The sequence below is a fragment of the Ambystoma mexicanum genome, chromosome 9 (genome assembly GCF_040938575.1).
Source record: "Ambystoma mexicanum isolate Mex_15411 chromosome 9, UKY_AmexF1_1, whole genome shotgun sequence".
NCBI lineage: Eukaryota > Metazoa > Chordata > Amphibia > Caudata > Ambystomatidae > Ambystoma > Ambystoma mexicanum.
Window position 1 is genome coordinate 411,741,624 of NC_090931.1, and position 144,179 is coordinate 411,885,802.

The window sequence follows — 144,179 nt, forward strand, 5'->3', positions numbered from 1 at the left end:
TTTTTGAAACCCGTGAATTGTTCCTCATTTTTGATGGATAGCAGTAAAGCGTTCCAGTGTTTGGGGGCTAGGTATTGGAAGCTACTGCCCCCTGCTCTGGTGTTTTTGTAATGGGGTATTGCTAATAGTGAATGGTTGTTAGATATTAGGGATCTGGTGATTTCTTTTTTGGCAATCACACTGTTTAAGTAGATGGGAGCAGTTTTTGAGGCATTTGTAGGTGATACACAGGGTTTTGAAGATGCCTCTAGCTTTGATGGCTAGCCAATGGTGCTCTCTTCTGGTATTGGAAATATGGTCAGTTTTTCTTATTCCAAGGGCGGGTTGAAGGGCTTTGTTTTTGTATTAGTTGTAATTTGTTGAGGTTTGAGGTGGAGGTGCCGAGAAATAATATGTTACAATAGTCAAGCCTTAATAAAATCAAGGCCCTGACTAGTGTGATGCAATTGGTGGGGGTCAGAAATTGGCGACTGAGAGAGAAAAGTTTAGAGGTGTAGGAGGTGGAAGATGAGCGGGCATTGATGTGTTTAGTCATAGAGAGGTTAGCATCCAAGTAGACTCCTGGAGCTTTTACATGTTTCAGTACTGGTATTGTAGTACCATCTATGTTGATGGCAGAGTAGTCCGGATGAAGAGCGCTTATTTTGGATTGGGGGCCCACAATGAGAATCTCTGTTTTATCATCGCTGAGGCAGAGGCTGTTTAATGCCATCCAATTTTGGATTATGGTGTCGAGTTTGTTGATAATCAGGGTATCTTGGGTGTAATTCCCTGAGAGAGGGATAAGGATCTGGGTGTCATCTGCAAAGTTGGTGTAGATGACACCCATATCGTCCAGTGTTGAGAAGAGTAGCTTCGTATATGCCTTAGAGAGTGTGGGTGAAAGGCAGGAACCTTGAGGAATGCCAATAGGGACTGGTATGGGGTCTGCAGCTTCTTTGCCTATGGAGACTCTAGATGTTCGTTCTGCAAGGAAGGATTTGATCCACGTGGTGGCATCCGTGGAGAAGTTGAAGTCTCTGGCTAGGATGGAGCAGAGTTTAATATGATCCACAAGATCGAACTCTGCGGATAAGTCCAAAAGGAGGAGGATGCAGTTTTCCTGAGTCTCTGAAGGAGTCCATTTGTATTTTAAGATCCAGGAGGGCTGTTTCCATACTGTAGTTAGGACGGAATACAGATTGTCTAGTGCCAAGGTTCTGTTCCAGATGTGCTTGGACTTGGTTGTATGAATATTTTGTCGAGGATTTTGAGTAGAAACAGACTTGTTATTGGCCTATAATTAGTGGGCACAGTGGGGTCAAGGGAGTTTTTTTTTAGGAGAGATGTGACCCAGGCTTCCTTGACGCTGGCTGGAACCAGATTGGCATTACAGGATGCGTTTATGAATTTAGTTATGATGGGTGTCAGTGTGTGGGCACATGATTTGACTACTTTTGCTGGGACATATTCTCCTTTGCAATTAGATGCTTTGAGCTTAGATGTGGTGTTAAGCATTAGTTCTTGTGAGACAGGAGTGAAGTGGAATGTGGGGTTGGTGTTCTCGTTAAAGGTAGGTAGGTGATTGACAGTAACAGGTTTGTTAGAAGTTGTTTTTTGGTTGTAATTTAGTTTTGAAGTAGATTAATCTAGGCAGCTAAGGCGTCTTGGATCGTGGTGCACCACTTGTTACTGGTGTTGGTGGAATTGGTGGCTGGGGCTGGATTTTCCAAATCTTTTAGGATTAAGAATAATTCTTTTGAGTCAGTTAAAGCATTACTGATCCGCGTGTTGTAGGCATTAGCTTTATGGGTGATAATAGCTGTTTTATAGGTTCTATTTGCCTCCTGGTAGGCTGTTTCAGTCTCTTTTGAGGGATGTTTTCTGAAGGTGTGTTCGAGGGCACATTTGGTTCTCCTAAGTGTGACAAAATCATTGTTGAACCAGAAGCATGATCGTTTGTTGGTGCGTTTGGTTTTAGTGGTGAGGGGAGCTACAGCGTTGATGGTGGACTTGAGGCAGTTGTGGGAGGGATCAGCTAATAGGCAAGGGTTGTCATTGGAGATTGACAAAGTATCTAATGCTTTGGAGAGCAAAGGCTCTAAGTTTTCAGTTGTGAGTTTGCGAGGATTTCTTGTTTCATAAGAGTTGGTGGTTTTAGGATTGATTGCGGGTTGTTCAATGGCCTTAATGTTGAACATGATGTTATGATGGTCTGTCCAGTCTAGAGGAGAAATAGAGTCAATGGAAATGTCAGTGTTGAGCGAGAGGATCCAATCAAGGGTTCTTCTTTTGAGGTCGGTTGGGGCATTCACTAGTTGGATAAAGCTCATATATGTCAGGGAGGGGTGTAGTGCTTCTGCTTTATGTTCAAGGCTATCATTACATCCTAAATTCAAATCTCCCAGGATGACGCATTTGATGTTGGGCTTGATGAAGGGAGCTAATATTAGCGGGATGTCTGTTTCGGGGGATGGCTGTTGGAATTAGGAGATCTGTAGATCACTACTATGTTGATAGTAGGTTTTACATTTATAGTAAGTTTGGCAAGCAGTATTTCGTAACCTGCCATGTTTTCAATTGGGCATGATCTTAGTTGGAGTTTAGTCTTGGCGATGATGGCAACACCACCTTCATGCGAGTGGGTCCTATCCCATCTGAGGATGGTATAGTCAGGAGGGATAGCGATGGTGAGGAGAGGGCCAGAGGCTTGGTGAAGCCATAATTCAGTGATTACTAGTATGTCAAGCTGGGATTCTGTGATTAGGTTGTGTATTTCAATTGCATGCGCTCCTAGGGAGAGGGCATTTATGAGGGCGCCTTGAAGGGTGGTCGGAGGTTTCAGCATAGAGGTTTCTGCTAACATGGGAGTGGGTCTAGAGGTTGGACTTTGATTGGTATCATTTTTAGACACAAGGTGGTGGTCACTCGAGAGTGATTGAATACATGGTGTGTCATTAGATATGGGTCAGTTGACCCAATACTGGGTTCGTGATCTTAAGTGAGAACGTCTTGCATTGCCTGAGACAGGTAAAGCATGGTTTTCTTCAACGTAACTGTGCTTCTGTGTGGGCTCCGGTAAGAGTGCGATGGTATGATGTTTGCTGTCATAAGTAGTGGTATGGGTCCTGGCATTAGGTTTAGTGGTGAGGGAGTAGTTGGTAGCAGGTGGGAACAGTGATAGTGAGGGCGGGAATGGTGTGGGACATGGAATGGGTTGGTGCCTTGGGCAGGCTTGTTTAGAGAGGCCATTTTTGTGTGCGATAAAGTGGCTCCCCGAGCAAGGTATATGATTCGGGATGAGGCAGAACAGGAACATGATGATAGTTAGCCAACCTGACATGGTTGAGTGCGGCTGAGGTGGATGCAGTATGGGCAGCTTATCTAGTCCAGTACTAAGACTGGGCAAATAGGCTAGCCTGACAAGTAGGCAATTAGGCTATTCTGGCAGTTAGGCACATAGGCTAGTCTGGCAGTTAGGCATATAGGCTAGTCTGGCAGTTTGGCAGATAGGCTAGTCTGGCAGTTCGGCACATGGGCTAGTCAAGCAGTTAGGCACATAGGCTAGTCTGGCAGTTTGGCAGATAGGCTAGTCTGGCAGTTTGGCACATGGGCTAGTCAAACAGTTAGGCATATAGGCTAGTATAACAGGTAGGCACATAGGCTAATCTGGCAGATCAGCAGATAGGCTAGTCCAGCAGTTAGACATATAGGCTAGTCTGGCAGTTGCGCACATAGGCTAGACTGACTGTTAGCAAATGGCGGACACAAGCAATTAGCATAATCAAGGACTATTATGGATTATGGAGTAGGCTAGTCCGACATAGGTAGGATCAATTAGAAGAACAAGGGGTCTGAGGCATAGCGATATAGTGAGCAGTGCCCTAGGGTCTAGTTAATGCAATGATAGTCATTGCAGGCTAAGTCTTCTAGTCATCAAAATGCAATGTGGCAATGTTACTCTGGGTTGATGGTGAAGGAGCTGATGCTAGTTGGCGGCAGGGTGCATAGCGAAAATACGGCAATTATAGTTGAAACGGCTCAACACTGTAAAATATAATTGGCATGAGCAGATATGTTAGGCTAGCTGGTCCGGACCGCAAGTACAAATGCGGCGAACCAGGGGGTACCGGGGTGATGTTAGATCTGGTGGTCAGGTGTATGCTACGCGATTTCAAAGCATTCTCGTACCGTCATTGAGGTACTCACGTGTCTTACGAGTGTTGATAGGGAGCTGGTAATCATAGTGTGGCTCGGAATCATCATAGGAGTGCAAAGAGGTTGCTCCCTGATGCCCAATGGCGAACCGGGGCAAACAGGGCTTTGTCCTGGCCTTTGCTGTGTGCTGCCAGCGTATCCGCCTGCCGGCAGAAGTTGAGGAGATAAGAAGCGTCTTTGTTTCTTAGCAACGGGGCCCAGCCTCGCTGTGGTGCCGCGTTGCACCCGCCATTTTGGGGGCAGGCAAGGTGCTGCAGCGGGCTAAGGAAGGTCCAAATCGGGAAGCGGCCCACAGATTTTTCAAAATAAAATGCACAGATGTGTGGGCAATTAGTAATGCTCACCATCTGGATGTCACCAGATATTTGATCTAAGCAGCTGGTGGAACGGAACGGGCGGTGCAAGCAGGCATTATAGGCGTCACTGGAGAGGATTGGAGAGGGTAAGGGACTCCTGCCCTTATTACCCTTAGGGAACAATGAGAATCTAATGAGGGAGCGGCAGAGGCAAATAGGGCCTTGTCCTGGCCTTTGCCATGTGCCGCCGGCGTATCGGCCTGCTGGCGGAAGTTGAGGAGATAAGAAGCAGCTTTGTTTCTTAGCAACGGGGCCCAGCCTCGCTGTGGCACTGCATTGCACCCACCATTTTGGGGGCAAGCAAGGTGCTGCAGCGGGCTGAGGATGGTCCAAATCGGGAAGCGGCCCACAGATTTTTTTAAATAAAATGCTCAGATGTGTGGGCAATCAGTATTGCTCACCATGTGGATGTTGCCAGATATTTGATGTGAGCAGCTGGTGGAACGGAGTGGGCGGTGCAAGCAGGCATCGTAGGTGTCGCTGGAGAGGATTGGAGAGGGTAAGGGGCTCCTGCCCTCTTCACCCTTGGGGAATGAGACACAGACAGATATAAAGTATGACCCAATGCAAATTGTACCCATTATGTTTGGCACTTTGTGCTTGCACATAAAACACAGACAAATATGAAACATTTTCAATTGCATTTAGTTGCTGATGGATATAAGCAAAGTGAAAGCAAGGACTGCAGAGGGAGGGGCAGGAGGAGGGGAGAGGCAAGGGAAAAGGAAGCCAGTCTTGGAATGGAAATAAAAGGGTAAAGACGTACCCGGTGTCTGTGGATCATTCTATGAATGAGCTTCTCTGGAACACAACAACTGGCGACGGGAGCAGTAGCCCATGTCACCGTCCCATGAGGAGGCGACGAGTGCAAACTGATACAGCGTGGAGGGCCGAGGTGGAAAAGTGACGGAGGAGGTGCGCGGCATGCTGCCGAGGAAAGGAGGCCCAGCGGAGCTGCCAGTGAGGAGGACCGGGGTGTCAGCGGACTAGCCCAGGAGGAAGGAGAGGCCCAGCGGAGCTGTCGGTGAGGAGGACCAGGCCGTGGAACACCAGAAAAAGACTAGATGAGATACAAGTCGTCCAGGGAGCGACGAGCAGGAAGAAGACCAGCCCAGAGTGGAGGACGCCCAGCAGCACTGCCGGTGACGAGGACCGCAACACAACAGCAAAGGAACAGGAGGACCACATGTGGTGCAGCATCGGACAGCTGCAAGAAGGTACAGAGGCGACTGGAGGGGCGGGCATGAGTAGAGGACCGCCATTATACGCCCAGAGGAAGCAGTTACACGCCAAAATCAAAGCGAGAATTACTGACGTGGAAGGTAACTCTATAATAAGGCCACTAGAAAGCGAGGACTGGCGGTAGACGCCAAAGGAAGTCAGACACACAATAAAACAACAAAAAAGAGATAAACCCACTAGAAAGCGAGGATTAGTTATGAGGGAAAGAAGACACACGAATGACAATACCACTAGAACAAGAGGATCACGCATAAGACAAGAGTGCAACAACGGCCCACGAACCTATAACAAACAAGAAAGCTACAGAAAGCGAGGACTACACACAAAGGAGGAACAGTCAAAATACCACACATGTGGGAAAGCGAAGGCAGCGCACCAGCAGACACTACCACCAAAGCCCAGGACAGATATAGAGACGGCCAACACAACATCACGTGACCAGGGAATGCAAGACAAGTCAGGATAAAGAAGTCAAATCAACCCAATCAATCCCAAAATGTTGCAATCGGGAAGCGCTGCAGCAGATGACGCCATACCACCTACAGCTGGGGTGGCCCCCACGAACCCCATATCATTTCTACACCGCCCAAATCCTTTCCCACTGTAACCTCAAGAAAACCAAGGCCAGAGATGGCAGGAACGGAGAGCCGTGGGGAACCAATATGCACCAAACAAGCTGGACATCTTCACCAACTTGGAGGGAAAGGACATAAAGAGCGTCATTAAAACAATCCCTCCCCCAGAGAGAACAACTTACCCGCGACTCATCGCCGCGATCAACGGCCGCCTAGTGTTCATACCAAACAGGGACTATGAACGATACACATTCAACCAGTGCACCCAGGCACCTCATGAGACAATAGGACAGTTCATCCTACATTTCCAAAGGAAAATAACGTACTGTGACTTTGCAAATTTCAACGATGATGAAGCCATCCGGCTAAGGGTAATAGAAGGGTGTCTGTCCTCCTAATTCCGGAAACACCTGTTAAAGAAACCCCTTCCCCTGCAAAGGATAGTGGAATTGACAAGGGTTTATGAGCGCATCAATGTCCAAGCCGCCAATATTGAAAGTCCAAAGAAAATGGATACGATAGCAGCAATCACCAGCAACCCACAAGGGCAGGCTTGCTAGTTTGGCACCTCGTCCCGACAAGACTCTTGTAACCCAGTACGTTGAACCCAACCAGAGAGACAGTGCTACCGCTGCGGGTTTGAATTTCCCCACAAAGGACAGTGCCTGGTAATCAGCCAGATGTGTATGAGGTGCGGCAAGAAAAAACATTTTCAGAGCATGTGTCGAGAAAGAACCCCACAATTGCAAGCCTACAGGCTTCTGACCCAGCTGACGTCAAACAGACGATATGAACTGACAAGTCCACTCAACATGAGACCATACCCCGAGAGGGACAACAGCAGAAGCAACATTCACAGAAACACCCCGCACCCCAGATTTATCTGGGCAGTGGAGAACCTGCAAATGGAGCCCGAAAGTGATGCATACAATAACCCGGAACAAATTTACCATGTGCAGCCTATTCCCGATGAAGATCAGAGAAGGGAACTCAATCCCCGAGACCCATACGAGAACCCTCCTGTCGTGGAGCAACCGCCAGGGACGGAGCAGTATCTGGAATACGACCTGTACAGTAGAGAATACATCCGGCTCATATCCGACTCATCTGATGACAGCACAGCACCCGAGTGACGGTCCATCTGGGAGGGATCCACACACTGTTTCTAAATGACAAAGGTGCAACGGTCAACGTAATGAACCAGAGAACATACGAAGCGCTTGTCACGGCATATCCCCTATGACCATCTCAAGCTCACATCTTCCAATGGGGCGCGACCCTACCCCTAACATCCAAGGGTCAGTTCCTGTGTGATCTAATGCACATAGGGAGAAGGATGCCGGTGACGATCCACGTCATCCACAACCCAGTGACAGGGAAATGCCTCTTGAGCTATAAAACAGCCATTGCACTCCACCTAATAGACATCCTTTATGACCAGTCAGAGACAATCCAAGGATTCCCACCAAATGCCCAGTCCATACGGGCCATGTCCCAGAAGGCGCTTGACCTTGAGACACTGAGAGTCACATTCCCTAACCTGTTCAAGGGCGTCGGCATGCTGAAAGACACTGTGATCAAACTGCACATTGACCCCTCTGTACGACCCATACCGCAACACCCCAGAAGGATAGGGTTTCACCTACAAGCCAGGGTGATGCACGAGTTAAAGCTACTACTTGACAATGACATAATCGAGAGAGCTGAACTTCGGAATCTCATCAGTGGCCGAAATATTCCAAGAAACCATTCGCAGACTGATAAACCCAGTGACTAACGCCTTTAACTACTGCAATGACATCCTAGACCAACAAGACGAGGTACTGAAGCAGGTATGCCACATCCTCCAGTAAACTGGGCTCACCCTCAAGGCCTCAAGTGTGAAGTCAGCAAACACAGTCTGTGCTTCTTTGGTCACATCTTCTGGAACCAGGGAATCAGAGCAGACCCCGACAAAATCAGCGCCATTGTCAACCTAATGAGCCTGAAAGATGTATTCGAACTGCGCTCATTCCTAGGCAAGGCAGGGTATTGCGCACAATATCCTTCCCACTACGCGACACTCACCAGTCCATTACAACAACTGCTAAAGAAGGACCAACCATTCACCTGGAAGGAACAGTGCCAACAAGCTTTCCCCAGGATTCATCAAGAACTAGCGAACAACCGCCAGCTAGCATATTTCAACCCACAGTGGGACACAGACATAACTGTGGATGCCAACCCCATGGGCCTAGGGGCCATATTAGCCCAAACCAACCCGCAAAAGAACACTGAAACACACGTGGTCACATACATCACTCGATCGCTGAACCCCATCAAGCAAGCCTACTCTCAGGCTGAACGTGAGAGCCTAGCGGCGGTCTGGGATTGCAAAATATTCCACTATTTCATCATCGGGAGGACCTTTGTACTTATAACCGACCACCAAGCTCTGTTATACCTATTTGGCAATCCCAAGATAAAGATGCTACCACGCATCAAACGCTGGGGCATCCGCCTCCAGGAGTACAACTACACCATCATTCACAAGCCTGGAGGCAAGGCCAATCCAGCTGACTACCTATCGAGACACCCAGACAAGCCACCAGACACTGCCATGCAGGGTGAGGCAGAAGAATACATTGCCTACCTATCCCTGAATGCCCTTCCACCAGCAATCACGACGAAACAATTTGTGGAACAGAGATGATCTGACCCCACAATAAGAGCAGCCATCATTAATACCAACAGGTGGTGACAGGCGGCCATGGAACACTTTGAGATGAGGAAGGGTGGGAGCAGACAGGAGAGACTTACTAAGAATGGTAAAGATAGATGGAGAACTGGCCATGACGAACCAAGGAATGCTATTGAAAGGAAATTGGCTGGTGGCCCCCAAAAGCCTCAGAAAACCCCTTTCATGATTGCGCATGAGGGACACCATGGCATAGCCAACACCATGGCATAGCCAACTACGCAACCAGGTCTTGTTCCCACACATGGACACCATAGTCGAGGACACATTGAGGCACTGTGACGCATGCCAGATAAATGCATATAGCTCACCCCATGTCCACTCCAGACAGTCCCCCTCCCCGAGGGACCGTGGAAATTTGTGGCGCTCGACTTCTATGACCCACTGGAAGAAGGAGGTCACCTTCTAGTGGTGATTGATGAATACACTAGATTTGAGCTAGTGAAACATGTGCAGTCCACAGCATTTCACCAGGTTGTGGCTGTGGTGTATGAGCTGTTCAGCGAATGGGGCGTCCCCAACATCGTGAAAACCGATAATGGCCCACCTTTCCAAAAACAGGAATTTGGGAAGTTTGCAGCACATCTCGGGTTCCACCATCAGAGGATAACACTGCTGTGGCCACATATTATTATGGTGAACATCAAGCAGGTGTGCCAAAAAGCTGTGGCTGACCAAACCTCCATGCCTCAAGCTATCTCCCAAATGCTAAGGAGCTATCGCCACACACCACATGAAGCGACTGGCCGGACCCCAGCAGAACTTATGATCAGATATAAACCGCGAAAAAGACTGCCACAGCTGGAAGACTACACCCATGCAGAGGACGCAGAAATAAGTAAGTGAGAGGCTGAGAAAAGAAAGAAAGCCAAGAAGTGGGCCGACCAGAAACAGAAAGCCAATGAACCCCAAATACCTGTGAGCGAGATCATGCTAGTCAGACAAGCCCAGAACCAGAAAACCGACTCCCGATACCCTGGTGGTGACAGGAGTCAAAGGGCCAATGATCACTGCCATGGGAGACCAAGGGGAAGTAACAAAGAATGCCTCGTTCTCTCACAAGATGTTCCAAGAGGACCCTGAAGAAGATACGTCCCTCAAGGAGAAAGAACCTGAATTCCGAGAGACACCCACTGAACCACCCGAGGACCCCCCGGCACAGGTGCTGGACAACAATACAGGCAACCCGCCCAGCCGTCCCCAGCGACTCTCAAGGAAACCTGCCCGCCTCATTGAAGAAATGTAGGCATTGAACTTCCATGATAAGTAAGGGGGGGGTGTTACATGCCGAAGGGCACCTGCCCCTTTAAGGGAAAAGCAAACGCAAGGACTGGAGAGGGAGGGGTGGGAGGAGGGGAGAGGGAAGGGAAAAGGAAGCCAGTCTTGGAATGGAAATGAAAGGGTAAAGACGTAGCCGGTGTCTGTGAATCATTGAATTAATGAGCTTCGCTGGAACACAACACAAGTCAGCTGCATAAGTAACATAGACTGCTTCGGTACAGTCTGTAAGCTCATTTTTTATACAGCCTTTGCAGAGCGCCACTGCATTACAAGCATTTTAGTTATATTTGTGTTCTGCTCTTTATACATCGTAATGTGAAAAACCTGCTCCATGTTTAAATGCTAACATGAATGCAAGCTGGTTGTGAATGCTGAACCAACATAATCTGATCTTTTGTTTTGTTGTTAAAACAAAGAACGCACAAAATCAAAACAGTGCAATGTGCCCTATGTTAACGCATTCATTGTTTTTTGAAGCTTCAGACTAATACAATTTACTAAAGAAGGGTTAGTTGAATAATTCATATTTTAGACAATACTCGTTAACCTACATTTTGGTAATAGGCGATCTTGTAATTCGAATGGCATGGATGAAATAAGTGCTTAATCACAGGTGTCACTCTTCTAAAACAGAAATGGATTAGCTATAATTTTAAGAGGGAGCATCTTTGGCCCCTATCTGACATGTATAGAAGCATGTTTTTAAAGCTAATGTTATTCTATGAGAAACAGAAGCTTCCAGTAAAGGCAGCTTTTTTAGTTCAGAAGAAAAATACATTCTGTGGGAAGGCACTACTCTTTGAGGCATCAAAAATATTGTTTACAAAAAATTGCAGGGTGCATTTTGCAGCAAAAAACAAACCATGAGAAACAGAAGCTCACGTCAAGGGCAGATGATCAAAATCAGAGATTAAAATGATAACACCCACAAATGAGCATAGGCTGGCAAGGATAAGACAACAGCTTTCAAAAGCCAGAATTGGCACAGAAAACAACCATGGGTTGACCTTTACCAAGCATCAGGGGTCTCCAGCCTGTGGCTCTCGAGATGTTTGTGAACTGAAACTCCCATGATCCTTCACAATTGACAATGCTGGCTAGGGTTGATGGTAGCTGATATCCCAAACATTGGGCCAGAGGTTGCAGACTTGTGCCCTATATAAATAGTAGCAGGACACAAGCCTATGAAGAAGACAGAGGTAGTCACAGGCTACATTTCTGAGAATCCAGATGGGGTGGGGCTGGAAGGCCTAGCTGATTCACAAGGCGAGGCTGCCTGGGTGAGAGAAAGCTAGCAGCTCATTTGATGTGTGGGCCATGGCAGAGCAAATCTGCCCATAGGCCTAAAATGTGTTCTTTGCTTATTTTTCCAAATTCGAATTGTTATGCTTTTCCAAAGATTTGCAGGCAGAACTTCATCACAAAGCTTACCTGCTTTTCCAGAAGAAATAAACATCCTTCAATTGCTTTCAGCATGACTGAGTAAATCTGATCCTAGGCCTAAAAGCTGGCACTTTATAATATATATATTCTGGGCTGCCATCTTTACCCACCTTTGCAACATATTTTCTTTTCCATGGTTAGACCACTAAGAGATTCCATGAGTTGTTTTTGTTAAGTGGTCTTTCATTTGTACGGGTGATGGTGAACCATTATTTGTATTGTGATGCAAGTTTTGGCCGGGTACATTAAGACCTGCCTGTGCAGCCCTTCGTATTTCTTTGTTTAGTAGATTCATCAAAGCCCAGAGGGATGGAAGAAAAGGAACCATACAGGGCGATTTAAAACAAAAACAAAAAAGATCTGTCATTTTTTTAATCCAGCTTTAGATTGCTTGTGGGTTGTTTTTGGTAACTCTGCTTTGAAGCCATGGACTTTTGCCAAGGTTTCTGTCCCCCTTCAATTTAATAGTTTTAAGTTTTCCTATGGCACAATTTTAGATGGCTATGCGCATTTCTGATTGATTGTTAGATGCTACAATACTCTAACAATATTTATCATGTGAGAAGAAGACTAGAATTCTAGGAGTATATTCAACTATTGAATTACTTTATTGCTAATAGTGAGAACTATTATTGTTGGGCAATACTATTTTTCATCTCATTTATTAGCTCTACAAGAGAATAGCAATACATAAACGCTGAACAAAAAGATTGAACACATTCTAAATGTGTGTCTTCTTATCATTATAAAACACACTATGTTGCAAGTATAAATACTCCTTGTTTTTGTCATAAAACTGTTTAGGAAACATATCTAAAACTTAGAGGGCCCGATTCATAGAATTATTTGTGTGTAAAATACTGGATTTGCGTGACAAAAAGCGTGCAGAATCCCTGTCCATCAATTAATGGAATCGACTGTGCAGGATATTATGCTGACTTTCATGGATTACCAGCATGCTCTGCACGTCTCTGCGAGAGGTCGAGTGCCTTGTGCAAGAGACCATACATGGTATGTGTGAGGCCTCCGCAGAGGGCAGATTTGTGGGCTGAACACAGAACATGGGAAACAACATGCCAAAAAGTGGGTGTAACGAGGGACTGCACACAGGCAGTCCATGGCATGCCCACAAGTGCGTGCAACAAAGTGTATTCATGGATGTGACCATGAAACCTCTCGCATGCGAAATGCCCATGTAAAGCCCTCAATCTCTCTGCCACCCGGAAGCAGGCGTACAGATTTGCATGGAGGATTTGCAACTTTGGAGGTGTGTTTGCATGTCAGATTTAGCGGTGTGTGCATGTCGATGTGGTCTCGATCGTAGTTGAGGATCTGCCTACTCAGCATGGCAGGGTGTAGGAACGGTTTATGGGGGTTCGCACACAGATTTTCCAGAGTGATTACTGAGTTACGATAACTCTTACGCATGTTGTCGGGGTGGCGGTGACAGTTGTGGGGTACCCTGCAAAGGGTCCCAGAGGTGCAGGCCTGCTTGCGGGGGACCACACACACTGTTCATGGAGTGCATGTATGCATGTCTGGGGAGCATGCAAATGTAACTATTTCTGGCTGTTTTGGCTTTGCGTGGGGGTATGTCGGGGGGGCATTCCGGACATGACTTGCGAATATGGTTCATTTGCGTAAGGGATTCAATGAATACATGGAGAGCACAGTGTAACTTCTGCATGCTGGCTTGCACAGGGTCATTCTCAACATGCAGTCATTGCAGGATAAATGCATGCTTTTCCATGAATCAGGCTCTACTGTTTATCATTCACACAAGGGTAGTTGGTTCCTAGACATTCTAGAAATAGAGTCAAAGACAATATTTGTACCCAATAATAATCTTGTTGGTTACTCAGATGTATTTGTTTCTCTAGCACAACTCTCTCCAGATCCTTGCATCGAGTACACTATTCCCTGACACACAACCTACTATAGACCCAGTTGGGCATTTGGCCCCCTTTGGAGTGGAGCTAAGGCTCTGGTGGGCAAGGTATGATGGCAATCATAACAGCAGGATGAGGGGACTGTTGCTTTCAATGTGTTCTTGAAGCTGCTGGCATATACACATCATGGATGCTAATTGTTGTGATCGGAGGGCCCACTGTGGTGGAGTGAGGGCCCCTCCTAGATCTGGGCCCTGCGCACAGATGGATCGCGCAAGAACGGACACTGGAGACGTCCGCCTGTTCCGGCGCTCCGGCCCGAACTGCCGCCGGGCGCCGCCTTTATTAACTGGCGCGCATGCGCCGGCTCGCGGGCCGCGCTTGCGCGTTATGTGTACCACGTACACAACATCCCTCCTTTTTCCCCTCAAACAACAAAGCATTAAACATGGGGAGCCAACGTGGCTCAAAACATTTTATACTTAACAGACTTGATTGCTCAGGCAGCTGAGTCCATAATGAAGTCTTGGAACCCTTCCCTGCGGGGGTACCTGGGCGGGCTCCTTTCGAGGTTCTCTGGCCTTCCAGGGTCTCCGGGCGGTTCAACGTTTTCCGGCGGCGCTTCTGCCGCCAGCCCTTGGCCGGGATCCAGTTCTTCTTCTGAGGTTATTGGTCCTATGCGTTTGAAGAAGGACACATTTCTGGTCACCGTCCCACGCGCGTTCGCCGCCGTGATCATGGATCCTTTGACGTGAGTTACTCCCATCGGTTGTGTTTCATAAGCCATTGAGAGTTTCCCCTCCGGCTTCCTGTTTCGGACAAGGACGGTGTCTCCTACTGCTATCTCTTTCTCCGGCAGCTTCCGCCTCGTTGTCTCACTCTCGTTTCTCGCGGCCCTGTCTGCTGCCACCTGTGCGTCATCGATCACCCCTGGGCGTCGTTCTCCCGCTTCCGGTATCAACCCTCTGGGTATTCGCTTGAACAGTGCCTCGGCGGGCGCGATTCCGGTGGACTGATGTGGGGTGGACCGGTACTCACGGAGAAAGTCGATTAAGTTATGGCGCAGGTCTTCCCCACCATTGACAGAGATGCGAAAAATTTTGTTAAGCGTCCGCATTAAACGCTCAACCTCTCCATTGGCCCTCGGCCACAGCGGGGTCACCTTACGGTGCTTGATGCCTCGTTCTGCGCAGTATCTGGCAAAACGCTGCCCTTGGAACGGGGCTCCATTGTCTGAGCAGATCTCAAGTGGGAAGCCGTGGGTGGCGAAAATTTTGTCCATGGCCAGGATGGTGTGATCGCTGGCGGTGGATTCCACGAGTTCCACCTCCGGGTACCTCGACCACTGGTCTGTCACTACTAAGAAGTATAGGCCTCTACCGGTCGAGCCGAAGTCTGCGTGAACAGTCCCCAACGGCACGTCGCTCCGTTCCATGGCTCGAATGGGCGGGCTCTTTTCCGCCGGACTCGCGGCTTGGCAGGGGATGCAGGTCCTTACGAATTCGGTCACCCTGTGTTCCAGGTCGGGGAACCAGACCTTCAGCCTTAGGCGCGCCTTCATCTTAGCCATGCCTTGATGCCCTGTGTGGGCTAGCTGGAGGACTCTCGTGACCAAGGACCTGGGGATCACGATCTGGTCTCCCCGCAGTAGCAGGCCGTCCGTGGACACCGAGAGCTCGTGTCGAGCCTTCCACAGTAGTTGTAGGTCTCTCTGCACCTCTGGGTTTCTTCTGGCGTTGTTCAGGAGGACGTCCCGCCATTCCCCCGTGGCTACCGCTCTTTTCACTCGCAGGAATGCCTCGTCAGAGTTCGAGTCATCCGCAATGTCCTCCCTTGACAGGGCCACTGGCAGGGCTGATTCAACGACAAGATGCACTGCGTCCTCAGCGTCAGACAGCTCCACAGGATTCTGGGCGTTTCTCGTGCCTGGGTGGCGGGACAGGTAGTCCGCGGGATTATGGGTGCCTGGGCGGTACACCAGCCTGACGCCGTATTCGATGAGTGACAGCATCCATCTTTCGATACGGGGAGGCGGCTTGGAAGATGTGCCAGACAGGATGGGAATCAGGGGTTTATGGTCTGTGACCACGACAACAGGTTTGCCGAGGATGTATATCCTGAAGTGTTTGCACCCCCATAGGATGGCAAGGGCCTCTCTCTCAATTTGTGAATAGCGCCTTTCCGTGTCGGTGAGGGCCTTGCTGGCGTACGCTATGGGTCTCATGGCCCCCAGTTCGTCGGCCTGCATGAGGACTGCCCCTAGTCCTACAGGGCTGGCGTCAACTACGATCTCTGATTCCCGGCTGGGGTGGAAATAGGCCATTGTCTCCTGTTCTGACAGGGCCTCTTTGATGGCATTGAAAGATCTTTGTTTGGTCGCTGTCCATTGCCACGGCACGTCATTTCTGGTGAGTGCCCTCAGTGGTTCTGATAGGGAGGCCAGGTCTTTGATGAATCGGCCGCAGTAATTGACCATCCCCAAGAAGCTCCGAACTTCTGCTGGAGATGTGGGTGGGGGCGCATCTCTTATGTCTTTTACTTTTCCAGGGTCTCGGGAAATGCTGCCCGCATGAAAAGTGAACCCGAAGAACTCCAGCCGGTCTTTAAGGAACTCGCACTTTTCTCGGTGCAGGGTTAGTCCTACCGCCTGGAGCCTCTCAAACGTGCGCTCTAGCCTTTTAAGGTGTTCGCTCTCTGACTTGGCGAAGACTAAAATGTCGTCGGACATGTTAATGACACCCTTCAGACCGGACAGCGCTCCTCTTATGGCGTTCTGGAAGACCTCAGCCGCGGATGAGATCCCAAAGTTAAGTCTCTTGTACTGGTACAACCCCTCGTGCGTCGTGAACGTCGTAATGTACCTCGACTCGGGGTGCAGTTCCAGTTGATGGTAGCCGGATCTGAGGTCCAGTTTGGAGAAGACTTTGGTTCCTTGGAGTTCACCGACGATATCATCCAGGGTGGGTGTGAGGTGGCGCTCCCTTTTGATGGCGGCATTTGGGAGCCTCATTTCCACGCAGATGCGCACGGCCCCTGGTTGTTTCGGCTTTGGGGCTACTACGATGGGCGAAACCCAAGGGGTGGGGCCTTCTACCCGTTCGATGATGTCTCGGTCAATCAGCTGTTGCAACTCCTCCTCCACTTGGGCCCTCAGGTGAAAGGGAATTCGGCGGTGTTTGAGGGCTGTCGGCCTTACAGACTTGTCGATGTGCAGGCGAATAGGGTCTGCGTTCAGTTTGCCGATGCCCTTGAAGAGACTCTCGAACTTGTGTAGCATGCTTTTTAGATCAGCGTGGTATACCCCAAATGTGAAATGGACAATGTCGAGCGCTTCCGACGCTGCACAGCTCAGCAAGGAATGTGGGCTGACGTCGGTGACGAAGAATCTTGCTTTGATGGAGTTTTGCCCATGAGAGACTGGGGCGACAAACGCACCCTGAATGGGTAAGGGAGTGTCTCCACCGAATGCATATATCCTTGCCGTGGATGTTGACAGTTCTGGTGGGCCTGGTAGGGCTACATAATGTTCGGTGGCTAGCACGCAGACTGAAGCTCCGGTGTCAATAAGGATGGGGGTGGGAATGTCATTGATGTTGACAGTGCACGTGGGTTGGCGCCTCGTGCTGGGACCTTTCGCGATGCTGGAGATGAAGAAGACTTCTTCCTCCTCCTCTTCTTCTTCCGCGAGGTCTAGGTCCTGCAGGCCCTGATCAATCGAGGAGATGCCTCTCACTCTGCGAGTACCACCTCGCCCCACTCTCTCTGGTCCTCTCGCTGCTGCAACTGGGGAAGCCGCACGGCACATTCTGGCAAAGTGACCCGGTGTTCCGCACCGGGCGCATGTCCTCGACTTCGCCGGGCAGTCCCCGCTGTGGGGGAGGTCATACCCACAGTTCGAGCACGATGGGGCGTTGCTTGGTGTGGACGTGGTGTCAGGCCTTTTCGGCGCCCATCTCGACCTACCCGCAGTCGACCGCCCTACTGCGAACGCGTCTTCGTTGTGTCCTGGTCGCGAGGCAGCGTCCATTTTCGCGCCTCTGGCCTCTGCTAGCTCATGTGCTCTGCCCAGGTCTAGAATCTGCTGGAGGGTCAGGCCAGGCTCCCTCAATACTTGCCTCCGAAGTTTTCCGGAGCTGCACCCCTGCAGTAGTTGGTTGCGGACCATTTCCTCCTCGTCGGCCCATCTGCAGGAGGTCGCCAGGTGTCTCAGGCGTGCACAGAATTTGTCTAGGGGCTCATCGTCCAATTGTCTCTTAGCGCTCATGACAAACCTGTCAAAGTCTACATTGGCCATGGGTAGGAAGTGGTCTTTGAGTGCCTGCTTGACCGCGTCGTACGTGACTACGGGGATGACGAGGGAGTCGTAGATCTTGTGGACTTCTGCGCCTGCCGAATAGATCATGGTTGCAATCTTTTCGTCATCATCGTCTACCCCAGATGCCCTAAAGAACATGTCCAGTATTTTGACCCACAATAGCCACTTCGGGCCTAGTTTGGAAGGGGGGCCAGTGGCATCGAATTCCGGCATGGGGGCTAGGGAGCTGCGAGCTCTGCGGGGGATTGGGGCTGCGGCACCCTCATCGTCGGCACCTTCACCCATTTCAGTGCCACGTACTCACAGTTGGCTGTCTCGGGGGAGGATGGCTTGTCTCGGCCTCGTGGTAGGGTTGGGTGCAAAATCCCCTTCTTTCTTCTCGGTTGCCACAGTCTTGCGCCTGCAGGACTGTGGGCGTTCCAAAATTATTCTTTGGTGTCTTCCGACGCCGTTGGCGAGTGGCGCACGAGCACCCTGTTGGGCCGCAACCACTGTCGCCACGTGTGACGGGGATCGGGTGAAAGAGAAAATGGCCGCCGGTGCTCCGTGGGTCCGTGACACGGCAGACTTCCGTCACTCCGTGGTCGTCGGGCACGGAAGTGGACCGTACCTCCTCATCGCCAGTGTTGTGATCAGAGGGCCCACTGTGGTGGAGTGAGGGCCCCTCCTAGATCTGGGCCCTGCGCGCAGATGGATCGCGCAAGAACGGACACTGGAGACGTCCGCCTGTTCCGGCGCTCCGGCCCGAACTGCCGCCGGGCGCCGCCTTTATTAACTGGCGCGCATGCGCCGGCTCGCGGGCCGCACATGCGCGTTACGCGTACCACGTACACAACACTAATGGTGAGGGGTGTGATGCAGACTGGTCTTTAGTTTACTGAATTGTTAGAATCATCCATGTTTTTATTTTTTTAACAGAGAATGTTTTGAAGTTGAACCAGATGATCCCTTGTTTAGTGGAAGCATCCAGAAAGGTAAGAAAAAGGGTTCTAGATTGGTTGCTTTTTAGACATTGGTGGGCATGGGTCTATGGGTGGGCCTGATTGATCCCTACCATTGGTCCAAGTACTAAGGTTATGGTTATAGAAGGGAAGAAAATCTGTCATATTCAGGATAGGATAGTTTCCCCTGTATTGTTCTATTACTGGGATGCTCCCGTATGTGTGGAATTGTGTTCCTGAAGTGTGTTACAATGGAATCACAGTGTTCTTGAGATGGTGCTGCTGATACTGTGTTTAAAGCTGCAGTGTTTTCGAATTTGTGAATAATTTGGTTTCGAAGACATCCTTCTGGCCATGTTGTACTGACTATATTTGGTGTGTTAATGAACTTTATTTGCTTTCATAGTTTCATATCTGCATAATAAGAGCTGTTGATGGTGTGAGAAAGGCATCTTTTAGGACTTGGCAGGAGACGGAGGGACGCCCAACCTTGAGGAAGGATATGCTGCTCCAAAAAGTGCTGCAGTGAGTGTGAGACCCACTCTCCACCCCATCTTACCTAGAATTGAGGGTTGCGTGGCCTTTGTGGGTCCACCCGCAACCAAAATAAATGTGGTGCTGCTGACCAGCCTAGCTGGGGATGCAGAAGCTGCCAACCAACAGGTGGTGAACCAAGATGTGAGGCAGTCTGGCACAGGACCTGCGATGCAGTGATATGTGGCAGCCGGTGTGGTGCCACTTACCCATCAGGGACTATATTATTTGGTTCTATGAAAGTTTCCCAAATATTTTTGCCGAATGAATTTTCACTGAATTTTGCATTTGTTTTTTATGCAAAATGCAAGAGAGACTCTCTGCCCCACTATTCCTTACTAATCCCAACCACTATCCCTATACACAACCTAAGCCCACTTACCATCCGAAAAAAGTGTAAAAGAAATCTGCGAAAATGCTTTAGTTGAAAATGCATTCAGCAAAATTGGGGTAGACAGTTTATTTAAGGCAGGCCTACTGGAGGGAGAGCAGTCCTCTCGGAATGGCTGGGCTCTAGATGCCCAATCTGCAACCATTTTATTGCCACCTAATTAGAAGGGGCAAGGGCTTACCAGCCCTTATGAAGTCTTATTCCAGTCGTGCCCTTTTGAACCCCTTGTAGACAGGTAAGCTATTTGATAAGGTAGTTGACCAATCCTGGGAGGGCTGGGGTATTTAAGTGATTGAGCGTGAGTGGTTCTGTGTGGGTTTATTGGGTGAGGACAGGGGCAGAGGAGGACGTCCGAGAGACCAGAGGGGGAACTTGTGACATTAGCGTGGAAGCTATTAGAGAGAGGAGTCAGTGGAATATGTGTGTGTGAAAGTAAGGGGTGAGTGGAGTAGGAGTAGAGTAGTGGAATGGTCGTGGGAGTGAGAGGTGGTAGGGTAGGCAGTGGCAGTAGTAGTGATAGAAGACAGTGGTAGAGGAGAGGAGTAATAGTAAAAGGAGGTAGCCGTGGTGGTAAAGAGGTGGTAGTAGTGGTGGGAAGTTGTATTGTAGTAGAAGTAGAAAGGTGCTAGTAGTAGTAGCAGTGGATTAGTAGTAAGGGCATGGAGGTGTTGAAGTGATGAAAGGGAGGATACTACTACACCGTAGAGAGTAGGCAGTAGTGATAGTGGTGAGTAGAGGAATTAAAGTAGTAAGAAAAGGAGTAAGATCAAAGGGTAGCGGTAGGAGGGCAGAGTGTGAGAACCATGTGACAGCAGATGGTTGTGAGGAGAATTATGTCAGGATGCAGAATAGAGGAAGGACAAGTGAGCTTGTGCGTGTTTGGTGAATAAGTGGTACAGGGTGGATAGAGGCACGTTCACTAACTCGTTAAGCATACTAAATGGGCTAGGTTAGGGAAAGCCTAGAAGACCCCTGGGGAGATAGCTAACCATCATGTTAGGGAAACCATCATTGGTCCCAGTCAGAAGATCAAACAGACCATTGGGCACCATTCAATAGAACAAACATTCCCCTTACGGATGCCTGGGCTAGGGAGTAGGGAAAGCTCGGGGAAGTTGAGCCATAGAGGGACTGCCCGAGTGCTAAAAATCCAAAGCCCTGAAAAGCCCCAGCGAACAACCAAATTCGTCATCGAATCTGTCTATTTAAGGCCAATAAACACCATTGGAGTACATCCCGAGTCAGAGGGGTTATGTGTGGCGGTCACGCTGTCACAATGGTAAGTTATTATAATATATTTGTTGCATAGTAATTTCCTCTTTTTAGTTTGTGGTGGGTCACTTGGTGACTTGTTTATTTTGTGATGATATAAAAAGTTATCCAGTTATGCATGCTGTTTATTAAATCATCTGCCGTTCAGTCTGGTTTTGGATGAAGGATTGAGGTTTGGAGGCTGCAAGATTTTTGGGATTTGTCTCCACCTGGATCACTTTCCAGAACCTAGGGGGAGTTTTGATTGTCTTTGGAAGTCTGGTGCTTCAGTGAAGATTCTTAAAAGGATGGCGAGATGATCTCCCCAAGGCAATGTGGTCTCTCTGCTCAGTACATATATCTCCTGTATCACCTGTAGCTGTGACCAGGCTCTGACTGGATTATAGGGCAATAGGGAAATGCTCGAACCTAAACGCAAAATGCTACTGTGGGCCCGTTTTTTTTGGTCAAAGTGGGGCACTTTTTGGCCAATATGGTCCAGTTTGTGGAGTTACTTCACTATGCAGCTAGTAGTTTTGACCATTGTTGTTGAATACATATTCTTTAAATTGCACACTTTGCATTACTGTTCAAACAGTCTGACAGTCTGTCATAAAAGGAATGAATTGCCATTTGCAACTATAGGCCTCTTTTTTATTGGTGCCCGAGACAATGTTATGCCCTAATCCGACCCTGGCTGTAAGAGGAGAGTAGGTCTATCATGGCCGTCAAACATTGGACTCTTTCTGCAGGGAATCACTTTCTGGAGTGTGAAGGGAGCAGTAATTATGGACTGGCCAACAGGGAAGACTGGAGATTTCTCAGTGAACCTCTGCACTATGGGCCTTTCTAAGAGCACTTAGCATTTGTTTATATTGCTGCATGCAGACCACACAACTAAGATTGTATGTATGCTTGTTTGGTGTGATATGGGACCGCTTAGAAGAGTAAATCCAGGACCTCTTTTGGCAACCGGTCCACTCCTGGCAGGGTGTCGAGTCTCAATTCCCATCAGTGACATTAAGTCACCTAAATGGCAAGAGCAGTGGAAGAAACATAAAATACACGCACACACACACTGACAAGACAGGAAGTGATGGACTCTAACTGTTGACTGTGATGACATCTCGGAAAGGGCATAATTGAAGTAAAAAAATCCATAAATCATAATAGTATTAACTGAAAGTTAGCATCAATGAAATAAGTTAGATTAGTTATCAAACGCATATTAATTATGGTGGTTTCAAGATATGCCAGTGGTGCAGCCATGATATGCTAGAGTCATACAGGCCACAGCCATCATTTTACAGTACAGTATCATTTGTCTGTTTAGGGTCAAATATACCAAGTTCATCCAGTTGTAACATATGTTGCCTCATATGCTCAGCCAAGTGCGATCCTGTGCCAGGTATCATATTGTATGTCAAGCACAGGAATAGTATGCAGAACACACCCACTTGCCCTGCCATAATAAAGCAGGTACAGCCTGAAATCCCTAAAACTGACATCTTATACCTGTTTTTTTTTTTTATGTATTGGTTATTTTTAATGCGCTTATATAAAATGTGTTTCAAGGCGCAACAAGGCAAGGAGGGACTGGGGTGACAAGGCAAAACATGGTCCTGCTAGACCTAGTGACACTCGACTTATGCAAGTGCAGTAACGAGAAGTGAAGTGGAAAGAAGGGAGTGCTGGTCAGGGTGGAAGGGCCTTTGGGTTAAGCACCAGACGAGGCCAGGTGGACAGAGATAGGGAAAGCAGAGAGTGCCGGGGAAAGGGGTCCACAGGCGAGGAGGAGTGGGACTGGAGGGGCTGAAGGGGTGCAGGCCCAGTTGGCAACTGAGGGGGAGGGGGCCCAGAAGTGCAATTGCAGGATGGGGGTATAATATATTCTTATATTCTGTTTATGGCCTTCAGAATATATTAGCACCTCCCCACAGTATTCAGTGCCATAGAGCCTGGCAGAAGACTACTTCTTGCTATTTGTCTCACTCTTCTATTTCCTGGTGATGCAGCAGAAGGCGGAAAAGTTAACATTGCTTGACCCTTCCCACGGTCCCTAGGCAGAAAATAGGATTCTGCTAAAGACTGTAGGTGGATCAAAACGGGCTAGTTCCCAAAGGGGAAGGGGCTCTTAAAGAATCAAGTTTGCTTTTGCTGCTACCATTGTTTCTACTATCTGGGATTACAGAGACAGGGTCTAGTGTCGCAAAGGGAACATCCATGTTAGCAGCTGTTGGTGACTCCTACTTCATGTTCCTGATGCACACCCATTTCCCTAACTCTTTAATTAGTGCCATTCCTTAGACACTGGAGCCTAATATAACATTGCTACAGGTATGTTCATGTGCTTCTTACAAATTGGGAGATATTGCCGCTGGTGATGGGGGAAAATAGAATGACGTATGGAGATAAAAGAGTTCTCCGGCAGGGGGTCTGGCATGGATTCAAATGCTCATGAATATTCCCTGTCGTCAGGCCAGGAATCCTCAGTAAAAGAAAAAACAGTTTCACTTTCACCCACAAACTGTATTTCTCCTCTAAACCAGGGGTGTTGTTAGATCTGGAAAAGGTCGAGGGCTATGCTAATGTTGGGACTGTCTAGACTCGGGGCTAGCTAGCCTTTTGGTTGTAGCCCCTGAGCTTCTATCCAGGGCTACAACCAAATGACCTGGGGCTATAGCCCTCTTAGCTACCTCCTAGCAATGCCTCTGCTCTAAACCAATCACTGAACTCTGGGTCATACTGCTCCCAGCCAATGACTGACCCTCTCCCTAAGCCACTCCTCTGGCATCCATCTTCAGATTTTTTCTGCCCACTGAAGTGTTGGGAGTCCTCGAGTTTTGCTCCATGAGTTATTCTGTTTTTTTTTTTTTTTTTTAGATTTTAGAAAAAGTCATATTTTTGTCAAATAGAGCCTGTGTGCTCATTCTCTACATCGACTGACAAGCGGGGATCCGTTTGTCAGTGAATTTTGGCACCCCTCAAGGGCAAGAATCATTGAGTGTTCATCGAACGTTCCAGAAGTCCATCGACCTTCTCTGCACTCCAGACAATGACGGAAGAGAAGAAAAAGGGAAGCTCCCTTTTCAAGCTATGTGCAGCGGCAGACTGCGGAACGTGTTTGTAGAGGACAAACACCTTTAGTGCCACTACTGTCTCCACCTGCAAGATCTGACTTGGGTTCAGCAAGAGAACCATGAAAGATCATCACAGTAGACTGGCAGTGTAGCTCAGCGTCAAGGCCTCTATCCTGTGCCCCAAGCAGAGGCATGCCTCACCCAGGACCGGTCGATCCAAGGAGCAGGCTTCTAAGTTCTTTAAGGGCACTCCATCCACGGGGGCCCAAGACAAGCTCAAGCACAGCAAGTCTTTCTCCGATGGGGTTGCCGCGCAAGTGGGTCCCACAATGGGCAGGGCACATTCAACCTCACCATCTGCTTCCATCTCCCGCCATCTATCCAGCTCCTCCTCAAAGAAGAAATCGGCCAACCCGGCTAAGCTGTGCAAAAAGCCCGAGAAGCTTAAGGTGCAGGAAAATGTGACAAACCTTCCTAAAAATGCCAAGGTGCCGCAGGAGAAATCGGCATTGATGATCAAGTTGGTATCGGCCACTCTCTAGAAGGCCAAAGAGGCTGACCCAGTCAAGGTAGCCCTGGTTGCACCCAGAGTGTCACTGCCCCTGAGGTGGGAGGCCTCCACCAGGGCCATGGAGAAGACACTGGAAAAGAGGATGCCGGAGCTAAGCCTGAATCTGATGGAAATGCTGCTGGTGCAGGGCCTAGTAAGCCTGCCGACACAGCTCCAAGAAATGTATCACTGGACAAACTCTTGACACTGCACACGTTGGTGTTGGAAAATCGATGGAATTTCTGGCAGCACGGGGCCTAGTAAGCCTGCCGACCCAGCTCCAAGATACGTATCGCTGGACCAACTCTCGAACCTGCACACATTGGTGTCGGAAAATTCAGAAGAGGATGCCCCTGACCCCGGTGGTCCCAGCAACTCTGGTGACCCCGGATCAACCTCTGGCAAAAAAGAGGATGTGCCACCCAGCAGAGCCTCATCAACCTCCGCACCCCACTCCTTCCCCCATGAGGGACCAGGAAACGGGAACAGACACAGCAGCAACGACAGATGATGACAACATCATCATGGCATGTGGCTCGATGCAGCTGAAGGCGTCCCCACCTGACAAGGTGGGGTTGTTTCAAGCTATGGTCGCCAGAGCATCTGAACTCTTCCAGCTTACACCCAAAGAGACCAAAAAGGAAGGTTTCCTCTACCAGAGGCGCGAGGCAAAGAGGAAGACCATCATGGCAGTACCCCTCCTGCACAACAATTGGGAGGAGTGCCTGGCGCTAATGAAGAACCCGGCCACAGCCCCAGCTAATCGGGATAGGCTAGAGAAAAAATGATGGGTACCGGAGTCCGCACCCAGGTGCCTACGGTCACAACCATCGCCGGACTGAGGAAAAAATCATCTAACCCCTTTTTTCTAATCCTCCACCCCTCCGGATAGGGAGGGAAAGAATTTGGATGCCACGGGGAGAAGGATAAACTACTGCTCTGCATCGACAGTCAAGGTGGCCAACGATCTACTGAGCAACGTCAACAGTCAAGGTGGCCAACGCAGTGACGATTCTGGCCAGGTATGACAGAGAGCTCTGGTATTCTGTCTTACCTGTTTCTGGAATTTCTACCCAATGGCCAACGGGTAGAGGTGATCTCACTCCTCCAGGAAGGGGAGGTGGCATCAGACCATGCCATTATGGAGGCCGTGTACATTGCAGAAACAGGTTTCTGACAGATGGGGAACTGTGTCTGTCTCCTGTGTCGAGGCTGGCTGAAGGCCACCAACATCCGCCAGGATGTCTAGACGAGAGTACTGGATATGCCCTTCGGCGGGGACAACCTCTTCAGGAAGATGGTCGACAAGTCTTTGCAGGCCATCAACACTGCCCATCCTTTCTCACCTCCAGTGCAAAGTTCATCACAGCGACAAAGGGTTTCGGTGGAGGTTCCTTGTTGTACTGTCCACCCTCCCAGGCCATGACCTAGGAAGCCTACAGAGGCTGTTCCAAGGATTTCAGTGGAGGTGGCCGGCATCATCATCGTTCCCAAGGGGGGATGCAGGCGCCGAAGGAGGACTGAACTGGCCAAGACATTGGGTCTCAGCCCATGCACCCTGGTGGGTGGTTGGCTGGCGAGTTTCGTCGGCGAGTGGAAGAAGATTTCCACCCACACATGGGTGCTTGATGCTCTCAACCACGGACATACCCTGGAGTTTCAGCAAAAATGTCTGCGGATCCCTCCGTTGGCCCAGCAGGAACAGCACATCCCTCAACTCCTGCAGGAAGTACGCCATGCTATGAAAGGGTGTGATAGAGCTAGTCCCAAGATGACTGCGGGGCTCCGGAGTCTACTCCAGATATTTCTTTGTAAAGAAAAAGACCGGGGGCCAGAGGCCCATTCTAAACCTGCCACATCTCAACAAATACCTCAAGTCCCAAAAATTCAAGATGGTCATGTTACAGCACATGCTCAGCCAACTGGAGGAAGAAGACTTTGTGACATCGCTGGATCTGGAGGACGCGCACTTCCACGTTCTCATCCACAGGAAGAATTAGAAGTTCCTACGCTTCGTGATGCAAGACAACTGATTCATAGCCCTCCCTGTTGGCCTCAAGTCGGCGCGCAAGGTGTTTTTGAAGTGCCTGGCACCAGTGGTGGCCCATCTACATCTGCATGGTGTACACGTGTACCCGTACACTGACAGCTTTCTCATCTGGGCCAAGTCAAGGGAAGTGGCCGTCGGACACACGGAAAGGCCTGTCCAGCTGTTGACGGATCTGGGATTCTCAGTGAATTATCCAAAGTCCTGCTTTATTCCATCGAAGAACGCACTGCTCCTGGCAGCCAGGCGTAACATGGTATCCTGCCTGGCATCGTCCATGGAGGAGAGGGTAATGGCCATTCTGCGAAAGGTACAGCGGCTGTTGTTGCTGAAGACCACCATGGTACGGACCATCAAGTCACTGCTCTGCATGATGTCTTTGTTCATCTACCCTATCTGGCTCTCCAGTCTACAGATGTAGCCTCTTCAGGAGTTCCTGCACGCTCGCTGGATACAAGTGTCTGGAAGCTTCGCACAAAAGATCCCTTCCTATGAGGAGTTCCGTCGAGCTATAAGGTGGTGGAGTGTCCACTCCAATGTTGCCCGGGCCACAGGGTTTCATAACCCTCATAACAGGAAACGGTCACCATGGATGCTTCCCTGGAGTGCTGGGGAGCCCACACCAAACATCCACATGCCAGTGGGCATGGGGCACGCGTTACTCTTCATCTGGGAAGGACTGTTCCTGTGCACGTTCTCTCCCCTGATGCTCCTGCTGCGAGTCATCAATCAACTGAAACAGTGCCGATGCAGGATGATACTCATCGCTCTGGCATGGGCGTGGCAGATTTAGTACCCGGACCTTCTCAGCCTGTCAGCGTCGCCTCCTGTCAAGCTGCCAGCAGTTGTGCATCTGCACACTAGGGAAGGAGGCACAATCCTGCACCACGAACCAGGATCGCTGAACCTTAGGGCTTGGCTCCTGCAGCCATAGAGTTCGGAGGATTTGAGTTGCCGGCAGATTGCAGGGAGGTCGTTGCCATGGCCAGAGCATCATCAAACTTACATACTAGAGCACAAGTGGAAGCATTTTACTACGTGGTGCCGCTCACAAAAGATCAACCCTCTGAGGGTCACGGCCCTGCAGATTCTTCCGTACATGTCCTTGGCCAAGGCAGGGCTGGTGAATGCCTCCATCAAGGTGCATCTGGCGGCTATCTCCCGCTACACCAGGTCTCCAGGACGATCTTCTCTTTGGTCATGCTTGTGGGATGTTTTCCCCCACTAGACCAGGCCCTGCCACATCAATGTGCATTGCTTGCATCAGGAACATCAAAATGGCCGCCGGAAAGCATTCTGCTCGCTAAAAATCACCCTGAAGTGCACAGGAAAAATCTGAAAAATAGCACGCCATCCACTTTTGCCTATGTCAGTGGTAACACTGGAGACCACTGCCAAAACCCACCATTTGGCTGCCCACAGAGCAAAATGATTGCAAAAGAAACACAGAGCTGTGTGGAAATCCGTTTTTCTTGGTTGTCAAATTTGCAAAAATCATGGTTCACAAACCACCCAAAAGATCCAACCTCCTTGTTGGGTGTTGAACATCATTCTACTTCAAAAAGAATCCACATAAATATAATGTCAGCAGACAGAAGTATATTTAATCAGAACATAATCCACTTTTAAAGATACTTGCTGGAAAGAAATATGTCAAAAATGGGTTCAATACCATTACTCGCCTCTGTCAGATGCTGTCCATCTCTAAATCTGTCAGGTGAAACTTGTGTCTCAAAAGCTAAATATGCCAAAGAAGGGACTTCCATCAAATGCAATATAGGGTGCCACACATTGATTTTCATGTTGAAAAAGACTGGAATTGAAGATATGTTTGCTTATTTTAAATGTGTAACTGTAATTTTTAACAAGGAACAATGTAACAATTGACTGTAAGGTAAAATGATTCAGCTAAAACTTCAAAGAGGTTTCCCACCACTGAGAACACACCACCCTGTTCATTCCCACCAAAAGGAGAGAATATCTCATGGGGTTGCTGATGAGAAGGGGAGGAGACTTCCTCTGCTGCTCTGGGAAAGAGACAATGGGTTCCTTGAACTGAAAGAAAATGCTAATTCGGATGTGACTGACACCAACTGCCTAGGAAGACAAGCCCATGTGACTCTCTGGCTCAGCCAAGCCGTGGAGGCGGGCCAGACTGAAAATGTGGATTTGAAACTGAAGTAACTGTATGTTTATGGAAAAGACTTATAGCAAATTGTACTGAACTGGTAAAAATATGGGATTTATAGGTTATTAAAATGAAAAGTTCGCTCACAGTTAAAAACTAATCTGGAATCTGTGTGACATTCAGAGACTGAACCACAAAAAGTTCATATTCTAGCTATTGTGATTATGTTAGGAACATGAACATTTCCAGGAATATGCCCAGATGGTATGTGTATGCATGTGTAAAAATGGGTACAGAACTGACACTGAGTAACCGCCCAAAAGCATGAAAAATTGTCATTTGTGAACCAAAACTCGTAGAAAGAGGAGGCTTGGACAGAAACGTACCTTAGTCAATCTGTCATGTAATTATGTATTATTAACAAGTTGTGCATAATGGAAATATGTTTTTTGGGAAAAATAGATTTTCTGGGTAAGAACAAAGGGGAGGGATTTTTTCTGGACCCTAAACACAGTGTCGCTCTGACACATGATGAGACGGTGTGCAGTCATAATTTCGAATGCATAATTTCGAATGCATTAATGTCGAAAATAAAAATGTCACATTTTTTTTTCTCAAATTTATATGTTTTTTATTTCATAGGTCTTTTTTGCGTCTAGTTAGTTAAAAAAGGGTTAATAAACAAAAAATGGGGGCTAGGGGGGAACCCCCCCATTAAAAAAAAAAAGAAAGATTCGACATTTTATTTTGACATTTTGCATCCGACATGAAGGCATTCGAAATTATTGCATTCGACCTATTGACTATAAACCTTGATGACACATCATGACACACTGTTCCTTTCTCAAATCAGTAGAGGGGGAATTATCTGACCTATCAGATCCTTAGAGGGTTGGGCATAGTACAATCAAATGTCACATTTTTTTTTCTCAAATTTATATGTTTTTTATTTCATAGGTCTTTTTTGGGTCTAGTTAGTTAAAAAAGGGTTAATAAACAAAAAATGGGGGCTAGGGGGGAACCCCCCCCATTAAAAAAAAAAGAAAGATTCGACATTTTATTTTGACATTTTGCATCCGACATGAAGGCATTCGAAATTATTGCATTCGACCTATTGACTATAAACCTTGATGACACATCATGACACACTGTTCCTTTCTCAAATCAGTAGAGGGGGAATTATCTGACCTATCAGATCCTTAGAGGGTTGGGCATAGTACAATCAGCCTCCCCACCCCTTTGGAAGATTGATAAATAGGGATTGTTGAGGACCCAGAAAGACACACACCTTCACCCATCACAGATCGACTGGCAAAGCACTCTGAAGGAAGATCCAGACTCCAGAACCCATCTCTAGACTCCATAACCAGACTCCAGAACCCTGAAGCAGAGGCCCAACCCAAAAGCTGAACCCTTTTCAGCAGGCCTTGAAAATCTAGCAACCTGATTTTAACCCCTAAACTTCAATGGGGCCTAAACCATTCAACAGCTGGGCTGAGCTGTTTTGCTGCTTCTAGCCAAGAACCCTTGCTAGAAGCCAAGATCCAGATCAGTCCAGCAGAGCTGTAACCCAGAACCCATCAGATCCAGTCCAAGAGGCCGTGCACACCAGATTGCCTTGCTGAGAGCAGTCGAGGTGTCCTGAATCCTGTCCGGGGGCGAGTGAAGTCCAAGCCAAACCTGTGACCAGATTTTTGATGGGTCCATTCCATTCCAAAGCGATAGTAGTGAGTATTCAGCATAGAACTGTCCTGTCACACTCACCTGATTCCCACAGAGGCGCAGGTCTGGCTTCGAGTGCTGATGCTTCTTCAATGGTGAAGCGCAGGACTCTGAAGATGGACAGGAAGGGCCCCTTTACTCTGGCTTTTCTGGCTCGCAAGAATATTCCCCTGTGCGTGAAAAGGGAGTATTACCTACTGACGGAATAATGCTCAAGCCTCCCACTCCCTTCCAACCCTCCACGATACCCTTCCACGATTCCCCGTGAAGTCTCACCTTAGGGTCTGGAAGGATGAGTTCTCCATCCTGCTTCTGATGCAGGGGCGCGTTGAAACCCAGTTACTTCACTGGATTGAGGTTTGATGGGAGTTCAAAATAAGCTTGACTATTCAGGTGAGGCGCTGTGCGAGTTCTGTTGCAAGTTCAAAAGTTCAAGCTTAATAATAATGTGCATTGTCTTATTGCAGCAAGCGCTAATGCTTATGTCTTTTTCCCCTTAGGGGCCGGGGTTCGGAATGCCGGAGATATGGCGCCGACCCAAAGTGAAACGTGCAGTTCCAGTAAATGACAGGTAAATTCTGGATGAGCGTTCAGGTAATGTCTTTGCATTCGCTCATTCAATGTCTTTGTTTTTTTTCCCCATAGGGGCCGGGGTCCGGAATGCCAGGAAGCAGCAGGACCCGAAATGAAATGGGAATGACCCAACTGGTAAGTCTTAGAAGGAAACTGAGCCTTTCCTATTCCCTTCCTTCTCTCACCTTGTTTTCTTGTCTTTTTCTCTCTAGGCTCTGGGAAGTGGGTGCGGATCCGGATGATCACTGCTGAAGATGGTGGCGCCCAGGAAAGGTGAGTGAAATGCAGCGCTGCAGCGATCGAAGCAAAATGCTTTTAAAATGATGTCTTCCCTTTCAGGATCGTCGGTGTGATGTCTCCGTGATGCAGCTTTAGCAGGTAAGGTCTTCTTTATCTCCAATTCTCTCTTATCTCCCTTTGCAGGCGACCCAGGATGCTGACAGGCGTGGCTGAAGTCCAGATGCAGGAGCTGACACGGTGAGCGTCCAGCTGCGAGGAGCAGAACAACGCGAAGCGTGAGTTGCTGATCGGGCGTGGTTTAAATAGCTTTGGTAGAAGTTCCAGGTATGTATCCTTCCACCGATCAGGTATGTATCCTTCCCCAACCACACCCAGGTGGAAAGTAGTCCCACAGTTAAAGTAGTTCTATTCAGGCCTCAAGAGGGCCTGGATGTAGCAGCATGGTCTGCCCCAGGTAAGTGCACATTAAAACACTTGAACACATGTCTAGCTTTATGAGCCTGGCGCCTAAGGCGCCAGGACAGGGGTCCAACATGAGCCTGGCGCCTAAGGCACCAGGACTGTGTCCAAAGGGCCCAGCTTGGGCCCGCTAGTACTTCCCTGGGGGGAATGATGCCTGCCTCTGGGGTTGCTGGGTTGGACCTGGCTCCTTGGAGGTAGGCATCATGACAGTACCCCCCCTCAAGGCCCCTCCCAACGTTGTTCCCTCCGGGGGTTTTGGCTTGTTCGGAGGGAGTTTGTCCGGTTCCAGAATGCACTGAATTGTTGTATGCATATTCTGCGATCCAAAGGATGTTTTTCCAATTTAACTCGGATTGGTGTAACATGCACCGAAGATATTGCTCGAGAGTCTGATTGGTTCTCTCGGTTTGTCCGTCGGTCTGGGGGTGGTGGCTGGTGGATAACCGCACATCTATTTGTGCTAGTTGGCAACACTTCTTACAAAATGGGAGATAAATTGACTTCCACGATCCGAGACTAATATGGAAGGGAAACCATGTATGCGAACCTTATTCTCCAGAAATTCCTTGGCCAAGGTGGAAGCTGAAGGCAAACCTTTTAAAGGGATAAAGTGGGCCATTTTGGAGAATAGATCCACAATTACAAGGATAGTGTTGTAACCAGCACAAGGAGGCAGATCAGTTATAAAGTCCATTGACAAGGTGTGCCATGGTGCCGGTGGAATATCCAAGGGTTGAAGTAGGCCGGCTGGCCTTTTCTTTTGACGCTTGTTTTGGGCGCAAATTCCGCAAGACAAAACAAAAGACTTTATGTCTTTTCTCCAAGAAGGCCACCAGAAGTGGCGTTTGATTTTTTCCTCCGTTTTAGCGATACCAGGGTGTCCTTCCATTAATGATTCATGATGATGGGCAATAACAAGTTCTTGCAATTCTTTACTTGGCAGAAACAACCGCTCCTGGAAGTAGGGTAAATCATCCTTAACGGTGTAATGAGGACCCTTTTGACTCCATTCCAGTAAGGCTGAAGAGTCTAGAAGTTGTTTTACTTGCGTTTGGATGTCCTCAATAGTTTGCAATGAAGTTAGGCCTAAGATTCTTTGTTCAGGTATGATTGGCACAGGTTCTAAACTCGAATTGGGTTCTTCCATGCCAATCCGGGATAAGGCGTTCGCTTTACTATTCTTGCAGCCAGGGCGATAGGTAATTACAAAATCAAATTCCGCAAAGAATAGAGCCCATCGGAGTTGTCGTGAAGATTGAGCTTTAGCCGTCTTTAAATACTGTACATTTCTGTGGTCCGTAATTATGGTGATGGTGTATCTTGCCCCGAGAAGGTAGTGACGCCAAGCCTTGAAAGCAGATTTAATAGCCAGTAACTCTTTGTCAGTAATTGCGTAGTTGATTTCAGGAGGAGAAAATTTACTGGACCAAAAGGCCACAGGGTGTAGTTGGTTAGTTTCTGGGTCTCTTTGCGACAGGACAGCTCCCATGGCCGAACTGGATGCGTCGGTTTCCACAATGTAAGGGAGATCTGGGTGTGGGTGCTTCAATACAGGTGCAGAGGTGAATTTGGTTTTCAGGTCCTGAAAGGCTTGTTCGGCCTCAAGAGTCCATTCAAAGCGTTTGTTTTTCTTTAGGAGAGCTGTGATGGGTTGGACTGTTCGGGAAAATTCCGGGATGAATCTTCGATAAAAATTGGCGAAGCCGAGCATGCTCTGAACTCCCTTCACCGAGCTAGGAGATGGCCATTTGAGGATGGCAAACCTACCTTTCGTGAGTCCATTCGGACTCCTTGAGGTGTCAGGATGAATCCGAGAAACTCAACTTCTGTGGTATGAAAAACGCATTTTTCAAGCTTTGCAAATAGTCTGTGCTGGCGCAATTTCTCAAGAACTGCCCTAACATGTTTTCTGTGATCGGATTCTGAAGAAGAGTACACCAGGATGTCGTCAATATAAACAATGACACAGACATCGATAAGTTCCCGAAGAACATCATTCATAAAGTACTGAAAGGCGGCAGGTGCATTGCACAACCCGAAGGGCATCACCTGATATTCGAAGAGCCCAAATTTGGTGCGAAATGCAGTCTTCCATTCGTCGCCTTCTTTTATACGCACCAGGTGATAAGCTCCTCGGAGATCTAACTTGGTGTACACACAAGCGTCTTTCACCTGGTCGATAAGCTCAGGGATCAGGGGCAGAGGATAACGATTCTTAATCGTTATTTGATTTAGGGCGCGATAGTCTATACATGTTCTAAGGTCGCCCTCTTTTTTCGGCACGAAGAACAGAGCTGAGGAGACAGGAGGCTTAGACGGGCGAATAAAACCATTGGCTAGGTACTGATCTAAATACTGACGCAAATGCAGGTTCTCAGGTTCCATAAGAGCATAAATCCTACTACAAGGTAGTTGAGCATTGGGTACCAGATCGATTTGGCAATCATAAGACCGATGGGGAGGTAACGTGTTAGCCTGTTCCTTCTGAAAAACGTCTTGGAATTCTTGGTATTCTGACGGTAGCTGTACAGGGGTGGAAGTTGCTGAGGCTAGACCCATAGCTGGATTTCTTGGATAACAAGTTGATTTACAATCAGGAAAACTTATCTTCTTTGCTTGCCAGTCAATTCTGGGATTATGTGTTTCTAACCAAGGAATTCCAAGAATTACTTGAAATTGTGGGGCCTTGATCACATCAAACACGATTGCTTCCCGATGTCCATCCTGACCCACCAGTGTCACTTCAACAGTGGAATGCATTACAGGCCCTGAGGCTATTTCGGTTCCATCTACTGTAGTAATGACATCTTGGGTTACTTTCGGGCGGAGAGGGAGCTTAATCCTGGAAGCCAATTCACGGTCTATGTAATTTCCAATAGCTCCGCTGTCGATGTACGCTTTTATAGCATGCAACTGCTGAGGCTGTTTTGGGTCCACGAGCACCATTGGCATGACAAAATGTGAGGTCAAAGAGTTTGTTTTCAAGCTCGGCAAGCAGACCCCAATGCTTGTCGGGCTAGGTCGTTTCCCGAATCAGGTGTCAATAAATCGTTATCAGTGGCTCCAACCACCTTCTTAGGTGGTTTGACTGGACAATTTCGAAGAAAGTGACCGGAAGTCCCGCAATACAGACAAAGTTGCATTTGCCGCCTTCTCTCTCTTTCCTTCTGCGTTAATGGTCCTTTAACACCGCCGATTTGCATAGGTTCGGATACGTCGGTACTCTTGGAGTTAGCGTGGGTTTTGATCGGTACTCGGGTTTCGTACTTGAACCGATCTGCTTTTCTATTTTGAAGTCTGTGATCAAGTTGAACCACCAAGTCTATGTAGTCTGCGCAGACCTGGGGTAGATTTACAATCTGAGCTAGAACATCCTTAAGCTCTCCGCGCAGGCCTCGATGAAACAATGTGATCCTTTTGTTTTCTGGCCATCCAGTTTCCACAACCAGTCTATTAAAGGTGGCAACGTAGGACAGGAGATTCTGATTACCTTGTCGTAAGGATAGCAGTTCGTTATCAAGGGCCTGTCCTTGAGAGTGTCGAGCAAACAATCTTTCCATGCTGGACTGGAAGCCCTGAAAATCCTGGAGAATGGGATCATCCTGATTTACCAATGGAATAGACCAATCGGCAGCACTGCCACTGAGGTAAGATAGTATAAAGGCTACCTTGGTCTGGTCGTTAGGGAAGGCCCCGGGTCTGCATAGAAAGTGTAAACGACATTGGTTCATAAAGATGGCATATTTCTTGGGATCCCCTGCAAAACGTTCAGGCGGGGCCAAAGGCATGTGTCCAGGTAGATTGATTTGTACCGGGTTATTCAAACCCATTGATTTGGAAGTACCTCCGGAATTAGGTAAAGGAGTGTGCACTGCCTGGGCCTGCAATAACCTTTTGGCCAGGTCATCTGTTCTTTCCTTTGACAGGATCAGTTCTCTTTTGAGAGCATTAGTCTCCTGGCGGGCTGAGTGCACTTCTGCCCGTAATTCCCCCAAAAGCTGGGCCAGCTGATCTGTCTCTGAAGTCTCCATAGCGCCCGGGTGGGAAATTGTGGGTTGGCTTCGCGTTCTGTCACGCTCACCTGATTCCCACGGAGGCGCAGGTCTGGCTTCGAGTGCTGATGCTTCATCAATGGTGAAGCGCAGGACTCTGAAGATGGACAGGAAGGGCCCCTCTACTCTGGCTTTTCTGGCTCGCAGGAATATTCCCCTGTGCGTGAAAAGGGAGTATTACCTACTGACGGAATAATGCTCAAGCCTCCCACTCCCTTCCAACCCTCCACGATACCCTTCCACGATTCCCCGTGAAGTCTCACCTTAGGGTCTGGAAGGATGAGTTCTCCATCCTGCGTCTGATGCAGGGGCGTGTTGAAACCCAGTTACTTCACTGGATTGAGGTTTGATGGGAGTTCAAAATAAGCTTGACTATTTAGGTGAGGCGCTGAAAGAGTTCTGTTGCAAGTTCAAAAGTTCAAGCTTAATAATAATGTTCATTGTCTTATTGCAGCAAGCGCTAATGCTTATGTCTTTTTCCCCTTAGGGGCCGGGGTTCGGAATGCCGGAGATATGGCGCCGACCCGAAGTGAAACGTGCAGTTCCAGTAAATGACAGGTAAATTCTGGATGAGCGTTCAGGTAATGTCTTTGCATTCGCTCATTCAATGTCTTTGTCTTTTTTCCCCATAGGGGCCGGGTCCGGAATGCCAGGAAGCGGCAGGACCCGAAATGAAATGGGAATGACCCAACAGGTAAGTCTTAGAAGGAAACTGAGCCTTTCCTATTCCCTTCCTTCTCTCACCTTGTTTTCTTGTCTTTTTCTCTCTAGGCTCTGGGAAGTGGGTGCGGATCCGGATGATCGCTGCTGAAGATGGTGGCGCCCAGGAAAGGTGAGTGAAATGCAGCGCTGCAGCGATCGAAGCGAAATGCTTTTAAAATGATGTCTTCCCTTTCAGGATCGTCGGTGTGATGTCTCTGTGATGCAGCTTTAGCAGGTAAGGTCTTCTTTATCTCCAATTCTCTCTTATCTCCCTTTGCAGGCGACCCAGGATGCTGACAGGCGTGGCTGAAGTCCAGATGCAGGAGCTGACATGCTGAGCGTCCAGCTGCGAGGAGCAGAAGAACGCGAAGCGTGAGTTGCTGATCGGGCGTGGTTTAAAAAGCTTTGGAAGAAGTTCCAGGTATGTATCCTTCCACCGATCAGGTATGTATCCTTCCCCAACCACACCCAGGTGGAAAGTAGTCCCACAGGTAAAGTAGTTCCATTCAGGCCTCAAGAGGGCCTGGATGTAGCAGCATGGTCTGCCCCAGGTAAGTGCACATTAAAACACTTGAACACATGTCTAGCTTTATGAGCCTGGCGTCTAAGGCGCCAGGACAGGGGTCCAACATGAGCCTGGTGCCTAAGGCACCAGGACTGTGTCCAAAGGGCCCCAGCTTGGGCCCGCTGGCACTTCCCTGGGGGGAATGATGCCTGCCTCTGGGGTTGTTGGGTTGGACCTGGCTCCTTGGAGGTAGGCATCATGACATGTCCATAACCAATCTCTTAGTATTAAATAATCCAATCCATTCCATTCCAACATATCCAGACTGTATTATATAATCTCTTTTGGTCTATCCTAAATTCTTCTCTCATCCACATAATCCTGTGATAATTGTAGTGATAAGCATCTTGGTGCTAATATATATTTTCTGGAGAAAGGCAATCGTCTCAAGCAGATAGAAATCTTCCGAAGGCGCCTCTGGATAGGTGGCTGTGCTGTCCGTGTAGTTTGAGGCTCCATAGACTCTCTAGTGTTAAATCTTTGTTCCAAATCTTCAACAGCACATCTTTCATTTTGAAATCTTGATTCTTTTGAGAAAAATCTACCTTCACTAAAAACCTCTGTAACTTTTGAACCATACGTCCTAGAAACAAAATTATAGTTTTGCTGTAATCGCATTTCCGTGCGCTGAAACGTTTGCCACGATTTCGCATTTGGCTCAATTTCTCCACATGTAAAAACAGCTATTTCTTGCTTTCAAATTCTGAATTTCGTTTTCCATTTGCTTATCATTCTACAAACATTGCTAGTGTTTACCTGACTCAATCCAAAGCAACTCTCACTAGTTCTGAATCCAGTTTAGCGAATTTTTAGCATTTTTCCCATCACTTATCACTTCATATTACATTCAAAAGCATTTGACCTGTTTAAAATCATCCTGTTCTCTCTAAGCTTGCTGGGGGGGGGGGTTAATCGGGATTGAAACTGCAATTGTCGATTGTTATTCCTGAAAGCTGTGTGCCCACATTCCAACACTTCATATTGCATATTGGGGGGAGTGAGTAATAACAGGGGAAAAGAGTGATCACCTTGTCTTTGACTGAATTTATATCAAGTTTTATTTCTTTCCTATCATTGCATTCCTTGAACCTATACAAAGTTATTCACTGACGCATTATTCTTCCTATTACTACTCCTAATTGATTAAAGAGATTGTTGATTATTGTAATATCACCCATTGCTGATCATTGTTCATATTCATAAGTGTGATATTCAGATATTGTTCATATCTATAAAAGTGTGATACATATATATATTACATGGCCACGGTAGTGGCCATGTAGTTATGGTTAAGTTGCTGTTTCCATAGGAAGAGCACTTTTTGGGTGGCTTATAACTTTGCTCCCCCTGGACGAATCCTCATCAAACTTTGCAAAAAAAGTATATGGCCACTCTGCAAAGTTTGGTGAGGTTTGGTCCGGGGGGGGCAAAGTTATAGGGGGGGTCCCAAAACTTCTTTTTTTCACATAGACATAATGGAAAAAAACTTTGCTCACGCTTACAGCCCAAACCGCTGGACGGATTTACACCAAATTTGCGGCGGGAGTGGCAGCTTGGTCCTGAAAGCGTGCTTTTTTTATTTGGTGTAAATCCGTCAAGTAGTTTTTTAAAAAATGACAAAAATGTAAGTGCAAAAAATTAATTATATCTGTGTCCGCTTTGCGGACACACTTCCCTGTTCGCTCCGTGGACTGGATGGGGATTGGGCAAGCGCCTACGTGATGTCCGCGGACATCTGACGGGCGCTCTGATTGGCTGCCATGAAGCGTGCAGTGTGTCCATTGTGAGAGACGCCCGCCATCTTTGTTCATTGGTTCATGGAGCATTTCACAGTAAACTCCGTGTGTTCCTCCCATTCCCCACACCCCCTGCTCATGCTCCGTGTCTCTCTCCCGTTCCCCCCACCCCCGCTCAGGGCCCGTGTCTCTCTCCCGCTCCCCCCACGCCCCGCTCATGCCCCATGTCTCGCCTCTTCCCCCGTACCCCCACTCATGCCTCGTGTATCCCTCCCACTCCCAACCCCCGCTCATGCCCCGTGTCTCACTTGCTCCCCCCACCCCCCGCTCATGCCCTGTCTCCCCTGTTCTCCCCCACCCCCCGCTCATGCCTTGTGTCTCTCTCCCGTTCCCCCTACCCCCCGCTCATGGCCCGTGTCTCTCACCCGTTCCCCCCACAACCCGCTCATGCCCCGTGTCTCCCCTGTTCCCCCCACCCCCCGCTCATGCCTCATGTCTCTCTCCCGTTCCCCCCACCCCCGCTGATGTCCTGTGTCTCCCCTGTTCCCCCCACTGCCATGCTCATGCCCGTGTCTTCCTCGTGTTTCCCCCATCCCCTGCTCATGCCCTGTGTTTCCCCTGTTCATCCCACTCCGCGCTCATGCCCTGTGTCTCTCTCCTATTCCCCACATCCCCCGCTCATGGCCCGTGTCTCTCTCTCATTCCCCCCACCCCCCGCTCATGGCCCGTGTCTCTCTCCCGTTCCCCCCCACCCCCACTCATGTCCCGTGTTTCCTCTGTTTCCCCCACCCCCTGCTCATGCCCCGTGTCTCCCCTGTTCCACCCCACCCCCCGCTCATGCCCTGTGTCTCCCTCGTGTTACCCCCCACACCCCGCTCATGCCCCGTGTCTCCCTCGTGTTCCACCCACCCCCCGCTCATGCCCCGTGTCTCCCTCGTGTTCCACCCACCCCCCGCTGACGCCCCGTGTCTGCCTTGTGTTCTCCCCACCCCCCGCTCATGCCCCGTGTTTCCCTCGTGTTACCCCCCCAGCCCCCCGCTCATGCCCTGTGTGTCTCCTGTTCCCCCAACCCCCCGCTCAAGCCCCGTGTCTCTCTCTTTCCCCCCCACCCCCCGCTCATGCCCCATGTCTCCCTTGTGTTCCAGACCCACCCCCGCTCATGTGCCGTGTCTCCCCTGTTCCCCCACCCCATGCTCATGCCTCGTGTCTCCCTTCCGTTCCCCCCCAACCCCTGCTCATGCCCTGTGTCTCCCTCCTGTACCCCCCACCCCTGCTCATGCCCCGTGTCTCCCCTGTTTCCTCCAACCCCCCGCTCATGCCCTGTCTCTTCCTCCTTTCCCCACCACCCCCCGCTCATGCTCCATGTCTCTCTCATGTTCCCCCCACCCCCCGCTCATGCCCTCTGTCTCCCTCATGCTCCCCCCACCCCCGCTCATGCCCCGTGTCTCCCCTGTCCCCCCACCCCTGCTCATGCCTCGTGTCTCCCTTCCGTTTCCCCCCCAACCCCCGCTCATGCCCCGTGTCTCCCTCCTGTACCCCCAACCCCCACTCATGCCCCATGTCTCCCCTGTTCCTGCCCACCCCCCACTCAAGCCCCATGTCTCCCTCCTTTCCCCCCACCCCTGCTCATGCTCCATGTCTCCCTCCTGTACCCCCCACTCCCCGCTCATGCCCCGTGTCTCTCTCCTGTACCCCCCACCCCCCGCTCATGCCCTGTGTCTCCCCTGTTCCCCCAACCCTCCGCTCAAGCCCCGTGTCTCCACTGTTCCTCTCACCTCCCGCTCATGCCCCGTGTCTACATCGTGTTCCCCCCAACCCCCGCTGCGCTCGTGTCCTGTGTCTTCCTCGTGTACCCCCCACCCCCCGCTCATGCCCAGTGTCTCCCTTGTGTTCCCCCACCCCCGCTCATGCCCCATGTCTCCCTCGTGTTCGCCCCACCCCCCGCTCATGCCCTGTGTCTCCCTCATGTTCTCCCCACACCCGCTCATGATCTGTGTCTTCCTTGTTTAACCGCCCAGCCTCCGCTCATGCCCCGTGTGTCTCCTGTTGCCCCCCACCCCCCACTCATGCCCCGTGTCTCCCTCGTGTTTCTCCCTCACCCCCAGCTCATACCCCGTGTTTCCCTCGTGTTACCCCCCACCCCCGCTCATGCCCCGTGTCTCCCTCCTGTTCCTCCCACCCCCGCTCATGCCCCGTGTCTCTCACTTTCCCCCCACCCCCAGCTCATGCCCCATGTCTCCCTCGTGTTTCCGCCCCACCCCCTGCTCATGCACCGTGTCTCCCCTGTCCCCCCACCCCATGCTCATGCCTCGTGTCTCCCTTCCGTTCCCCCCAACCCCTGCTCATGCCCCATGTCTCCCTCCTGTACCCCCACCCCTCTCATGCCTCGTGCCTCCCCTGTTCCCTCCTACCCCCTGCTAATGCCCCGTGTCTCCCTCCTTTCCCCCCACCCCCCGCTCATGCTCCATGTCTCTTTCATGTTCCCCCCAGCCCCCGCTCATGCCCTGTGTCTCCCTCATGTTCCCTCCACCCCCCGCTCATGCCCCGTGTCTCCCCTGTCCCCCCACCCCCTGCTCATGCTTCGTGTCTCCCTTCCATTTCCCCCCAACCCCCGCTCATGCCCCGTGTCTCCCTCCTGTACCCCCAACCCCCGCTCATGCCCCGTGTCTCCCCTGTTCCCGCCCACACCCCACTCATGCCCGTGTCTCCCTCCTTTCCCCCCGCCCCCGCTCATGCTCCGTGTCTCTCTCGTGTTCCCCCACCCCCGCTCATGCCCCGTGTCTCCCTCGTGTTTCCCCCTCACCCCCAGCTCATACCCCGTGTTTCCCTTGTGTTACCCCCCACCCCCGCTCATGCCCCGTGTCTCCCTCCAGATCCTCCCACCCCCGCTCATGCCCCGTGTCTCTCACTTTTCCCCCCACCCCCAGCTCATGCCCCATGTCTCCCTTGTGTTTCCACCCCACCCCCTGCTCATGCACCGTGTCTCCCCTGTCCCCCCACCCCATGCTCATGCCTCGTGTCTCCCTTCCGTTCTCCCCAACCCCTGCTCATGCCCCATGTCTCCCTCCTGTACCCCCACCCCTCTCATGCCTCGTGCCTCCCCTGTTCCCTTCTACCCCCTGCTCATGCCCCGTGTCTCCCTCCTGTACCCCCAAGCCCCGTTCATGCCCCGTGTCTCCCCTGTTCCCGCCCATACCCCACTCATGCCCGTGTCTCCCTCCTTTCTCCCCACCCCCGCTCATGCTCCGTGTCTCTCTCGTGTTCCCCCACCCCCGCTCATGCCCTGTGTCTCCCTTGTGTTCCCCCCACCCCCGCTCATGTCCCATGTCTCCCTCGTGTGCTCCCCACCCCCGCTCATGCCCCGTGTCTTCCTCGTGTACCCCCCAGCCCCCGCTCATGCCCCGTGTGTCTCCTGTTGCCCCCCACCCCCTGCTCATGCCCCGTGTCTCATGTTTCCCCACCCCCTGCTCATGCCCCGTGTTTCGCTCGTGTTACCCACCACCCCCTGCTCATGCCCCATGTCTCCCTCCTGTTCCCCCATCCCCGCTCATGCCCCGTGTCTCTCTCTTGTTCCCCCCACCCCCGCTCATGCCCCATGTCTCCCTCATGTTCCCCCCACCCCCCGCTCATGCGCCGTGACTCCCCTGTCCCACCACCCCCCGCTCATGCCTCGTGTCTCCCTTCTGTTACCCCCCAACCCCCACTCATGCCCCGTATCTCCCTCCAGTACCCCCCACCCCCGCTCATGCACCGTGTCTCTCTCTTGTTCCCCCCACCCCCCACTCATGCCCCGTGTCTCCCTCCTGTACCCCCCACCCCCCGCTCATGCCCAGTATCTGCCCTGTTCCCCCCACCCCCAATCATGCCCAGTGTCTCCTGTTTCTCCCCACCCCCGCTCATGCCCCGTGTTTCCCACGTGTTACCCCCCACCCCCGCTCATGCCCCGTGTCTCCCTCCTGTTCCCCCATCCCCCATTCATGCCCTATGTCTCCCTCCTGTACCCCCCACCCCCCGCTCATTCCCCGTGTCTCCCTCCTGTACCCCCCACCCCCCACTCATGCCCAGTATCTGCCCTGTTCCCCCCAACCCCCACTCATGCCCTCTGTCTCCCTTTTGTTCCCCCGACCCCCCGCTCATGCCCTGTGTCTCCCCTGTTCAACCCACCCCCTGCTCATGCACCGTGTCTCCCCTGTCCCCCCTACCCCATGCTCATGCCTCGTGTCTCCCTTCCGTTCCCCCAACCCCTGCTCATGCCCCGTGTCTCCCTCCTGTACCCCCACCCCTCTCATGCCCTGTGTCTCCCCTGTTCCCTCCCACACCCTGCTCATGCCCCGTGTCTCCCTCCTTTCCCCCCCACCCCCGCTCATGCTCCATGTCTCTTTCATGTTCCCCCCAACCCCCGCTCATGCCCCGTGTCTCCCCTGTCCCCCCACCCCCTGCTCATGCGTCGCGTCTCCCTTTCGTTTCCCCCCCAACCCCCGCTCATGCCCCGTGTCTCCCTCCTGTACCCCCAACCCCCGCTCATGCTCCGTGTCTCCCCTGTTCCCGCCTACCCCCCACTCATGCCCCGTGTCTCCCTCCTTTCCCCCCACCCCCGCTCATGCTCCGTGTCTCTCTCGTGTTCCCCCCACCCCCGCTCATGCCCTGTGTCTCCCTCGTGTTCCCCCCACCCCCTCTAATGTCCCATGTCTCCCTCGTGTTCCCCCCAACCCATGCTTATGCCTTGTGTCTCCCTTCCGTTCCCCCCCAACCCCTGCTCATGCCCTGTGTCTCCCTCCTGTACCCCCCACCCCCGCTCATGCCCCGTGTCTCCCCTGTTCCCTCCAACCCCCCGCTCATGCCCTGTGTCTCCCTCCTTTCCTCACCACCCCACGCTCATGCTCCATGTCTCTCCCCTGTCCCCCCACCCCTGCTCATGCCTCGTGTCTCCCTTCCGTTTCCCCCCCAACCCCCGCTCATGCCCCGTGTCTCCCTCCTGTACCCCCAACCCCCGCTCATGCCCGAAGTCTCCCCTGTTCCTGCCCACCCCCCACTCATGCCGCGTGTCTCCCTCCTTTCCCCCCACCCCTGCTCATGCTCCATGTCTCCCTCCTGTACCCCCCACTCCCCGCTCATGCCCCGTGTCTCCCTCCTGTACCCCCCACTCCCCACTCATGCCCAGTATCTGCCCTGTTCCCCCTCACCCCCCGCTCATGCCCCCTGTCTGCCCTGTACCCCCAACCCCCGCTCATGCCCTGTGTCTGCCCTGTTCCTCCCACCCCCCGCTCATGCCCCGTGTCTACCTCGTGTTCCCCCCAACCCCCGCTCCGCTCATGTCCTGTGTCTTCCTCATGTACCCCCCACCCCCCGCTCATGCCCAGTGTCTCCCTTGTGTTCCCCCACCCCCGCTCATGCCCCATGTCTCCTTCACGTTCTCCCTACACCCGCTCATGCACTGTGTCTTCCTTGTTTAACCCCCCAGCCTCCGCTCATGCCCCGTGTGTCTCCTGTTGCCCCCCAACCCCCACTCATGCCCCGTGTCTCCCTCGTGTTTCCCCCTCACCCCCAGTTCATACCCCATGTTTCCCTCGTGTTACCCCCCACCCCCTGCTCATGCCCTGTGTCTCCCTCCTGTTCCTCCCACCCTCGCTCATGCCCCGTGTCTCTCACTTTTCCCCCCACCCCCAGCTCATGCCCCATGTCTCCCTCGTGTTTCCGCCCCCCCCTGCTCATGCACCGTGTCGCCCCTGTCCCCCCACCCCATGCTCATGCCTCGTGTCTCCCTTCCGTTCCCCCCAACCCCAGCTCATGCCCCATGTCTCCCTTCTGTACCCCCACCCCTCTCATGCCTCGTGCCTCCCCTGTTCCCTCCCACCCCCTGCTCATGCCCCATGTCTCCCTCCTTTCACCCCCACCCCCCGCTCATGCTCCATGTCTCTTTCATGTTCCCCCCAGCCCCCGCTCATGCCCTGTGTCTCCCTCATGTTCCCTCCACCCCCTGCTCATGCCCCGTGTCTCCCCTGTCCCCCCCACCCCCTGCTCATGCTTCGTGTCTCCCTTCCATTTCCCCCCAACCCCCGCTCATGCCCCGTGTCTCCCTCCTGTACCCCCAACCCCCGCTCATGCCCAGTGTCTCCCCTGTTCCCGCTCACACCCCACTCATGCCCGTGTCTCCCTCCTTTCCCCCCACCCCCGCTCATGCTCCGTGTCTCTCTCGTGTTCCCCCACACCCGCTCATGCCCCGTGTCTCCCTCGTGTTCCCCCCACCCCCGCTCATGTCCCATGTCTCACTCGTGTGCTCCCCATCCCCGCTCATGCCCCGTGTCTTCCTTGTGTACCCCCCAGCCCCCGCTCATGCCCCATGTGTCTCCTGTTGCCCCCCACCCCCTGCTCATGCCCCGTGTCTCGTGTTTCCCCACCCCCTGCTCATGCCCCGTGTTTCGCTCGTGTTACCCCCACCCCCTGCTCATGCCCCATGTCTCCCTCGTGTTCGCCCCACCCCCCGCTCATGCCCTGTGTCTCCCTCATGTTCTCCCCACACCCGCTCATGCACTGTGTGTTCCTTGTTTAACCCCCCAGCCTCCGCTCATGCCCCGTGTGTCTCCTGTTGCCCCCCACCCACCACTCATGCCCCGTGTCTCCCTCGTGTTTCCCCCTCACCCCCAGCTCATACCCCGTGTTTCCCTCGTGTTACCCCCCACCCCCCGCTCATGCCCTGTGTCTCGCTCCTGTTCCTCCCACCCCCGCTCATGCCCCGTGTCTCTCACTTTTCCCCCCACCCCCAGCTCATGCCCCATGTCTCCCTCGTGTTTCCGCCCCACCCCCTGCTCATGCACCGTGTCGCCCCTGTCCCCCCACCCCATGCTCATGCCTCGTGTCTCCCTTCCGTTCCCCCCAACCCCTGCTCATGCCCCATATCTCCCTCCTGTACCCCCACCCCTCTCATGCCTCGTGCCTCCCCTGTTCCCTCCCACCCCCTGCTCATGGCCCATGTCCCCCTCCTTTCCCCCCCACCCCCGCTCATGCTCCATGTCTCTTTCATGTTCCCCCCAGCCACCGCTCATGCCCTGTGTCTCCCTCATGTTCCCTCCACCTCCTGCTCATGCCCCGTGTCTCCCCTGTCCCCCCCACCCCCTGCTCATGCTTCGTGTCTCCCTTCCATTTCCCCCCCAACCCCCGGTCATGCCCCGTGTCTCCCTCCTGTACCCCCAACCCCCGCGCATGCCCCGTGTCTCCCCTGTTCCCGCCCACACCCCACTCATGCCGTGTCTCCCTCCTTTCCCCCCACCCCCACTCATGCTCCGTGTCTCTCTCGTGTTAGCCCACCCCCGCTCATGCCCCGTGTCTCCCTCTTGTTCCCCCCACCCCCGCTCATGTCCCATGTCTCCCTCGTGTGCTCCCCACCCCCGCTCATGCCCCGTGTCTTCCTCGTGTACCCCCCAGCCCCCGCTCATGCCCCGTGTGTCTCCTGTTGCCCCCCACCCCCTGCTCATGCCCCGTGTTTCGCTCGTGTTACCCCCCACCCCCTGCTCATGCCCCATGTCTCCCTCATGTTCCCCCACCCCCTGCTCATGCGCCGTGTCTCCCCTGTCCCACCACCCCCCGCTCATGCCTTGTGTCTCCCTTCTGTTACCCCCCAACCCCCACTCATGCCCCGTGTCTCCCTCCAGTACCCCCCACCTCCCGCTCATGCCCCGTGTCTCTCTCTTGTTCCCCCCACCCCCCACTCATGCCCCGTGTCTCCCTCCTGTACCCCCCACCCCCCGCTCATGCCCAGTATCTGCCCTGTTCCCCCCACCCCGATCATGCCCCGTGTCTCCTGTTTCTCCCCACCCCCCGCTCATGCCCCGTGTTTCCCTCGTGTTACCCCCCACCCCCACTCATGCCCCGTGTCTCCCTCCTGTTCCCCCACCCCCATTCATGCCCTATGTCTCCCTCCTGTACCCGCCACCCCCCGCTCATGCCCCGTGTCTCCCTCCTGTACCCCCCACCCCCCGCTCATGCCCAGTATCTGCCCTGTTCCCCTCACCGCCCGCTCATGCCCTCTGTCTCCCTTGTGTTCCCCCGACCCCCCGCTCATGCCCTGTGTCTCCCCTGTTCCCCCCACCCCCCGCTCATGCAGCGTGTCTCCCCTGTCCCCCCTACCCCATGCTCATGTCTCGTGTCTCCCTTCCGTTCCCCCAACCCCTGCTCATGCCCCGTGTCTCCCTCCTGTACCCCCACCCCTCTCATGCCCCTTGTCTCCCCTGTTCCCTCCCACCCCCTGCTCATGCCCCGTGTCTCCCTCCTTTCCCTCCCACCCCCCGCTCATGCCCAGTATCTGCCCTGTTCCCCCCACCCCCCGCTCATGCTCCATGTCTCTTTCATGTTCCCCCCAACCCCCCTCATGCCCTGTGTCTCCCTCATGTTCCCTCCACCCCCTGCTCATGCCCCGTGTCTCCCCTGTCCCCCCCACCCCCTGCTCATGCGTCGTGTCTCCCTTCGGTTCCCCCCCCAACCCCTGCTCATGCCCCGTGTCTCCCTCCTGTACCCCCAACCCCCGCTCATGCCCCGTGTCTCCCCTGTTCCCGCCCACACCCCACTCATGCCCGTGTCTTACTCCTTTCCCCCCACCCCCGCTCATGCTCCGTGTCTCTCTCATGTTCCCCCACCCCCGCTCATGCCTCGTGTCTCCCTCGTGTTCCCCCCACCCCCGCTCATGTCCCATGTCTCCCTCGTGTGCTCCCCACCCCCGCTCATGCCCTGTGTCTTCCTCGTGTACCCCCCAGCCCCCGCTCATGCCCCGTGTGTCTCCTGTTGCCCCCCACACCCTGCTCATGCCCCGTGTCTCGTGTTTCCCCACCCCCTGCTCATGCCCCGTGTTTCGCTCGTGTTACCCCCACCCCCTGCTCATGCCCCATGTCTCCCTCCTGTTCCCCCATCCCTGCTCATGCCCCATGTCTCTCTCTTGTTCCCCCCACCCCCGCTCATGCCCCATGTCTCCCTCATGTTCCCCCACCCCCTGCTCATGCGCCGTGTCTCCCCTGTCCTACCACCCCCCGCTCATGCCTCGTGTCTCCCTTCTGTTACCCCCCAACCCCCACTCATGCCCCGTGTCTCCCTCCAGTACCCCCCACCCCCCGCTCATGCCCCGTGTCCCTCTCTTGTTCCCCCCACCCCCCACTCATGCCCCGTGTCTCCCTCCTGTACCCCCCACCCCCCGCTCATGCCCAGTATCTGCCCTGTTCCCCCCACCCCCGATCATGCCCCGTGTCTCCTGTTTCTCCCCACCCCCCGCTCATGCCCCGTGTTTCCCTCGTGTTACCCCCCTCCCCCACTCATGCCCCGTGTCTCCCTCCTGTTCCCCCATCCCCCATTCATGCCCTATGTCTCCCTCCTGTACCCCCCACCCCCCGCTCATGCCCCGTGTCTCCCTCCTGTACCACCCACCCCCCGCTCATGCCCAGTATCTGCCCTGTTCCCCCCACCCCCCACTCATGCCCTCTGTCTCCCATGTGTTCCCCCGACCCCCCGCTCATGCCCTGTGTCTCCCCTGTTCCCCCCACCCCCTGCTCATGCACCGTGTCTCCCCTGTCCCCCCTACCCCATGCTCATGTCTCGTGTCTCCCTTCCGTTCCCCCAACCCCTGCTCATGCCCCGTGTCTCCCTCCTGTACCCCCACCCCTCTCATGCCCCGTGTCTCCCCCGTTCCCTCCCACCCCCTGCTCATGCCCCGTGTCTCCCTCCTTTCCCTCCCACCCCCCGCTCATGCCCAGTATCTCCCCTGTCCCCCCCACACCCTGCTCATGCGTCGTGTCTCCTTTCCGTTTCCCCCCAACCCCTGCTCATGCCCCGTGTCTCCCTCCTGTACTCCCAACCCCCGCTCATGCCCCATGTCTCCCCTGTTCCCGCCTACCCCCCACTCATGCCCCGTGTCTCCCTCCTTTCCCCCCAAACCCGCTCATGCTCCGTGTCTCTCTAGTGTTCCCCCCACCCCCGCTCATGCCCTGTGTCTCCCTAGTGTTCCCCCCACCCCCTCGCATGTCCCATGTCTCCCTCGTGTTCTCCCCACCCCCGCTCATGCCCCGTGTCTTCCTCGTGTACCCCCCAGCCCCCGCTCATGCCCCGTGTGTCTCCTGTTACCCCCAACCCCTGCTCATGCCCCCTGTCTCCCTCGTGTTTCCCCACCCCCTGCTCATTCCCCGTGTTTCGCTCGTATTACCCCCCACCCCCTGCACATGCCCCATGTCTCCCTCCTGTTCCTCCCACCCCCCGCTCAAGGCCCGTGTCTCTCTCTTGTTCCCCCCACCCCCCGCTCATGCCCCATGTCTCCCTCATTTCCCCCCACCCCCGCTCATGCCCCGTGTCTCTCTTTTGTTCCCCCCACCCCCCACTCATGCCCCGTGTCTCCCTCCTGTACCCCCCACCCCCGCTCATGCCCAGTATCTGCCCTGTTCCCCCCACCCCCGATCATGCCCCATGTCTCCTGATTCCCCCCACCCCCCGCTCGTGCCCCGTGTTTCCCTTGTGTTACCCCCCACCCCCGCTCATGCCCCGTGTCTCCCTCGTGTGCTCCCCACCCCCGCTCATGCCCCGTGTCTTCCTCGTGTACCCCCCAGCCCCCGCTCATGCCCCGTTTGTCTCCTGTTGCCCCCCACCCCCTGCTCATGCCCCGTGTCTCGTGTTTCCCAACCCCCTGCTCATGCCCCGTGTTTCGCTCGTGTTACCCCCCACCCCCTGCTCATGCCCCATGTCTCCCTCCTGTTCCCCCATCCCCGCTCATGCCCCGTGTCTCTCTCTTGTTTTTCCCCCACCCCCGCTCATGCCCCATGTCTCCCTCATGTTCCCCCACCCCCTGCTCATGCGCCGTGTCTCCCCTGTCCCACCACCCCCCGCTCATGCCTCGTGTCTCCCTTCTGTTACCCACCAACCCCCACTCATGCCCCGTGTCTCCCTCCAGTACCCCCCACCCCCCGCTCATGCCCCGTGTCTCTCTCTTGTTCCCCCCACCCCCCACTCATGCCCTGTGTCTCCCTCCTGTACCGCCCACCCCCCGCTCATGCCCAGTATCTGCCCTGTTCCCCCCACCCCCGATCATGCCCCGTGTCTCCTGTTTCTCCCCACCCCCCGCTCATGCCACGTGTTTCCCTCGTGTTACCCCCCACCCGCACTCATGCCCCGTGTCTCCCTCCTGTTCCCCCATCCCCCATTCATGCCCTATGTCTCCCTCCTGTACCCCCCACCCCCCGCTCATGCCCCGTGTCTCCCTCCTGTACCCCCCACTCCCCGCTCATGCCCAGTATCTGCCCTGTTCCCCCCACCCCCCGCTCATGCCCTCTGTCTCCTTGTGTTCCCCCGACCCCCCGCTCATGCCCTGTGTCTCCCCTGTTTCCCCCACCCCCCGCTCATGCACCGTGTCTCCCCTGTCCCCACTACCCCATGCTCATGTCTCGTGTCTCCCTTCCGTTCCCCCAACCCCTGCTCATGCCCCGTGTCTCCCTCCTTTACCCACACCCCTCTCATGCCCCGTGTCTCCCCTGTTCCCTCCCACCCCCTGCTCATGCCCCGTGTCTCCCTCCTTTCCCTCCCACCCCCGCTCATGCCCAGTATCTGCCCTGTTCCCCCCACCCCCCGCTCATGCTCCATGTCTCTTTCATGTTCCCCCCAACCCCCGCTCATGCTCTGTGTCTCCCTCATGTTCCCTCCACCCCCTGCTCATGCCCCGTGTCTCCCCTGTCCCCCCCACCCCCTGCTCATGCGTCGTGTCTCGCTTCCGTTTCCCCCCCAACCCCTGCTCATGCCCCCTGTCTCCCTCCTGTACCCCCAACCCCCGCTCATGCCCCATGTCTCCCCTGTTCCCGCCTACCCCCCACTCATGCCCCGTGTCTCCCTCCTTTCCCCCCACCCCCGCTCATGCTCCGTGTCTCTCTCGTGTTCCCCCACCCCCGCTCATGCCCTGTGTCTCCCTCGTGTTCCCCCCACCCCCTCTCATGTCCCATGTCTCCCTCGTTATCTCCCCACCCCCGCTCATGCCCCGTGTCTTCCTCGTGTACCCCCCAGCCCCCGCTCATGCCCCGTGTGTCACCAGTTACCCCCCAACCCCTGCTCATGCCCCGTGTCTCCCTCGTGTTTCCCCACCCCCTGCTCATGCCCCGTGTTTCGCTTGTATTACCCCCCACCCCCGGCTCATGCCCCATGTCTCCCTCCTGTTCCTCCCACCCCCCGCTCAAGGCCCGTGTCTCTCTCTTGTTCCCCCCACCCCCCGCTCATGCCCCATGTCTCCATCATTTCCCCCCACCCCCGCTCATGCGCCGTGTCTCCCCTGTCCCGCCACGCCCCGCTCATGCCTCGTGTCTCCCTTCTGTTACCCCCAACTCCCACTCATTCCCCGTGTCTCCCTCCAGTACCCCCCACCCCACGCTCATGCCCCGTGTCTCTCTCTTGTTCCCCCCACCCCCCACTCATGCCCCGTGTCTCCCTCCTGTACCCCCCACCCCCCGCTCATGCCCAGTATCTGCCCTGTTCCCCCCACCCCCGATCATGCCCCGTGTCTCCTGTTTCCCCCCACCCCCCGCTCGTGCCCCGTGTTTCCCTCGTGTTACCCCCCACCCCCGCTCATTCCCGGTGTCTCCCTCCTGTTCCCCCATCCCCCATTCATCCCCTATGTCTCCCTCCTGTACCCCCACCCCCTGCTCAAGCCCAGTATCTGCCCTGTTCCCCCCACCCCAATCATGCCCCGTGTCTCCCTCCTGTACCCCCCACCCCCCGTTCATGCCCAGTATCTGCCCTGTTCCCCCCACCCCCACTCATGCCCTGTGTCTCCCCTGTTCCCCCCACCCCCCGCTCAAGCCCTGTGTCTCCACTGTTCCCCCCAACACCCTGCTCTTCCCCAGTGTCTCCCTCCTGTACCCCCTCACCCCCCACTCATGCCCTGTGTCTCCCTCCTGTACCCCCCACCCCCGCTCATGCCCAGCATCTGCCCTGTTCCCCCCACCCCCGATCATGCCCCGTGTCTCCTGTTTCCCCCCACCCCCCGCTCATGCCCCGTGTTTCCCTCGTGTTACCCCCCACACCCGCTCATGCCCCGTGTCTCCCTCCTGTTCCCCCATCCCCCATTCATGCCCTATGTCTCCCTCCTGTACCCCCCACCCACTGCTCATGCCCAGTATCTGCCCTGTTCCCCCACCCCCGATCATGCCCCGTGTCTCCCTCCTGTACCCCCCACCCCCCGCTCATACACCGTGTCTCCCCTGTCCCCCCTACCCCATGCTCATGCCTCGTGTCTCCCTTCCGTTCCCCCCAGCCCCTGCTCATGCCCCGTGTCTCCCTCCTGTACCCCCATCCCTCTCATGCCCCGTGTCTCCCCTGTTCCCTCCCACCCCCTGCTCATGCCCCGTGTCTCCCTCCTTTCCCCCCACCCCCGCTCATGCTCCATGTCTCTTTCATGTTCCCCCCAACACCCGCTCATGCCCTGTGTCTCCCTCATGTTCCCTCCACCCCCCGCTCATGCCCCGTGTCTCCCCTGTCCCCCGCCACCCCCTGCTCATGCCCCGTGTCTCCCTCCTTTCCCCCCACCCCCGCTCATGCTCCATGTCTCTTTCATGTTCCCCCCAACCCCCGCTCATGCCCTGTGTCTCCCTTCCGTTTCCCCCCCAACCCCCGCTCATGCCCTGTGTCTCCCTCCTGTACCCCCAACCCCCACTCATGCCCCGTCTATCCCCTGTTCCCGCCCACCCCCCACTTATGCCCCTTGTCTCCCTCCTTTCCCCCCACCCCCGCTCATGCTCCGTGTCTCTCTCGTGTTCCCCCCACCCCCGCTCATGCCCTATGTCTCCCTCGTGTTCCCCCATCCCCTCTCATGTCCCATGTCTCCCTCGTGTTCTCCCCACCCCCACTCATGCCCTGTGTCTTCCTCGTGTACTCCCCAGCCCCCGCTCATGCCCCGTGTGTCTCCTGTTGCCCCCCCTGCTCATGCCCTGTGTCTCCCTCATGTTTCCCACCCCCTGCTCATGCCCCGTATTTCGCTCGTGTTACCCCCGCCCCCTGCTCATGCCCCATGTCTCCCTCCTGTTCCCCCCACCCCCCACTCATGCCCCGTGTCTCTCTCTTATTTCCCCCAACCCCCGCTCATGCCCCATGTCTCCCTCGTTTCCCCCCACCCCCCGCTCATACGCCGTGTCTCCCCTGTCCGCCCACCCCCAGCTCATGCCTCGTGTCTCCTTTCTGTTACCCCCCAACCCCCACTCATTCCTCGTGTCTCTCTCCAGTACCCCCACCCCCCGCTCATGCCCCGTGTCTCTCTCTTGTTCCCCCCACCCCCCACTCATGCCCTGTGTCTCCCTCCTGTACCCCCCACCCCCCGCTCATGCCCAGTATCTGCCCTGTTCCCCCCAACCCCGATCATGCCCCGTGTCTCCTGTTTCCCCCCACCCCCCGCTCATGTCCCGTGTTTCCCTCGTGTTACCCCCCACCCCCGCTCATGCCCCTTGTCTCCCTCCTGTTCCCCCATCCCCCATTCATCCCCTATGTCTCCCTCCTGTACCCTCAACCCCCGCTCATGCCCAGTATCTGCCCTGTTCCCCCCACCCCCCGCGCTCATGCCCTGTGTCTCCCTTGTGTTCCCACAATCCCCCGCTCATGCCCTGTGTCTCCCCTGTTCCCCACACCCCCCGCTGAAGTCCCATGTCTCCACTGTTCCCCCCAACACCCTGCTCATGCCCCGTGTCTCCTCCTGTACCCCCTCACCCCCCGCTCATGCCCCGTGTCTGCCCTGTACCCCCCCATCCCCCGCTCATGCCCTGTGTCTGCCCAGTTCCCCCCACCCCCCACTCATGCCCTGTGTCTCTCTCTTGTTCCCCCCACCCCCCACTCATGCCCCGTGTCTCCCTCCGGTTCCCCCACCCCCGCTCATGCCCAGTATCTGCCCTGTTCCCCCCACCCCCTATCATGCCCCTTGTCTCCTGTTTCCCCCCACGCCCCGCTCATGCCCCGTGTTTCCCTCGTGTTACCCCCCACACCCGCTCATGCCCCGTGTCTCCCTCCTGTACCCCCCACCCCCCGCTCATGCCCAGTATCTGCCCTGTTCCCCCCACTCCCCGCTCATGCCTTGTGTCTCCATTGTGTTCCCCCGACCCCGCGCTCATGCCCTGTGTCTCCCCTGTTCCCCCCACCCCCCACTCAAGCCCTGTGTCTCCACTGTTCCCCCCAACACCCTGCTCATGCCCCGTGTCTCCCTCCTGTACCCCCTCACCCCCCGCTCATGTCCCGTGTCTGCCCTGTACCCCCCCATCCCCCGCTCATGCCCTGTGTCTGCCCTGTTCCCCCACCCCCCGCTCATGCCCTGTGTCTATCTCGCTCGTGTTCCCCCCAACCCCTGCTCCGCTCATGTCCCGTGTCTTCCTCGTTTCCCCCCACCATGCTCATGCCCAGTGTCTCCCTTGTGTTCCCCCCACCCCCGCTCATGCCCCGTGTCTCCCTCATGTTCCCCCCACCCACCGCTCATGCCCTATGTCTCCCTCATGTTTTCCCCACCCCCGCTCATGCACTTTGTCTTCCTTGTTTAACCCCCCAGCCCCCGCTCATGCGCCGTGTCTCCCCTGTTCCCCCCACCCCATGCTCATGCCTCGTGTCTCCCTTCCGTTCCCCCAACCCCTGCTCATGCCCTGTGTCTCCCTCCTGTACCTCCCACCCCTGCTCATGCCCCCTGTCTCTCCTGTTCCCTCCCACCCCCCGCTCATGTCCTGTGTCTCCCTCCTTTCCCCCACCCCCTGCTCATGCTCCATGTCTCCCTCATGTTCCCCCCACCCCCCGCTCATGCCCCGTGTCTCCCCTGTCCCCTCCACCCTCTGATCATGCTCCATGTATCCCTTCCGTTTCCCCCAACCCCCGCTCATGACCCGTGTCTCCCTCCTGTACCCCACACCTCACTCATGCCCTGTGTCTCCCTCCTTTCCCCCACCCCCGCTCATGCTCCGTGTCTCCCTCGTGTTCCGCACACCCCTCCTCATGCCCCGTGTCTCCCTCGTGTTCCCCCCACCCGCGCTCATGTCTCATGTCTCCCTCATGTTCTCCCCACCCCCGCTCATGCCCTGTGTCTTCCTCGTGTACCCCCCAGCCCCCGCTCATGCCCCGTGTGTCTCCTGTTTCCCCCCAGCCCCTGCTCATGCCCCGTGTCTCTCTCTTGTTCCCCCCACCCCCGCTCATGCCCCATGTCTCCCTCGTGTTCCACCCACCCCCCGCTCATGCGCCGTGTTTCCCCTGTCCCCCAAACCCCGCTCATGCCTCGTGTCTCCCTTCTGTTCCCCCCTAACCCCCGCTCATGCCCCGTGTCTCCCTCCTGTACCCCCCACCCCTGCTCATGCCCTGTGTCTCCCCTGTTCCCTCACACCCCCCGCTCATGCCCCGTGTCTCCCTCCTTTCCCACCCATCCCCCACTCATGCTCCATGTGTGCCCTGTTCCCCCCACCCTCCGCTCATGCAACGTGTCTCCCCTGTTGCCCCACCCCCTGCTCATGCCCCGTGTCTCCCTCCCGTTCCCCCACCCATGCCCCGTGTTTTCCCTGTTCTCCCCCACCCCCCGCTCATGCCCCGTGTCTCCCTCCTTTCCCCTCACCCCCCGCTCATGCCCCGTGTCTGCCCTGTACCCCCATCCCCCGCTCATGCCCTGTGTCTGCCCAGTTCCCCCCACCCCCCACTCATGCCCTGTGTCTCTCTCTTGTTCCCCCCACCCCCCACTCATGCCCCGTGTCTCCCTCCTGTTCCCCCACCCCCGCTCATGCCCAGTATCTGCCCTGTTCCCCCCACCCCCTATCATGCCCCGTGTCTCCTGTGTCCCCCCACGCCCCGCTCATGCCCCGTGTTTCCCTCGTGTTACCCCCCACACCCGCTCATGCCCCGTGTCTCCCTCCTGTACCCCCCACCCCCCGCTCATGCCCAGTATCTGCCCTGTTCCCCCCACTCCCCGCTCATGCCTTGTGTCTCCATTGTGTTCCCCCGACCCCGCGCTCATGCCCTGTGTCTCCCCTGTTCCCCCCACCCCCCGCTCAAGCCCTGTGTCTCCACTGTTCCCCCCAACACCCTGCTCATGCCCCGTGTCTCCCTCCTGTACCCCCTCACCCCCCGCTCATGCCCCGTGTCTGCCCTGTACCCCCCCATCCCCCGCTCATGCCCTGTGTCTGCCCTGTTCCCCCACCCCCCGCTCATGCCCTGTGTCTATCTCGCTCGTGTTCCCCCCAACCCCTGCTCCGCTCATGTCCCATGTCTTCCTCGTTTCCCCCCACCATGCTCATGCCCAGTGTCTCCCTTGTGTTCCCCCCACCCCCGCTCATGCCCCGTGTCTCCCTCATGTTCCCCCCACCCACCGCTCATGCCCTATGTCTCCCTCATGTTTTCCCCACCCCCGCTCATGCACTTTGTCTTCCTTGTTTAACCCCCCAGCCCCCGCTCATGCGCCGTGTCTCCCCTGTTCCCCCCACCCCATGCTCATGCCTCGTGTCTCCCTTCCGTTCCCCCAACCCCTGCTCATGCCCTGTGTCTCCCTCCTGTACCTCCCACCCCTGCTCATGCCCCCTGTCTCTCCTGTTCCCTCCCACCCCCCGCTCATGTCCTGTGTCTCCCTCCTTTCCCCCCACCCCCTGCTCATGCTCCATGTCTCCCTCATGTTCCCCCCACCCCCCGCTCATGCCCCGTGTCTCCCCTGTCCCCTCCACCCTCTGATCATGCTCCATGTATCCCTTCCGTTTCCCCCAACCCCCGCTCATGACCCGTGTCTCCCTCCTGTACCCCACACCTCACTCATGCCCTGTGTCTCCCTCCTTTCCCCCACCCCCGCTCATGCTCCGTGTCTCCCTCGTGTTCCGCACACCCCTCCTCATGCCCCGTGTCTCCCTCGTGTTCCCCCCACCCGCGCTCATGTCTCATGTCTCCCTCATGTTCTCCCCACCCCCACTCATGCCCTGTGTCTTCCTCGTGTACCCCCCAGCCCCCGCTCATGCCCCGTGTGTCTCCTGTTTCCCCCCAGCCCCTGCTCATGCCCCGTGTCTCTCTCTTGTTCCCCCCACCCCCGCTCATGCCCCATGTCTCCCTCTTGTTCCCCCCACCCCCCGCTCATGCGCCGTGTTTCCCCTGTCCCCCAAACCCCGCTCATGCCTCGTGTCTCCCTTCTGTTCCCCCCTAACCCCCGCTCATGCCCCGTGTCTCCCTCCTGTACCCCCCACCCCTGCTCATGCCCTGTGTCTCCCCTGTTCCCTCACACCCCCCGCTCATGCCCCGTGTCTCCCTCCTTTCCCACCCATCCCCCACTCATGCTCCATGTCTCCCCTGTTCCCCCCACCCCCTGCTCATGCCCCGTGTGTGCCCTGTTCCCCCCACCCTCCGCTCATGCAACGTGTCTCCCCTGTTGCCCCACCCCCTGCTCATGCCCCGTGTCTCCCTCCCGTTCCCCCACCCATGCCCCGTGTTTTCCCTGTTCTCCCCCACCCCCCGCTCATGCCCCGTGTCTCCCTCCTTTCCCCCCACCCCCCGCTCATGCCCAGTATCTCTCCTGTTCCACCCCACCCTCGCTCATGCCCCGTGTCTCCCCTGTTTCCCCCACCCCCCGCTCATGCCCACGTGTCTCCCCTGTTCCGCCCACCCCCTCTCATGCCCATGTGTCTCCCCTCTTCCCCCACCCCCGCTCATGCCCACGTGTCTCCCCTGTTCCCCCCCACCCACGCTCATACCCATGTGTCTCCCCTGTTCCCCCTCTCGCTCATGCCCACGTGTCTCCCCTGTTCCGCTCCACCCCCCGCTCATGGCCCGTGTCTCTCTCTTGTTCCCCCCACCCCCTACTCATGCCCAGTGTCTCCCTCCTTTTTCCCCCACACCCTGCTCATGCCCACGTGTCTCCCCTGTTCCCCCCTCCCCCCGCTCATGCCCATGTGTCTCCCCTGTTTACCCCCACCCCCTGCTCATGCCCATGTGTCTCCCCTGTTCCCCCCCACCCCCGCTCATGCCCACGTGTCTCCACTGTTCCCCTCCACCCCCCGCTCATGCTTTGTATCTCCCTACTGTTGCCCCCACCCTCCGCTCATGCAACTGTCTCCCCTGTTGCCCCACCCCCTGCTCATGCCCCGTGTCTCCCTCCCGTTCCCCCACCCATGCCCCGTGTTTTCCCTGTTCTCCCCCACCCCCCGCTCATGCCCCGTGTCTCCCTCCTTTCCCCCCACCCCCCGCTCATGCCCAGTGTCTCTCCTGTTCCACCCCACCCTCGCTCATGCCCCGTGTCTCCCCTGTTTCCCCCACCCCCCGCTCATGCCCACGTGTCTCCCCTGTTCCGCCCACCCCCTCTCATGCCCATGTGTCTCCCCTCTTCCCCCACCCCCGCTCATGCCCACGTGTCTCCCCTGTTCCCCCCCACCCACGCTCATACCCATGTGTCTCCCCTGTTCCCCCTCTCGCTCATGCCCACGTGTCTCCCCTGTTCCGCTCCACCCCCCGCTCATGGCCCGTGTCTCTCTCTTGTTCCCCCCACCCCCTACTCATGCCCAGTGTCTCCCTCCTTTTTCCCCCACACCCTGCTCATGCCCACGTGTCTCCCCTGTTCCCCCCTCCCCCCGCTCATGCCCATGTGTCTCCCCTGTTTACCCCCACCCCCTGCTCATGCCCATGTGTCTCCCCTGTTCCCCCCCACCCCCGCTCATGCCCACGTGTCTCCACTGTTCCCCTCCACCCCCCGCTCATGCTTTGTATCTCCCTACTGTTGCCCCCACCCCCCGTTCATGGCCAGTGTCTCTCTCTTGTTCCTCCCAACCCCGTGTTCATGCCCTGTATCCTTCCTTTTCCCCCATCCTCCGCTCATGCCCCTTGTCTCCCCTGTTCCCCCCCACCCCCGCTCATGCCCACGTGTCTCCACTGTTCCCCTCCACCCCCCGCTCATGCTTTGTATCTCCCTACTGTTCCCCCCACCCCCCGCTCATGGCCCGTGTCTCTCTCTTGTTCCTCCCAACCCCCTGTTCATGCCCTGTCTCCTTCCTTTTCCCCCCATCCCCCGCTCATGCCCCTTGTCTCCCCTGTTCCCCCACCCCCCTATATATATATGGGACAGCAATCACCTACCTGTGACAATACAATTCAGAAAATAAGCAAAGCAATTGATTTCACTTATAATGATGCACAGTAGAAAACAAAGGAAAAAGAACAGTTTTGTTTTGTACACAGATAGCGTTTAGGTTAATGGTTCCCCCTGCAAAGTACTGAAGTAAAAATAACACTTTTAAACTGACAGGTGAAAATTGCTTGGTAAAAAAATTCAAAAGGGTGCAAAAATGCTTAAATGGAGAAAAATTCTGAGGAAAGCAACACTAAACATGCCCTAACACACATGAGCTATAATATAAACAACAGTACATGCTTTACAAGATCAGGATGGGATGGAAGAAGCACTTTGAAATGGAAAAAAAAAACCTGTGGGAAACTTTTGAAAACTGCAAATTTGCAGCAAACTTTTACTATGCGATATTGGAGAAAAAATGGTCAAATACATGGTTCCGCGATGCAGTTGTGGATGTAGCTAAGGGTATTAGTTATCAGTGAGAGTTGACATTTATTTTCTATCTTTAAAATTGAAGAGGTTATGGAAGTTTTAGTGAGAGACATTTTTGCAAAATAGGTGCGAAAATGGAACAGGAATTCAGTTTTAAAAATGACAGATATGTTTTATTACAGTATATTAATCACTATGAAAAAGAGGAGGCCACACATGAATCTTCACAGCTAGGTGGCCAGCACAAATATTCACCTGGTGGATACTTGATTTTGTTCTGGGATTTACTTTAGTTACCCAAAATCACCAAGGAGTTATGGTTTTGTAACACAGATGAGAAAAATCAGTGCAAGAAGCATTCTAACGATACTAGGGTTATGAACTTAAAGATGGGACGGGTTGAGATTGGGATAATACAATGCAGACATACTATGGGTCGCTGTTCTTCCTATTAATACTTACAGTTCCTTGTAATGAAAATTGGACCATCCGGTTCTGGTCATTGGATCGGTTCAGGTCTACTGGCAGCAGGGCACCACTGGAGGGATTGGATCAGCGGCGCGGTTCTGGTCAATTTTGGACTGCACCCCAGTCTGGATTTGGATGGGCCCTTCTGGTCACTGGACATGGTAGATCACAGGATGCAAGTTTCAGCAGGCAAGCCTTAATGGTAGCAAGCCAAGCTGAATCAGAATTATTCTTTTAAGTTTTGGAGGTTTTGAAATTGGGTCTAGCTAGCAAGAGTTCAGCAATGCTAAAGTCTAGATTCTGCAAGGAACTCTGGATCGTCAAAGAAGTCTGGAGTCAGCTGCAAATGAAGAGTTCTGGAACAAGGTGCTGCACGGAAATCTGGATGGGTTCTGGAACAGAGTGTTATGTCTTGTGAAGGTCCTATATTTATACTATCAAATGCCATCCCCAAGTTTATGGTGTGGGTGGAATTTCAAAACACACCTCCTCAGCTGTGAGTGGCCACAGGCACTTGCCTTGTCCTGGTTGGCCGTCTGAACAGAGCTGTCATCGTTATGATGCGATTTAGGAACTCCCACATTCATTTTGACCACAATTTAGCTTTCCCATAAATACACATTTTTTCAATTATGCCCTCTACTAAAATCAGAAACATGCATTACATATGTCTGAGAGAGCTGTCTTTTTCATTCTATGGGATTTCAACAATTTTAATCATAACAGTTTGGATTAATAATTTCTAATTCGGTACACCTCTGGGCGCTTATCAGTGGATCATGTAAATACAATTTTAGGCTTGCAACATTAATAGTTCTCCTACCATAAGGATTTTTTCATAACTTTGGTTCCTTAACTGGTACAGATTTCATCAATGTCTTAAAAGCATTGGCCTAAAATTAGGTTAACATCTACCAATTTTTAGATTTATACTCCTTTAGGTTGCACACTTAAAGAGTTGCAAACTTAACCACAAATACAGATTTAAACACCAAGAAGTTCAGAGTTTTTTTCTCCTTTCAACAACAGCTGTCAGATCCCTTTGATCAGGGTGGGGTGTAGAGGGGAGCATCCTGTCCCTCCCCTGCAGAGCCTGTCCTTTGTTCTTGGCTCAGCCACAAGACAAATGTCTAATGAAGTCTTATTGTGCTCCTTGTTGTCAATATGTGTGAACCATCAAACAGCCATTAACCTTCCTGTAGCAACTGAGTGTCATGCTGAAATGTGAATCTTTCCCAGGCAAGGCTGTTAGATCAGAATTAAATAGTTGATTAGCTCCAGACTGGGTTCCTTTAAATTAAAGTCTTTTCATTTTACACATATAAAATATAAGCACAGTTTATAAGGGATTTGGACATTTAAAAGAATTAGCCCTTTACAAACATGCTTTAAATAGGTGAATTTTGCCATTTTAATCAGGAAACAGAAATACGTTTAAACTGGGTTTGACGGCTTCTTTTCTGATGCAGCTGTCAGTCAGTGAGGCCCGGCTTTCTCTGAGCCACCTGTAGAATCTGTGATTTCAGCAACTTTTCATTTCAATAGCTCACTGGGGAAATGACTGAATTTAGCGCCAAAACAGGCAGGAGTTGATCTGATTGCCATCAAAACCAAAGGTAAACGTAAATCCCAGCTGGAACCTGCTTCTGCTACAAATTTCTTTAATATGTCCACAACAGACCTATTACAGCGTTCAACTCCTCCTGAAGAAGCCGCCCGATATGCAATATGTAATTTTCTTTTCACACCCAGTATTTGCCATACCTTACTCATTAGAGCACTTGTGAAATGACTTCCTCTGTCTGATTCTATTCTTTGTGGTAACCCAAACCTTGAAAACACATGATTTACCAGTAATGTAGCTGCTGTTTGCGCACTACAATCTGGTGCAGGAATACACTCAATCCACTTCGACATCAAACACAGCACACTTAAAATATAACGGTTCCCCCTGCTCGACCTCTTTACAGGCCCTGCATAGTCTATTTGCAAATCTGACCATGGAAGAGTCAAGCCTCTTTTCATTAATGGAGCTCTATGCATTGGTGAAGCAAGTTTAAATTGGGCGCATACTAGACGTCCTCTAGAATATAATTCCACATCTTGGGACATATGTGGCCAGTAAGTATAATCTTTTAGTATTTCCAATGTTTTTTGTGAACCTCTGTGGCCTGCAGTTATTGCATCATGTGCATGGTGTAGCATTAACCCTCTGAATGAAAGGGGTACCACCCACTGTATCTATCCTGTTATGGATTCTCTAATCATGAGTCCATCCTGTAGTCTAATTTGTTTTTTTTTCTTTAATAGCACCCTCAACTCTTCTTTTCCTATACAATAATTTTCTGTTAAACGGTTTTGTTCAGGATCTATCAAATGATTATAAAATATTCCCAAAATTCGATCATCCTTTTGTGCCTCAATCAGATCTTGATCCGGTGTATCATAACTCCACTGTACCACTGGTTAATCTGTCTACTTTAGTGCTTTAGAACGTGTTACAGCATCAATTTGTAATTCACCAAGTAAATGGTCAATAGGTAGCAATTCTCCCATCACGGCCCCAATTTTAGCCAGGTGATCTTCCTTATCATTCCCCTCCTTATCCTCTCCTGGAGTTTTTAAATGCCCACGAATTTTCTTCCAGTATATTGTTAAGTCATTCTCTGTCACAAATTTGTCTATGGCTTGTATCATCTTTCCATGTTTAAGTGGCTTTTTGTTGTATTTAATCATGCCTCTCGCTTTCTAGCCAGGTAAATATTCCACAAAGCTATTTTGTGCATAGTCAGAATCAGTCACCAGGACAATTTCACTGAATTTATTATCAACTGGAGTAGCAATTGCTTTATAAATGGCTGCCAATTCCGCTACTTGACTGCTCCTAGCTCCATTTCTCATCCCTATACTGGGGACGCCTTCACATTTCAACCAGACATTTCCTATTCCTGACACTAATTGTTTATTACTGTCATTTTCAATGTGAAAAGCACAACCATCAACATATGCAGTTGGCAAATCCTTGCATGTCTTTTCATCAAAAGCTTTGTGTGGTGATTGTTCAAATTCCTGTAAATTAGGTTCCATTTCCATTTCGTTTGATACTTGTTCAAATGCACAGTGATGTAAATCTGCTAAACCTTGAGCAACTGGGCTTTTTTCATTTTGGCCATATCTCATTTCTACAGGAAAACCTTGTAATGCTAGTGTCCATGAAGTGATTCTGGACTGTGCTAGGTTACCTGACCTGATTCTTTTAGTCTCAAAAAACTGCAATGGTTGATGATTGGTCTCAATAATTACCTTTTCTCCCTGAACAATGGGCGAAAATGCTGTAGCGCCCACACATGGGTCAAAAGGGCCTTTTTCACATTCACTGAATTTAATTTCAACTTGGGAAAACGCCTTACTTGCATAGGCAATGGTTTTGTGATTCAAATCATGTTTTTGTGATAGCACTGCTGACATACACTGTTCAGAGAAACTTATTTCTATAAAGAAATCCCTATCCTTCATGGGATATGCTAAACATGATGCCTTTACAAGACTTTAATTTAGCCACTGCCTCAGACTGCTCTTTTTCCCATTTCCAGGGTGTATTCAGCTTCAACAGCTTAGTTAATGGTTGAGTAATTCAGCATAATTTTCAATGAACTTCCTGTTATAGCCCGTCATTCCTAATAAACTTTTTACCCCTTTCACATTTTTAGGGTCTTTCAGTTTTTGTACAGCCTCCACTTTCTTCTTTTGTGGGTTTAATCCATGTTCAGTCATTTCATGGCCTAGACAATTCACCTTTTTCTTGCACCATTGTGCCTTTTGTAAAGATACTTTGGCGCCTGCTTTCTGCAATTGGCCAAGAACATGTCTTATTTCATCAAAATGGTTTTCAAGCTTATATTCTTTATCAGTACATCATCCACATAAACTATGGTACCTCTTTCCGCTGCATCAGGCATGGCCTTTCTCAAAAATATTCCAAATTCACTCGCACTATTAACATACCCAAATGGAACTCTAACCCATGCGTATTGAGTCTTATCAAATGAAAATGAAAATAAATTCTGTATCTCCTCTGCCAATGGCACGCACCAATATCCAGATGTGAGATCTAACGTGATAAACACTTTTGAACCATGTACCTGAGCTAGGCCCTGATCAATGAATGGCAGTGACCATCTGGAGATTTACCTCCCTCAAATCTGCACATAGCCGCCATTGACCATTTGGCTTTAACGCACCTAAAATAGGTGTGTTGGATGTGCTATGAATGGGCCTGATGATTCCCCGCGACTCCAAATTTTTAATAATCTCTGCCAATGACTCTAAACATGCCAATGGTAATCTTTACTGACGCACAAATACTGGGCTTCTGCTACACCCTTCCGGTAGCATGGCCACATGTAAATCAGTTAGACCGCAATCATAAGCATCTTTTGCAAATACATCTTTAAACTCCATAAATATGTTCCTCAGTTCGTTTCTATCCTCCTCGTTATCACATGCATCCGCTGACAAAATCTGCTCCTCTACCATTTTGGAGAACTCTGGAAAATATTCTGGAATGGGAATCTCAGCGCTTTCCTCTAACTGTGTGGCTGTATCTCTCTGTAAAGCTGCCACTTTTAAATATTTTGGCATATCATCTTCCACTTCAATGAGCTGATTTTCTATTTCATTTTCATTTAAGTTAAATGTTATGCAATCCTCTTGATGACAGCACACTGTCTCACTTGAATCATAAGGGTACACAGAATGAATTTTAAATATTCCTTTGGGCCGAGAATTCAGGTGTTCTGGCAACTCACCCTTGGCATCTACATATTTTTCACGTATATTTCCAATCACCATGTTGTTCAGATCTGCAGTATAATGTGATTTTTGTATGGCCAAACCTAATGAGGCGTTTTTCTCTAAATGAATATCTTGACAACTTTTATTATTCATCATGCTTTTAACAGACCCTTCACCAATATCTACCAATGGAATGTATTCATTATCCAGGCCTTGCTGTTTTATGTATTCATTTAAGCAGACAAATGAATCAGAATCTTTCAACTGCTGTCCATTTTTGCATTTCACTGTTATTGCAACCTGTTTGGTGAACGCAGGGATAATAGTATCCTTCCTCAGTTGTAATTCAATTGCATATGGGACCAGATGTGCGCAATGATAAGCCCTTCTTTTGTCTTCAAACTCAGGTGCCGGCCCACCTAGGCGTGACCATATATTTTGATTAAGGAAATCTAACACCATACACATTCTGTGCATGATATCATTACCCATGTAAAAATCATTCTGTGTCCCACTCACTATCCAAACATTATGGTGAATTGTTTTCTGCCCAATGCTAATTTTTAACATGCATCTTCCTGCAATTTGGTTTTCAAAGTCTGGACTGTCTAAACCAGAAACATACTGGTTCTTAATCCTAAATTTCGGGATCTCCTCCCTCTCCATTATTTTTTGCAACAATTTCTCATTAATGAAACTCCTTTCCTGTTTAAGTGCTAAAGTGGCTTTTGTTGTTTTAGAATAGTCATTTATACCAATGTGAACCCATGGTTGCTCATCTTCCATGTGTATTTCAGCAAGAGTGGTGATGTGTTTTTCTGAATCTGCTTTAGGAGTAATATTCTGTTTGCATGTTTTCTCTTTTAAATAAAAGCGTAATGTGTGCTCATCTATGGCAGTTTGCCATCTTTTCCTTGGGTCCAAGTATATCTGTACAGATTGTTTCTCATCTTCACTCTGCATTTTATCTTGACACATTAATATAACAGTGACGCTAGGTATGCAACCATTCTGGAGATATACCTCGACTGCATCATTTGTTTTGGCAACAGTGTGACATTCATTTATATTGCTGTTTTGTGATTTTAGTTTTTTTGGTCTCAATGGTTTTTTGGTTAAGGGCCACAGTACCCATTTCACCCCATCTATGAGAGGAGACAACCTTTTCAGGCAATCCGTTCCCATCAGAAATGGAATTTCAAAAATGGATGTGACCAATACCTCCTGTTTCATTCTGTGTTTACCTATTTTTATGGCAACCTCGGTGACGCCTATAATAGGCACCTCCTCCCCATTAAAATGATGCACTGGACCTTGACTTTCCTTCACTGTAATCTGATTCTGCGGGGATCTCCCTTCATTCATACTCTTTACCAATTCTTAAGACATAATTGTGGCCTGTGCGCCAGTGTCAATCATTGCAAATGTATTGCATTTTTCTTCTACAGTGATGGGAGCATAATACCTGTCTTCAACTTCCTCTAACACACATAAGAAGTGTAAATTCTTACTGATTTCAGGCTCACCTTTCTCAGGCCTTTTTCACTTTTGGCTAAGCACATTGGTAAATGGAAAGACAATTTTCCCTCCTTTATGCCATTTCTGTGTGAGAGACTTTATTCATTTCCCCATGTTCAGAGGTTTTTTGGAGTGTGGCCACTGTTCGCCCATCCATCCAGGTATCATCAGAGGTCACACTAAAACCCTCCAACTTGACATGTGTAACAACATCACTTGGCAATTTGTCATTGTCTAATTCTGTGCATTTATGATTATTCAGTATGGTACCAGCCCTTTTAACCTCTTCAAAAATATGTGGCTCAAAGAATTCTTCAGGTGATTGACCTGTACCCTCCTTTTGAGCATTTCTTTTTCCTGCCTGTCTTTGGTCATTGTTTTGAATGCCCAGGGAAGGAGTTATAGCATCGCCACTTACTCCCCGGTCAGTGGTATTCCCCATGCATGATTCATTTTTCTTAAATCTGTCTCTTTGTTCTTTTGGATCTTCGGGTTTTCCTATTTCATTTGTACAAATCTCCAATGTTTGATTTAGTTCTAAGTTAAACCGTACCTCTCTTTTAGAAGTATTTGCATTTTCTCTTACATGTTCATTTACTGGTATTTTCACTTTTAAATCATTAGGCATCTCAGAGTCATTATGCAAAATTACATCAGAGCAAACTGTCTTTTTGGCACTGCATGTATCATAAGTACTTAGTCACTTTTCAGAAGCCCCCCGGTCATTGCTATGTCCTTCTGCCCCCTCCATTGATGACTGTTTTTGTGCTGTACAGAGCTTTCCTATTTGCTCCGCTAACATTTTCACGTGGGCCTCAAGGCACTGGAACCTTTCGATCTCTCTAGAATCCTCTCTCTGTGGCCTAGATCGATATTGGTTGTTTTCCCCCTGATTGGATCTATTCTGATGCCTCTCAGGGGAATGGTTTCTATTGGGATGGTTCCTGAACTCTTGATTCATTTGTGGAGGGGATCGGGGTGCACCCATCCTTTGGTTGTAGTCCCCTGGTGGGGAATCATTGTACTGACGTGGAGTAGAGTTTATGCTCTGCCTCATGTCCTGTCTCTCATGGTGTGAGTACTGGCCTCTATGTTGATTCCCATTATCAGCAAATCGATCCACATATCGGGGTCTATCCTGATTACCATATATCATGGTATTGGGATCAAATCTGCTTTGTGTCCCCAATGTCTGATAAGGACCATCATCTCTTTCATCCTGATTTTGTCTCTGGTTATTGTTCATACCTGACATATCAGGTCGATAGCCTGCCCGGGGCCTATCTCCTAAGTACCTGGGGCTGATGTAGCTCTCCCTATTACTAGGATCATGTGATTGAAACATTGGTGCAGGGTATGACGACCTTTTTTGATTACCCCTTTGTTCAGGTGCCAAATAATTTTTACTTGGACTTTGAGCAGACTCAAGGGACATTTTGGCTGACCTGATTTCCATTACTGTTGCTGAGGGTTCTTTAGATTTAGGTCTAGTATCTTTGATTTTATCACTTTCTCTACCCTGACAATAGAGTACCTCATACAGTTTTGTGTTTTTGTGTACAATCCATTCAAGGGACTTGTCACGGTCAAATTCACGGACAGATTGGGATATGATGTCTTTCTGTAGCCCTTAGAAGTATGCAGTTTTAAACTCATTGGAATTTGGGTCAAAAGATACATCAAAGCGAGAAAATGCTCTTTTTAAGTCTTGTAAAAATTGGCGAGGGGATGTATTAGGCCCAGCAGTGATTGTGTAAGCGACTTTCTTTGCCTCCTGCAATGACTGAAAAGGAGAAAAATGACGCCTAATTTCTTTTTCAAACTCCACCCATGTCATATTCTGCTATTCATTTAATCCCCTTATAATGCTGGCCGTCGGGGCTTCTAAAGTTAAATGAAAATATTGGCTGTACTGTTCCTTAGGTATCTGGAGTGCTTTAAAAATGTCATGAACCGCTTCTAAGTGATCCTCAATGTAGCATTCACCTCCCTTTTTAAATGGTTTGATCAGGGCTTTAATGGATTTCATTATTTTTATGGGGCTACTTGTTGCGATGCATGGAATTGCACTACTTGGTAACTCAACCCTGGTTCGAGGTGTATGGGATTGGTGGCGGCCCCCAATGGGAGTATCAAATCCCCCAAGAGTGCTGCAACCAAGTTCAGTCACCGGCCCAGTCACTGGGGCACTAGCTCCTTGGGTAGAAATAGAATTCACCTCAACTCCATTGAATGCGGTGCCCTGCCGCCTCTCCTGGAACCTGGGAATGCAAATTTGCTGTTCCAAGTCCTTACACTTTTTAAGGAGCCTGTCTGCTTCGTTTTGCAAATAGTTGTTTTCATCACTCATTTTATTAATTACCTCCTGCATGTCGCACATTTGCATTTGGCATTCATTAAATTCTTTATTTCTCTTGTCCCTTTCTTGACGCATTTTAACCAATACTTGTTCTGCATTTTGGAGGTCATTTTCTTTTTCAAAATGTTCTTTTTGTAAAACTTGCATTTCAGAAACCATCTCACCTTTATCTTGTCTAATGTGGTCCACCAATGCTTTTAAGTGTACCAATTCTTGCTCACTGTCTTAAAACTGTTTCTTGCTTTTGGACAATTGAATATCAAAATCTCTGCATTTTAACTGCATATCTTTTTGACATCAATCCATTTCCGCTCTTAACATTTCCTCTTTCTTACTTGCCCCATCTAAGTAAGTCTTTAACCTATTAATTAGCTGGGTATCATTTTCCTGCATTCGCAGGGACCTATTCAAAATAAACCAAATCTTGGCGCATAGCCGTATCAAACAGTCTTTCTCTGCATTTTTATCACTGCATTTAATAACCTTAGAAGGCAGACCTGAATTATGCTGCCTTCTGCAAAAATGTTGTCTAGTTTTTCTTTTTGCACCTCACCATGAATGCGGTCATGCCATTCTGAGGTACTATTCGATGACCACGTCCCATGTGCAAATAATTTTGCCTCTAAATATTGCACTAGGTCTGAGAATGTGGCTTTCCTTTGAGACATTCTGAAATTCGTTTTTAGTGACACACTGCTATTATAAAATGGGTTCCCTTTAATGTACAGATGGCGGTGTGAGAACCACTTGCCACGCCCAGTAGGTGCTCTATGATCACTTTCCCGGCCTGCAACCACCATAAATATGTTAGGTATTTTGTATAGATTTAGGGCCTAGCGGTATTTTCTTACCGCCAAAAACAAAAATAATTTAGCAATAATCACCCCTTGCATTTAGATTGGGTTTGGTATTATAATGGTATAGTGGCTATGCATTATTTCAGTACACAAATACATTTGGTTGGTATACATTTCGTTGTGGTATAGTGATGAGCATGATTTTCGGTTCTACTTGTGGCCCCCAATATACAAAACCCCCTTTTTTCTTGTTTGGTCTGTTCGTGTGATCACTAGAGAGACCTTGGGTCTACATTTCATGGATACCACAATTTTCACATATAGCATTCACCAACCCCTGTGGTATTATCACTAATTTATTTATATTAGTGAAATTATGTTTCCATGGAGTATTCACAATAACTTGTGGTATTATCATTAATTTATTTACATTAGTGAGACTATGTTTCCATAGGCCTCTCTCTGCTGATTCATATACACTCAGCAGACTATTGCATTATATTCCACTCAGAAGCCACACACACATTCCCTGAGTGGAATCACGCACACAGCTATTTATAATTGCTCATAACATTACTTCATCTGCATAGGAAGTTTGACACATATATCACCTAATAACCTTCCCTTTTATTATGTGATATGGGCTAAATGCACCAGAGAAAAACAGAATCAGGAAAACATTTTTTTACACAGGCTGTGATTTCTAGAAGTTTCATTTAAAAATAATACATTACCAGCTTTGCGAGGCAGTCTTTTCTAGAATAAACAGAAGAGAGACAAGTGCAAAAGTACAAGGCATTTCTCTTTGCAACAATAAAAAGAACAGTCATTTAGATGGCAATATTATAAAGTGGCATTTGAACACAGGAGAATTCCTTATCGCTACACTGCCTGTCTAATAGTAGATCATCCGTCCGGCAGTCACAGCAATCTCACTCCATTTGTATATTTACCAGCTATATGTAGCTTTTCAGCACGCAAAGTCTCCTGGCTTGTCGTCTTCGGGTAGTGACCCAGGGCTCTCTTTTTTTCTTTCTTCAAAGCACCCAGTGAGAACATGCAGTTCAATCTGCAATCTGCATTTCTCAAGCCGGTGCCAAGTGACTAGGAAACCCCAGTCTCTGAAGGTCAGTGGTCCAGCTCCTCACAGCCGCAGTACAAAGGCGACCTCACTGCAACCCCGCAAAATGTCTTCTCCCTCTCCTTCTCCCCGAGCTTCTTCAAGAAACATCTGTTACAGCCCCTAAGGTGACGTGTCACCAATCAAAATACACAATAGTGTACCCTCCTTCCTCAACAATGGCTCACTTTTACAGTAGGAACTGTATCTAACTGATTTCCTGCTATTCAAATTTTTGCTTCCTGCAAAGACTGTGGACAGAGCAAGGAGAGAGAAAGAAAAAAAAAAGAATCTGAACACACGTTTAAAATGAATCTCAGCCTGCCTCATTTTGCATATGGAGAACACATTATAATGTTAAGGAGTTAAAATCGTGTTATTTGTTAATCAAGTTAATTAATTAAGTATCTAATGTTTCTCCTGTAATTGAGGCATTTCAGGTGAGAAAAAAAAATATGGTGTTCTTTTAACATAGATAGCCTGTCTTCATATACCTGTCCATATGTTACCCTGGCAACACATGGCTTGCTGTACCACCTTACAGCAATACTGTGATTCCATGCAGTGGTGCTGCACTCCAAAACACGCTAAATTATACTACAGTACGCCTCCATGGTCGTGACATGCTGCAGTGGTTGTGGGCAGGGCCTAGATAACCTACATTGGCGTATTCTTCAGGATGTTTGTACGTGCAGAAAATGAGGGATCTAATAAGGCTACTATTTGAGTCTGTGCTGTGTACAGGCACCTTGAAAATGTTCGCAGGACACGCATGGCGTTAGTGACCATTAATTTTGAGTGTATTTCCTGATTACATTACATTTTCCTATCGGTGTGTTATTCCTCAGTACGCCACCATGGTTGTGACATGCTGCAGTGGTTGTGGACAGGGGCTATAGTCTTGGATGCATGGCCGTAGGCCTTAGGCCAAAGACCATACTTCCAAGACTATAGGCCCTGCTCACAACCACCGCTGCATGCCACGAACATGGCTACACGTGTAGTATTGATTATCGCTTACATGGTTGAGGGGAGAGTGTACAGTGTTGGGTGCATGGCCAAAGGCCATGCACCCAACAACAAAGTTATAACCACTGGAGTTATAAGCCAGTGCACATCAACACATTGCAATAATATCTATGTACAAATAGTTAGGAGTGTAGTGTCTGGCCAGAATAAGTGAAGCATAGCACACCCATGAATACACACGTACTACTGTACATCACTGAGGTGATTGTGGGCAGGATGTAGAGTTTTTCTTCCATTGCTGCAGCACGTAGCCCATACATCATTCTCGTAAAACCCTAGGCCCTGCCCAGAAACACCACTTCATATTACTGCAGTGCATACACTCTCCCCATAGGTTAGCATGTCAGATGGTTCTGGGGAGGGTGTACAGTCTTGGCTGCATGGCCGAAGCCCATGCACCCAGTAACGACCTTGTTAGCGGTGGAGGTATAAGCCATTGTACACCTATACATTCAAAAGTACATGGACATATATCTTAACCTCTAGGTCCTGCCGTCACCCACTGCAGCACATTTGAGAGGGACGTTAGTGACTGTGTTGCTTTGGTGGAGTGGCTGTTTCCATAGAAAGAACTGGTTTTGGCTGCCTTATAACTGTACTACCCTTGGACTAATCGTCACCAAACTTTTGAAAAAAAAATATATCGCACACTCTGACTTTGGTTGGAAAGTTTGGTCATGTTTGGTGCAAGGGGCGAAAGTTATAAGGGGGAGGGGTTCTCAAAACGTCTTTTTTCCCCTTACACTGAACGGGGGGAAAAGGTTGTGCTCACGACCATGTGGCTCTTTCCCAGATTGTTTGCAAAATAGTGTGGAGTAAGGTAGCTTTGTTCGGTGGCCCCCTCTCTTCTACTAATGTTTTCGTGTTAGGGGATACCGCCAGAAACAGCTCCAAAACAAGAGAGCATTAGACTTCTTACACTCAAGTAATAGTATTTCACAAGGTGACCTTTGAGGGGGCCCAATGAGGTGTGGAAGCATAAAGTGAAAAAGTGCAGTTTTCTTGTCTGCAAAATGATACGTTTAAATGGAAGTACATGCTCAATACGCCACAACCAATTACAGCGTGTGGATTAAAATTTGTTTCGCACCAATATTTCCCTCAGATTGGCCTCTTCAGTTTTCAGAACTAAGGCCATCATCTGTACTGTTTGCTTGAAACAGCGCTTCTGAAGCTGTATCGGAGTACAGGTTCTGATAATTAGATTTCATTATTAAGTTGCTTCAAAGCAAGAATGACCAATTACAGCATGTGGATTAAAATGTGTTTTGCACTAATATTTCCCTCAAATTGGCCTCTTCAGTTTTGAGAACTAAGGCCATCATCTGCACTGATTGCTTGAAACAGCGCTTCTGAAGCTGTATGGGAGTACAGGTTCTGATAATTAGATTTTATTATGTTGCTTCAAAGCAAGAATGTATTTGCCTTCTGAGTGAAGGCCACACGAGTTGCTTTTTTGGTTGACCGCTCAGTACGCCCACGCATCCGAGTGAATGTAAAGGGGCAATTGTTTTTTGACCTTGAGCCCAAGAGAAATTGCGCGCTATTCACGGAATGAAAGGGTAAAAATAAAAAGCAATTGATAAGGTTATGATTTAAAAAGTTTATAAGTGACATGCATATCAGTCAACGAAGATTCTTCGACGCAAACACATTCGTGACTGATTTGCCGAAAAAGAATGGAGGCTGTAAATATTTTGTAAGTTTACTTTGTCCCACTGTACAGCAAACTATGCTTTATTTTTACATAACTGCACATCTAATTGTGCTAATATAATTGACGTATTATTTTTCTGCCCTTGTACATTTTTCCTGTAATGTTGCAGAGTGCACACATTGCTCATTTTCAGGGTATGACTGCACTCAACCTTTTTTACTATTCATATTTCTAATTTGAAACGCTTACTTTGTTCACATAGCTTTGTGTATAACTTTGCATGTTTTTTTGGTCTTCTTTGAAATGACGAGACGTAATTCTTTTTTTTGTTTGTCCACTGTTTTTTGTTTCATACCTCCTTTATCTTCTTTCTGTGTACTTGCCATTTTGTTTTCTCTTACGGTGCATGCAAAATCTCGCCGTTTCTAACCTCCACCTATAGGTACACTTGGACATTAGTAACATATTACTAAAATGTCAACTTTGAGCACGTATTTTTGTGTACCACTTTCCACATTTTTGATTTGATCTTTTAAAAAATTTGGTACAGGTTGGTTACTGACACTTATTTTTTGTAACTTTTCCCGACTAGGTATATTTTGTCGTACTGTGTGTGCCATGGTTTTCAAACCCCGAGTGAGGGCTTCTTCGGACGGCTAATACAACTGCTGGTGAGCGGTTGGCTGTCCATAACAATAATGTGGAATGACACTGTAAGCCCGCTTTGTCCGTTTGCTGAACTCGTTATTTGGAGCAACGTGACATCATTTATGGTGCTGTAGGCTCTACGTCATGACGACTTTTGGGAAATAACTGTGGAAACAAAGCAACTGCTTCAACGAAGACCCCAAAATGTTTGTTTGCGCAAATAAAACAGCCTCATTATCTTCAACATTTGCAATGCCTCCCTAACCAGCATTGTAATCATTGCATTGATTATGCGATTATTCCGATGGTCTCTGCAAGTTTGTTATTAAATTAATCTAGTTTGTAACCTGTAAAATGGTCACGTGTTCTTTACCATTCCACTGTTTTATTTGCAAATGTAATTTATTACCTTATACGTCGCTGATTGTTTATTTACAGGTTCTGCGTCATGCCACATACTTGTGCTTTTTGCAACCTACAATGGAAAGGGAAGAGGGGCTATATATGCAATAACCGCCTTCCCTTTCTATGGTGGCCATCTTGAAAGAGGATTTTCTTTTGTTATCCTTACTGCCAAAGTCGCCTCGGATTACAACAAGTACACGTCCTTTTTAGTAGCACACGTTACTGCATTTGTAATTTAGACTATTGCGTGGAGTGTATTCAAGTTTTATTTTTTTTCAATTATACTGTGAAAGGTTGTTGTTAACCCATTATTAACTTTGTTTACGGGTGGCTTTATTTTTTGCCACGGCAGGCAATTAGGTAATATGCGACCGGCATTGAGCAAAAAGGCATCAAACGCTAATATGAGTGACTGTATGTGTGGCAACACATTTCTTCCGTCTGTTATGTGCAAGGTAGCAACACAGTTTCTTATGCTTTTGAATTAGACCACTGCTGCTGTTTCTTAGGGAGGAAGGCTGCATTTAGCTGATGTCTTTTTCAGATAAGTATAACCTTCCCTACAAATAATTTAATGTGTAGTGCATTCGCAATTGCTGCATACCAATACGTGTTGGCGTTGCTTAAGGCAAATGTTGAAGGTGGACGTTCCTACATGAATATAAAATCTATTTCCACATTGCCCAACAGGCATACTTCGTTCAGGTAAGTGTGTACTGATTCTGGGACATGTCACGGTGCTGTACGACAGTTTATTTTCATGTGGCATTCTTCGGAAGCTATATATTGTTTACCAAACGACCCTTCCTAAAGGAACCTTTTGGTTATGTTGCACTACTGAAAATCTATGCCATGCAGTACAACATTTATTTCTTAGGTACACCTTATATGTAAATTGTACTACTAAAACCCATACAATTCACTAAAAAAACTTTGTTGAGGGGACGTTATGGTTAAGTTGCCCTCCCAAAAACCTGTAAAATTCACTACAAAAAAAAACTTTGCTGCGGGGACGTTATGGTTAAGTTACCCTACCAAAAATATGTGCTCTTCACTAAAAAAAAAAAAAAATCCTCCCTCCCCTTTACGCTTCAAAATAAAACCGAAAAAACCCTGAAAGTCGACAGTTATGGTACACATACCTGCCATCACCACTGCACACTGCTAACACTAACGCCCAGAACATGAAAGATGTTATCTCGAATGTCACTGGTGACATCACTGACAACATCACATGTTTAGCCCCTTTGTTTTCGTTCTCTGCCATATATACATATGTACATTCAGTAAAAAAAAACGTTGTTAAAGGGATGTTATACTTCACAGTGAAACCAAAAAACACTGCACATTCCCCAATTATGGTAAGCTAAACAACCATAACTCACACCATCTACGTGCATTGCTAAGACTAACACCCAGGACATCAAAGATGACATCACAAATATCATTGAAGTCTGAAGTAACTTAACTTTTTTATTAGCATATGGTGTTTGCCTTTAGTTACACAATGAAAGAATTACAATTAAATACGAATAATAAAGTGTAAAACACAACAACATAAATGTATCACTGTCATCAAATGATTTGCATTACTTTTTAGTCTTTTCTGTGTATCACTTCTTGAGATCCCGAAAATGGATTAGGAGACACTTAAAGCTTCATTTTTTAAAAATATTTCTTCCACTAGTTCCAACAGGGCAAAAGTGAGTGAAATGCTTGTACCTTGCATCATATGTGCCCATTTATCTTTCTCACTCAAGGTTTAATAGTAGTAGAAGAATTTTCCCATCAAATGTATCCTTGGATGTTTTATTCCTGGGCATTCCATTACAAGATGATATAGGGTCTCTATTTTATCCTTACATAGTCTGCAACTATATCTCTGAGTTCAGCTTTTCTCCTTATCTCAAGAATTTATGTTGTTACCATCTAATTCAGTCAAAGTCTGAGGAATTGTTGGCGGCTTTTGTCAGAAGGGAATTTTTTCAAAAAAGGCAGCAGCGTGTCTCTCCTTCTGATTTCAACTTGGCCTTTTCTATAAATCTCATATGTGCATGCCATTTCTAAGGTATTTATCTAGTCTTGATCAAAAAGTTTACCTTTTACCCAGTCAGGGTTTTCCAAAAGCACCTTTTCTGTCCTATATAACTGCTTTCGTTGGCCTTTACTCATGTCTCTGCATTCTTTGAGGATTATCTCTTTTTCTGTTACCAACGAGTGTCCGAGAATTGAAAACCCTCCTTTAACCGGGGGAAAAAGGCACTTACGATAAAAAGATAGGGTATTCCACACTGATGTCACAAACATAGAATTCAGTCCCAGCTCCCTTCGTATTACGGCTGATGGAATACAGTTTGGCAGATTAAGCATGTATCTCTAAAATTGGCCTTCGAGAGAAGACCACACTTTCCAGGATAAGGTGGAAGACGCTTTTTTTTTTGTTGAATGTGTTTATTAATATTTGTAAACCATAAACAACAAACAACAAGAACAACAAACTCTGTCATGATATACATCATTCATTTAACATATGTGTTTATCAACTCCAGCTACTACTTTGTAACCTACCCCCCGGCATGGCCTATATAACCTATCTAGTCAACCACTTGCTCTTCATGCACCAACATCCTCCAATTTCTGCTCAATCTCCCCCTCACTTTTAATAGCAAACAATGTTACCATTATCGCTATCCATCCTTGTATATCTATTCCAGTCTCTGCGATTTCATGCACTCGGATCCCAGCGACCGCTCCGAGCAAATGACATTCGTAAAAGTAAGTTCAATTTAAATTGGAACATATACCTTTATACAGACACTGCATGCGTGTTTAGTAACACAAGCTTTGTTTTTTCTTCCTGCCCTTCTCCGCCTTGTCCAGCTCCACGCGGCTCTGGTGTTCCCGTAATTCACGAATCTTTGATTTAAGATACTGCAGCAAAACAAGAAAATTATTCATAGATGTCCCATCCTGGATGACAATCCCTGTGTATATTAGGTAGGCGCCCACTCAATAACACATGAAAATGGGGCTTGTATAAAATATAAAAATGTAGCAATGTAGTGTTTTCTATCTTGCTTTCACAGCTTCACTTTTAGAAGACATAGTGCGACCCGTTCTTGATCGAACATAATTTGATAACATCTTTAAAATGTGGAGGTATGCACCTTTCGCCCCCCGCTCCTTTTGTCTTCTCTTGGAATTAGATTGATCACAGTCAGTGACAAAATAACATGTAAACACATGTTTCCTCCTCTCCGCCTTCCCCCTCCCACTCTCTCCCTTCCCCATTATCAATAAATTAATGACTATGGCCCACTTTTGGGCACAAAGAAGTAGATAATTATAACACTGTGATGCAAATAACTGCATGGAATGATCTAATTGTGTAAATTAGAAATACACAGTCAAACAGTTTGGCTCTAAAGGCATGTAGCTGACAAAGAAAGAGAAGTAGAAAACGATGCACACGAAGATTTGTTTAAGTGTTGGTAGAACTGCCTAACCCACTGTGCAGATATAAAAAAGTGACAAAAATATCTGTGACTGGTCGGTAAAACATTAATGTTTTTTCTGGTTTATTGTAGATATGTTGGTACAGAATGCAATAGGATCTCTAATACGACATCCTACACACTCATCCTTGGGTTTTTGTGTCCTGAAGAAAGTCTTACACGGATGACCATATGTTCTTGGAATAACTGATACAGTCTAAACTTGTGTTCAAGAATAAGGCTGGAAACAGATTAATTTCTGTCGACACAATAAAATATGGGGACTTTTCCAAGATATAATAATGAATTGTACTGATGAAAGTCACCCATAGGCTACTACCATCAACCCAGCTTTTGTGTACAATTGGATAGACCAACATAGTGAAAAAGCATACCAATATCATACAACCAGTTATTGTTTTGTGATAAAATTGTGTGTTATGTTGTTGTGATTTGTACATGTGGCAAGGTGGTCTAAATTTTATTATGTGTTATGGAATAATCTTTGATATATTTTTGAAATCCCATCCATTTCATCTTTTAACATATGTTGATAAAGATGATTGCATAATCTTGCCAAGGGTCAGGCCAAGTCTCCAACCTTTAGTGCTACATTGAAGGGTAGCTCGTTGTGGAATCTTGTTTTCACATATGTTCCATAGTCCTCTCCCAACGAGCCCCCAATAAAAAAGAAAACAGCCCATATTTTGCTCATTGAGTATCTACCATAGTTCTAATTGTGCCAGGCATTATAACCCATGTCTAAGGTGTCAGTGGGGCCACCAGCCTGTGGCCAGCCTCAGTAGGAGTTTGATGCAGTCTGCAATTATATTTGATAGGCTCCCTGTTAATGTCCCTCTCACCTCCCCCCAACCCCACACATAACACACTTCAAACGTAACTCGTCCTGCTATGCCATGCATGCTGGGATAACTCTGTTTCTGTTCCATTCAACCTGGTTGCAAGACTAGTCTCCTGGTGCCCTACCGGCGGGCTCTGTACAGTACCCCTTAACTGAGGGGGGTAGCGGGACTGCATTAGCATTTCCTCTACCGGGTGCCCGTGATTCTCTATAATTCTCACACTATTTTATCGTATATTGTTGCCATTGCATTCAGTAGTTCACTTATGTGGCATGGGTATAACCCACTCTGCTGCCTAGCTACAAAGTTTCTATATTATGGCATCAGCTCACGCCATGCGTATCAACATTTCCAGCTCCCTGGCTAAGCTCCCTTTCGTCTGGCAGCTGTGTCCTGTCCATCCATTCTTCCGTTTCCTCAGGTGAATCGAAGAAAAGGGCTTTGCTTTTGTGGATCACTTTTAGTTTCGCCGGGTATATCAGCATATACTTTAGTCCGGCCCTTCATAGTCTGGCTTTTGTGGTGATGAAATATGCTCTTCGCTTCTGGTCTTGAAATGTATGGTCAGTGTACACTGCTATCTTTGCAGAGTCCCTTTATTATCGTCCCCCTGCCCTGGAGAAAGCCAGGATGTTTTCACAATCTTTATAATTGAGCACCATGGCTATCACTGGTCTGGGTGGAGCGCCCGTGGGCGGCCTCCTAATGAGGGAGCGATGCGCTCTTTCTATTGTAAATTCTTGGGAGAGTTACCCACTCCAATTTCATGCATCAGTACATTTTCCACATAGGTGATGGGGTCCGATCCTTCAATCCCCTCTGGTAGCCAACGATGCGTATATTGTTTCTGCGGGCTCGGCCTTCTGCTTACTCGGCTGTGTCCTCCAGTAATTTCACTTTTTGCATAAGGACATCTATGCCTTTCATTTCCTGCACCCTGACTTCTCTATTTTCTTTTACTTGTTCTTCCAGCTTGCTCATGCAATCCGCAATTGCTCGTACATCTTGGAATAGCAGTGTCAGATCTATGGCTACAGCATCTATATTTTCCTATAGCATGGCTTTCAGCGTTGCGATAGCTTCTAGGATGTGTTGGTTTCCTGGCTCATTGTTGCCGGAGGTGGTGGCTGCTCCCTCATTTTGTCATCATCGTCCTTCTCTCGCTGGGGTGTTTGGCCTGATGCAGAGGTTTCAAGGGTGGTTTGTTTGTTCTTTGCCTTGCCGCCCTTGGACGCCATCTTGCTTGATGAAGCTATGGGGTTCTCGCTACCCAAGTGTTCTGCAGGAGTTTCCCCCCACCCATGATCTTCGGGATCTGATCCTCCCATGTCCAGCAAGGTGTGCAACACTATTATGGTGTGATCACTTGGCTCTTGACAGGCACTGCAGCGCTGTTTCCCTGCAATTATGTTCTTCCCTAGTAAATGCTCAGCGAAGGACTGGCCTCTCATGCGTTGGGATGGTAATTTCCAAGGGACCTGCGCCTTCCATCACACTTTGGAGTCTAGAATCATTTGTAGTTGTGAACCCAGCGCAATGTGTTGCCTGCCTGCGCTGTGCACCAGGTGTCAGTGTCCCAACTGCTGGGAGGAACCCAGGCCCGTCCACTGGGCCGTGCAGCGATGTCTCTAATGATCACATCTTATGTCCGCCACTCTAACGCATCACATCCTCAGCAGCCACTTGTCACGCATGAGCTCCTGCACCACTGCCCAGGGGGGGACTTCCAGCTGCTCACCCTTACACAGCGGCCACCGCGCTGCATTGCTCCAGTTGTCCTCCCTGTACGGGTGTGGCTATGTTGAGGCTGGGTCTCCTTATCTCGCTGCTGCTTCTGTGCCAGTTCTGTATTGTGCCCATGGCTATTTGGGGTCTTAGGCAGCTCAATTCTGTCCCATTTCCACTCCTCTTTTGGGTTTGCACTCCCCTGATGTGAATGGCGGACCACGCACCGCGGCTAGCGCTGGCCAAAAAGGCAGGAACATAGGGCCCCTGCTGATGCTGCCTCTCTCTCAGCTGCACTCTCGGTGTCCTCACAGTGCCAAGGTTTCCCCCACAGCAGTTGACTCTGCCCAGCTCAGGCTGTTTCCTTCCTTTTGCCAGTCCAGTCTACGTCCTGGGCCTGGGCCCAACTATATGCAGGGAGGGCTATTCCCCTCTTGGGCTATGGTCCCTTGCACAGACACTGAGAGTGGCGGGGGAGCCCTCTTTCTTTACAGGCACCTTGTTATAGTTATTTAGGTCCCACCCAGCCCCTCCAAATCCTTACAGTCAGCCGTGTCAAATCTGGGGCGCTGCCGACCTCGGCACCCCTTCTGCACATGTGATGTTTCCCAAACTCGGCGCACAGGCACTCGCCGGGAACAGCTGAGAGCCCCCTCTTCTCTGCCGGCTGTAGATGTTTCAAGGGTGCTGTCACGCAGTGTTTGCCCACCCAGCTCCGTGCTCATCTGCTAAGCGCTGAGTCCCAGCTCTGTCGGCCGCTTTGCTATGATGCCATGAGGGCACCTCACCTTCGGCAGCATTCCTCCTATTGTCTATGCGGCTGCACAATGCTACATTCCCATAGCCTCAAGCCACAGCTAAATCAGCGCCACCGCTGCCTCTACGTTGATTTGTCAACCGCTGGAGAGCTAATATCCAGCAATGTCTCTTTTCTTCGTGTGCGGCTGTCTCCGCTCGTAAACGCTCCATACCCTCCCCAGAGCCACTGCTGTCCTGAATCAGCAGCCGCCATTTTTGGACCGTCACTCTGCCTTTTCTTCACACGGTATTTCACCAGGAGTGCAGCTCACAGAGACTTCACCTCACCGTACGGACCTTCGCTGATGCTTCAGGCTTCTGTTTGTTTGTTTTCTGGTCATTAGACCAGCTTTAAACATATGTTTGCGGCGCATCAATTTTTGGATCTCGGAAGCTCACAGAGCCCACTTCCACCTTACATGGCTATTAGCCATGCCCCCCATCGCCAGGGTAAAAGACGTTTCTGCCCCATAAGTAAAAATAGGTAGAAACTTCATCCTATAAAATTTCAGGGTTGTAATGATAGAATACTTGCAGTAGCGGAATCTGATTGCTTTTGCTTGTACTGTCAGGGTCTTAGTTTTACCTTGTAAACTCAGAATTCTATGAGAATCTGTTGGGCTGTCATTAATTGGAATGCCCAAATAAGTCATTTATATCACTTCCAGAATTTCCACTCCATCCATTAGTCATCTTTTGTGCTTTGATCTTGTAACATGCGTCCCACTAAGAATCAGGATTCTGGATTTCTTAGCATTTATCTGCAACCCATTTGTCTTTGTGTAGATGAATAAAGCGTCCAATTGGCGCTGCAGACCAATCTCAGTTTGATCCATGATTTTTAGGTCATCAGCATACAAAAGTCTGTTTACTGGAACCTCTGCCAATCTGGGAGGAAAGCATCTTATCTTTGAAGGAATTTTCTACGTCTAACACGTAAAGATTGAAAATTGCTGGTGCCAGATGACATCCCTGCTTTAGACCAATAGTTGTACAAATTGGTTTTGTAAGATCCCCCTGGTTGTTCAACCTGATTTGTATTTGGTGATCGTGTGGGGGGCCCTGATGGCTTCTTGTAAGACTTGTGGAAAACCCCAAGCTTCTAGTTTAGACCACAGGATCGAATGATTTACCAAATTGAAAGTCAGTGATATCAAATCTAGGAAGATTGGGTTTCATTTAGATGTAGTAGATCTGGTTTTGAAGAAATTAATTAGGAACAAATTTAGTTATGTGCTAGTCCCCTTAACGAATCTGGATTGCCAACGGTCATAATGGTGCGTCTTCGCACTCCATTTGTTCAATTCTTTTACGAACAATACTGCAAACATTTTCCCCATAACGTCCATTAGGGCTATAGGTCAGTAATTCTCAGGTGCCAGTCTATCGCCCTTCTTGAAAATAGGCACTATGATAGATGTTAACCATGATGATGGTAGCTCCGTAGTATATTTGATGTTATTGAACAGGTGGTACATCAAATCTGCCCATCGGTCCTGGTACTCATTGAGCATAATATTTGACAGGCCGTCTGGCCCCGCAGCACTGGAGCTGCTCGCTGACTTTATTAACCCAAGGATGTCCTCCTTTTTTGTTTAGATGGACCAGCATTGCAACATCTCTGTTGTATCATCCACTTCTACTTTTGCATGGCTTTTGAAAAGAGCACTAAAGTGACTTACCCAGATACTTGAGGCTATCAGATTGGCCATTAAAGCCTGTTGTGATCCACTTAGTGCATTCGGAATCCTCCATATCTCTGCCGTGTTTTTTGAGGCAACCAATTTCAACATATGTTCCGTGTCTTGTTGGTTCAAAGCATACTTATGATTCCTCAGCCAGTTCTTGTACTTGAGTTTACCATATTTAAGGGCCACTAAAGAAGATTTTGTCTGCTTTTTTTGTGCATTCTGAGCAGAACTTGTTGCTGACGTTTGGTTTTTTGTATCGCTGAATCAAGCTGGTGACTGTGAAAGAAAGTTGGTTTCTTGCTCGTACCTTTCATTTCACTGTATGAAACCAGGTATCTAGGGTAATCTAGAGACGCTAACACTGGAACCTATTTAAGAGAAGTTATGAGTGTGTTAATGTTTCCTGTGTTAATTCTCAGGTTATTCCTACCATCAGTTATTCCAATATGGTTGATCTTTGTGTCGTCTTCTCCTTGAATTTGATCAATAAGCAACATCTTCAAAATATTGTGGTCACTTGATGCTGTCTGAATTACTTCCATATTGCTTAAATGTCCCAGAATGTTATCAGAGATGAATATATAGCCTAGGAATTGTGAGTCATTTCCCCTTTTCCACATTGGTTTTGCTGGTATATCCCCTCTCACCGACCCGTTGGTAATATGGATGTTTCGCTGGAGTAGTTATTGCCTCCATTTAAGTGCCCTTGTGACCTGTTCTTCCATATAAGGACCCTCATCTTCTTTAAATCGAAGCAGTGAATATTAAGATTCCTGCACACATTTATATCCACTTAGGGCCTTGTTAGCATGCTTTAATCAATCTCTTCCATTACACTTCGTACAAAATCCTTTGTATCCTCAGATTTCACATTCCAGTACAAATTACAAATCAGAAAAATGATATCCATCTGGTTCTTTTGGCCTAATTTGCGCAGTAGTGTGGACTGGATTAGTGGGGAAACATTTTTTACTGATGAGACTGATAATTCACTTTTGGCATTTATTGCCATTAAAAGTCCCGCCATAGGGCACCCTGCTTGGCCTTTGGTTGCTGGATTGATATAAACTGGAAAACCTTGCAGAATCGGTGCTTCACACAGCCAAGTTTCCTGGAAGCAAATAACACCAAAATCCTCAAATTTGAATTCACCTTTGGTAAATCGATGTTTATGCCACCTGGTATTTCAACTAGGGCAAGTTGAGATGGTTCCTGTTGTAGCGTATTTTTTGGCGTTATGATTTATACGGAAATGTCCCTGCAATCCATCTCATCGTTCCTCTTCTTCAACTGTGTCATAATCATACTTTTTCTCTCTAGAGGCCTTAGGGGAACTCCTATTTCTGACTTCAATTCGTAATCGTGGTGTCCTGTGTTCCTCTGCTGTATCAACAAAGGAAACTTTCTGATGACCGTCCGACTTTGCTCCTGACCAGTTGGAATATTCTTGGTGCTGTTTTCTCGAAGCAGTCTTCTTAAATTATTTTTCCATATGTGCAAAGCGTTCCTCGACCGCCCCTATTTCTTTAACCAGAAAACTCATAGCTGTTCATTTAGTCTTGTGATTTAGGAGAAGCTGTAAGTACTTAGATGACGCAAGGTGAATTATCACTTTGTCTTTCCTCAAGTCTTCCTGGAATTCAATACGTTTTAGGTCAATGGATCTAATGACACATAAAGTAGGAAAACTGTGAAATAGGCAAAGAACATTGGCTTAGTGTAAGATCATCGCTTACTTGCAGAATTCTTTCTAATTGGATTCTGCATGTGTCATTTCCTTCTTGGTTTGGCCTTTGAACAGAGGGCTCAAGTCGTCCGGATTCTTTATAGATAACCTTTTTATACGATGCTTGTTCTCTTCCCAACTCAAGAACTTTTTATTTGACAAATTATGACTCCAATAGGAGGCCTGGTAAACCGGCAAATAAAGTCTCCATCCGTCATCGTGGGTGGTGGAGATTCCAGCACAGTCAAACAAACTGCAATACCAGGAGCACGGCTGTCATGTGAGGTTGTTGGAGATATAGAGTGTCACAGCCTAAACCAAGTGGACCTAAGAAGAGATATCAATTTAAAATCTATAAATAAAGGAGAAGGGGCTGGGGGCAATAAAACTCCAAGTGCAACAAGACTCTGCACGCAAACAGTGCAACATTGAAGCAGAAGTGGATCACAGACCAACCTAGAACAAGGGAATGCTGTCAGATGAAGACGTATTAATAGTCTTGGCTGCTTCCCAAATGGAAGAACAAACAGCTTCCAAAAAGGAATTCAGGGGTCCCTACCGACCAGGGCTTGACCCGATCCATATAGTCTCTCTGTCAACCACTATGGCTCCATTCATAAAGCTATATGAAAATATAGCTCAACAGTTAAAAGATCAAACAAATGTTATCACGATGTTGCATTCAAAAATGTTTTTGTGGAGGGGCTTATTTCAGCTTTACTGGGGAATATGGAGAAGAATGCTGAGCAAATTACCAACATTCTCAGAAGTATTATGTACCCCATTATTAAAGACAAAGAGCGCTGCCAGTCAGCACAAATATGCCATCAGAAATAACTGTCAAATGAAGGAGAGTTTGGGGTCTCAAGCCAAATAAGGGACGTGGACGAAAATAGAAACAATGACAGTTCCAAAGTCCAGATTGGCTCACTAGAAAATAACACTAGAAGCTTAGTGAAAAGGCTGAATGTTCATACTACAAATAGCCTTATAAGTGTCTCTGTGGATGACACGATGCCGGAGGAAAGTTCAGCAATAGGGACGGACAATGCTCATGAGAAGGGGAAAGAAAGTAGTGAGCACTTGAACTCTGTTGAAGTAGCGGAGAACCCAAATCCCCAGACTTCAATAAAATCGAGGAAGACCTACGACATATTTTCAAAGTTACCTAAAAAGGACAAGAAAATAAGAAATGAGAACTAGTACAGAAGGAATGTGCCAGGAAAGTACCAACTGTGATAATCTTAATACATGGAAGCTGACCAAAAGAAAAGTATTTGTGAGCGAAGTGGAGGATGACCACCAAACGAACAATGTTATCCACCAGGTCAATGCAGTCAATAGCAATGTGAGACCCGCTAAGTTACGTAGAGAAGAAGAAGAGATTGAAGAGTTACTATATCTTTCTACAAACTCGTATGACTCGGTTATGGATGCGGACACGCCCGTTAAGCAAAAAGCTAAACATATCGTTGCAAGCCAGGTGTGCAGAGAAAGGGACGATCAACTTAGTGAAGTTACAACAGAAGATGAGGAGGATGACATAGCTGGCTGGACAGAAACAGACCAGAGCTCCCCACACATCAATACGTCGGGTAGTAATGGAAAGGCCAGTGATATCCCCGAGGAAACAAAGAGGAGGAACACAATGTACTTCGCACATTGGCCCAAAAGAAGCCAATGCAGACTGCACGTAATCACTTTGCCACCACTTTGCAGTCCCGCAAGATTTTTAAATGTGGCTACGTTGCTGGGGGTGGAGCCCTTCATGCTCTCACAGCATCCCCTTTCCAAGAATTAAAGGTGGAGACGGTCTTTTTCACACGCACTGTCGATGGCACTTCAGACAGCAGATCAGGATACCAAACATCTTCAGTAACAGCAAAAGGAGTCTGGACTGCAGACTGCACGTAATCACTTTGCCATCACTTCTGAAGTAACTGTGTAGTGCTCCCCAGGCAGACGCCAGTGTCTAAATTACGTGACCTCTACCAGTCCGCACCTTCTAGAGAAACAAATACCAAATTGCATGTTTTGACGAAGTCTAATGTTTGACCTTAGAGGATAGGATTTAGAAAGCGATGGTGAGCTTGAGCTGTAATAATCATGTCTCAACATGTACGACCCTGTGAATAATCTACCTTTACAACACACTAGTGATCACTAACTGGTGGAACTCAAACTAGCACCAGAGACTTCATCCAGGGAATTAGTCATGGAGCACCAGCCAATGTGGGGGGCTTCAACTAGCATATTATTTCCACCGGTACCCAAAAGAGAAACAGCAAACAAAAAGTCCAACAGGCTTTTGTCAGCTGACCTTCAATAATGGATTCAGGTGAGGCGTTGTCAAGTGGTCAAGGGATTACACACCTGCAGGCCCGGAGACTGCATGCCCCCAGAGACTAGTAGAAATCGTCATCTGCGTGACCATGCTGACAATACAAAAGGAGCTGCAGGCCTGTGGGTAGCGCAGCATAAATCTGACAGGCAAGATTGTGGCACCAGTCAATAGATCCAAAAACAGCTGCAGAGACAAATTAGAAATAGTTGAGATGGCAGAGTTGATTTCTTGGAACTAATACCCATGCTCAGCTCAGGGACCACGTGTTGACAATAATGGGCTATGTGGGCAAGTCTTAAAAGTATAACAAGTTCCGATAGTCCATTGGTATGGTGGGAGTTTATGGATGAAATTTGTGCAAGAGGTGTCACATTTCTGTTGTGAGAAGGTGTTAGAGGAGAGCAGCAAGAAGGGTGCGGTAGGGTGGAGTGAAGTCATTGGAGCAGACCAAGGAGGAGGATACAGTGTAAGAGCAGATGGGGCTGGAGAGTAGGTGCTAGCAAAGAAAAAGGTGGAGGGGAATTGAGAAAGTAAGTATGGAGTGGGTAGGAAATGGAGTTGGGGCAGAACAAGGAGGGAGATGGCAAAGGATAAGAGACAGTAGGATTAGAGGAGGTTGGACAGTAGGAGCTGGAGACGAACATGGAAGGAGAATGAAAGCAAGTGGCTAGAGAAAGTTTGGAGGTGTTGGAGATGAAGGCAATAAGGAAGAGGCAGGAAATAACGATCTGGAGAGGAGGAAGGGAGAAATAAAGAAGAGAAGAAAGAAGATATCGAGAGGGGCTGGAAACAAAGAAGGGAGGTTGAGAGATCTTTATCATTCGGGGGCATTGAAGATGAGACAGGTGAAAGTTGAACACTGTAGGAGAGGGAGATGTCAGAGATGTCATTTCACCAAAATGCCAGGAGTAGAGGAAGTGACATCAGATGACCCTTGACCCCTTGATGACATCACAGGAAGTAATGTAATATGATCCCGCCCCCAAGTGACATCACAGGAAGTCACGGCAAATGACCTTCAGATTTTTGAGATGTATCTAGGACCCCTGTTTCCAGGTGTTCTCATTTCAGCCAGATAAAAGAACCAAGGCACAGAGGGAGGCATGATTTGTGCATGATTACCCATTTGAGGAATGCCATTTTCCAGATTTAACGTGCGGTCTATATGTAAAACATACATAATGCAGTATTTCTAACAGGGTAACCGAAATCTGTAACGCAGGCTACAGCTAGTGAATGAAACATCAATAGATCAATGGACACAGAAGTACGTGTTATCTGTGGCATTGCTGTGTTAAACAAGCCCAAAAAGCACTGACCTGGGGAGCCAGGGGCACGAGCAAAGCCTTAAAATTAAATAATTAAACCAGAATTTAGTATTAAAAACATTCCCTTGGTATAAATGTATACATGATTCAGCTACCACTACGATAGAAGAAACCTATTAGACTGGTCTACGTGCACAGAGGGGAGTGCACCTGATAATGTTATCTTTGCTGGAGTATAATACCTGGGAAAGTTTCTTTCAATATCCTCAAGGACACCCCCATAGTTTTTATTATCTAAGCGTAGTTCTGGGTGCCAGAGGACTTTAAAAAAACAAAAAAAACACCATTTAATGTAATATCATTGCTGCACACATAAATTCATAGCACCACCCAGTTTTTAAAATTGAAAACACCCACAAGTTGCTTCTCACCAGGGGACGCACTGGCAGACTTCAAGATGTGCACTACACAGTACCCCTTTGTCAGACCCAGTGGTGCCCAATAGAGTAGCACCGAATTTGGCAACTCCCTTGCGATCCGTGCTGTAGGCCCCCCACCAAGCTCCTTAACAAAGCACAGGGCACGCCACACGCCATGCCATTCCGATCCACCACGTGTGCGGAATGTCCATGGTGATGATGCCACTGCAGGTGCATGCACTACTGCAAATGAAAGAAGTAAACATGTTGTTCAATCAAAGCTTAAATCTTTAACGTAACATAGAGAGAAGGTGGTGGTGCTGGTCCGCAAATATATCAGCCAACGAAGGTGGCTGGTGAGTTGTTATTTTGGAGGGTGTAAATATTTGCCACAAATATGTAATTGTGACTGAGCATAGCGAGGGAGCCCGAATTAACTAAAATGGTTTCGGGAGGGTCAGGGGGGATTCTTCTCCCTTCCTAGAGTAAATGTTTTCAATAATGGGTTAAAATGGTGCATTACAAAGCACACTTTCTGGGAAAATGTGGGCAAAATGCCAACAATGTGGCTTAAAGTCCAACAATCGGTTTTGTAGGTTGTATGGTAAATAATGAAAAAAAAGTGGATGCAAGTCACCACAGGGCATTTCCCAATGCATTATCATTCTGGTCCCTGCAATATATGCCAGTATAAAAAAAATGTATGCTGGCTGTGCCGATACATCTCCATGCTGGCTCCACCAACATATGCTACGCTAGTATAAGACCATACTTATGATCGCTTTAAGACATTTTTCTATAGTATCTTTACTGGCACTAGGCACAAAACTGGCTCTGCCAATATATGCCAGTACTCCTATGTAAGTACATACTCCCGTTGGTTTGCCCATTAAAAGTGACATGTCACAATAGGAAAACCTGTCCAAACTGGTTCCAATGCAGGCCAATCTAGACCCATAAGAACATGTATCTTGCTTGATTCATCATAGATGCTCAGTTAATAAAATGTCATGCGACAGTGAAGAACATACGGACCACTACGTCAAAACATCAGTGTAGCGAGGTAACCATACTTATCATGCTTGCTTTTTTAAAGATGTCAAGTACTACATGACATGGTCAGCTCCAACCACTACTGAGTGTCTGCCCGGACCAGCTTCACCCTGATGGTTGAGGACTGGGGAGGGCTTGCTACACCAGGAGAGACCACTGGCGACCCCCATATGACATCTCTGGGGGATGTTCAAGGGAAGACAAATGAAAGAGGAAGTGTCTAGGTTACCAAGCATCTGACTAGTAGGCTGCCTACCACTCTAAAAATGGCTGTGACTGTGGCAGAGTCTGCCCATGTCACCCAAACGCCTGAGCTTTGCCGTCCAAAAGCCCAGAGAACTGGTGGAACATCATAACAGTCTGGAACCTTGGCCTATGATGAAGAGGCAACTCCACCACTAAGCGACGGAACCTTCTTCCAAGAAGAAAGACATCCTAACAAGTTCCACAATGGAGTAATTACTAAAAAAAGCCCTAAAACTGGTGTCTGGGTATCGAATAGTCCAAAGACCGTGAGTGACAATATTTCATATTAGGGTCGGGATGGACTGAGAGTTTACATTCCTTTTGTCAAGCTAGAATCGCTCACCATTTGTTTTCTTTAAGTGCCCCAGAACCTTAATTTCAGTTTATCAATTAAAATCTTAATTTCAATTGATTTATTTATTATTATTATTTTTTATTGGACATTTATACAGCGCCTATACAGATGTTAAAGATGTTACACTTGTATTTATTGACTTTTATATGTGTATTTCTCATAGCATATACCTAGCTCGAGAGCAGCGCAGAGCTTTACAATTGGACTGTGCCAGCACTGGGTTTCATATTTTATATAGTAGCACAGTACTGTTGGTGGAGAAAGGGTGCGATTTTTTATTGTCCAGTAAGTATTGTTAAGTATTTCACTGAGCTGCTCGTTTAGAAGACGTATAGTTTCTCCAATATACATTTTTCCACTCAGCGTAGGGATGTAAGACAGTACAAATCAGAAATTGCACAAAGCAGGTGGTGTAATGTTGGATGGAAATGATGCTGTTCCTTGCAAGCAGGTGTCTTCTTTATGATCTTTTGATCACCTGTTTGCAATGTTTGCATTTTAGCCATAGGAATATCCCAGTTTTAGGAATCTGTAAACACTTTGGGCCTCATTACGACCCAGGCGGTAGCCGTGCCCTTATTAGAGCACGGCTGCCGCTGGTAATTAACTTTTACTGGATCCAAGGAAAGGGCAATAACCGGGTCATGCCGAACTTGGCGGACCCGGTAATTGCCCTTTTCTTGGACCCTGTAAAATGTATCCCCATTCCCACTTGAGCCCTATAGGGCTCAATGGGGATGATGCTAACAACGGGCCCGTTAATAACAAGCCCGTTGTTAGCATCCTGGTCTCCTTGCGGGACCCGCTAAGGATGCCTGGTTTTACCTGGCGTCCTTACCGGGTCCTGCGAGGAGACCTCTTTATAGGGCGGTACAAGGTTAACGGCTCCGGCACCTTTACCAGCGCCGTTAACCACTTACCGCCCACCTCGTAATGAGGCCCTTTGTGTCTGTTTTAGAGTCGGCAGGAAGCAGAGTGTCTTGTAAATTGTGTTGCTTGTGGTGTGCAGCCAACGACATTTTGGGAAATCATTTTCCAATCCAGTGTCTGTATATAAGATGCTCCATGAAGTTTGAATGGTCTGGAAGACTTGGCTGGATACTGGTCTGTATTTTGCTAAAACAAATTATTATCAGATTTTTGTTACGTGCAGTCGCCATGCTCTCTGGTGAATCACCATCTTTGTGCTGGACAATTGCATTGGGAAAACTCCCTTCTGGTGGACCAACGGTGCAGAACATTTCATATTTCCATTGATTATATTCTAGTGGATACATTGTTATAATGTGTGTTCATTGTACCTACAAGTGAAAAATAAACATCAATAAAGATGTTTCTGCCAGCGTTCTACTGTCATACCCAGGTATTATGATCATTTCAAATTATTTCCATCATCAGGTTGGCGTATCACAGAGCAAAAAGAGCACCCTTGCTGATACCTTGTAGAGGTTAGGAGACTAATTGCTAAAATGTGAAAGATCTATTTTGAGGCACTGTGTTTTGGAGGCTGAGACAAATTTGTGGTTGATATCAGTGAAATGGAGGTGGGCAATCCCATCTGCAGTTTCTTGTGTGGAGAGTCCATTCTACATGTTACAGTATCAATATTATTTTTGCGGCTAGGACTGTGGCAATATCTGGGGATGTGGACTACTGAGAGGCCCCCACACAAAAATCTGTATGTTTACGGAAGCCAAATATTAATACATCTAAATGGCTGCATGCAGGTTAGTATGGGGGTGCATACGTTCAAGATTCAGGCCTCCCTGATTAAGAAACCATTTCGACCAGAATGCATATTGCTTGCCATTGGTCTGGCTTTCTCTATGAAATATTCATCCCTCTGCAGCGAAATGTTCTCCAGAGAAAAGCGTTGAAGATTTGAATGAGAATGCCTGCCACTTTTTGGCCAGTGTCATTTGTGTTTGAATACACCAGTCTTTTGAAGACATCTTGAGAAGAAGCATATTTTAGGTGAAAATGTGGACTTCACATGCTGAAGATACAAATTTGAAGAGGTTGCAGGAAATAGCCACAGGGCATTCAGATTCCAGCATGCTGAATGAATTTGGGGACTTTAATTAGAATGTCTTCCATGCTGGCTCTGCCAGAGTAGTGTTTGTTCCTTCTTTGGCAATAAAAGCTGAAAAGCATACATTGAACATGAGCCTAGGAGTCTACTTACCAGCCAATTAAAGACGGGACCACTCTGAAAAAGGAGACTTGACTATCTGATAATTAAGACACAGGATCAGACTGGCCTATAGGCACTATTGGAATTCATGAAGGGCAGGTTCATTACAGAAAGGAGGGCCGGCATTGTGGGCCAATGTGGGCCAGTTTGAAAACTTGGACTACTGTGCATCAATGCTAGCAGAATCATGTTCTATAAAATGCAGCCATCGCCATACACTTTAGAAAAAATACTTTCCAAGGTACTACTTGTTTGGGTATTTTGTGAGCCCCACAAACACAGGACTACCTGGTGTTATTCTTATATTGGGATCATGAGCAGTACACCAAAAACAGGGCCTGGTGCGCACTAGGGCAACATTTCTCCAACTTAGTGGTATTGCGTTGGTGGTATTTTATTGGTGGCATTTCATTGGTAGAATTTAATTGGCGGTAAAGGCTCAGCCTAGACTTACGTGGTCACAGGAAACTGCAATAGGGAGAATCAGCTCTTTAAATTTGACCCAGCTCACAGTATTGTGGTATAACTCGCTTTTTACTGCAGGCACTCATAACAGATACCGCCTTAGCTCTAAACCTCTCTATGAGTTATCAAAAGTGATTATGGCACACAATAAATAAACCAAACTGATTTGTTTTATTCACCAACTTTATAAGCAACTGATATTAAAGAGTGACACAAAACAGCATATAAAATGCAATGCGTTCAGTATGACATTTTCTGCAATACAGAAATGAAAGTGTACATCGCTATACTATATTTTCCCTTTGCAGTTATAACAGACTCCACACTTCAGGCTAAAACAGAGCTGTGGGCACACTTCATGATAACTGCCTCCCCCATGGTAAAACCCTTTCTGCCACCATATATTCCAATTACACTTCTAGTGTTGCAGTTCAAAATATTGTTATCTAACAACCTTGAAATGTATCGGTCACTTTAGTAGAGCCTTGAGCTTTCAGATTATAAATGTGAAATCTGCTTCTTGAATGGAGCATAAAACACATAAAAATAGCTATCTACATTTGTAAGTGCAAATGTTTGCTAGCCTGCAGCGCAGATGCCCACAATATGCAAACACACAAACACACACTTCATTTAGTACTTTATTCCCACCTAATAAATGCTTGAAATATTCACACCAGCAGACTCAGTGAGAAATAGGCTCAGTGTGCCCTCTGTCTCAGCACAGCTGTCACCCCCTCAGTTCACCCTCCTTCTTCCGAAACAGGAAAAACCCAGAAAACCACCCGTCGGATCCTCATTCAACAATGGCAGCAGGTACTTCGAGAGACATTCCCCCAACTCTCTCTGCACATCCCTTTTAAGGCCACTCTCTATGATCTGCCCCTTGATGTATGTTTTCCTACAGAAAGTGTACAAATTGCCTGCCCCTGACTGTGATGTCACATGCCAATCAGACACCTCCTACGGAAAGCCAAACCTTTTGGAAAGTTCCAGAATGCTTGACACGTGTTTGTCTCCTTTCACTTTTGCACAGAATTCTGCTTGACAAATAGATGGCCTAAGTAAAATATTTCTCCTTCTTGTGCTGAAAATTGGAAGATTTAAACAATGAACTTAGTTTTCAGCACATTCCATGTCCCTTAATTTGTCACGTATTCACGCAAAGACAGATTTTATTCTGACGTTTGCGCTCTAAACAGCCTTTCAGCCTGTGCCTGCAATCTCATTCGGTGGGCCAATTTGTCCCAATTATCTTCACCAATGATTTTCACCAATTAGCCATGGACTGAGCTGCCTTCAATATTTGTAAGGGATTAGTAGGTTAGGGTATTAATGGCAGTCATTTTTAGTCTTAAGCTTCATTGCAACTCTGTCCATGCTATACCATGGTATGGCTCTATACTATGGTATGGCAAGCACAGCTGCTAGGTTCAACCCCCTTATTTCATTGGGCCTCATTACGACCCAGGCGGAAAACCATGGTGCTAATAGCACCATGGTCCATGCCGGTAACTTACCGACTCCGCCATGGAGAAAGGGGGAATTACCACCCCATTACAAGGTTGGCGAGGCAGTAATTCCCCCTTCCTCCATGGCCCTTCCCCATTCCCATTTTGCCCCATAGACCAGCCGTTAAGGTCAGGACCCGCAAAGGGACCTCGTAAACAGGCGCTAATGGGTTAACGGCACCACAGCCTTTTACGGCGCCTTTAACCCATTAGCGCCAGGGTCGTAATGAGGCCCATTGTCTTATATGAATTTGCAGTACTGACTCATGTCAGATACACATCAGAGTCTTACACTTCTTGCTGTCAGGGTCTGAGTCCTTGCTAAAATCCTGCCGCAACTGATAATCGGGGCCTCACTTTCCCTAAATACTCCAAAACCTTTTCATGAAAAGTTATGAACTGCAATTGGCAGTTTTCGTAAGCCCAAGAAAGTTGTTTGTCTCAGTTTTACCTTGTTGAGACTCCTGCCACTGACTAAACGGGAAACCAGGAACAGCATGTACGAAAATAATTTTGAGTGATGGGTGGACATCCCTACTGCTGTGTCCCATAACTTTAAAGAAACAATGTGTTCCACAACTGTGTTTGTGGCCAATGCGTTTGTTTTTCATTGGCATTTTCCCCATTGACACTATTTTAAAATAAAGACTGTCTTGGGAATGACAAGGTGTGCAGCTTTTATGAATATGACATAAAAGTCAATGTCATGCCACTTCTTATGATGTAATCCATAAGGCCCGATTCACGAAGCGGTTCTCAATGCAATTGTCCCATTAAAAAACTATTTGTGAGTAAGGTCCACAGTGGTTTCTCCTTTTTAATGACTTTACAGAGCGGAAAAACCAACCTACCAAACATCCCTTCCCTTGGAATTTTAACAGGTCCCAACAAAAACCATGCACCAGAAGACCCACTCAGAACGCTTTGCCAATCCTCTCCATACCCCGGATATTTGATATTGTACTTTCTGTTGCGTTGCGGCCCAGTTTTGGCATGCACCGCTCATGTGCCATAGGGATGCCACATGAGCACGGAAGGCCATGCTGTAAGGTATGTGCAGCTGTGGTGATCCTAAGAATCACTCTTGGTTACAAGGATCACTGTGGTGTCATGCACTCACGGGTTCTGAGTGCCAATGGCATTCCTGAAATATTGGTGCAAGATTCCGTTCCCACTCATGAAGTGGCTCTTACTCTGCAGAATGCAGTAGAGTTCGCGGTCAAGGCGGGCCATGACCCGTCCATTCACATCACTTCAGGTTGCGTTTGCCCCATTGTTGTCCAATGTTGAAATGAAGGACTTTCACTGCCATTATTAAAGTGTTTTGTGAAGAGAACATTTTCGTTGAGGAGGGTAGCTTATTTTTCGTACAACTCTGCAATTGTCCATACAACTTTGTAAGGCTGAGGGAAGACTGTCTGCACCAATGTCTTTATCTCTATTCTTGAGGACATCCATTAGAATGCACTGACCCTGGTTTCTGTCCCCATATCTCCAGCGCTGTCACCATCCTCACCTTTGGGCCAGATAAGTCTCTGCAGAACACAAAGGTAATCATAAACAGTCTGCAGACACTCACAAATTCATCATTGACAGAGAACTGTCTGATGCCTATCCCTCTCTCCACCCTCCTTCACTAATCCTGGACAGCTGGCATCTTACCAAAGATCCTAGACACCAAGAATTACAAGCACAGAGGTGCAACCTCACCAGACAGCTAGCTCAGTGTGAAAAGCTGGTATCAGTGTTTGTGGCACTACGTTTTTGTGTTGCACAACATCGTAAACTCTTGGCAGCAGCAGTTTTGTAAATAAGGATTGTTTCTCTTAACAGAAGAAAATACCCCTAGCCAAGCATTGACATGTATTGGCTGTGACAATAAGTGTATGACCCTTTATCTTTTTACCAGAAATGATGTAAGGAAGAGGCAGAGTCCTACTTTGATTAGACCAGGTTGGCTACTGTGAAGATATAACTTGAACGAGAGTGGGACACGGGTAGGAAAAGGGTTCCCAGATGCAGGAATCGTCTCAAACTCATCAATGATAGGGACATGGAAACTCCATGGCCATAGTAAGTCCAGTAAGAGGTGTGGAAGAGGGCGCAGAAAGAGCATGACTTGGACAGGTTGGTATTTTCATACCGGGATAAATCTGGGGTCCAATTTCGTGGCGTTTCAAGCAGGTGTACCAGGGCAGGAGAGATTTGTGGGAATGGGTGGTGATTTCACTAGGGGTGCTAACCAGAAGTCATAGAACATCCCTAGGTGCCTCCTTACTCTAACATGCTCACACCTGAAAAAGGCAAGATGATAGGAAGCGCAGCAGACTAGGGGAATTTGTGGAATGTTGTGTGGGTGAGCTGATCCTGTGATTACAAGGGACGGCCAGAAAGAGAACCTCTTTGCGCTCTGAAACATTTGTGTACGAGGGTGATAGAAATACAATATCAATATCAAGGGATGCAAAAAAATGGAGCAAGGGAATAGAGGTGGGATGACCAATCGAAGGAGGCAGCAGGTTGGAAGGAAGGGACAACATGCCTATGCCTGAAACACAGTGTAGGAGGTAAGAGAAGGGAGTGGGCAAGAAGCACAACAAAGCAAGAAGACAGGACAAGTGTAATTGAGCATAAGAAAAGGTGAGGATATAGGAAAAAAGACAAAAAGGAAGTAGGAGAGGAAAGGAAACAGAAAGGGTGAGATTGAGAGTAGCGGTAAGTACCAGGGAGAGAATGGAAGAACAACGGAGAAGGCCAAAGCCACAGAAAGTGAAGATGTTATGTACCAAGAAGGAGCAGGAGGATAACAGAGAAGCAGACCACCAGAAAGAGAAGAGAGGAGAGGATACACCAGAGCGAGCACAACAGAGCATCAGAAAGAAACAGAAAGGGTGAGATTAAGAGTAGTGGGAAGTACCAGGGAGAGAGTAGAAGCAAAACAGAGAAGGTCAAAGCCACAGAAAGTGAAGATGTGATGTAACGAGAAGGAGCAGGAGGATAACAGAGAACCAAACCACCAGAAAGAGAAGAGAGAATACACCAGAGCGAGCACAACAGAGCAAGGTAGAGACACAGAGAGTAAAGAGGGGAAGTATCCACAAGGAAGTGGAGGTGTGACTGAAAAGAACGAAAGGCCCTGATAAAAAGGTCAGAAAGTATATGCAAAAAGAGATATAGCAAGAAAACCTGGAGAAGGAAGTTGACGGAAGGGAAAAGAGAGTGAAGGAACAGAAGGAGAAAAGAATATAAGCTTTGTGAGATGCTGAGAAGCGAGAGAAGAGTGTGATAAGCGAGAGAACTAAAACAGTGGTTCAGGAAAGTAGACAGGAGTGAATGATTGACTAAGCACAGCACAGGAAAGGAGGCCATGTGCAAATAAAGGAGTGTAATGGAATGAAAGGAAGAGAGGTGCTTAGATAGATGAAGCAAGAAGGGAGGAAGAAAGTCATGTTGGTGTGGGATATGGAAGAAGGAAATGATATAGCTATGGGAAGACTAGAGGGAATGCCCAAAGAGGGAAAAAATGGCCCACCAAGTTTGGGTGTGGCACAAGAGAGCGCTCAGTGGGAAAGAAAGGCCTAAATCAAGTGGTGGAGCAAAGCCTAAATCCAGAGAAGTGGAAAGTGGCTAAAACAAGAGGAGACCAATGTCTTTACAGGGTGTGGGATCAGGAAGAACTCAAGAGAAAGAAGCAGAAAGAATCACAACATAGAAGAGAATAACTGATCAAAACAACAGGAGAGCATGAGGAACCCAATATACAAACACAAAGGAAGCAAGAAGGACATGAAGTGTGTGTAGGTTTTACAGAGACTAGTGGTGATCTGCCTGAGCGGCAAATCACCATGCTCCTAAGAGACAATCTGGCAAGTCATCCGGATGGTAGGAAGAACGTGGAAAAAATCAGAAATGTGCTTGTAGTAGTAGAAGGTAAAGTAGCTGTAACAGATAATGATGGTTCCTGTGGACAGCCGAGAACCCATATGGGTCCAAAGACTATTGCCCGGGTTGGTGGGAAAGTCCCAACATGCACCAACTGAAATACTCTTGTTCCCAGGGACATACAGGAATTTAAGGTAATCCCGAAGACTTGAATACATGCAATAGTGGAAGGGCCTACCCCATTGAAACACCCTAGAGAGTCAGAATGTTTGAAGACTAGAGTCAAACAGGTTTCTGCCTGTTCTTCTATTGCCACCATAATAGCATGCTAAGGAGAGTAATCTCAACCAGAGCTTTGTTGTCCACAACTCATCTTGCTGATTACTGGGTGTAGGTGGCCCTGTAAGCCTGAAGGGTTTACCAAAGAGAGAGTACATCTAAACAACCATGCCTCAATGCTAGAGAGTTCCCTTGAGATGCAATGGGTAATCCCAGAGACTACCAGAAACTCTTGACTGGTATAAGATGACAAACTCGAGTTTGAGAAGGGTACACATTAGGCTCCAGCCCAATAGAGACTAAAAGCCAAGAGATAACTCCATTGTACAATTGCAACGGAGGACACAGACCCCCCTCAGTATTGTTTCACAGTCTGCTTTAAGGGCTAAATTCACCGTTGATAAGTAATCTTGAGGAGGATGTTTGCGAGGCAGAACCTAACTCTGGGTCCTTGCAAATTAACATTTTACCATGTTTCATTGCTATCTTCTGAGAAGGTCTTTAGTTCAGAACAGCAGTCCAGATGTGGCATGTCATCCTATGTGGGCTTTTGGTAACAGAACGTTGATAGGTACATTTGTACTTCAAAGCCGACCACAAGTCCAGTCATCTACCCAATCTGTGCCTTCTTTGAAGATATCTAAACGGAATCACAAATTGTCTACTGTATTCCCCTATAGCCTGCAGAATGGCACACGTGCACAAAATAATTAGCCTTTTTGCAGAACTTTAAATTTATCTCACATTGCGCATGAACGCAAGCTGTTTTCCTGTGTTAAAAAAATGACTATGAACAAGTAACCTTGCCATATCTTTTTTTGTTTTTGTGTGTCTAAGCATTGAATATAAAGTTGAAACACCGACAGGAAATGTGATTATGTTTGATCATGTGATTTTTAACCCTTGTAGTTTTGCATTTGGGGTGGTAAAAAATGACCTACAATTATATCCCTTTTGCTTAACAAAAGGATGTATACATTTGCCAGGTTGGTTTATAGTACGACTTCTGTGACTCGTGTACTTTTCAAGGCATCTCTATGAACAGAGCATATTCAAAACCATACCTTTGTGCCAGATAGATCTGAAAATTATGTGGTCAAGTGTCCAAAGTGCAGAATGATCTCAAATCCTAGCTTCACCTGTAAAGAAAAGATTGTGATCCTTGTCATATTTGTGTATCTCCCTGTATTGTATCTGGTAAAATTGTGATACCCTGTACCAGTTTTGTATTGTAGGGATGGGTAGGCAGCATGGCAAGGTGAGTCGATCCTGTCAGAGGTTTTTACGTTCAAATTGCAAGCTAGCTCCAAAGCAGAAGGGAGCACTTAAACCATGAGCTATCCTCTCATTTGTAATATGGGAGGTGGGGGGCAGGGTGTCAGGTATAGATCTGTTGTGTTGCGGGGTCAGGAGGCTGGATGCAAGAAACGAGTCTTCTGTTGTGGTGAGGCATAAAACCAGGGATGGATTTTATTGTGGAGGTAGGCAGGCAGAGTGCCACGCGTGCGTCTTGCACTGTGAGGTGCGAGAAATCCCTTGGTCCAGCGCTGCCTCAGCCCTACCTCTGATTGCTCTGTCTCTCCCCCCTCTAGCATTCGGTGCTGATTCTTTGCCCAATGCATACACCCCTCGGTAGTGCCGAGGCTGTAAAGGATGCTTCACTAATCATCAGGGGGCAACTGGGCGCCTTCGCCTTCTCAGTTTAGCATGAATATTCCCCTTCCTCAGGACCAGCCCCCTAACCCCGTGCGTGAATGACTACGAGCGCGGGCTAGAAAGCCTTGCCTCTTGCGAGCCTCCTGCAGCCGGCGCTGAGGGATAATTGTAACCTGACCTACAGGTCAAATGCTGGTTAAGATTAGAGATGTTCAGTACGAAATGCAAAACAGGCTGGCCCCAGATACATTCAACTAATTAGGGGCGGCATTGCCTTTTGACCCGTCTTTCGCCCTGCTTAACCAGCGAGGACAATTTATCAAAACCTATTCACCCCCGCCAACCCCCATGCAAATTCGCAATCAAAGGAGATGAAAGAAGCCGGCGGAATACACAGGCGGGCATATTCACCATAAAGCATTGCAGTGTTTATTGCGCATTAGAAGAGCTGGCATTCCCCCCACCGTACCGTTGCAGCTACCGAATAGCACGCCTGTTATTCAAGATGTGGGTGGTTGCCCCACTCTGTGCACTGACTTCCTTGAATACAGCACCCCCTACTCTTATTGATCATAGTTAACTTTCTCTCCCCAAACAGGTCTTCCTCCAGCCCATCCTGCCAGGGAGCCCCTCTCCCCCTTTCAGCCAAGACCCCGATCAGCCCGAGCTCTCCCCGCCGCCTTAGTTGTCCCATCCCCTCCGGCCCCCATCGCGCCCTCCTGTTCTAGAGAGCCCCATCCATCAAGCGCATACCTATCCCCCAGAGCCCCCAGCATCCTTCTTATCCCCTCCTTTCGCTTCGGGGGGTCGACCCCAACTAACCCCCCTGCTCCTCCTGGCCCCTAGCCCCCGCACTCCAAGGCCCTCCCCCCAGGTTTCTTTTTGATCTCCTTAAGCTGCCAATACCAAAGGGTGCCAATCCCAAAGGGCCCCCTTCTCTTGAGCCCCCCCTATCTCCCAGGGCCCCCCCCTTCCCCTCAGTTACCAACGTACTTGCCGGAGCCCCATTTACAGTGCAAACTTTCAATTCACCCCCCCCTTGCTGACTTCATTGATGCTTTGCAATTTTCAGTTTCCAACGATGCACTTCCCATTTCCCCCACCCACTTTTGGAGTTGGAAAGGTCTTCCAAGCCCCCTAACCCTCCCCATTAACGTGGGCCTCCCCTGAGTCTAATACTCCTGGGCGCCGTTCTTAATAAACTGATGGCTGTGCAGTTCCCCTTGTGGGCTCCGCCAGTACTTTCTAATGGGAACACCAGGTAACATCCGCTGGGCTTATCTGCAAGAAAAAACATCACACATCAGTACAACATTGTTAAAGGGAGGGCGGGAGGGCAACGTAGGAGGGAAGCCGGCAGAGAGAGACCCTGCGTCTTCCGACCGGGTGTATTTAAGCCCCAAATGGGCGCGCGGGTGATGACGTCACTCGCCCCTCCCATCCCTCACCAGGGTGGAGTGATGCCTGGCGCACACCCCCACCTCACCCCACCCCCCGACTCCTCGTGCCACCGTGCCTTGTGAGGCAGTCGTCACTAAGGGGGGGCCCCCGCCGAGGGGCCCTCCTTCGTAGGGCGCGGGAGCCCGTCGTAGCGCCGACACCCTCAGTGGTGTGGCACAGTGGCCGCCCATGCTGCTCCCAATAGCCCCCCCCGCCCCCAGCTCTCATTCCACATTCCGACTCTCACTCCTTCCCAACTACCCTCCTCCCAAAGCAACCCAAACCCCCATCCACCCAAAGGATAGGCAGAGACCAGTAGGATGAGTGGGAGAAAAATTGCCACAGCAACAGCAACGTAGGAGGGCAGCCAGGCAGAGAGAGACCCCGCGTCTCCGACCGGGTGTGTTTAAACCCCCAAACGGGCGCGCGGGTGATGACGTCACCCCACCCCTCCACCCCCTCACCCGGGTGGAGTGATGCACGGCGCACAACCCCCCCTCGCACCCCCCCCCGACCCCTCGACGCCACCGTGCCTTTTGAGGCAGTCGTCACTAAGGGTGGTCCCCCGCCGAGGGGCCCTCCTTCGTAGGGCGCGGGAGCCCGTCGTTCTCACTCCTAAGTGGTTTACAACAACAGCTGATTCCCCATTTTACAGCAAGGCTGAACGCCCAGACTGTAGACGGTGAACAGACTGCCTCAGATAACAGCAAAGATAGTTCAATGTGAAAGTTAGTATGTAACACATTTAGATGGAATTCTCATATTTAGCTGCCGTTGCATCTAGATAGAAATATGGATGTTAGCATTCGCCACACCTAGATGGAATTCTTAACTCTAGCTTCCCTCACATCTAGATAGAAATGTGAATGTTAGTATGCACCACACTTGGATGGAATTCACAACTCTAGCTTCCATCACATCTAGACAGGATTGTGAATGTTAGCATGCGCCACACTTAAATGAAACTGTGAACGATGGCAAGTGCCACACTTGTATAGAATCGTGATCACTGGCCTGCCTCACATCTAGACAGAATATTGAAGAATAGCAATGCCTCACTCAGATGGAATAGTGAATGATAGCAAGCATCACACCTACACACAACTGCAAGGACAGCAATACCAACTAACCAATTGACTAACAACTTCATCCCCCTGTATACACCTCTCAAACTCTAACCAAACACAACCACAAACCTAAAACGCAGCAATCTGCATAAACTTCACTACACTACAACAACAAAACTAACCACACAGACTTGCACAACAGCACACAACGACTACCGACCATAAAACACCCCATGCCCAGCCAACGGACCCACCGGGCTGAGGTTGCCAACAGCACATCACTGCTCTCTTGCACTTTTCCAGCTTAACCCCACTAACTCACCCCCACCGCTCCCTTTTTTCAGAGCCGCCAGAGCGCCAAGGGACCACTCCGGTGGCGATAGTGCACAGTATAAATATCCTTTAACATTAACAAAAGTCTAAGCAGGTCATCTTAAAATGGTATGTGTCCATTTGTTCACGGAAACATATCAGACAACATACTATAGAAATGCGATGGATAATCAAAAACAAAAATAGTAAGTTTAGACTTTGGTTTAAACAAAATCAAATCTAGGTGTAACATATAAAGAAAAGACAGAATATACACCTGCAATAATACACTTCCCGAGTCTTATTTATTCTGAATACTCTAGGGAGTTGTAAGTCTCTAAGAATTCAACAGTAAAGCTAGAGACAAGTAAACTAAGGCTCGCCATATAGATGGGCAGCAATGGAGCATGCCCCGGAAGACGAGTCTGAGGGGGGACAGCTGAAGCTGATAAAACATTCTCCCCCTCCCATTCATTTATTGTTTCTTTTCCTTTGTTGTTTCTTTTCAACACCTGCTAGCCAGCATGCTGGGCACTGGGTTGGTGGGCCTGCCTGGATCAGCTAATCTGTTTGTCTCCTCCCATTCTTGTGTTTATTTTTGCAAACACTAAGCATCCTATGTTGGGCTATCCTACCCGGCACAACCTATGCCGATGATACGCAAATTCATCAACTCCTCACCGGCAACTAGCTTCAACACTCCCACTTCCTAAACACAATCTACCTGGATATCGAAGCATGGGTGGCAGCAAATAGCCTCTGCCTAAATGACGAAAAGACAGAGATCCTGATGGCTGGGCCTCCATCTGTAATCTCAGCCCCCCAATATGCCAACTTCAGCATTGACAGGCTTCGGATACCTGTCTCCGCGTGGGTGAAGGCCCTAGGTGTTTATCTCGACTTTACCCTCTCTCTGACATGCCACGTCAATGCAATTGCAACTTCAGCTGCTAACACTACAAAGTTAATGCTTCCAGACCATTCCTAGCCCCAAACAGCTGTCTCTCCATATCAAGAGTCAGCACTGGAGCTAGGCTAGACTTCTGCAACACTCTCTACACCGGCACATCAGCGCACAACACTCTCAAGCTCAAGTGATCCTGAACAATGTTATCTGAGAGGCACTCAACAATCCTAAAAGAGAGCAAATATCAGAAGCGAAGAAACCCCCACTGGCTGCCGGTCAAGGAAAGGATTATCTTTAAAACTCTATCCATCACGCACATGCCTGTCCAATTGTGCCCACCCTACCTAGCTCAAAGATTCTCAAAGGCCCAGTTCACCAGACCTTTTAGATGGGCTTACACCCACAGACAACCCAAATCCGAACGGCCTTATTTATGACCCCGTATGCCTTAAATGTCAAATAGATGTGCCCTAATGTTTAAAGATTGTCCCAAACATGCAGAGTTAAAGTCACATGGCTGGTTATTTGGGCATCATTTCGACTGGGGAGCCAGAAGTAGCTCCTGGTACCTGCTGGTGCCAAACTAGGCAGGCCCTTCTAGGCTAAAATCAGGAGCTATGTAGCTCCCATCTCCCCTCAATTCTGAACCCTGTAAGAGTACAATAAATACACCATACATACAGTTTAGAATTATATAACATGGCAAGTGTCATCTTACTGTTTCTAAACAAGTATGTTCCAATGACACCAGTAACATTATCTTCTTACAAGCTGGGAAGTGGTACTTGTGAAACCTTTATACCAGCCCATTTTTTTTTACAGAGCAATAGCTGGATAGGAGTGAAACATCTTTCTCCCTCTTTTGGCATTTCTATTCAGCATTGACATAAGTATGAACTGTCTTTGTCTTTTGGATGGGGTGAAATGCACAATGCATAGACTTGAACTCTGAAGCAACAGGGCCTCATTATACGGTAGGCGGTAAGATACCGCCTTTACCGGCATGGCGCTAAGAACGTGTCCGCGTAGGCGAGAGGCCGCTAATTGCGTGCCATTACGAGTACGCGGGCACGAGCTTAGCGCCATGCCGGTATTGACCCTTCCTCCATGCCGGTAAAGACCCCGTAGAGACCCTTAGCGGCACCTATGAAAGCGCTTATAGCACTTCCGACCTCCTGCAACACAGCATTAGCGGTGACCGCTATTAGCGGTCACCGTAAATATGAGGAACCGGAAGTAGCGTCATCGCACAGGAACGGGAAAGAGCACGGCGGCCATCTTTAAAAACACAATCCATTGCCATCCTCTGCCCCCAGGACCTGCATCCACAATAGTGCCATACAAAATCAACCAAGACCCCTTGACAATGCCCAAGGCAATCAAAAAAGGAGCGGAGCAGTTGCGGAAGGAGCGATTTACCAATGAGGAGCTCATCATGCTCACTGAGATGCTTGCCGCCAACGCAGAGGTGGTGTTCGCAAATGGCATGCGGCATGTCACCCTAATAAAGAAAAAGGCAATCTGGGCAGAGGTGGCCCACAAAGTTAGTGCAGTGAGCACCACCACCCGCACCGTGAAAGATGGCAGGAAGTGGTGGGACGATCTCCGCCTCCGTGTACGCAGCATCCTGGCTGCCAATCGGAACCTGGCCATGGCCACAGGAGGTGGTGGAGGATCTCCTATCAAACTGATGGAGTGGGAGGAGACCTGCGCGAGTACCATAGGTGTGGAAACTATTGAGGGATTTGGCGAATTGGAGCGTGGTGCGCCCACATCGTCAGATGGAGGTGAGTGTCCACATAAAACACTGCACTGTGAAAAATGAGGTATTCCCCCCAAATCTGAGCCCTAAATCAGCGCATGGATGTGGCCACAAACACACATGCACATAACCCTGCCCATGTGAGGGTCACATCCCAACACACACACATGTACGCATCACCACAGACATGTGCCACCCAGACCCATGCTTGAATGACCCACCCACAGTCCTACGACCTGCATGCCCACAAATGAAGTCCAAATGCATATAACAGCATGATGAACAACATCTGCATGAAGCACGTTGACCTATCAACAATTCCATCCCCCTCTTTGTCCCGCACAGGCTCACAGACTGACAGCAATCAGCAGGACACTGCGACACAGGCTCCCCCCGCCAAGAAACAACCCAGGGGAAAGGAGGCAGGCAACATCGCAAGCACATTGAGGGGCACAGTGAGGAGTGCACTCCCGCAGAGGGCCAAACACAGAAAACCACCCGCGTCACCAAGCTGTGAACCCATGGCAGAAACGATTGCAGCACCCACTCCAGTGATCCCCCAACGCACAAAGCACCCACGGAAGGGCCACTGTCTGTTGCCAACAGTTCCATTGGCGAGGCAGCAGCCACAGCACCGCTGTCCGATGTGGAGGACACTTGTGACTTGGCCATGCAGGAGCACACCCCCAGCCCCCAGCAATCAAAAGAACCAAGCCCACGCCCCACATCAAAATCCAGCAGCCATGCCCAGTCTGGCGAGGAAATGGTGGCAGGGTGCTGGAGTCCACCAGTGTCCTCACCTGATGCTGGACCCATAGAACAAGGTGCGGCACCCACCTCACGAGCAACACACAGCGCCCATGACATGGCCATCATCAGACAGCATGTTCAAATAGGTACACACAGTCCCCATCTATATAATGACATCTTACTCCAACGATGGGGATATCAATTTAAATAATACAATAAAGAGCAAGATGATTTGTATTCTCCACTTACACCCGACCCCCTCAAATAGGAACCTCTGTTAGATTTTCCGGCACCACAAGTCCTGACAGAATGGACCGCGTGCTGTGATTGATTTACAAAAAATACAATTTATTCAAAATATTCCAACTAAAACTTTAACATAAAATACTACCCTCACCTAACACAGTGCAGATTCTAAACACTAAAGAAACAATTACTAAAACATAGGCTACAATTTTTTTATATAATCACAAGACACAGAAGATATCACATAACAAAACCAAAAATCTGAATGTGTCATTAAAATAACAATCCCAACATGATTCTGTTCTTCACAACCCCATTCGGGCGAACATTCTTCAGGGCATAATTTAAAACATCCCCTATTCTCCACAACACCGTGTTGAATGGGTAGTTTCAGGCACCCTCAAAGGAAAAAAAGGAAGACCTTGGGGCCTGTAAAAGGAAAGGAAAACAGAGGAAACTAATGAGCTCCAATGGGGTAGGATACTACAGAATGTAGATGGAGGGCTGGCTCATAAATTGTGCCACCCTCACAAGGGTCCCAAAAACCAATGGACACCCAAGATTTACCTTAAATTGGTGAACCTTCAATGCACGTCATAAAATGACAAATTTGCTAGTTTCTGGCCAATGAGAGACCAAATTCTTCAGGAGGCGTCACAGTCCGCCGGGGTATCGCCACACCTAAATGAGACAAACCAATACACAGAGACCACATGCTCTGTTACATTCAAAATTCACTCTGACAACGGCTTTAATAAAATAGCAACAAAGCTATAGTCATGATTACCTCCACAACTGTAGGGAAGGGTACTGCAAAAAGCAATACAGCAGTGTACGTGCCACAAGAAAAAGATCCACAAGATTGTACGGCTTATCACAGTTTCAATCTGTAAAACAAATGTGGTCGTAAAACACTCCGTGGTGCCTTGCACAAACAGACTATCAGCCTTCACCACACCATGCACTGCCACGACTGGGAATACCATAGAGGGTGACTAAATGCCTTACTCATACCAAAATATAAAGAAGTATATACCAGCACCACCCACATGGCAGAGAATCAAAGCACACACCTAAGTGAAAGCACAACATATCAATGCAGATGCGAATACAAGTGTAAATTGAGCCCCGAAACCCATGCAGAACAAACTGCACAATGTGAGTTCTAGAATCTCTAGGTGTTAGTCCGTGTAACGCGTAGAATATCAAGCGGTTACTGACAAGCTGTCACTGACTGACAGATACAAATACGAGTGTAAATTGAGCCCCGAGACACATGCAAAAAACAAACTGCACACTATGAGTCCGTGTCACGCGTAGAATATCATGCGGTTACTGGCAAAATGCAACTAACACGCTCACCTGCAAAGAGAGGGGGGCTCGCTCCGCTGACATCTTCCAAGTCCCTGACGGCAATGGAAAGCTGTTAGCCATCAATCCACTAATTTGAGCAGGCGCGGCAAAAACACAGTCTGTACATATATGGCCACAACGCGGAGTGTAGACACTGAAAAAGGACTACTCTCCTCAACTTAGTTCCATGAGACAGAAAAACGAGTGGCCATCTTAAACAGGAACCAAAAACAAACGGTGTTGAAGAGTTTAATGGACCCAGGTCTCAAAAGGTGGGCCAAGTGAGCACCAAAACAGTGTTAATTGTAGAGATTACAAAACAAAGGTAGACAACAAGGTTTGTTAGACCATATTTGCAAATACATGGTATGGTATTAATGAATATAATCAATACATTTTTTGTAGTTTTTTACAATACCGTGCCAATGCTGGCCCTTCATGTTCCAAATCGCATCACCCATTTACCACAACTTTAACTGGCACAATCAATGTTTGGTTGAAGCAAAATATATAGACATCATGTAATCAAAAAGCATGATGGTACCCCTTGGGCTACCTGGGTGAGTGAAGGGTTGAAAAACTTAGAGGGATGGATTAAGGGTTACAAAGTGAACACTTATGAAGGTATGAAGAATCTTGTTATGTTGGAGTCAATTTATAATGCCTGCTCTCCTGAGCTCAGACAGCACTTGGCTGATTCAAAGGAATTAGATTCCCGAAAACTAGCTAAGGCTGCTGACTTGTGGGTTGCCAACAGGGCCACTCACAAGGATTCTGGGGTAACTCAGAAAACGGATGAGGGGAAACAGCCTAAAAAGGACTCCAAAGAGAATTCTAATACTGCAAATTCCAAAGAGGGCCCCAAACAAAACCAGAAGGGTAAGCCACCAGGGAAACCACAGCAGAATAGTGTCTCCTCTGGTGCTAAACCAGAGGGAGGTCAGAACAAGCCTCCATTCCAGAAGGCATTTGGTAAATGCTGTGTTTGTGGCTCTACTGACCATGTGAAAGGAGATCCCAGATGCAAGGGTAAACCTTCAGGGATCCAACTTGCCTCCTTAGCCTTCGCTCCAGAAGAGGAAGTCCCAATGGCAAGTGGAAACTTTCTACTGCTGGCTGATGAACCCATTGGAGTCTCAGCCAGTGTTTCTTTAGTCTCTCTGGGGTTGTGGGAACAACAGAATTTAGATGTGTATAATTCTATCCCAGATAATACTAAAGAGTATTATAAGGACAGTGTCCAGGTAAATGTCAGGAGACTCCTGCCATTAGAGACACTGGGGCCAGCATAACTGTGGTGGATGAATCTTTTTTCAAGCAGAGGATGTTGCTAAGGCACCCAAATGCCTCACCAAGTTAGCTGGAGGGCCTGTGCAGATGTGTCCCCAATTACCAGTTCTCATCCAGTGTAATGACATGGCTGTAAAAATACCTGTCAGTGTACAATGTGAAGTGCCAGGTAGGGTTCTGCTGGGTAATGACCTGTAAGCTCTTGGAGTTGTGTCACATACCCCCAGACCACCTAGTAAGAGGTTACAGGAGCTCACAAAACCTGCAAGAGAGAAAACCCTGAGAGGGTTATCTCAGGAGATGATGACAGAGATCACTCCTTTGCCACTGGAGCAATTCACTGCAGTAACTACCCGATCAGGAGCAAAGGGGCAACCCAAGACTCCTAGGTAAAAGTCAGCAGCAAGCACTCCAGTGCTTCCAACAATTACACCTGTAATTCCCCCTCCAGCTGAGGCTGAGACGGAGGTACAACCCTGTATGGTTGAACTAGACTCGGAAGAAGAGCTAGTGGGAGGCCAAGAACTTATTGGAGATCTAGACCCTGAGGACCATCCTGAGCTGCAGTCTTTACTGGCAGAAGGTGGGCCCAGCAGGGCAGCTTTCCGTAAGGGACAAAGAGAATGTCCACCTCTGGAGGGTCTCCGCCAACAGATAGCAGCTCAGGCTGAAGGGCAGGAGCCTGGGAAGTATAGGTTGCACTGGGAAGATGGCCTCTTCTACAGTGAACCAACTGAGTCTGAACCTGGAGACTACAAACGCCTTGTAGTACCTCAAGAAAACAGACAACAGTTCTTGCACTTAGCCCACGAGATTCCTTTGGCTGGTCACTTGAGTTTCAAGAAGACCAAGGAAAGGCTCTCACTCTACTTCTACTGGCCAAAAATGGGGGCCGAAGTAGATAAGTTTTGCAAGAGCTGTCATACCTGCCAAACTTCTGGTAAGGTTGGCGCCAAGAATGTGGCACCTTTAGTGCCTCTCCCAGTTGTGGGAGTCCCATTTGAGAGGGTAGGGATTGACATTGTTGGTCCCCTTGATCCCCCTACATCCTCAGGCAACAGGTTTATCCTTGTTGTAGTAGACCATGCTACTAGATATCCTGAGGCAATACCTATGAGAACTGTTACTGCTCCGGCTGTGGCTAAGGAACTCGTTGGTATTTTTACCAGGGTTGGGTTTCCTAAGGAAGTAATCTCTGACAGGGGATCAAATTTTATGTCCCACTACATGAAAGCCATGTGGAAAACCTGTGGAGTTACTTACAAGTTCTCAACCACCTACCACCCCAAACCAATGGGCTGGTAGAAATATTTAACAGAACCATGAAGAGCATGATAGGTGCTTTAGAGGAACCCCTGAAAAGAAAGTGGGACCTTCTACTGCCATGCCTTCTCTTTGCTTATAGAGAAGTCCCTCAGGAGGGAGTAGGTTATTCTCCCTTTGAACTTCTCTATGGCCATCCGGTCAGAGGTCCATTGGCCCTGATTAAGGAGGGGTTGGAAGGCGTTCCCCCCCTCAAGCCAGTCAGAGTGACTGACTATGTGATAGGTCTCCGAAGGAGAATGTCACACATGATGGCAGAAGCTAGTGATAACCTGAAAGCTGGACAAGCTTTGGTGAAGCATTGGCATGATCAAAAGGCTAACATGGTTGAGTTCACTCAAGACCAGCTAGTTCTCGTTATGCTCCCCACAAGGCAGAGGGCCTTGCAGGACAAATGGATGGGACCCTTCAAAGTTGTGGGAAAACTTGGAGAGGTCAACTATCTGGTGGATCTGGGCAGACCCAGGGAATCTCCTAGAGTCTTCCACACCAACCGACTGAAGGCGTACATCTCCAGACCTGAAGTAGGAGCCTTGCTTCTAGCTTCAGCAGCAGAGGAAGAAGAGAGTGAGTCTCTCCCTGATCTCCTCAGAGGTGTACCTTTGGATGAAAAAATTGAAGGAGTCAATCTCTCTTCAGATCTGACACCTGAGCAACAAGAGGAGTGCAAATCTATGTTAAATCAGTTTGCCTCCCTGTTCTCACTCTCACCAGGCTTGACCCCTTGGGGACAGCACGAGATACTCACTGGTGCCTGTCTGCCAGTCAAAAGCAGAGGATACCGAATGTCAGAAAATGTGAGAACCCATATAAAGGAGGAGGTCAAGAAGATGCCTGATCTCGGGGTAATAGAACCCTCTACTAGTCCATGGTCTAGCCCAGTTGTGTTAGTACCAAAGGCAGGGTCCCAAGACTTGAGATTCTATGTGGACTATAGAGCTCTTAATGCAGTCACCAAGACTGATGCCCACCCTTTACCAAGGACAGATGAGTTGGTGGATAAACTTGATGCAGTCAAGTACCTCAGCACATTTGACCTTACGTCAGGCTATTGGCAAATAGCCTTGACAGACCATGCCAGGGAGAAAACTGCATTTTCCACCCCAGTTGGCTTGTACCAGTTTAAGGTCATGCCTTTTGGATTAAAAAATGCACCTGCTACATTCCAAAGGATGGTAAACCAAGTTCTAGCTGGGATGGAGGACTTCTGCATGGCATACTTGGATGACATTGCAATCTTCAGCCACTCCTGGGAGGATCATGTGAACCACCTAGGACATGTTTTGCAGGCTCTTGGACAGGCCAATTTGACTATCAAGGCAAGTAAATGTCAGATAGGTCAAAGTAAGGTGGTCTACCTTGGACATGAGGTAGGAGGTGGAGAAATACGGCCTTTGCTCAGCAAGATTGAAGCTGTGCAAAATTGGACAACACCTACTACTCAAACCCAAGTGAGAGCCTTCCTAGGCCTCACTGGGTACTACAGGAATTTCATTGAGAACTATGGGACCATAGCTTCTCCACTGAATGTAATCTCCTCTCCAAAATTCCCTAAGAAGGTCAAATGGAATGAGGAGTGCAATCAGGCCTTTGAAAAACTGAAGAAAGCTCTTTGCCAAGCTCCAGTATTGAGAGCTCCTGACTACCACCAAACTTTCATTGTACAAACTGATGCTTCCAATGCAGGCATAGGTGCAGTCCTCAGCCAACTGGATGAGAAGGGTAGGGAGCACCCCATTTGCTTCTTCAGCCGTAAGCTGAAGGATCCTGAGACAAGGTGGGCAACAATAGAAAGAGAATGCTTTGCTATTGTGTGGGCACTGAAGAAGTTTAGGCCATACTTGTATGGTTCTACTTTTGTCATTCAGACTGACCACCAACCCTTGAGATGGTTAATGCAAATGAAGGGAGAAAATCCAAAACTATTGAGATGGTCAATCTGCCTGCAAGGGTTTGATTTCACCATTGAGCACAGGTCAGGGTGTCACCATCAAAATGCTGATGGACTCTCTAGGATTTATGTCATCGACTAGAGGTATGAGGTTCATCCAGGAGTGGATTAAATCCTCCTGTCCCTTAGTGTGGGGGGGGCGAGTGTTAGGGAGAATTCTCTGTTTAGGCTGAATTTCCTAACCTAGTGAGTCCCCCAGCAGCTTTGCTGGATTTTTGGGGTTTATTTTTTTCTCCTGCCAAAAGTGAGACTCTTTTACCCTCACTCTTGGACATGATTTGAGTGTGTTTCTTTGAATCTAGCTGTGTTTAATGGGCTATGGGGTCTTTTACTCCATAGGGTTTCATGTGTTTTTGTGATGTGTGTTACACAGCACCCTCCGTGCAGTAACACAGGTGTGTCATAGTGACCCCCCAGTATAGACTCCATACCCTGGGACTGACTACTGTCTCCCAGGGCATGTAAGGTCACCATTGACTTTACTAGTCTTAAATTCTGAACAGAACCAGTACAAACCATCATATTGTGGACGTACTGGCTGGGGCAATTCGATTGCCCCAGGGTCTGTTAGTCGAGGGGGCACGTCTCCGTCCCCCCTGATCGAGTTTTGGCTGGTGGCATTGGATACTACTTTTTATATTCAACCGTGAAATTTTCCTATGGGATTTCCCATTGCTTTAGGCTACTATCTTTATTTAATTATTTAAGGTAGCCTCGAACATAGCGCCGGTTTATTTAATTAATATTAATTCTCCGGTTGGTATTTTTTGCCAAAACTTGATTCTAAAATGGTGTTTGTGTTCTCTTCTGTGACTCCAACCCAAGTCGAGCCCTTTGTTCCACTTTTTGGCGGGCTCAGAAGCCCTCCAAAGTGGTGCCACTATGTCTGGGGTACTTAGGAGGGATGGAGGGGAATTTAGGCACCCTGGACTGAGTTGCCTAGGCAACTCAAGTCGCACTCCGTCCTGATTGGCCCAAGTGGTGAGCCGGCCGGCTCACCACTTAGCATGTTTGAGTGACAGCTAGGCTGAGTGAATGGGGGTTTGCTGCATAAAAGCAGGGCTTTGGGGACTGGAACTTCAGAAGTCGCCACAGGACCTAAGAATCTGACGAGGGAGAAGCTGAGCCAACCTGCCATGACACCACGACCGGTGGAGTCCTGCTGGACCGTCTCACCACTTTTCCCAACGACAGAGGAGATCTCCCGTCGGAGAGACTTCTTCCTTTGACTGGTGGGGATAACCAGTTTCACCGTTTTTTCGCTTTCCCAATGTATCTCGTAGCCGCCTTGCCCGTGCTAAGCACCCCGGCAACCGGGATACCACGTTTTACCACGACCGCGAGATAAAGGTACCACCTTTTACCGGAAAACTCCGCGGCTGGTTTCTGCCCTGGTAGTGCAACGACCTGCATCATTCCTCCACTTCGAGATCTTCTCTTCCCCTGGACGACAACGCAACTTGCAACCACTACCAGGAACAACTGCCACCGCTGGAGGATCCTTCCCACTCTATGTACTGTGTCCCGCCTGGCTTCCCTTGCAACCGACTGTACGGGGTAGATTTAGCCCCCGGCTTTCAAACCTGGGTTAGCCTGGGACACCTTGGCTAAACTTTTCTAAGCCTCTCTAACCTCTTTTCTGAACCCTCTGCAAGACTTTCTAAGCCTAGTGTAACTGTGTGATCTTGGGCGCATTTGTGCTCTGCTCTCTCTAAGAGTGGGCCCAGCCTTTGGACTTTGGCTCACCAGTGACTTTTTTTGCTCTCTGCCTTGCTAATAGTGTTCCTGAATCGTAGAGTGGTGTAATCCTGCATATTCTGTCTTTTTCCCTCCCTTTTTCACAACCTTAGTAGAGTGCAATCTAGTTAAGCGCTCACCTCTGTATAAAAATAAGTGGTGTCTTACTGTGATTTTCTAATAAGGGAAATAGGGGTGTATATATCATAATAGTAACTGTGTTTAGAATATTTTACAATAAGAGTGCTGGAGTGTTTCAACTGTGTGTTTATAAATAAATAATTATATACTTTGATACCAAAGCTCTGCTCAGTGTTTGCTTGTATTATTGTATCTGAGTGCCTAATGAGTATACTTTGCATACTGCCTAACTCTTCTTGAGGGAAGTCTGACTGCTCAGCCACAGCTACCAGGTATATCTGGGTGGTACAGACTGCTACCAAGTGGGTTTACTGCTAACACCTGTAGCCTTAAATCTTTTGCAGTGGTCCCTAAGGGAACTGCACAGGTTTCTGCCTAACAGACACTAAGGGAAGCAACACCTCTTTACCTCGGTAAACTTTCTTCCATGTTCTCATGACAATAGTTTTGATTTTGTAGGACAAATTCGAAAAAGTGTTCACAAAAACAATGCCGATCTTTCTAGTAGTTTTGTTACTTTTCTCTAACAGTGCCTCACAGTTATTATTATAGGCTCTTTTGGAAGCGTTTCTGATCACTCTAGATGGGTAGCCTTTGGCTAACAATTTATGGGTCAATACATCAATCAAAACTATTGTATTGTGCCCAAACTAAGGAAACCAGATCTATACAAATTTTACCTAATGTTAAGTGGGTTTTCGCTGAAATGACCAATTGCAATACAGCCAATGTTGTATATTTAATCACGTGTCCATGCGTCTTACATTATGTGGGCAAGACTAATAGGCAGTGTAAAGTTCGAATGGTGGAACATCGGAGCTGCATTAAAAATCAGGTGATTACTGCCCTGTTAGTCAAACATTTCATTGAAATGAAATATGGCTTTAATGATTTCACATGGCTCATTTTGAAAAAGGTGTATGGTCACACTAAAACTGAGGAGACAGATCGAAAATAATTGAATTTGGAGCAGAAAATTATTTTTAAATTACAAAATAATGTGTTAGGGCTCAATGAACGCATTGATTGGCATTTGGTTAGCCAAATATGAATATGAACATTGCGTGACTACATGATGTCTATATATTCTGCTGCTACCAAACATTTATTGTGCCAGTTAAAGTTGTGGTAAATGGGTAATGCGATTTGGAACATGAAGGGCCAGCATTGGCACGGTATTGTAAAAAACTACAAAAAAATGTATTGATTATATTCATTAATACCATACCATGTATTTGCAAATATGGTCTTACAAACCTTGTTGTTTGCCTTTGTTTTGTAATCTCTATAATTAGCACTGTTTTGGTGCTCACTGGGTCCACCTTTTGAGACCTGGGTCCATTAAACTCTTCAACACCGTTTGTTTTTGGGTCCTGTTTAAGATGGCCACTCGTTTTTCTGTCTCATGGAACTACGCTGAGGAGAGTAGTCCTTTTTCAGTGTCTACACCCCGTGGCCATAGATGTATAGACTGCGTTTTTGCCGCGCCTGCTCAAATTACTGGATTGATGACTAACGGCTTTCCATTGCCGTCAGGGACATGGAAGTTGTCGGCGGAGCAAGCCCCCCTCTCTTTGCAGGTGAGTGTGTTGCAGGTGAGCGCATTAGTTGCATTTTGCCAGTAACCGCATGATATTCTACACGCGACACGGACTCATAGTGTGCAGTTTGTTTTTTGCATGTGTCTCGGGGCTCAATTTACACTCGTATTTGTATCTGTCAGTCAGTGACAGCTTGTCAGTACCTGCTTGATATTCTACGCGTTACACGAACTAACACCTAGAGATTCTAGTACTCACATTATGCAGTTTGTTCTGCATGGGTTTCGGGGCTCAATTTACACTCGTATTCGCATCTGCATTGATACGTTGTGCTTTCACTCAGGTGTGTGCTTTGATTCTCTGCCACGTGGGTGGTGCTGATATATACTTCTTTATATTTTGGTATGAGTAAGGCATTTAGTCACCCTCTGTGGTAATCCCAGTCGTGACAGTGCATGGTGTGGTGAAGGCTGATAGTCTGTTTGTGCAAGGCACCATGGAGTGTTTTACGACCACATTTGTCTTACAGATTGACACTGTGATAAGCCGTACAATCTTGTGGATCTTTTTCTTGTGGCACGTACACTGCTGTATTGCTTTTTGCAGTACCCTTCCCTACAGTTGTGGAGGTAATTATGACTATAGCGTTGTTGCTATTTTATTGAAGCCGTTGTCAGAGTGAATTTTGGATGTAACAGAGCATGTGATCTCTGTGTATTGGTTTGTCTCATTTAGGTGTGGCGATACCCCGGTGGACTGTGACGCCTCCTGAAGTATTTGTTCTCTCATTGGCAAGAAACTAGCAAATTTGTCATTTTATGACGTGCATTGAAGGTTCACCAATTTAAGGTAAATCTTGGGTGTCCATTGGTTTTTTGGACCCTTTTGAGGGTGGCACTATTTATGAGCCAGCCCTCCATCTACATTCTGTAGTTCCCCTGCCCATTAGAACTCATTAGTTTCCTCTGTTTTCCTTTCCTTTTACAGGCCCAGAGGTCTTCCTTTTTTTCCTTTGAGGGTGCCTGAAACTACCCATTCAACACGGTGTTGACGAAAATAGTGGATTTTCAAATTATCCCCTGAAGAATTTTCGCCCGAATGGGGTTGTGAAGAACAGAAACATGTTGGGATTGTTATTTTAATGACACATTGAGATTTTTGTGTTTTGTAATGTGATATCTTCTGTGTCTTGTGTATATGTAAAAATTGTGGCCTATGTTTTAGTAATTGTTTCTTTAGTGTTAGAATCTGCACTGTGTTAGGTGAGGGTAGTATTTTATGTTCAATTTTTAGTTGGAATATTTTGAATAAATAATATTTTTTGTAAATCAATCACAGCACGCGGTCCATTCTGTCAGGACTTGTGGTACCGGAAAATCTAACAGAGGTTCCTATTTGAGGGGGTCAGGTGTAAGTAGAGAATACGAATCATCTTGCTCTTTATTGTATTATATACATCATCAGACAGCGGCAGGAGGAGATAACAGCGCTGGTTGGCCAGCATGTTGATGAGGCAGCACGTTTGAGGGAGGAATGCAGGGAGAATGCAAGGGAGATCAGACAGGGCAAGGAAGCCTGCACCAACAGGCTCTGCAGAAATGGCACTAGTGAGGCAGGTCCTCACACGCAGAGCTGATGCTATGGACAGACAGAACCCCCCACAGCTACAAGAACAACCATGCACCTCCTCCTCTGCCAGCTCAAGGCAGACGAGCCCCCGGCGCCGGCCCTTGCGATCTATGCGGCGCACACCCTTCCAACCCCCTAATGGTGGGAGTGGGGATGGGAAATAGGGCCAGCCCGATGTAGCTGTCACATGTACAGCAAGACAGCAACGTTGTATCAGCCATACATGGGAGTGTTGTGGGGGGAGGAGGGAAAGGCTGTTTTGGGAGTGTTGTGGGGGGAGGTGGGAAAGGGTGTTTGAGTAGTTGGGTCCATGCACTTCTTTACCTCATAATATATTAAACACACTGGTGACAGGTCAAACCACATGCTTGGACCTTATCATTGTGTATGTGAGCTTTATTGGCGGACAGGGCCTAGTGTGCGCTTCACCACAAAACCCAGTGGACAAATGCCCACATCCAATCAACAGAGTAGGACCATGTGAATCAGAATATTTGGTTGACCAGATGCTGACGCACAGCGCGTCCCTCCTGGGCATCGCCTCCTGCATGACCTGCCGCCCCGTCTCCTCATCCCCATCATCATCCTCATCAGGTGGTTGCATTTCAATGTCAGGGGGCATTGGCACATTCCCTCTGATACACATATTGTGCCGCATGACACATGCCATGGTGATCTTGGCCACCTTCTCATGGCCGTACAGGAGTGCCCCACCCGACCTGTTGAGGCACCGGAACCGTGTCTTCAAAAGGCCACATATCTGCTCAATTACGACGCGGGTACGGGTATGTGAATGATTGTATTCCTCTTCGTGCCTGTTCTGTGGGTTCCGTACAGGGGTAAGGAGCCACCTCTTCAGGGGATAGCCTGCATCACCTGCATGGGTTCAAGAATGGGGATGTGTTACTGTTTACATCAAGTGGAACCTGTACATATCACCCAAATTAACTTTGCATTGTGATTGGCATCCACAAATCCCAGCATGCATGGAGACGATCAGTGTAACTGCAATGTGAGAGGGTGAGCTAGTCCTTGTTAGTGTACATGCGCCATGCATGCCTCCGGCAGTTATTGCCATGTTCTGGGTGATGACAGGTCATTAGTGTTTCTGGGCCCGGGCAAGGTTTGTACCATACTGCTAGTGTACTGCCATTCTGAAATCGATGTCCCCATGCTGTGAAGCAGCACTTCAGTAGTGGTGTACGGGTGTGGTTCAGTATAATGGCTACAGGTGATCCCTTAGTATGCATTCAAGGGCGCATATCTGTTGTGATGTTGTTCAGCGCACGTTTCCATTTTGCATATTGGCTGCATGTTGCTGCTTCGTGTCATATAGGGTATGGTATGATGTGCAATGTGCATGTGAATTGATATGTCATTTTTGGCGTATTGGATTGATTCCTTTGTTGTGCAGCTTCCAACTTGCATGTGGTTTTGTGTCTGGTCCATTGTGGGCTGCCTTGGTGGACATTGGCGTACATCTGTATGTTCATTTATTCTGCAGACGACAGTCCGCACCCAGTAGGAGTATGCATCTCCCCCCCCCAATCACACCCAGTAGGAGTATGCATCCCCCCCAATCACACCCAGTAGGAGTATGCATCTCTCCCCCCCTCCAATCACACCGGTAGGAGTATGCATCTCTTCCCCCCCAATCACTATCCACATAACATTGCCATGTGCTTGCCCTGCTACTCACCAAGTAGCCACACACATTGTCTAGCATGTCACTCCATGTAGCGTGGTATCGTTGAGTTCCGCAGGACCATTGAATCATGGATTGATCCGGGATATCGGGCACAGCAATGTGTGATTATCTTGTTTGAGGCACATACCATTTGGACATTAATGGACTGGTATTGCTTTCTGTTTCGGTACACTGCCTCATTGTGATGTGGGACCACCAATTCACATGGGTACAGTCGATGGCCCCGATGCTACTTGGGGTGCCTGCCAGTGAATAGAAGCCAACTTTGGTGTTAGAGATCTCCTGGGCAGTCCGTGGCAGGGATATGTGTTCACTTGTGTGCTTCAGGAGGGCATCGAGCACCTGGTTCAGTGTGCATGAAAATACTGGTTGTAATATGCCATGCATCTGCCCTACCATATGCTGGTAGGTGCCTGTGGCCAGGAAGTGGAGCACAGTTACCACCTTCAGTAGAGGGGGATGGCAGTACGGATGTCTATGAGGCTCAGGATATCGTTGTGTATCATGTCCACAATGGTGGTGATGGTATTCCGGTCCAGACGGTACAGGGTGTGTATCTGCTCAGGGGTTAGGTTGAATGGACTGGCTCTGATCCTGGGGATTGGTGGCTGCCTCTGTGGTATGACTAGGTGCGCTGGTGGGGCTTGCTGGGCCTGTCTCGCCCTCCTCCTCCTCCTCCTGCGTCTCCTCTGTGCTGCCTGTTGTTGTTGGTGCTGCAATGCAATCATGTCCTCCAGCCCATGTAATGCTGCTAGTATTGGAACCATCTTGTTGTGGGAAGGGATGTGGGATGGGGTGTGGTGTGCTCCTTTTGTGCTGCCCCAGTCTCCATTGCCTCCACCTGTGCTGATTGTGGCCACCTGTGGCAGGTGGGAACACTGCTCATGTCTCTTAACAGGTGGTCCGCGATGCCGGTATTTCCTCCATGCCGGTATGGCCTTTTTTGGCCTAATGCATGCCGCTATTTGCAGGTCCAAATGGCTTGTGATTGTCTGCTATTAGAGCCATGCCGCTATTTGCGACATGAGTGGTTGTGCGCCTGCGGACTGCCCACTGTTCGAGGCACCGTTCTTAGCGGTGCCGCTATTAGCGGTTATCTGGGTCGTGATTAGCAAGGGAATTTAGTGATACCGGTAATCCCTTACCGGTATCATTATTCCCTTACCGCCATCCGTGTAATAAAGCCCACAGACTTTTACCGGTTTCTTGCAGCAGGAAAAAATATATGATATTATATAGCTTATGGGGATTTCCAATGTTCTTGATTTGCTCTCACAAGCCCATTAAAACATGTATGAATCAATAATCCCTGACCAGCTTTATTTGAAGGAGTCACATATCATCCTATTTAAACACTCTGGGCCTCATTACGACCCTGGCGCTCCCGTAATTAAGGGGGCCAGTACGGGACCGGCCCCCTTCATTACAGGAGTGCCGATTACGAGGTTCCCTTTGTGGGACCCGGAGACGCCTGGTAAAACCAGGCGTCCTTTCCGGGTCCTGCGAGGGGAAGAGGGAGGTCATAACGGGCCAGTTGTAATCTGCCCGTTATTACCTCTCTCCCCATTCCCATTGAGCCCTATGGGGGCTCAAATGGGAATGGGGAATGGTTCCTGCAAGGAGGAATTACCGGGTCCTATGTCGGAATGAGCCGTTAAGGCCCCATTTCAGGAACCTGTCCTCTGTGTTTAGCAATCGTCAAAGGGGGTCATTCCGAGGTTGGTGCTAAGGGAACAGCAATGCTGGTAAAGGAATACCGGCATCGATTACCGCTACGGGCCATTCTGACCAGCCCGACCGCTATTAGCAGCATTGTAAAGTACGGTGCCGTTAATAGTGGTCTGGGCGTGGGCACGCAACCCACCATGCCGGCAATAACGGCATGCCGTAAACTGGAGTAGATCACAAGTGAAGCGAACATGCAAATAACGGCCTCATGAAGGCAGAAAAAGTGCTTACCGGCATGCCGGAAATACCGGCATCGCCGACCTACCGTAAAATGAACTGAGCAGTGTTCCCAACTGCCACAGGTGCACACAATCAGCACAGGTGGACTCAATGGAGACAGGCCCAGTACAAAAGGAGCACACCCACACACCACACCCCCTCCCACACCAAGATGATTGCAATAGTAGTAGCATTACTGGAGCTGGAGGACATGCTTGCATTGCCACAACCTCAACAACAACAACAGCCGGCACCACAGAGGAGACGCAGGAAGAGAAGGAGGGTAAGACAGGCCCAGCATGCCCCACCAGTGCAGCCACCGTTACCACACCGGCAGCCCCCAATCCCTTGCTACAGAGCCAGTCCTTTCAACCTAACCCCTGAGCAGATTCACACTCTGTACCCTCTGGGCCGGGACACCATCATCACCATAGTGGACCTGATCCATGACGACATAGTGAGCCTCATTGAAATACGCACCGCCATCCCCCTCTACTGAAGGTAGTTTCTGTGCACCACTTCCTTGCCACAGGCACCTACCAGCACACAATGGGGCACATGCATGGCATATTACAACCCTTTTTTTCCCGGATTCTGAACCAAGTGCTGGATGCCCTCCTGAAGCACACAAGCAACTACTTATCACCACCATGGACTCCACAGGAGATATCTGATACAAAAATTGCCTTCCATACTTTTTATTTTTTTATTTTTTATTTAAAGACATTAGTTTGCAAATAAAAAAACGTTTTAGTCATTCCTCATCAGCTTCAAAATTCATACAATCAATTAAGTCAAACGTCCACGTTTTCAAGCATTCTGTGTGTTTGCTTCCTCAGCACTGTGGTTGTTTGGAAGTATCATGTCCATGAAGTTTACTACTGCACAGGTTAACTGAGTGTTATTTCCTGCAATAAGATAACTCCACCAATCTCCCATGTTCCCATTTTTCGGTGCAAATCTCTCTAGTTGCCGTGAACGTTGGACTTTTAAGTTTGTGCATTCTATTACGAGATGTTTGCTTGATTCAACGGCTATCTCACAAAAGCGACATTTGTCGCTCTCAGTCTTTGGATCTTTCCTTCTCCATAGAACCTCATTGGTGGCATAGAGGTTTAGACGTAATCTTAGGAACTGGTTCCGATGATAGCGAGAGGGAAATTTAGTAAGGTATCTTGGTTGTGCTCCCACTTTGTTGGACGAGAATCCTAGATCGATTGCAGATGGTAGTTTATTTCTTTTTTCTGTGTTTGTTATCCAGTCCCAATTTCTGAATTTATCTTTCGCCACTTGCGGGATTTGCAACACCAAGGTCATACTTATGTCGGCTGCTTGTAGGACCTCTAATAATTTCTCCTCCCAACGGTTAAGTAGTGATGCTGATGGATCTATACATTTTGCAATCAATATTTGGTAAGATTTTGCCGGCGGTTTTAGGCGCATTTTGCGCAAGGCTGTTATTGATTTCCATAACACCATGGAATGTAGTGACTCGATCCCGAGTTCATATCTTATAGCTACCATGGGGTGCTTTGTGGAAGGGTTAGTATTTTTTTCCAAAAAAGCCCCTCCAACCTCGGCCAAAGCTTGGCATCAAGGTTCCAGCCAGCTTCGCTTCCAAAACATATCGCTGGAACAACTTTCTGTAAGTAGAAAGTTAATATTGGTTGCAACATAAAAAGACCCTAGTTTGCATGAAGTTTGGCTCCTTGTTGTCCAAAGATTTTCATTTGTGAAATCAGATCGTTAGTCCAACTCCATTCTCTTATTGAGATATTAAAAGGGATTCCTAAGTATCGTATGGCATCAACTTTATCCAGATACTCTTCCTGGACTTTCCACCTGAAGGAGTTTTTATTGGAACATGTTCTTGGGCCCAATGCTATGACTTGCGATTTCACAGCGTTTATTTCTAGTTGTTTCGCTAATAAATATGTTTGTAATGCGGCCAGCATTCTTTGGAACCCAATTTCAGTTGAGTCTAGAAGAACAACGTCATCTGCGTAAATTACGTGACCAATTGGCTCTCCTTTGATTTTCGGTGGGAAAGCCTGTGTTTTTGTGAACGCCGCAGGGAGGTCGGCAATGAAGAGTTTAAATAGCAGTGCAGCTAAAGGACATCCCTGTTTTACACCCTTAGTAGTTTTTATATTGTCAGACAAGGCTCCGTCAGCATTTAACCGCACTCTAATACTGGTGTTAGCATATAATGCCATCAGTGGTGATACTAAGTCATGTGGACAGCCCCATTTTATCAATTTTTTCCATAGGAGCTCACGGTTGATACTATCGAACGCCTGCTTCAGGTCGACAAACACGAGAAAGAGTCTTTTCTTGCGTCGCAGAGCATCCAATTTCACCATGTTTAGCAGTCGAAGGTTCAGTTCCACGCCAACACCTTTCGTGAATCCTGTTTGTCTTACATCAATTATGTTTGCACTGTCTGCCCATCTTGACATTTTCTTTTGGAGAAAGGATGCAAAAATGTTTCCCATGGTGTCCAAAAGTGCCATCGGGCGGTTATTTATCGGATCGTTGCGATTTCCTTTTTTGAAGATGGGAACCACCACCGCACTTTGCCAGGAATCAGGGATTTGCGATGTTAGTGCAATTTGATCGAATAGAAGTTTAATGAATTTCGCCCAATTTTCCTTGTGTGCCTTTAACATTGAATTTGTAATACCATCGGGTCCGGCAGCTCGCAATGTCTTAAGGTGTTGAATGGCAATTTCAATGTCTGCCATGTCTTCTTTTACTGCCCAATCGCAGGGTTCAATTGTTGTTGTTGGAGCCATTAAGGCATTTTGACTGTTGAACACATTGGTGTAGTGCTTTACCCACTCTAGTTCACTTACACCGTTTGTTAGTGCAAACGTCTGTTTTAAGTGGCCAGTATTGATAATTTGCCAGATGTTTCGGCTGTCGTTCTGGATTATTAGCTGTAGCATTTGTTCTGCTTGTTCTTGTACTCGCTGTCGGTTAAAGGATTTCAGCCAAGTTCTGTAGCACAGGCGTCTCTTGGCTATCAAAGAATATTGATTGGGACCACCAACTTTTTTTATCAACGGCAGATCATGTTTTAGCGTTTTCTTTGCTTCACTTATCATCGGGCTGAAGAGGTGTTTATTTTTAGGTGTTTCCAAGTTATTCTTGTGAGAACTGATGGTGTATTGCTTCAGCAGTGGTAAGTAGTTAACTTCTGCCACTCTCATGTTCATACGGGTAAAATCTGCTGTTAAGGTGTTCATTTGGTTCTGGTTGATTTGCAGCCTGTTTTGTGCATGGTTAATGCTTAGAGGTGTTTTGTATCTCAGCTGAGTTTTGTTCAGTTGGTCCCAGTATAGAACTAAGGCATTATGATCACTTTTATAGAATGCCTTATGGTTAACCTTGTGATGTGTGCATGTAGATTTTCTGAGACCCATATGTAATCGAGCGTTTTTTTTTAAATCACCTCGATGCCAGGTGTCCCCTGCCGGAATGTCGCCTTTTGTGCATCCGTTTAACATCACACAGTGGCGTAGAGATAATTCATGCTCCCACTTGGAGCCTCGGTTTGCAACTTCCGTATGAATTTTGCTTTTATCATTGCTGGTTCGCACTTTCACTTTATTAAACCAAGAGTAATTCAAATCACCGCAGACCAGAATAAATGGATTAACAAAGGCCTCTAAACAATCGTCAATGTGCGAGGTGATGGCCGTTAGGTAATCAGAGTCACTTATCATTGTAGAGTTCCAGTAGGTGTTTATGACCAACATGTGTTGTTTGTTTTTGTTCCAATGGTCTCCACCTACTCGTTCCAGGGTTAATGCTTGAACAAAAAGATTGGGGTTAGAAGAACTTATAACTTCCCATCCTGATGTATTTCTGATCATGGTTACTAGTCCAGAAAAGGGACGGCCAAATAGATTTTTCCCAGCCGCATTTAAAAAAACAGAATAGCCATCACTCATTGGATTCTCTCACAACCATGTTTCTTGTAGACAAATGATAGGACTTTTAAATTGGAAAGCACAGCTTTCTTGAAACAGGTGAGCAAATACACATGTGTTCCAGGAAGTTAAGAGTAGGGCCAAGCTGCTTGACCCTTCGAGGTCCTATATGTCTTTGACAAGTTGTTTAAAGTCACTAGCAGAGCCAGAGTGACCTTTCAGTTCATTCCACAGGTCCGCTCGGGTTTCCTTATTGGTGTTGGCTTTGCGACTTTTGGCAGCTGGTGGAGTTTGATGTTGCAGTGGATCTTCGTGCACTGAAAGATCGAAGCCAAAGAACAGTAAGTCATCTCTGGCATCCATTATTGGTTTTGCTAGTTTCTTGGATTTCATGTGAAGAGTTACCCAATCAGATCGTATCTCGGAGTTGTATTCTACGATCGCAATGTCGTCAGATCTTATATTGCGTAAAGTTGGTATATAGTGTAATAATCTCATTACGTTTGCTCTGTTGAGATTTACATCGCAATTGTCTTCCAAGATGTTTTCCAGTTCCAATTTTTGCCAATTCAAGTTTACAGTCTCACGGGTAAGATTTCTTTCATTCACTTTCTGATGTGTTTGTTTTTTTTTTGTTCTGCTACAGTTTGTTTCGGGTTAAGAGTCGAGGGGGTGATGTCATTTTGTATGGCTGGATTTCTTCTTACCCACCAAGACTCTTCAACTGTAAAGGTGTACTATTTTCTTTTAGGGCTGCTAAGTTCCTTGAATTTTTTTGTGTTTGGCCAGACCAATGTGTTTTTTTAGTCAGCGCCATTTTTGCCGCTTCCTCAACAGAACATAATCTGCAATGGTCTGCGAGTCTCTCTTCATGAACCTGAAGTTCATCCTCATCAAATGAGTAAGTTGAAAGATCACACAGATCTGTTGAGATGTTTGAATCATTGGTATTCGAGGAGGTCAAACTTTTACAACCTCGTTTCGCAGAGATTTGCGTATTTGGGGCATATGATTGCCCAATATTGATTCCAACACTCGACTTAAGCTGCTCCTTTGCCTCTGTAATAGATTTTGCAGAGTCTTGACAGGGAGGAGTTGTCAAGTTTCTTATAAACTTCTTTGCCTCATTTGACCGAATTCTTTTTGGTGCAGGGCCTTTTTGAATGGTTTTCCTGGGTTTGCTTTGTGTTTTTTTCAATAAGGCAGGAAACGAAGTTTGAGCGGTTATTGATTTCGCTGGTCCAGAAAATATCCCAAAGGAAACTCTAGGTTGTGCTGACGCTGCCTGTGCTTTTGGTAATTGAAGGGCAACTGGCTCATTCATTTCGGGAAGAGAGTTCATTGGTGTTACTGAAGGCTCCACAGTGGGCTGTTGCAGAGTCGTCAGGTCAATTGCGGGTGTCGGGGACGTAGTGCCGTCACTGCTACTGCTTTCTTTAGATTGGGAAGTTACTTTCTTTTCTTCTTTTATTTTTCTTATGATTCGCTGTGTTACCAACGTTTATGATGTTGTTAGAATCAACTTGGTTTCCAGCTTCCGGTTGCTTGTCCGTGTTTGCCGTTAGGTTTTGTAGCTGGCTAAGTCGTGCTATGCTAGAGGACTCTTTCCTTGGCCATTGACAAGAGGACATGTTTATTAGTGGACTGCATCGAGGTTGTACCGCGACGTTGTGTCGTATCCATTTAGTGCATTCTACGATTGCCTCGCTAAGGTCAGCTTTCTCGTAAGCTTCTCTTTTCGTTATTTCATTTAAACAAGAGTGCCATTCATGGGAAGCAGCCGCTTCCAGATCTAGTCGGCGGACTAGATGGTTGTTGAATTTTTCGAACTCAATCATTTTGGTATTCGTTGAACTCAATAAAGAAATCTGGTCACGTAGAGTGTCATTGAGAGTCTCATAGAACTTCATTAACGGCATTAAGGCGATAGATGTAGCAGCCAGAACATTATTGTGAATTTGTAAGCCCGCTGCAATGGAAATGTTTCCTTTTATTTCGGTCGCATCTCCGATCCGTCCATGCAAAGGTGGGTTATGTGTGCCTAAGTCCGGTTGATCATTTCCCGATGAGGTTTGGCCTGCTGCCATGTTGTCGGAATAGTCCTCCTCACTCATTGACTGACAAGGTGCTTGATAGCTATCGGTCGAGTCCAGGTTAATCAACTGGGCTACAGGCACTATATCATTCTGCGTTTGGGGTTTGATTGCAGAGCGAGACGCTTCCTTAATTGAAGTGCTTGCTGTCCGTTGTTTGCCAGCTTTATGGTCGTGTTTGTTTGTAAAGCTTTCGTTTAATCGGTCACGCATCTGGACAAAGTCAGCTTTCAATCGTTCGGCTAGACGCGCTTCACGAGTGATAGCTTCATAAGACATGGCCGTTCCTATACTCGTCATCTTACAGAAAAGTTTTTGCAGCTGGGCGTCGTTTATCTCCCGCTGATCTGCCACATTATCATGACTCAACTTCACTGACTCCTTAGTTAATTTTGTTTCTGTTATGGTGTTTTTGGGAGTTTCGATAAGTGTAAGGGGCACCTTGTGTTTCACAGGATCACGGCTCACAGTCTTGTTAGTCGGCGTCTTTACTCCTTAAAACGTTGTATTTCTCTGTTTCTGATCGGTACTCTGCTGCGTGCGAGACTGTTTTGGTGTTGCTTGCGGATCATCCGCCGGAGAGCGCATGGCTAATAAGTCAGCGTCCGTGATGTCGAAAGAGAAAGTGGCGTCTGAAGCGTCAAGGTAAGCTGACGGAGGGGGCGATCTCGAGGGCAGCAGAGTATTCTCTTCTATTTTTTCGAGATCGATATACTCCTTTTCCTTTGAAGGTGAAATCATTGGTATGAGGGGGGGCGTTTTTTCGTCGCCTTTTGGCAACCCTGCATCCTCACTTTCATTAGACGTGTTGTTTGTGCTCTTGATGGCATATGCACTTGTTGATATAAGAGTTGCCGGATACGATTGAGGTATAGCTTCCTCTGGCGGTACAGGTGCCACAGACCCAGCATGCACCTCGCTTGGGTCCGTTTCGGGTGATGTGTCCCGTGCCGGTACCAAGCCCCTAACCGGCTCTCCTGCCGCATCAGTTGCCTTGATGTTACAGCGAGGTAAAGAGGCAGGTAAAGAGGCAGTGGCATTTTGGTTTTGAGCGCTTACCTTCGCATTTGATGTCTTCGCTTGATGAAGCTTCAACTGTTGCAGTCGATTACGTGTATAAGGGCCAGTGTCTGGAAGGGCCGGCTCAAAAACACTACACGGCCGCGCCTCCATCCTGCGTTTTGCAGGCAATTTTCAGGGAGTTCAGGGGCGGACTGGGGCAGACTGAACTCTACACCGAACTCCGCCTTCCATACACTGGCAGGCATGCCAAATTTTGTAGGTGCCCTTGACTGCACCCATCTGGAGTTGGTGGTCCAGCATGCCATGGAGGTGGTGTACCGCAACCGCAAGCAATACCACTCCATCAATGTGCAGATGGTATGCGACGCCAGCAAGATCATCACACATTGTTGTGCCCGATATCCCAGATCAACTCATGACTCTATGGTCCTGCTTAACTCCACGCTACCACGCTTCATGGAGCGACATGCTGGACGAGGTGCCTGGCTGCTTGGTAAGTTGCAGGACTGGCACATGGCATTGAAATGGGGGAGAGATGCACACACCACCATGCTGCCAATGTTGATGTGACTGCATGATGTGCACATCACCGTACACTGTGCCCCAAACCATCACAAACGGTACATGACACCCAAATCCCATATGAATAAAGTAAGGTCGACACCTATCACTACATGACTACCAGGAAACCACCCCACATCCCACAACACGTGCACCACTCATCAGCAGCCCTCACCCTCCGTAATGCCATCCTGCACCATGCAGTGCATATGCACTATGTTGCTGTCTCCAGCATATCACCACGCAGGACAAGCATCCCTGTGAGTGCATCAAACTGAACGTACTAGGGAATCCACAGTCTGGCACAGGGCCGGCACACTCACAGGAGTGCTGCATGTCACCATGGGAATGATCAGCGATGATTGCCCAATATTGCACATACTACTGCCAATGCACCCTTTAAGTAAATCTCACAGAACACAACACCTCACTAATTTGACACTAACACAGCTCTATGCATACACGATGCATGTGCAAAAAGACGTCAGTGCACACCATGTTTCATCTTGAAGATGCAATCCACATCATTAGTCCATGGCACAGGACACATTGAGGTACTGAAAATGGCGTCAATACATCCAGGGACATTGGCATGTGGGCAACGATAACCTGCAGGCATGTGTGACTAGTATAGCTGTCCATCATGAATCGCCTAACATTTACCTTTAATTGCCTCTCATGCTGGTGATAGTGGCTATCCCTTGAAGCCGTGGCTCCTCACCCCTGTCCGAAACCTACAGAACAGGCACGAGGAGGACTACAATCGTTCCCATAGCCGTACCAATGTGGTCATCGAGCAGACCTTTGGCCTGTTGAAGGCACGATTTCGCTGCCTCAGCCAGTTGGGTGGGGCACTCCTCTACAGACATGAGAAGGTGGCCAAGATCATCATGACATGTGTCATGCTGCACAATATGTGCATCCGCCGGAACGTGCCCCTGCCCCCTGACATTGAACTGCTACCACCTAGTGATGATGAAGGGGAAGAAGAAGATGTGGTTGGACATCATCGTGGTGCTGATGCACAGGATGGACGTGCTGTGCGCCAATCAGTGATTGCACAATATTTCTGGCACACATGCCAGCAGAGGGTGAGATGATGGTTGGACAGAGGGCACTGTGTGTGGGGGTACATTTACACTATGCACTGTAAATGATTAAATGACACATTCACAATTATGAATGTCCACTCAGGTTTTGTTTTTCACACAACGGGTGTATTAAATATACCAATGTAGACATAAGTGCAAAAACCCTCCACCACCCTCACTCCCTGCCCCTCCCCCCATGGAGTTTTGTGCAGAGTTTCAGTCTGCAGCAGTGTCTGTGGAGAGAGGAGCTGCAGCTACAACCTCTGTTCTCTGTTTTTCCGCTGTGGATGTGGAGTGTGTCTTTAAGGAAAGAAAGACCAACTTTCCTTAAAAAGAACCAGAAAGCGTGGAGCCCGCACAGAGTTTTGTGCAGAGTTTCAGTCTGCAGCAGTGTCTGTGGAGAGAGGAGCTGCAGCTACAACCTCTGTTCTCTGTTTTTCCCCTGTGGATGTGGAGTGTGTCTTTAAGGAAAGAAAGACCAACCTTCCTTAAAAAGACCCAGAAAGCGCGGATCGCGCGCAGTGTTCATGCAGAGTTTCAGTCTGCAGCAGTTTGCTGCATGGAGCCAGGTAAGATGTTTGATCATGGACTCGGGTCCACTAACCCGACTAAAAGAAAAGCAAGCATTAACTGGCTCATTGAGCGGAAGAGTGTAAAAACGATGAACTTGGACGCTTATGAAATCTGTGGTAGTCCCTCCAGAGACGATATATTGTTGGCATACAAGGCAAGTGAGCTGGGCGCTGGGAGAGAGAGCGAGCAGCTGGGCAATGACTGTTTGGGTTTTGTTGCCGAGGCTCACGCGCTTCCTCATCTGCTTTCCCTTTCGACCCGCCCTGCTCGCAGCCGTTCCAACTGCTGTTGCCACTGCAGGAAGACAACGCCTCTCCAGAGTCTATTCATATCGCTGTTTGCTGTCTCCCCGATCCGCAGGGAGAAAATAAAGCGGCCGAAGTGTCACTCGAAACTGTGTCCAAGAAAAGAACTGGATTCGATAGTGACACCGGCAGCGTCTGAACCCGCAAGTTTAATGATTCATCCTATCATGCAAAAAAATGTGACTTCGACTTTGTCCAATATGGAGCCCACAACATCGGACACGCAAGATCTCTTAGGTCTTTTAGGTCTTCCGACACATCCAACTGCGCCCAACATTTTGGGAACCACGGAAATTATAACCAACACAAACAAGACGCAGCGCGCTGCGACCTGCCTAGAAAATGAGTTGAACATGTGTAAAGGTGAGGTGTGCAGTGTTGTTTCCAGTGAAACGGATTCTGATAAACGTGATTATAAGATGCCTTTTCCATCAAACGCTGCCAAACATGAGAACAATGGAATTGGGCAGCATGTTGCATTGAAAAATATTAAAATACCTGCAGACGTCTCAGAACATGGAGAGACAGATGATGGAAGAAACAAGGCAGTCGAAGACCTTTTTTTTTCCCCATTTGACGTGACTGCCGCGGAGCTGCTAAACTCGGAAACACCACAAACCCAAACAAAACTTAAATCTTTCAACTTTAATGTACACCAACATGATGCAGGTCGCCACAATGCCCTGTTGAAAGAAAAAAGTGTAGAAGTGACATGCTTAACCAGCATAAAACAACCGATGCGACCAACGTTGAATCAAGTAGATAGCCGACAATTAGATATGGAAACGAGACAGCATAAGAGTCCGAAAGAAAATAAATTGGAAAGTGAGCGAAAGGAATTAACCCAACAGAAAGGGAAGGAGTCATCAGGCTATAATGGTACTGATCTACCAGGACGTGAGGCAAGACTCACACTGAGACTGCAAGCCGACTTTGAAAATATTAAAGCAAAGCTATCGGACAGTTACTCAAGTAAAAAAAAAAGGAGACATTCTTGGTAACATAACCTTGGCACTCACAGAGCCAATTACTGATCTAGAATCGGGATCAGTAAATTTGCAAAGTAAAGTACAATCTCGGGTGAACATTCAATGCCCAGTTGAAACCCAGCCGAGATGGGAGAGGGAGGTATTCATTCACCAACAGAACTTTGAAAAGGGGGTTAGCATAGGGACATGCACGAGCGAAAAACCCTTTCAAGCAAAGAAAATGCAGAATAAAAGGGACAAAAGGGCACCTAACTGTTCTACCCCAAAGAATTTATGTGCAAGTGAAACACTGGAGACTTGGCGTGAAAATCCATTAACACAATCAGTCTGTGATCGGTTGGACTTAAAAATCCCTTCTAGTCAAAAAACATCTAGTGAATTAGAAAAAGACATTGATGTCAAATCACACATATCTGTTGCAGCGTCAATCCAGATTCACAATAACGTATTAGCTGAAACTTCAAAAGCGCTAATACCATTTATAAAACTTTACAAAAATATGAATGAAGCCACACAAAATAATGCAGCAATATTGGGCAGCTTGGTTGGAAAAATATCGAACATGGAAACCCAACTCCAAACACAGCAACATCAAAAACAAAATGAACATATTGAGATGGAAGTTGGTTTTAAAAAGCTACACGAGCTAATCGAATTAAAGACTAATGAAGCAAGGATGCAAATGGACGATCTACTAGACTTTATGAAAAAGTCCTTTTCGAATTTAAGCCCGGCAACTATAACCCCTGCAAGCACAGAAAAATGCTGTAATTACACCAAAAATTCTAGTGGGTTAAACCCAAAAGAGGAGGAAATATCGAGAGTAAACATTTTAATAGCACTAACCTTGCAATCATAGAGTCCAATGTGAGCACTCAAATTGCACAAAGCAGCTCGGAAGCAAGTGTAGCCAACATTGGAAAACATGATGAAATCTATCCATGCCAGCAGTGGCGCCCGAAGCGAGTCTTGGTAGGGCATGTGAGAAAAGCAATGCACTAGCAAGCAAGAATGTGTTGGAGACTCCACTGGCTGTACCAAGTTGCTCTTCCACCAAGGCCTCATTTGGGATCTTCCATAGAATTGCGAAAAACATCTTACCAGGAAAAATCCCGTCTTAAACCAAGCCGCAGGAAGTTGAGTGACGACAACAACCATTTCCAAAAAAAGAAAAGAAAAGAAAAAAAATGTGTCAGTCATTAACCAAACTTCTAATTCGAGGAAATTTATTAGAAATTTATCAACTCCGCCCAAACCAAAGATATTCGCACGGGAAAAACCATTGGAGAAAACTACAACCAAATTACTGGCAGCAAAAGACACAGAAGTAGCAAATGTGGATGAATCTGACAAGGAAAAGATCAAAAATAACGAATTAACTCTTAAGAAAAAATTTAGCATAAAGCCTCTAAAGAACGTAACAATGAATCCGGAAAAAAGGATGAGACTTGAATCTGACACAAGTTGCGCCTCAACTGAAGACGGAATTGAAGAGCTATGCAATCTATCAACATACCCCAATGACACTGGAGAAGATGGTAATCAGGAAGCCACCGACATGTCCTTAATTGAGAGTCCAAGTATCCTGGAGGCTCTCACTCAGAATCTTCATAACAAATAGAAAGGCACAAAGAAGCAACTCCATAATCCCTTCGTAAAGATGGGAGATAATAGAGTAAAAACGCAAGACGCGTTGGCTAAAAACATGTTCGATAAACAATCAATCAGAAAACGTTTAATAAAAGAGAAATTAGTGATGGTGCTGAATCCAAAGCAAACTTTAGCGCAGAACCAAACAGCAGGAACATCAATGACAAAACCTCTTAAAGGTATGCGAACATGCGCCTCAGGAAAAATAAAATTAGTTAATGTACTAGATGATGACTCTGAGGTGAATTTGAATCGAGGAAATGCAATGCGCTTGCTGCACTCAGTCCCTGTACTGAGGTCTATCTAGTCTGAAGACATACGGATCGTCAAATACATATCGGAAGAGCGGGTTGATTGTGTATTATTACATATCAACTCGCAAGCATTCAGGAGGTTGTTTTTGATGGCAAAGGATGAATTATTATGTCTTGGCTTTGAGATTTCCGAACATCTGGAACAGACAAGAACAATGGCCGCCGTAGTTGAAGATAGAAGTGAGCCAGCCATTACTATGACTAAATTGACATTTTTGTCTTCCAAATGAAATCCTGCGATAAACAATAGGCCTCCACTGCAATTATCAGGAAAAAATGAACTAGACTTCTTTGGTCAGGAAGCAGATTCCACTTTAATCTCTTGGAACACCAGAGGATTCACCCATTTATACAATGATTTCCCAGTGGACCTGTCGAACAACTTCGCAATCTGTCTGCAGGAAACTTGGTTGCAAATTCCGCCAGTAAAAGATGGCTATCAAACATTGATAAATCCTGCTGACAAAAATGTGAGAGGCCGTCCATTTTCTGGCCTCCTAACTCTGATTAAAACAGGAACTAGCTGGGAAGTGGAAGAAACAACCAATCCTAATGGTAATGTTGAAGCGACGCTGCTCAAAAGAACCGCTGGCGAAAAAAGGCAAAGCTCAAAATCTACTACTGCTTAATGTCTATTGGAATCCAGGAGACATTTCAGCCACCAAATTCATTTCTTCAATAACCACGAAAATTGATAAGAGCCAGACGACCCATCTAAATCTTTGGATTATCTTATGCAGCAATTTAAATCTTACGTGGTTTAACGGTAATAATCAGCTAATGAAAGAAGGTTCAATCGAAGAACGAAGGGACTGCTCCAGACGAACAAGATGGAACGTTGCAATGGAATCACAAGGCTGCACAATGGTCAATGGAAATGTGAATGGGGATATACCCCCAAAATTCACTTGGCGAAATATGGGGTTTGAGAAGACATTAGATTACTTCTGGACCTCAAATAACCTGATGAACAAGATCAACAACTTAACAATAATACCGACAAACAATAGTGACCATTCACTATTGATTTTGTCCTGGCAGCCAAGCTGTAAGGCACTGAAAGGAACGGCTTGTACACAACTGGAAGTGAACTCTCTGCGAAACAGACTTAGGTTAAAAGTCAAACAGATTCAGAAACTGACTTCAGCATTTCATTCAGAAAACAAAGAAAGTCTGGATCCCATAAATTATCCTGCACTTCTTCCGTACCTAGTGCTGCCAAACTCAAAGAAATATCACCTTGAAAACAATCATCTTCATACGTGGAGCAATCTCCTGAGAAGGGAAAAATTGAATTTGAGAAAAGATTTACGAAAGATGCGATCAGGTTCTGATAGAAATACTGTTGCCATGATAAAACAATGTAAACAACGCTATCAAAATTGGCTAAAAGCATTTGCATGTTAGCGAGATCAAAAACGCGGTGAGGAAATGCTCTCATTAATCAAAATGCTCTCATTAATCAAATCGAACAATACCAGAGCAATATGGAACATCCTGAATCGAGGTCACACAAATCAGGCAGGTATAATGGCAAACGGTGTGTCCAAAGACAACTGGGTGAGGCATTTCCAACAAGTGTTCACACTACATGCTAGTCCGTTGAAAGACGAAAAGGAAGCAGTGGAAGCTGGCTGGGACACAATCGAGACCGTGGATGACATAGCAAGTGCCATTTCAAAGCTAAAGAACTCAAGAGCAGCTGGACCTGATGGTATCACAAATGTAATGCTGAAACAACATAAACATGAATGGTCCATTTTTATAGCGGAACTGTTCAGGGAGATTGCAAAAACAAGGAAAATTCCATCATCATGGCACGAAGCAATAATCATACCAATATTCAAGAAGGGCGAAAGGGATGACCCTGCTAATTACTGGCCTATTATGCATTATTGGACAAAATGGGGAATGTCTTTGCTACCTTCCTACAACAAAAAATATCAGCATGGTCACTGAGGTCTAAATCATATGACGAAAGACAAACTGGTTTCACCAAGGGAGTTGGCATTGAGAATAACTTGGCCATAGTGAACATGTTGAAGCTTGAAGCTATGCGGAAGAAGGAAAATCTGTTTCTTGCCTTTATTGACATGCAACAAGTGTTCGACACCATAAATCGGGAAAAGCTTTGGGAAAAACTGATGAAATGGAAATGCCCATACTCATTGTTAAACCCAATAAAATCACTACACTAAACAACCTCGATAAGAATAAGGCTAAATGAAAATGGTGGTCTTTCTGAATCGATCGAAACAAATAAAGGAGTGAAGCAGGGTTGTCCACTGGCTGCTGTCTTATTCAAGCTATATATCGCCGACGTCTCGGATACCCTAGCCAGTATCCATTGCTTTCCCCGAAAGTAAATGGACAACAAATAAGATGTCTGATATATGCTGATGACTTGGTGTTACTCGACAGAACGCTAATTGGCCTTCAATGACTCCTTAGTTCATTGGAATCGTATATGACAGACAACGATTTAAAGATCAATGTGTCTAAGACAAAAATAATGATGCTTCGTCATGTAGAAGGGCTGAGAAATAAGAACTTCAAGTGGAACCTCAATAAGATCCAGAGTGACGAAGTCAATGTGATTCGATACTTAGGAATTTCAATCAACATGTCAATAAGAGAATGGAGTTGGGTGAGTGAGCTTGAAAAGCGAATGTGTACTCTTGCACTACAAGGAGCAAGAATTCAAATGCTATATGGAAAATTCACACTAAACCCAGTACGAACATTCTACTTACAAAAAGTCATACCAGCAATTACTTTCGGCGCCGAGGCAGGCTGGAACATTGATCTTAAAAGTTGGACAAAACTCGAAGGAATTGTTTGGTGTCGAGTGTTAAGACTGCCCAAATACTTATCGATGACAATAATGTGCCACAAATTAGCTGTGGAGCCTATGTATGGAGTGGTAATATGGAAGTCCATGGCTCTACCAAGAAAGATGGAAATTAAGTAACCAAAACCTGCATATAAAATCTTTGCTCCACAAGAAAGCATGAATTCGGACAACTTATCAGTATGGTCTCAAAAAGTAAAAGTATATATGCGATCAGCAAATATCACAATGGTGATTCTATTGAAATGGCCCCAAATAGCAAGGAAAAAATTGAGGCAGTGGCTTTGGATACAAAACCTGGATAAATACCATGAGTTAGCATGGGTTAGCAACTGCCATGGACATGAGACTGACAATTAACAAACTGGACCATCTACCAAAATATCTTTGTCAATTTTCCATCTCGTTATCACAGAGATAGTTTTCTCCGGACCAATGTGTACAAGACGAGACAAATGTTGTTCTTGAGACACATTGATAATGTTAAAGATGACTTCTGCAGGTTTTGTACACAGCACTCAGAAACGGTAAAGCATTTATTAATTTAGTGCCACCTGCTCAAGGAGAGTAGATGAGTTACTGATCTGTTAAACAAGGCGGTAGCTAGAACAGTCCAGGCAAACTTTCAGCACTTGAGCTGGTAGGTGAAGCCGGCCTGCCAAAAGGCCACCGCACAAGGCCAGAATCAGCAGTCTCTGCTGGTCTCACTATGACTCAGGTCCCCCTTCATAACAGGGAGACTTGTACCATCTGCCCTGGAAGAAGCACTGGGTTTGGAGGCCCACTCGACCCATCCAAGATGGCCACCACATTACCTTTTGTCCACATTGGACTCCCAGACAGCCCTGGCCCTGCAACACCCTGATTGTGTAACTACTGAACTTGGACTCCCCACACCCCTGAGATGGAAGGGGAAACCTGCCCCGAAAGAAGGTCAACACACCAGGCCAGATTCAACAGACTCTGCAGGTGTTATTGTGACACAAGTCCTCCTTCCTAACAGGGAGACCTGCACCATCTGCCCTGGAAGAAGCACTGGGTCCGGAGGCCCACTCGACCCATCCAAGAAGGCCGCCACATTACCTTTGTCCACACTGGCCCTGCAACACCCTGATTGGCTGACTAAGAATTTGGACTCCTCACCCCCTGAGCCGGAAGGTGACGCCGGCCCCCTCATGAGGCCAAAACACAAGGCCAAAGGCAGCAGTTTCTGCTGATCTCACTGTGACACAGGTTCCCCTTCCTAATAGGGAGACCTGCACCATCTGCCCTGAAAGAAACACTTGTTCTGGAGGCACAACCAACCCATCCAAGAGGGCCACCATTACCTTTGTCCACACTGGACTCCCAGGCTTCCCTGGCCCTGCAGCACCCTGATTGGGTGACTACTGAATTTGGACTCCTCACCCTCCTGAGCCAGAAGTCAAAGCTGGCCCCCACAGAAAGCCAACACACAAGGCCGGAGTCATCAGTTTCTTCTGGTCTCACTGTGACACAGGTCCCCTTTCCTAACAGGGAGACCTGCACCATCTGCCCTGGAAGAAACAATGGGCCTGGAGGCCCACTCGACCCATCCAAGATGGCCACCACATTTCCTTTGTCCACACTGGTCTCCCAGGCTGCCCTGGCCCTGCAACACCCTGATTGGGTGACTACCGAATTTGGATTCCCCACCCCCCTGAGCCAGAAGGCAAACCCAGCCCCCACAGAAGGCCAACACAAAAGGCCAGAGTCAGCAGTCTCTGCCGGTCTCACTGTGACACAAGTTCCCCTTCCTAATAGGGGGACCTGCACCATCTCCCTGGAAGAAGTACTGGGCCTGGAGGCCCAATCGACCCATCCAATATGGCTGCTGCATTACCTTTGGCCACACTGAACTCCCATGTTGCCCTGGTCCTGAACTACCCTGATTGGGTGACCACAGAATTTGGACTCCCCGCGCCCCTGAGCTGGAAGGCGAATACCGCCCCTACAGAAGGCCAACACACAATGCCGGAGTCAGCAGTCTCTGCTGGTCTCACTTTGACATAGGTCCCCCTTCCAAACAGGGAGACCTGCACCATCTGCCCTGGAAAAAGCACTGAAGGCCCACGCGGCCACCCTGCTGTGTGATTGACAGCCATGCTGTGTGAATGGGGGAAAACTGCATAAAAAGCAGGTCTCTGGGGCTGGAAAGGCAGAGTCACCACTGGATCGAGAGAACAGAAAAGAAGCAGAAAGAAGAGGACCTCTACCACGACTGAACCTCCCGGTGAAGCCCTGCGGTGGGTCCGAATCTTCAAACTTCTTCGTCAGGGAAGATCTGCAAAGAATCTTCTCCCCTTGAGCTGGTGGGAACAACCAGTTCACCAAACTGCAAGCCAGGCCTTCCTCATCTGGTCGAATTTGCTGTACAGAGCTACAGTGAACCGGATAGCCAGGAACGTTTGACCCTGCTTGTGTTTTAAGGAGCACACCTTTTATTTGCCATTTTGCTCTGCTGCTGGTTTCTTCCATGGGCAGTGCAGGACCGTCAAGTCTTCCTACTTCGTGTCAGTCCGACAGTTGCTTAAGGAACCATGAACCTGCAGGACCTGCCAGGAACGTCCACCACAGCTACAGCTTCTTCTCCATTTAAGGTACTGTTCCAAATCCGGTTGTTCGTTTCGTCCAACCGCGGTGAAAGTATGTGAAACCTTTCGCCAATCCGAGGGCTTGTCCTTTTCTATTCTTTAAAGTAACCTTTTGCCTGACCAACTTCATTCTGAACTCTTGGCAAAGTCTAAACCGCAAACTACCCTGAACTGTGTGATCTTGAGCAAAATACTTTTGTTCTATTCACTTTGTTCCTTAGCCTCTTGGTTTGATTCCCTCACTGTAGTTCCTTTTTCTAGATTGCCCTGCTTACTTACCTGTTGGTGCTGCCCAATTTTTTATCTAACTTTGTCTTTCCCTCCATTTTGAATTATTGGAGTGCCATTTTGCTCACACTTCATTTTGAGCTTAAATTGTCCAGAATCTATTGGGAGTGGGGTGGTGTATTAAGGTTGTGATTTCTAAACTGCTTGAGAATAGTGAAATGTTTAACAACTGATGTGTGAATAAATGTATATTCTTTTACTCAGAAACCTTGAGTTAGTGTTTGTTTGAATCATAGTAATTGCTGTCCTTTGTGTAACTATTGATACTGCTCACTTGCTCTTGACATAAGTCTGGCTGCTCAGCCATCGCTACCACTTTACTGTGTAGTACATGCTTGTACCAAAGGTGAATTTGTACTGTCACTTGTAGTCTTTATTGTTTGTGGTGTTCCCAAAGGGTACTGCATATAATTCTTCCTAACACTGGTGTACAGCTGTGAGGATCAAGTATAGTGATTAAACTTAATGTGATTCTCTAACCCTGGATCAGCTAACCACAAGGCTAAACAAGACTAAAAAGCAATTTTAATCATGTCTGATATGTTAAGCTACATGTTACACTTCGGCGTCTGCCGTACCGCCTGAGTCGGCGCCCACATCAGGTCACCTTGTCCTCCAATGCAAGTAGGGCGACTGGAAAGCCCCAATTGCCGCATAAAATAAAGTCGTGGCATTATGGAGAGGACTGCGACACTCCCACGCTCCATTCTTTACACAATGGAAGCTCCCGTGGAAACTAGCCACTTCGAACTCCATTTCCCAGAAAACCAGAGTCACGGCTGTAGTTTGAGTTTCCCAGCAAGAGTATCGATTTCTTCCGGTCCTGCCCCCTTCTTGCTAAAGCAGTGTCGTGCTTCTGAGACTCTGCTTCTGTTTAGTGTTATAGCCGTCACTTTGAAGTTACGTCTTCATTTCTTGCTGCATTCTACAATCCTTTTTTGAACTCCTGTGTACCGACCTGCCTTTGCTTTCATGGACTTCTTTGGAAAGCGTTTTTGGACATTTGTGCCGCCCGCCTGTGTACTGAAACCCTGCCTGCGTTCACAGACTTCTTTGAAAAGCGTTTTTGGACATTTCTGCCGCCCGCCTGTGCACTGAAACCCTGCCTGCTTTCACGGACTTCTTTGGAAAGCGTTTTGACCACTTCTGCTGCCCGTCAGTTTATCGGACCTTTATCGCTGTTCCTCGGACTTCTCTGGTAAGCTATTTTGTTTACTGTTGCTACCCGCCTGCGCATAGGAATTATCCTGTCTACTTACGAACTCTTGGAGTAGCATTTTGAACTTGTTACCACCCGCCTGTGCACCCATTTCTCTCTGTGCTCAAATACTGCCTTGTTAACCTCTTCTGGCAGTTGAAAGAAATCTGAAACTTCCCTCCCAGTGACTGTGGTTTGGCATATTGGATTTGGTTCAGCTTGTCTTCCTTGCCTCTGAAGTGGAATCGACTAGTGCACACGAGAACGCTCTGCTGCTGGTGCACCATCCCGAAACCAGTGCGACCCTTGTGCCGTACAGGTATAGCTTCCCTACTAACCTTCCCTTTTTCTTATTTTATACCTGACGTTGTGTCCACTGCTGTTATCAGTCAACTCACTTCCAGATCCACTGGTAATTCTAGTACCTGTATCTATCACTGTTCATATTTTTGGTAGTCTAGACTATAGTTAATTCTCCTTTGTTTCTTAGGTCTTTCCACTCTGTTCCTCTGACTAAAGGGAGTCTGTTCAGGTATTCTAAGAGAGAGAAGGGCTAGCAAAGGGGTTGTTTTGCTTTCACTAGTAAACTCATCTCTTCTCCTTTTCCTTGCAGCTGGGTCCATGGCGGTGTGTTCTCCCCGCTCTTTTGGGCGATCGGTCCTCTTGCCTAGTATAACATCCAGCAAGAGGTCATGTTGTCAAAAGGAGTTTATTTCCCTCACAGAGAGGAGGCCCGGGTGGAGGCTCCAACCCGGGCTCTTCAATCAACTCTCTCAAAATCTGTACTCCCGGTCTCCTGTCCTCGTACTCCCTCCTCCGGTGAGTAACACTACAGTTAAGAGACCCTCCTTAGTTACACTGAGGATGATCTAAAAAATCTGTGTAGAGAAAGGAATCTCTCTGTTAAAGGCAAAAAGTCTAAATTGATTGAAAGGTTGTTAGAGAAACAAAGTCTGGAGGGTGGGTCTGAAAAACCTAACCCCTCAGCAAATGTGGAAAATGATGAGGATGATAATGTGTCTATTATTGATGAGTCAAGTGAAACATGTGTGTCCCAAAATGTAGGCCTCACTACTCCTTTACCTGCTCAGCCACCTCAACCTTTGTCCACTGGGACCCCATCAGGTCCTACACTCAGTCCTGAATTCATTGATCTAGAAAAGGTGAGACTTGAATTGGAATTTAAATGTTTAAATGCTCAAAATGAACAAAAGCATCAAGAACTTGAGCTCAGAGAAATGGAGTTGAATCATGAACTAGAAATGAAAAAGTTATCTCTTGAGAATGCTTCTCTCCCAGAGTCTTCTAGGACTTCCAATCCTAAGAGACCCTGTATGCCAAAAGAAATTGTTGGTATGTATGAGGTTAAGCTTGATATTTTGGATTGGTTGACAATGTTTGAAAATAACCATGGGATTCAAGACATTACAGGGAATCAGTTGCTTCCTTGGTTCTTCTCTAGGCTACCCATGTTGCATCTGATGTTGTGATGGAGTTGGGGGAGTTGGATAGGATGGATTATGAGTGTGTGAAGCTAGCTTTAATTGCTAGATTTGGGAAGACCCCTTCCCAGTACATTAAGAGGTTTAGGACCCTGTCAAAGCATGATGGGCTACCTGGGTATGTGAATGTTTGAAAAACTTAGATGGTTGGGTTAAGGGTTACAGAGTGAACACTTATGAAGGTATGAGACATCTTGTTATGTTGGAGTCAATGTATGATGCCTGCTCTCCTAAGCTCAGACAGCACTTGGCTGATTCTAAGGAGATAGATCCAAAGAAGTAAGCTAAGGCTGCTGACTTGTGGGTTGACAACAGGGCCACTCACAAGGATTCCTGGGCAACTCAGAAGAAGGCTGAGGGAAATCAGCCAAAGAAAGATAACAAGGAGAATTCTAATACTGCCAATCCAAAAGAGGGCCACAAACAGCAACATAAGGGTAAACCATAAGGGAAACCAAATCAGGCTAGTGCCCCATCTGGACCCAAACCAGGTGGAGGTCAGAACAAACCCCAATTCATCAAGACATTTGGGAAATGTTATGTTTGTGGGTGGACTGACCATGTGAAATGGGATCACAGATGTAAGGGTAAACCTTCAGGGGTCCACACTGTCTCCTTAACCTTCTCCCCAGAGGAAGAAGTACCTATGACAAGTGGAAACTTTCACCTACTGGCTGATGAACCCATGAGAGTCTCAGCTAGTGTTTCTTTAGTGTCCCTGGGCTTTTGGGAACAACAGAACTTAGATGTCTATGATTCCATCGCAGATAATACTAAGGATTATTATAAAGATAGTGTTCTTGTGAATAGCCAGGAGACTCCTGCCATCAGAGACACTGGAGCCAGCATAACAGTGGTGGATGAATCATTTTTCAAGGTGGAGGATGTTGCTAAGGCACTCAAACACCTCACCAAGTTACATGGAGGCCCTGTGCAAATGCTTCCCCATTTACCAGCTCTCATCCAGTGTAATGATATGACTGTCAAGATACCTGTTAGTGTGCAGAGTGAAGTGCCTGGGAGAGTCCTGTTGGGTAATGACCTAAAAACTCTTGGAGTTGTGTCAAGTACCCCCAGGCCTCCCAGTAAAAGGAAACAGGATCTCACTAGGACTGCAAGGAGAGGACCTTGAGAGGCTCTCCAAAGGAGTTGATAGTGGAAACTATCACTCCCACTCCACAGGAGTTGCTCACTGCTATTTCTGGAAAGAAAGAGGAAAAGGGGAAACCCAAGACCTCAAGGAAAAAGACAGACAGCACCCCTGTGCTACCAACAAGGGCATCCCCAAGATTGACCAAAGTCACACCTGCGACTCCTCCACCTGCTGAGGCAGAGTGTGAGGAACAACCCTGTGTAGTTGATCCAGTTTCTGATGAGTCAGATCTGGAGGAAGACATTGTTTTGGGTGGAGATCTGGACCATGTTGACCACCCTGAGCTGCATTCTTTACAGGCAGAAGGTGGACCAAACAGGGCAGACTTCAGCAGAGGACAAAGAGAGTGTCCTACTCTTGAAGGTATTCGTCTACAGGCAGCTTCTCAGCTCGATGGGCAAGAGCCTGGGAAGCATAGGTTGCACTCGGAAGATGCTCTCTTCTACAGTGAGCCAACTGAGTCTATCCATGGGGACTGCAAGAAACGTGTATTGCCCCAAGCAAACATACTCCAGTTCCTACAGTTGCCCCATGAGATACCTTTGGCTGGTCATTTGAGTTTCAAAAAGACCAAGGAAAGGCTCTCCTTATATTTCTACTGGCCTAAGATGGGTGCAGAAGTTGACAAATTCTGTAGGAGCTGTCACACTTGCCAAACCTCTGGCAAGAGTGGAGCCAAGAATGT